Here is a 120,597-nt window from a genome sequence, read left to right as displayed (position 1 = left end):
GAACAAGGTAACTTGCAAACTCTTTATTTGTTGAGGACTGAAGGAGCTGAAGGAATTTGCAACCCCATAGGAAGAACAATAATACCAACCAACAAGACACCACCCAGAGTTCCCAGGAACTAATCCACCAACCAAAACGTACACATGGAGGGATCAATGGCTCCAGCTGCATATGTAGCAGAGGATGGTCTGTTGGGCATTGATAGGAGGAGAGGCCCTTGGTCCTGTGAAGGCTCGATGCCCCAGCATAGAGGAATGCCAGGGCAGTGAAGCAGGAATGGATGGTTGGGTGGGGGAGCATCCTCATAGAAGCAGGATGGAGAAAGGGTGGGATAAGGGTTTGTGGAGGGAAAACTGGGAAGGGGGGGGTAACACTTGAAATATAAATAAAATAACGAATGCTTTTTTGGGTTTTTTTGGGGTTTTTTGGTTTTTTTTTTGTTTTGTTTTTTTTTTTTTTGTTTGTTTTGTTTTTTGTTTTTTGTTTTTCGAGACAGTGTTTCTCTGTATAGCCTTGACTGTCCTGGACCTCACTCAGTAGACTAGGCTGGCCTCAAACTCAGAAATTCACCTGCCTCTGCCTCCCAAGTGCTGGGATTAAAAGTGTTCGCCACCACTGCTCAGCCCAATGCTTTTTAAAAAGAAAGAAAATTGACACTTTTATTTGTTATTAAATATCTATGGCTTTAGACTTCTTAGATTTGTCAGTACATAAAAATCTGGTGTATCCATCAGTTTTCTGTACCCAATTATCTTCTATGTGACATGAGGGAATTTAGAAGAATAAGATTTATTCTACCCATAAAGTGTGTTTCTCTCATTTAAAGTATTTTGGGTACCCAAGTAAAGACTACTCATATGCCCTCTGGCTCCAGTGGTTTTCTGAAGAGATCCATGTTCACAGCAATGGAGGGTTTTTTTTTTTGTTTGTTTGTTTTGTTTTCTTTTGTTTTTTTTTTTTTTTTTGTTTTTTTTTTTTGTTTTTTTTTTTTTTCGAGACAGGGTTTCTCTGTGTAGCCCTGGGTGTCCTTGAACTCACTCTGTAGACCAGGTTGGCCTCGAACTCAGAAATCCACCTGCCTCTGCCTCCCATGTGCTAGGATTAAAGGCGTGCGCCACCACCGCCCGGCAGCAATGGAGTTTTAACACTCCATTTATGAGACCCTTTCTAGTTTGAAAAGTACCATTTACTAACGAATATAATGTACAGGGAGTGCTAAACTGCACCTTAAGGTGTTACGATCCACAAAGAGGGTATTTAGGGATCACTGAAGAAGTGCTTCACAGTTCTATCCCTCCTCCCCCTGTGGGAGCTCTATTTCTTATACTATTTCAAAATGCCCTCAACAAAAGAAAACTTTGAAAATCCATGCTTTCTCACATATTATAAAAAAATTGAAAATATACAATGACACTAAAATTTTTGCTATGTTTTTTTTAATAGCATATCTTTATGTCAGTAATCTGATTTTTGGTTGAAAACATTTTCAGGTAACTTTTATCTTTCTTTTCGTTTGTAAATATAGTATGTCATTAATTTGATCCTTAAAGGGAAAAGAAATCAATGGAGCAAATGTAGAGATTAGTGAGTTAATACTTTTAGTATTCATGTGGTACTAGCCAAGATGGACATATGCTCCTGATATATAAAGTTCCTGGAGAGTGAGGACTGATAAGAGGCCAGAGACACAAAGTTAAATGCAAATGTCTCGGTCCTCTTCATTTGTTTGTAAGAGCTTTTGCTTCATAAAGATAAGAATAGAAAATATAATGCTCTATTTAACATGATATTTTCTCAGTTTAATAATAGAGATTTCAAACTCTACACATTACCTCCTAAATAGCTTTTAGTGAAAAGTAAGTTTACTGTGAGTTTTAAAATGACACAGACAATGGCCATTGACAACAGTGTTAGTCTTCAGGCTGTTGAAATGGTTCCGTTGATAAAGAAACTTGCATTTTTGTAATGTGTACTTTATGTAAATACATAAAATGTGAAATAAATATTTCACATTTGTGTAAAACAATATATCAGATGGTAGGGATATTAGCAGATGATCTCATGCAACAGGGGGGTTTGTGTATTTTGATACCATTGAATACAGGGGTGAGGCTGCTTTTTATGATCAAAATTCTCAAGGAATTCAGTCACACACATCAGCACAGCATCATGAGTTTTAATGACATTAATTTTAAAACTGAATTAATATTATGATTAAAAACTTTATTATTTGAAGTAAAGTTTGGCATTCAAAACTCACATTTAACATTATGTCCTCCATGAAATCTTGCCTGATTCATTTTAAAATCTGGATTAGTTGTTTCTCCATGTGTAGCCAAATATATCGCTTTAACCTCATATATTACATTATATTTGCTCAATATTTTTATCTCCCTATAGAATCATAGAACATACACATGGGTGTCACTGTTTACCATCAGGGAAAATACCTACCTTTTGCATTACAAAAAGCACAACAACAGATGTCTGGGATGAAAGAAAGAAAAAATAGATATAAGAATGCAAGAAAGAAACTGGAGAATAAAAACTTAGGTGAGGGGTCATAGAAATATATGAGATACATTTGTTTCACCTGTGTTTAGTCCATGTTCAGACTGGTTTTGTCTTGAGAATACAAAGTGACATTTCGTGAAAGATCACTATATTGGAATTAATTAACGAAAATAGTCATGTATAGTACAAGCAGTTTTAACAGGCAACTCTCTAGTTTCATTCTGACAGAATATTTTAAGGTTCTTTACTGAGTGTTAGACTTCGGAACAAAAATTTGCACAACCAATTTGCGGATCTCCTTTGTCTTCACACCATAAACAATGGGGTTAAGTGCAGGGGGCAGAAGCAGATAGATGGTAGACAGTAAGATGTGGACATACGGTGATACGTGACCAAAGCGGTGACTGAAAAAGGAAAAAAAGGCAAGGATATAAAACTCCAGGAAGACGACAATATGAGCCGTACAAGTGTTGAATGCTTTGCTTCGTGCCTCTTTCTGAGGAAGACGAAAAACAGCTCGGAAAATCAAAGTGTAGGAGATGAAAACGAATATCATGTCAAAACCTAGAATTGCAAAAGCCACAAAGAGCCCATATGACTTATTTATGTGGACATCTTCTGCCGCCAGCTTGACCACAGCCATGTGCTCACAGTAAGAATGAACAATCACAACAGAGTGGAACCGTTGCAGTCGCTTGAGGAGAACAGGTAAAATCCCAACAAGTACAGTTGCCCGAACTGCAACCATCAGAACGACTCGAAGTAAAAATAAAGGTGTAAGGATGGATGTGTGCCTCAGAGGATCGCAGATGGCAATGTATCGGTCAAAGGCCATGGCAAGCAGAATGCCAGATTCCGTTCCTTGCAAGGCATGGATGAAGAAGAGCTGGGTGAGGCAGGCATCAAAAGCCATGGAACACAAACCAAACCAGAAGATGGCCAGCATCTTAGGAGCAATGGCTAAGCAGAGACCAAGGTCAGTAGCTGCCAGTACTGCCAAGAAAATGTACATGGGTTGGTGTAGACTGCGTTCCGTGGGGATAATGATTAGTAGGAAGAGGTTTCCCAGCAGAGCCACAAGGCATACAACAAAAAAGGGAAATCCAATCCAAAACTGCACATGCTCCAGTCCGGGAATGCCAATCAGAATCACTGTCTTTGGGTTCAGATATGACAAGTTGGTATAGCCCATGAAGCTATGAATTCTCTATTCGCCACTGATACTGACACCTAACCAGAGAAAACTGATGACTGTGAAGTGTGAAGGAGGGGAACACTCATACTTTGTCTTGGAATCTTATACATATGGATGAAGTACAACCATGTGGCTTTAAATCTTTGAGCATCAACTAAGTTTTATAAGAATGTGGGTCTTTGATCTTCTTTTGAAAATCCTTTTAGATAATTAAGATTATATTTGTCTTTTAGAGATTATGTAAGTGAAAATGTATGGCCTAATTGCATTGATTCTGTGAGTTTCTGGAGCCACCCCAGCTGGTCTGAAAGAAAGCAAATGTGACTCTTTCCATATCCATCTCTAAACTCTGAGTACCTTCCAGATTATGTTAAACTTCACTGTGACAAAGATCAACCGTCTTGTAGCCAAATGATGATGATGATGATGATGATGATGAAGATGATGAAGATGAAGAAGAAGAAAGTACTTACAAATCTCAGCAATCAGTGAAGGTAAAACACAGAGATGTCAATGAAGCAAAAAGGACCCAAAAGCTAAGAAAGGACAGTCTCAAACCTGGAATATTATATAGCCTCTAGTTAAATGTGTTCTAACATGCTTATTGTACTAATGTTCTTATGCAGCAAAGCAGCCGGCTCCTTGTGCTTATAGTGCAGTTCAAGGAAACTTATTTTAGCTTGCTTATTTTATTCTTCCCAGTTGGCAGGTAAAATAATTTCTGACACTATTGAGCTTTTCCAATGCAAAGGTGGCTTAAATTTCTCTCTTAAAAAATTGCTAATTCTCTCTCTCCTTGGCAAAGAATTAAAACATAAATGCTGCAAATCTGCTCTTTTGTCTTTTAATATTGTCACTAGTAACTCTATGAACATAAAGCTATATGTGATTTTCACTCCACTTTCTCTAATATTAATTGTATATATATATATAATCACTGAACAGGGAAGATAATATTGAGTGGAATTTTTTAAAACACCATTTTAAAGAAGCGAGAGGCTACCGTATTAAAACTGTATGAAAAGAATATATAGTTCATAGTGATTAGCACATTAATACTTCTGAAGCTCTGAACTGAATTTCTTCAACGTCACATAAAATATTGCAGCAGTTGATGAAAAGTAGAAATCTCTTCACATGAGTGTGTCTACCCAAAGAAACCACGGGAATATGACCAAGAAAATAGAGGTGTTGATTAAAATATCTGGAAATTTTGCATCACAAAGTTATTTGGATGCCTATTTGTAATGAACTCAGCAGTAGATGTGGAAATTTATAAAAAAGTAATTATACACAAAAATGTAAGTCTTTTATGAATAAGGCACATGTTGTGGCAAAATGTAAAGAAGCTGCACAAAGAAATTATGTGTGAGATAATTATTTAAACACTGATTGATGATCTAAGGACACAAGACAAAATTAGTTTTGGTCTCACCATGATAGATTGTAGGTAATTCATTCAGTTATTCACATTTAATTGATAATGATGAAAAGACCACATCTCATAGTTAAAAATGCAGAAATCATATTTTATTTCTTCTATTTAGTATGAGCATACAAATGTATAATATTATTTTCAATACAATTTTATAATTTTCTTTTGTGTATCAGTAAAAAAACACTTGTTTTGAGCAACACAAATTCCACTGATAATCTGAACTTCAGGGATGAGATGTGAGCTGTAATTCCTCAGAAAGCAGGATAATGAGCTGAGAAAAATGGGGTGCTCCTGTCTTCCGTTCTCTCTTCCTATACTTCCAGGTGTTCTTCTCAAAGTGAATACACACACACTACACACACACACCACATACACACCACACACACACACACACACACACACCACATACACATACATACCACACACACACAAACAGGGAAGAGGTAGAGAGAGAGACAGGAGAAAGAGAAGGAAGGAGGGAGAGAAAGAGAAACCACACACAAGGATTTCCAAAGCACAGACTATCACTTTGCATTTTAAATTTTAGTATGCTAATATTAGGCAAAATTTGATTGGAATGATACTTTGATAATCTTATTCTCACCTTGTTCTTGCTACTAGTTAATGTCTTCCTCCCAGTATGTCTTCTTCACATGCCACTAAAACAATAATACAAAAACCACCTTCTAGTTCTTCTATCCCTAAAGGTGTTTCTATCTTTAGATGTCTGATCCATGTTATGTACTATTAAGAAAAAAAAGCTTGTGTCTACGAAAGAAAAGTGGCTCATGCTAGAGAAATATTCATTCTTAAGACACTTCAGATGAGATCATCTGATACTTTCTTTGTTTATTTATTTGTTGTTTTTTAAATTGCTGCAAGCTGAAATACTTAGCTATATGGAGCTCTTAATATGTGGAGAAGAAACTCACCCAGACAGAGAACCAGCCAGCTTAAGTAGATCTCTGATGCAGTTTGGATTTGGGAAAGAATTAATAGCTTACCACCTTGCATCATTTGCTTCTAGCCTCTTCATTTCTTGGGTTTTCTTAGAACTGAGCTGATCCCAGGTCGATGTTTTGACCTGTTCCCTGGAGGAAAGCAAGTACATTTCTGATATTCATCTCTAGTTAGTACAGGAAGGATTCTCATTACTTGATGCCGTACATCCGGAATACAATAATCTACCTCATGGAAAACTGTTTCTAAATTACAAGAGTTTTTTAAGAGGAAGATGTAGGTCAGAGCTATAACCTGATAGACCTGAAACAGTTTTAAAACCTGGAATAAAATGAACAGGAGACATAGGGAACATGTAGAATAGGAAAATAAAAGATTCATTATTGTTTTTGCCCAACCTGTGACCTATGATCAATTTTATAGCAAAATGAAAGAAAATACCACTTATTGTGAAAAATATGGTGTCACTAGAGCAGTCATGTACTCCTGACAACTACTATATTACTAAATTTATTTGAAAATATTATAGTACTTTGAAGTTTCAGAACAACAGGGATTTAGAAATCATCTTATTTCTTTTTTCCTTTTTACATCCTTGCCTGTTGATTTTATTTTACCAATTTTAAAACACATGTAGTGAAGATGATGGGAGTCAAACGTCTTTCAATTGTTCCCAGCATTAGGGAGAATTTCTATTATTATCCACCAACAGTGAAGTCAGCCAAATAGTTTGCCATGGAATCTGCCTTGAATTGTTTAAATGTTTGCAAATTCATTAAATAATTTTTCAGTGTACTGACTTTGCATTTTCTGAAACTATTTTGAGATTGATATCTTTTTTGATTAAATAGTTTGGTAAAATCGTCATAGAAAGATGATAAGTGAGCTATTTGAAAGGGTTTTTTTTGTCTTTTTAAAAAATTATTCTCTCATAAAATGTATCCTAACCACAGATTTCCCTTCCCCTGCTCCTCTCAGTCCCACTCTGCCTCCTGACTTCCCCAAATCCACTGCTCCTCCATTTCCCTTTAGAAAAGAGCTCCTACAATCCTTCCTCCCCTTCTTACAGGGTTTTCTCTGAGCTCTGCCAATTGTTTGGATATGAGTTCTGCATCTGTTCCCATCAGCTGCAGGAGGAAGCCTCTCTGATGAAGATTGGGATAGGCAACAATCTATGAGTATAGCAAAGTATCATGAGGAGAGCAACAATGCCAACCAACCAGAGCTCCCCAGTGTCTAAACCACCAGCCTAGGAGCACATAGGGAGGGACCCATGACTCCATCTGTATATGTAGGGGAGGATGGCCTTGTCGGGCATAGGTGGGGGAGGAGATTCTTGGTCCCATGAAGGCTGGACACCGAGTGTGGGGGAATTCAAGAGTGGGGAGGTGGGAGTCGGGGATAGATGGGGGCACATCCTCAGAAAAGCAGGAGGAGGGTGGATGGGATAGGAGGTTCCTGGGAGAGGAGGTATGGGGTAAGGAGATAACATCTGAAATGCAAATAAAATATCTAATAAAAAGAAAAAAAACAATTAAATCTGTTTTCTAGAGAAAATAACTAAATAAAAATTCTAGAATTTTTTTTTTTTAAAAGGAATCATTTCGTGATTTGCATGTGTTTGTTCATTTGTTTGTCCATCATGTTTAGTTCTACCCCAGGTCTCTGGGATGATCATATTTCAGTTCATAACTAGCCAAGCAGTCAGTCATGGGCTCATTCTACCGTATTCAATCTCAAGTTATACCATACATTAGTTGACCACTCCAACAAGCTCTGAACCAACATTGCCCAAGCACATCTTGCAGACAGGACAGGTTGTGTCTGGGTTCCTGTCAGTCCCACCACTGGGAGACTTGACTGGTTAGCAAAGATGGCCGGTTTAGGTTCTTTATCCTCCATTACTAGTAGTCCTCACTAACGTCATACTCATAGGTTCCAGACAGTTTCCAATATGGACTAGTTATCCATATAGCCCCCTAAATATATCCCATGCCCATATCTCAGTAGTCCCTCCCAGGACTCTTTTCATCCCTTCCTCTCCTACACCCCATATGAGCCCCCCTGTTCTCATCTCTACCCTCCCCTAGTCCACCCACAAATCTATTCTAGTTCCCCTTTCCAGTGAGCTCTATATGTCCCCCTTAGAGTACTTCTTCTTACTTTGCTTTTCTCTGAGTGTCTAGGCTATAGCATGATTATCATTAACAGCTAATATAATACTTATAACACTTATAAGTAGATGGATGTCATGTTTGGTTTTTTGAGTTGCCTAGCTCAGGATGATATTTTTCTCGTTGCATTCATTTTTTAAAAAATTCCATAATATCATTTTTTTCTAACAGCCAAGTTATTTTCCATTGTGTAAATATAACATATTTTCTTTATTTATTCTTTGGTTGAGGAACATCTAAGTTTTTTTTTTTCCAGTTTGGCTATTGTGAATAAAGCTGCTATGGGCATAGTTAAGCAAATATCTTACTGGTAGAATAGACGGTCTCTTGGGTCTATGTCCAAGAGTGGTATAACTTTGTCTTGAAGTAGACAGATTTTCAGTTTTCTGAGGAATCACCATGAAAATCGTTAGATTTTCGTAGTTGTTGAACAAGTATGCACTCCTACCAGCAATGAAAAAGTGTTTCACTTTGTTTCATATCCTCAGCAGCATGTACTATTACTTGTGTTTATTTGTTTGTTTGTTTTTACATTGGCCATTCTGACAGGTGTATATTGAATAGCAAAGTAATTTGATTTGCTTTTCCCTGATGACTAAGGATGTTGAACAGTTGTTTAACTGTTCTAAGCCATTTGAGATTTCTGTTTAGATCTCTATCCTATTTTTAATTGTACTATTGCTTTTCAATGTCTGGTTTTTTGATTTGTTTATATAGCCCATTGCCAGATTTGGTGAAAGCCTTTTCCCATTCTGTAGGCTGCTATTTTATCCTATTGATAATATCATTTAAAGTAAATCCTTTCAGTTTCATGAAGCCTTGTTTATTAATTGTGGAACTTGGTGCTGGTCCTATTGGTGTTCTCTTTAGAAAGTTTTCTTTTGTTCCAATGCATTCAAGGATATTCAGCATTTTCTCTTCAGTCACATTCAGTGTGTCTTGTTTTATGATGAGGTGTTTTTTAAATATGGACTAAACAAGTTTGTGCAGGGTGAAAGATACAGATCTATTTTCATTCTTTTACATACAGACATACAAGTAGACCACTAACATTTGTTAAAGATGTTATCTTCTTTCTGTCATGTATTTCTAGCTTTTTTATAAAAAAGCAAGTGTTAATAAGTGTGTGGATTTATTTCTGGGTCTTCAGTTTTATTCCATTGATCAACCTGTTTGCTTTTATGTCAATACGATGTTATATGGATTTGTTACTACAGCTTTGTAGTACAGCTTGAAATCAGGAATGGCGATACCTCCAGAAGTTCTTCATTATTCAGGATTGTTTTAACTATCCTGATTTTTGTGTTGTTTTGCTTTTTTTCCCATGGGAAATTGAGTATTGTGCTTTCCAAGTCTGTAAAAAAAATTGTACTGGAATTTTGATGGGCATTGCATTGACTCTGTAGATTGCTTTTTGTAAAATGGCCATTCGTACTATGCTAATTCTACTGATCCACGAGCATGAGAGGACTTTCCACCTTCTGATATCTTCTTCAATTTCTTTCTTCAATGACTTCAAGTTTTTGTCATACAAGTCTTTCAATTGCCTGGTTAGGGTTACCCCAAAAATATTTATATTATTTGTGAAGGATGTTGGTTCCCTGATTTCTTTCACCATCTATTTGTCATTTGTATATAGAAGATCTACATATTTGGGTTTTGATGGATACTTTTTATTTTGTTTGTTCACTTTTTAGTTAATCATGTATCCAGACACATTGCTGAAAATGTATATCATTTATAGGAGATCTTGGGTAGAATTTTTGTGGTCATTTATGTGTACTATGATATCATCTGCTAATAATGACACTTTGACTTCTTCCTTTCTTTCCAATTTGTATGCCCTTGATCTTACTCAGTTGTCTTATTGTTCTAGCTAGAATTTCACATACTATATTGAAAAGACATGAAAAGAGTGAACAAAGTTTTAATATAACCCAATAAAAGGGCTAAGGGAAGGACTGAAGGAGATAAAGGGGATTGCAAACCCATAGGAAGAACAATATCAACTGACCAGATCACCCAGAGATCCTAGAGACTAAACCACCAACCAGAGTACACATGGATGTGTTCACAGCTCCATATACATATGTAACAGAGGATGGCCTCATCTGACATCAATGGGAGACCCTTGGTCCTGTGGAGGCTTGGTACCCCAATGTGAGGGGATGCTAGAGCAGTGAGGCAGGAGTGGATAAGGGGATAGAGGAGGATCCTCATAGAGGCAAAGGGGAGGGGGAAAGGGGGATGTAGGATTGTGGAGGGGTAACAAGGAAGGGGGATATCATATGAAATGTAAAAAAATAAAATGAGTAATAAAAAATTTAGATGTTTTTATGAGATTGATTTGGATCTATTATTTATTACATTCATTCCTTGAAAACTTCATACATGTATATAATGCATTCTGATTACTCTCGTTCATCTTTTGTCACCTCCTGCCAACAGCTATCTTTCCTACAAACACCTTTCCTACATTTATGAGGTTTTTTTTTTATTTGTGATGTACTGAGGTTTGCAAAGGCAATGGGTTTATAACTAACCACTATAACTTGGTGGACTCAGCTGGAATACATAGGTGATAACAATGACTCTCCCTCTCCCAGAACCTTTAAATAGACATCAGTTTGTCAGGAAGAGATAGTAGCCTATGTTTTACTCTCCTACTGATGACAGACTTGTGTCAGCCCAGTGTAGGTCAGCACAGCTGCTTTGAGTTAATAACTGAAATAGATATGCCATTCCCAAAGATGACATTTTGCAGCCCCACTTTCTACTTCTTTCTCTTATGTTTTTGTACTCACTCTTTCTTGATACCTTTATCCCCTGTGTTTTACAGAGGGAACATAAGTTTTTCTTCAGGAATGAGTCCTCAAGCTTCACTTATTCTGGGCTATGAGCACCCATGTGTCTCTGCATTCACTATCTATCATTACAACAAAAAAGCTTCTATGAATGAGAATCAAATTAGAAAGTGTGTGTGTGTGTGTGTGTACTTGTGTGTGTGCATCTGTGTCTCTGTGTGTGTTTAAACATTTAGATGTCATTTTGACACATAGCCGATTTAGAAAGACAGCTGTAATGAGTCTACACATGAGATGCCAAAAATTAGGATTTTTATTGGGTTAACAGTTCTAGGCATATATACTGATCTGTGGAATAAAACAAGAATCCACCTACAGTACTGTATTAAAACTTATATCATCCAGGATGTATTTTAAGTATATTTACACTATTAATCTTTGTTGTCACATATTTATTCAAAATGTTATATAGTCATGTAATAATATATGTAGAATACAGTTTATAACTTCATTTCATGTCAGTAGTTTATTTTGAACTGGAGAGATGTCTTTCACGGTATTTTTCTCTATTAATTGCTCATTTGAATTTCAGTCCATCTATAATTGTGGAATTGAATTCCTTCATGTTCCATGAGGAGGATAGGAAACTCATACAGTGAGCACAGAGCACAAACCTTACCCACTTCTACAATGAAACAATCTTTTCTGTAAGTCAGTAAGTGTTTGGCAAATCACTATAGACATCCATGATCTAGAAGAAAGATCTGTGCCACCCGCTTTCGAATGACCATGTTTTTCACTCCATAGACAATAGGGTTGAGAGCAGGAGGCAAGAGGAGGTAGATGGTTGACAGAAGAATGTGAGTGGAGGGAACAACATGGCCAAGACGGTGGCTAAAAAAGGAGAAAAAGGCAAGAATATAAAACTCTAGAAAAACAAAGATATGAGCTGTGCAGGTGTTAAAGGCTTTGAGCCGTGCCTCCTTCTGTTGAAGGCGAAAAACAGCCTGGAAAATCAGGGCATATGATATGAGTATAAAAATCATGTCAAATCCCAGAATGCTAAACCCCACAAGGAGACCACATATCTTATTAACCTGCACATCATCTGCTGCAAGCTTCACCACAGCCATGTGTTCACAGTAAGAGTGGGCAATTTGAATGGACCGAAAATGGTGCAGTCTTTTTATTAGGATGGGTAACAGGCCTACTAGCACTACTGCTCGAATTACTACCACCACTATCATCCGGCCTAGAATTGAAGGTGTCAGGATAGATGTGTGCCTCAGGGGATCACAGATGGCAATGTAGCGATCAAAAGCCATTGCCAACAGAATGCCAGACTCCATGCCCTGCAGGGTATGAATGAAGAACAACTGAGCTAGGCAGGCATCAAAGGCCATGGAATAAGCCCTGAACCAAAATATGGCCAACATTTTGGGGGCAATGGCTGCACAAAGTCCTATGTCTGTAGCTGCCAGCACAGCCAGGAAGATGTACATGGGCTGGTGTAAGCTACGCTCGGCTGGGATGATGATTAATAAAACAATATTTCCCAAAACAGCCACCAGACACACAGTAAAGAATGGAAATCCAATCCAAAACTGCACATGCTCTAGTCCAGGAATTCCAATCAATATGACAGTTCCAGGATTCAGATATGTCATGTTGTTCAGATTCATGGAGCTCAGCATTCTGTCTTCTCACCCCTGAGCATGACACCTGAAATAAAGAATGTAGGAGAGAGGAGAAAATATCTAAATCTTTAATTGAGCCCTTGCTCTGTCAGAGTAGTACTCAACCTCAGTGTACTTATAACAAAGATCATGGTCTCCAGTAGCTCTTTGTTCAGTTGGTCATGAAAGGTCTATGATGCTTGTCATGGTAGCAGAGGCAAGGGCTCACTGTTAGCTGTTCTCAAGGGAAATTTTGGAATGATTTTTAATCATATTAGAATTAGTCTATATTTCAAGAACAGTTATGTTTCTGAACAGTTATGTTGCTTTTGTTTGTGGAGGTTGTGATGATAAAATGCAATGGTAAAATAAAATGTTCCTTTAAAGAATTAGAATTTTATTGTTCTTAAGTAGAACATTGGACAGTGAATCAAACATGTTCTATTGAACCATTCAAGAAAAGTGGTAAAAAAAAAAAAAAAAAAAGTCAGGTCTTATGGAGAATAAAGACAATGTTTCTTTCTTGAACCAATTCAACCTCATAATGTATACATGTAGACTTTGAGTAACCGTTGGCAATTTCAGTTGCATTTTGTGAGCTGGATGTAGATGATTTTGCCTTTCCCTAATATTAGGTTAGACTACCTGTTGTAGACAAGAGTCAGTCTCCAAAAGAAACTTGTAAGACAAAGTATGTAAGATGGAAGCACTGTGCCTCTGCAAATCTTGCCTGTTCTAAAAGTGAAGGTATCTGCTCAACCTCAGGAAGATAACCCAGGTAGTTTCTCCAACTAAGGCTGATATGTAATTCTCTACTATGAAATGCCTAATTTTTAAGAACCTAAATATGGATCACCTATGATCAGAGTCTTGAGATAGAACACATATATTGCCACATATATGCTACAGATTTGACTGTCAAAAATATATAGATATTATTGAAACTTTCCATACTGCCCAATGAAAATCATACACCAACACAGACATTAGGTGGTTCAGTGCAGCAAAGTGCTTGAGAGTTAGTGTGGATTTTGGTTCTGAATAATCTAGTCTCAGGTCCCAGTTCTGCAGCCCACTGCTCTCTAAAGGAAAGCATGAATCACAAGATTCAGGTCAGTGTGTATAACAATCACAAGGTCATAGGTATTTTCATTCTGATTTATGACATCTCTCTAGGGGGAGATAGGTGTTTCTCACCTGAAATTTCTTCAGAAGAACCTGGAAGCAGGACTGCTGTGGACTTCTGAAGCTCTGCTGTCTTGGGTACTTGAGGAACAATTGTTCCTTCCTGCCAAACTACATTCAGCTTCTGTGTTAGCTCCAAGAGATGTCATTTGTGTGAGCCCAAAACATGGCTGTTTATAAAGGGCTTCAGAAGGCTTCTAGCTGGCATACATTTTTTCGTTGGGGCTACAAACACATGCTTGGCTGTTATGAAAATATAAGTTTTACTTAAAAGCTTTTATATATGATATGCTGGGCAAACTGATTATTTAATACATTGTTTTTAGAAACCAGTGAAGATTTATTAGAACACAGTAGCTAAATAATGAAACTGTATGCTAATGTATATATAAATATGAAGAAAATATTCTGCTGGCTGTAAAGTTTTATGGAAAATTTTGTGAAAATTTGAGAATTAACATTTACTTGAATCAAGTGGATAAAACAATAAAATATGGGCTCAAAACAGGTAATTTAAAATAAAAAGTTTCTTGAAAAGCTTTGAATAGATTCAATTATTTTGCAAATCCTTTTCCTCCCTTTTATCATGGCTTTATTAATCAGTGTATTTTTTAAAAAAAATATTTAGAATTTTTCTTCAATCCTCTCAAAGATAAGCACTGACCCCAATATTCTCTATAGAGGATTTATATTCATATAAGGGTGCTCATAAGAGAAGAAATTATAAAATATTACTGGGTAACTGTCTTGTTTCTTCCCTGTATGACACTTAAGTGGACTCTATCATTTAAACATAGACTTCAGTTTTACAAATCTGAATGAAAAAAATCAGGAGCTTCTGATTCTTTCTACTCAGTATCACTAGTGAATGGACTGTGGTCCAAATAGTCGAAAGTATCAATTATATAAACTAACATATGTGAAAAGCATTTTCCCCTGTTGTTTTTATTTGATAACTGGGGAAATTATGGTGGGAGAAATGCTGAAAGAACTCCATGCTGATTTTGACACATATGATTTGATGCACCAGAAATTACAGAAGTCTCTTTGATCACTTGATAATTTCCTAACAGTTTATAGGCAAAAATGAAATCTACTTCTCTCACTGTATGAAAGCACCTTTGTTAGATTATGTTTTCAATACATATTTAAACAAAGGCTTGATATTAATCAGTACTGTGATCTGGCTACCAGCACCTGATGTCCATTTTCTACTTTTAAAATTTGATTAATTCTGTTTTTCAGTTTTATCATTGATAAATTAAAGATATCTACCTTAATTATACAATTAATTAAATAATCTTCTGATGAATCAGTACTTGGAACAACTCTCACTAAATATATGAAAGTCTATTAAAATCTAGCATGTTATTCTAAACTATAATAGTCACTAGAATACTAAAGAATAAACTAAACAGAACAAAAGGGAAATGAGAGATTCTTTGTAATAGAGAGGAAGACAAATCAAGACAAAGAAGAAGGAGAAGGAGGAGAAAAAAGAAAAGAGGAAAAGAGGGGGCTAGAGACAAAGATGTTTGTCACAGACACTTACAAGAGCAGCTGTCACATTTTATGGTATAAATGACAAGGAATATCTAACTAGTTTGCTACTCGAAGTTGGCTATTTGTTTCTTTGTTTGTTTGAATTCTATTCACTATATTTAAAAGTTCAAATTTCTTAAATCATAAAATTCTTGCTATTCCTTTGAGGGTTTTAGAATCATGTAGAAACTTGATGGAGGGTTAGCATATACCTTAGTTTCCTAAAATTCCATTCCTCCAAGAGAGAGTAGATTCTCAACTTGATGAACCTTAGGATTCTGAAATAACACAGTTACAAACATGTAATCAATGTCTCCTGAAAGAAAACAGAGTGATAACTAATGCTATTCCAAAGAGATAGGAAGGGCAAAGGAAGCTGGGATGGTCTTTGCCCTGAGAGAAACATTTCCTGAACAGATGTATCAGACCCTGAACCTTAAAGGTACATTCTTGTTCTGTCTTTATCCTATTTCCTTCATTATTCAAACACATGTCAAGCTTTCTCAGAGATAATTAGCAGGTTATCCTGAAAAAAAATCCTTTTTCATTTAAAAAAATTATAGACTTATAGAGTTCATTGCAATTGAGTATAGACAAGAAAGCTGGTTTATGTCCTAAAATATTTGGAGACTGTAAGTACAATAGTGTATTATGTAATTATCCTTAAAAACATACTAGAAAGTGCACTATTCCTAACTGTATAAATACAATATCCTTAGTCTGTATACTGCTAGTTTTATCAATTTAAAAGGGAAAATATGGAAGAGTATATGACAGGGTTTATAGGAAGGAAAGAGAAGAATTATATAATTACATCATAATCTCAAAAAATAAAAGAATTAAAGGTTAATGGAATCAAATTATTCTTATTTTTTGAAAAAATGTAAAAGGAAATAAACCAAGAAAAAGTAACTGAATAGGGTACTCATAAACCTTTTATTACATTTTTACAAAAATAAACTCTCATCATTCTTACTTGAAAACCTGTAGAGAAAAAAAAAATCATACCTGGTAAAGCAGATGCCTGGACTGCCTTAGGCTGGTTGTATTCACACAAAGTTTCAACACATTTAGACGTTGCTAAAAGAGCCACTGCACTTTCCACTACAGCATGAGCCAAGATAATCCTTTATATCTAACTCCCCAAGAGGGTTGTCATCTTCATGAATCATACCTTTGTTTACCTTAAGCATCAGGACACATACTTTCAACATCACTTATATTTTAAACTTAAAGTATTTTCATTAGTATAAGAATAGGAACTATATACTCTTACATCATAGTGTGGGGATTCCGACAAGTGCAATAGCAAGGTCAAGTAAACATGAGCTTCAGAGATTTCTTAATATGTACTTATCAAGGCTAAGTATCCTTTGCAACTGTGTCATATGCCAAGACCTTGAGCTAAAGTAGATTGAGGAACAACTATTCTTGTGAATGAACAAGTGCCTATCAACTGCAGTCAACTATTTAATGAATGTCGATTTTGTGGTTTCCACTGCTATATATGTGTCTGTGTGAATTTGTGTGTTATACAAAGGTAAATAAATCCTTGAAAATACCAAGAAAGAATTAAATTACTAGAAGGAAACATTAGTCTATCATTTTACTTTTAAATACACTGAAAATCTACTTCAGGAATATGTCTTTCCAAGTTCCCACTATCAAAACATCAGAAAATTTATCATCCCATTTTTTTAGGACACCAGATTTGTTTGTTTGTTTGTTTGTTTGTTTGTTTTAAATGTGCCACTGCTTTTACAATGGCTATTTTTTAATCTCCTTTTAACCACACACAAGATAATTCATGATAGCCCCAAATACAAGTTCACCATGTTATCCTAAAAAGAGTCTAAAATGTCTTTTTGTCAGCATTCACTTCTAAATGCACACTTAGAGGCAAATGAGCCAATGCTCTAAACTGTTAGGCGAATTCTAATGAAGCCTATTACCAATACATCTTCTTTCCTGTTGGGTCATCTGGTGAGTTGGTTAGTTTCTTGAAACACAGTCTCAAGTTATCCAAGGTGGCTTCTAATTTGCCATGTAACTGAAAAGACCTTGACTTCATGGTCCTTGTCCTTGCTCCTTTCAAGTGCTAGAGTATTCAAGGTCAGCCACCATGCCTGAGTCTAATACACCTTTCTCCATTAGACTCACAGTCCTTGTAATAACTTTATTTGAATACTTAGCACATAGTTCCCTCCTTAATATGGTTTGTCACTAAGTGACACACACACACACACACACACACACACACACACACACACACAGGTTCATCAGGGAATCTTACTAATTCCCAAGGTAGAGAGTTCCAGATGTTGTTAACCATCATGCATTCAGCATGAATAATTGGCAGATATTGAAAATGCTGAGTTTAGGAAGTCACTCATTTGTCCTATGATACCAGTAACACACTGGCTACAAAAAAAATTAAAATCTGCCTTTATATGTCAAGTTCCCAGGAAACACCATCATGCTGATGCTATACCACTTGAACAAACATTTCACAATGTATTTTCTCAGAAACTTTACTCCCCTCAGAATGTGACTTAATTTCCTGATGCTCTCAGCCCTGAAGGATCATCACTGATGGATTTGTGTTCAATATTTCTATCCAGCATCACAATCATTAGGAAAGGCTAAAGATAGACACAGAATAAACTCTGTTTCTGGAGAAGTAAACAAAATTTTTTAAGTACTGAAAATTTTCATGTTTTTAAAAAATTCATTCTTCTCTCATATAATGCCTTCTGTCTACAGTTTATCCTCCCACCACTCACTCATTCCAGCTCCCCATCCCACTTCTCATCTACTCCAGATCCAGTCCTCTTCTGTTTTTCTTCAGAAAAGAGCAGGCTTCTCCGTGATATATATATATATCTCACAACAAGATATAATAAGGATAGGCACAAACCTCCATTCATGGGGCAGCAAGGTAACCCATAGGAGAAAAATAATCCCAAGAGCAGACAAAAGAGTCAGTGACACCCCCACTTCCACTGTTAGGAGTCACACATAGACACAAAGCTACAAAAGCATGAAGTACAGGGAACTAGTGTAGCCCCATGCAGGCTCTGTGATTGTCACTTCAGGTTCAGTGAGCCCATGGGAACACTGATTAGTTGATTCTGTGAGCTATGTTCTCCTGGTATCCTTGCAAGTATATTAAGTATATGTATATTATTTATTTTTGCCACATATTTATTCCAAATGTTTATTGTCATATAATATATGTAGAATACAGTTTATAACTTCATTTCTTTATATCAGTTATTTATTTTGAGCTGGAGAGATGTTTTGCTGTTTCTCTAAATTTTTATCTATTAATTGCTTTTTTGAAATTTAATTCATAGAACAGATGCTCCAACATTTTGAAGTAGAGAGAGTGTCCAGGTGTTCAGAGGTCTCTATAAATTGGCCAAGTTTTAGAAGCTATGCTTTGTGCTTCCCACAATTATAGTTAATTCAGTCATTCTGGATTTCTGACGGGGTTGAAAACTTATAGCTATTTACCTTGAGAGAAAAGATTTGAGTAGATGGTCGTCAACTGACATTCATCCTAAAGCCAGGTTCAGAACTAAATGTTTTAGTTAGGATAGATGACAGAGGTGCTGGTTAGTCAACAAAAGGATGGACTGCGTATTAGGACTATCCTGTACCTCACTGGTACAAATTGGCATAATTATGCTCTAATTGTATTTTGAGAGAAAAGTTTCATTTTAACAGGAAGGGTGATATGTAGGAGGAGCTAAGGTGGGAGGAGTACTGAGAGGAAGAGAAGGAGTAAGAAGAGGAGAAGAAGAAGGAGAGGAGAAGCTAGGTGATGAAAGAGAGAAAGAGGGGGGAGACAGGGAGGCAGATGTTCATGTATCTCCACCAGTCAAAGATAGTTGTTATATCTAGGTTGGGTAGTGGGTTACACCTCTGATTGAACAATACCAAACTTATAAAGCCTATGATTTACATTTTTAAACAAATGTATAAATGCAAAAAGGAAATTGGGGCATGGGATAGGGGTTTTCTAAGGGGGGGGGTAATGGGGAAAGGGGATGGCATCTGAAGTATAAATAAAATATCTAATAAAAAATAAATAAATAAAAAGAAATTTAATTCACTTACTTTTAATTATCTATTTGTTTTTAATTCATTTTATTTTATAGATATGAGTGTCTTTTCTTCATATATGAATTTTCAACAAGTATATGCATTCTACCCACAGAAATGAGAAAAAGGTGTCAGCTTCCCTGAACCTGAAGTTACCTGAAGTTGTGAACCATGGTCTGTATGATAGAAACCAAACTCAGGACTCTTGCAAGAGTAACAAGTGCTCATAATCACTGATACATCTCTCTATTCTCCTAAGTTACAAACAGATGATTTATACACACATACTCATATACAAACATAGGTACACAACTGAAAAATTCAAAGGTTATACTGGAACAAAGTGCAAATAGTACTGCCTGATGGCAATGAATGAATTAGAAGTATATAAGAAATTATTTAGAATAAAAATATTTTAATAAGTTATTATTAGCATAGTAATCACATTGAAGTCTAATTTCATTACATCTTACTTATTATTATCTTAAAATATAAGGAAAACTAAACAATAAGAATGACATAAGATAAGCAATAATTAAAATGAACCCATATATGAATTACCATATGAAATATAAGTTAGGTAGCTCCTGAAAATCTATTTTCTTGTTCTCAGAAATACTTTGAATTATAAAACATTATTGTGGTTTTTGATAGTATGCTGGGTAAAATAATCTTTATTGGTCTCATTTTAAACATCAAAGTTTGTAGTGAGTTAAAATGTCCTTTAACATAATTATAGGTCATATTTATTTTCATATTGTAAAATGTTAGTTAATCTGTTGAACATTTTAAAAACTGAATTCCTTTTTGAGAATTTCATATATGAACACTGTATTTACATAATTTTCCCCTTTCTCTTCTTCCTCCCACTTTTCCCAACCCCCCATACTTTTTGAATACATCTTATTGCTTAATTATTGTTTATATATGTATACATGCATACCTATATATGTTTATACAAATATTAATAAATAAAGCGTTTTGGAAAAAATATAAGTTAGGGCAATCAGTAAATAACTAATGCTTTTATTTTTAAAAAATAAACTGCATGTATTGCAGAATAAAGATATTTAAACACAGGAAGATATGAGGTATATAATAGAAATCAAACATAACAGAGATGAAGACATGATATCAATCTTATTCTGTATAACTGTATAGTTTTTATTTCAGTCTATCTATAATTGTGGAATTGAATCTCTTCATGTTCCATGAGGAGGAGTTGAAACCCTACAGTGAGCACAGAGCCCAAACCTTAGCCATTTCTACAAGGTAACAGCCTTTTGTGTAAGGCAGTAAGTGTCTGGAAGATCACTACTGACATCCATGATCTAGAAGAAAGATCTGTGCCACCCGCTTTCGAATGACCATGTTTTTCACTCCATAGACAATAGGGTTGAGAGCAGGAGGCAAGAGGAGGTAGATGGTTGACAGAAGAATGTGAGTGGAGGGAACAACATGGCCAAAACGATGGCTAAAAAAGGAGAAAAAAGCAAGAATATAAAACTCTAGAAAAACAAAAATATGAGCTGTGCAGGTGTTAAAGGCTTTGAGCCGTGCCTCCTTCTGTTGAAGGCGAAAAACAGCCTGGAAAATCAGGGCATATGATATGAGGATAAAAATCATGTCAAATCCCAGAATGCTAAACCCCACAAAGAGACCACATATCTTATTAACCTGCACATCATCTGCTGCAAGCTTCACCACAGCCATGTGTTCACAGTAGGAGTGGGCAATTTGAATGGACCGAAAATGGTGCAGTCTTTTTATTAGGATGGGTAACAGGCCTACTAGCACTACTGCTCGAATTACTACCACCACTATCATCCGGCCTAGAATTGAAGGTGTCAGGATAGATGTATGTCTCAGGGGATCACAGATGGCAATGTAGCGATCAAAAGCCATTGCCAACAGAATGCCAGACTCCATGCACTGCAAAGTATGGATGAAGAACAGCTGAGCTAGGCAGGCATCAAAGGCCATGGAATAAGCCCTGAACCAAAATATGGCCAACATTTTGGGGGCAATGGCTGCACAAAGTCCTATGTCTGTAGCTGCCAGCACAGCCAGGAAGATGTACATGGGCTGGTGTAAGCTACGCTCAGCTGGGATGATGATTAATAAAACAATATTTCCCAAAACAGCCACCAGACACACGGTAAAGAATGGAAATCCAATCCAAAACTGTGCATGCTCTAGTCCAGGAATTCCAATCAATATGACAGTTCCGGGATTCAGATATGTCATGTTGTTCAGATTCATGGAGCTCAGCATTCTGTCTTCTCACCCCTGAGCATGACACCTGAAATAAAGAATGTAGGAGAGAGGAGAAAATATCTAAATCTTTAATTGAGCTCTTGCTCTGTCAGAGTAGTACTCAACCTCAATGTACTTTTAACAAAGATCATGGTCTCCAGTAGCTCTTTGTTCAGTTGGTCATGAAAGGTCTATGATGCTTGTCATGGTAGCAGAGGCAAGGGCTCACTGTTAGCTGTTCTCAAGGGAAATTTTGGAATGATTTTTAATCATATTAGAATTAGTCTATATTTCAAGAACAGTTATGTTTCTGAACAGTTATGTTGCTTTTGTTTGTGGAGGTTGTGATGATAAAATGCAATGGTAAAATAAAATGTTCCTTTAAAGAATTAGAATTTTATTGTTCTTAAGTAGAACATTGGACAGTGAATAAAACATGTTCTATTGAACCATTCAAGAAAAGTGGTAAAAAAAAAAAAAAAAAAAAGTCAGGTCTTATGGAGAATAAAGACAATGTTTCTTTCTTGAACCAATTCAACCTCATAATGTATACATGTAGACTTTGAGTAACCGTTGGCAATTTCAGTTGCATTTTGTGAGCTGGATGTAGATGATTTTGCCTTTCCCCAATATTAGGTTAGACTACCTGTTGTAGACAAGAGTCAGTCTCCAAAAGAAACTTGTAAGGCAAAGTATGTAAGATGGAAGCACTGTGCCTCTGCAAATCTTGCCTGTTCTAAAAGTGAAGGTATCTGCTCAACCTCAGGAAGATAACCCAGGTAGTTTCTCCAACTAAGGCTGATATGTAATTCTCTACTATGAAATGCCTAATTTTTAAGAACCTAAATATGGATCACCTATGATCAGAGTCTTGAGATAGAACACATATATTGCCACATATATGCTACAGATTTGACTGTCAAAAATATATAGATATTATTGAAACTTTCCATACTGCCCAATGAAAATCATACACCAACACAGACATTAGGTGGTTCAGTGCAGCAAAGTGCTTGAGAGTTAGTGTGGATTTTGGTTCTGAATAATCTAGTCTCAGGTCCCAGTTCTGCAGCCCACTACTCTCTAAAGGAAAGCATGAATCACAAGATTCAGGTCAGTGTGTATAACAATCACAAGGTCATAGGTATTTTCATTCTGATTTATGACATCTCTCTAGGGGGAGATAGGTGTTTCTCACCTGAAATTTCTTCAGAAGAACCTGGAAGCAGGACTGCTGTGGACTTCTGAAGCTCTGCTGTCTTGGGTACTTGAGGAACAATTGTTCCTTCCTGCCAAACTACATTCAGCTTCTGTGTTAGCTCCAAGAGATGTCATTTGTGTGAGCCCAAAACATGGCTGTTTATAAAGGGCTTCAGAAGGCTTCTAGCTGGCATACATTTTTTCGTTGGGGCTACAAACACATGCTTGGCTGTTATGAAAATATAAGTTTTACTTAAAAGCTTTTATATATGATATGCTGGGCAAACTGATTATTTAATACATTGTTTTTAGAAACCAGTGAAGATTTATTAGAACACAGTAGCTAAATAATGAAACTGTATGCTAATGTATATATAAATATGAAGAAAATATTCTGCTGGCTGTAAAGTTTTATGGAAAATTTTGTGAAAATTTGAGAATTAACATTTACTTGAATCAAGTGGATAAAACAATAAAATATGGGCTCAAAACAGGTAATTTAAAATAAAAAGTTTCTTGAAAAGCTTTGAATAGATTCAATTATTTTGCAAATCCTTTTCCTCCCTTTTATCATGGCTTTATTAATCAGTGTATTTTTTAAAAAAATATTTAGAATTTTTCTTCAATCCTCTCAAAGATAAGCACTGACCCCAATATTCTCTATAGAGGATTTATATTCATATAAGGGTGCTCATAAGAGAAGAAATTATAAAATATTACTGGGTAACTGTCTTGTTTCTTCCCTGTATGACACTTAAGTGGACTCTATCATTTAAACATAGACTTCAGTTTTACAATCTGAATGAAAAAAATCAGGAGCTTCTGATTCTTTCTACTCAGTATCACTAGTGAATGGACTGTGGTCCAAATAGTCGAAAGTATCAATTATATAAACTAACATATGTGAAAAGCATTTTCCCCTGTTGTTTTTATTTGATAACTGGGGAAATTATGGTGGGAGAAATGCTGAAAGAACTCCATGCTGATTTTGACACATATGATTTGATGCACCAGAAATTACAGAAGTCTCTTTGATCACTTGATAATTTCCTAACAGTTTATAGGCAAAAATGAAATCTACTTCTCTCACTGTATGAAAGCACCTTTGTTAGATTATGTTTTCAATACATATTTAAACAAAGGCTTGATATTAATCAGTACTGTGATCTGGCTACCAGCACCTGATGTCCATTTTCTACTTTTAAAATTTGATTAATTCTGTTTTTCAGTTTTATCATTGATAAATTAAAGATATCTACCTTAATTATACAATTAATTAAATAATCTTCTGATGAATCAGTACTTGGAACAACTCTCACTAAATATATGAAAGTCTATTAAAATCTAGCATGTTATTCTAAACTATAATAGTCACTAGAATACTAAAGAATAAAATAAACAGAACAAAAGGGAAATGAGAGATTCTTTGTAATAGAGAGGAAGACAAATCAAGACAAAGAAGAAGGAGGAGAAGGAGGAGAAAAAAGAAAAGAGGAAAAGAGGGGGCTAGAGACAAAGATGTTTGTCACAGACACTTACAAGAGCAGCTGTCACATTTTATGGTATAAATGACAAGGAATATCTAACTAGTTTGCTACTCGAGTTGGCTATTTGTTTCTTTGTTTGTTTGAATTCTATTCACTATATTTAAAAGTTCAAATTTCTTAAATCATGAAATTCTTGCTATTCCTTTGAGGGTTTTAGAATCATGTAGAAACTTGATGGAGGGTTAGCATATACCTTAGTTTCCTAAAATTCCATTCCTCCAAGAGAGAGTAGATTCTCAACTTGATGAACCTTAGGATTCTGAAATAACACAGTTACAAACATGTAATCAATGTCTCCTGAAAGAAAACAGAGTGATAACTAATGCTATTAGGAAGGGCAAAGGAAGCTGGGATGGTCTTTGCCCTGAGAGAAACATTTCCTGAACAGATGTATCAGACCCTGAACCTTAAAGGTACATTCTTGTTCTGTCTTTATCCTATTTCCTTCATTATTCAAACACATGTCAAGCTTTCTCAGAGATAATTAGCAGGTTATCCTGAAAAAAAATCCTTTTTCATTTAAAAAAATTATAGACTTATAGAGTTCATTGCAATTGAGTATAGACAAGAAAGCTGGTTTATGTCCTAAAATATTTGGAGACTGTAAGTACAATAGTGTATTATGTAATTATCCTTAAAAACATACTAGAAAGTGCACTATTCCTAACTGTATAAATACAATATCCTTAGTCTGTATACTGCTAGTTTTATCAATTTAAAAGGGAAAATATGGAAGAGTATATGACAGGGTTTATAGGAAGGAAAGAGAAGAATTATATAATTACATCATAATCTCAAAAAATAAAAGAATTAAAGGTTAATGGAATCAAATTATTCTTATTTTTTGAAAAAATGTAAAAGGAAATAAACCAAGAAAAAGTAACTGAATAGGGTACTCATAAACCTTTTATTACATTTTTACAAAAATAAACTCTCATCATTCTTACTTGAAAACCTGTAGAGAAAAAAAAAATCATACCTGGTAAAGCAGATGCCTGGACTGCCTTAGGCTGGTTGTATTCACACAAAGTTTCAACACATTTAGACGTTGCTAAAAGAGCCACTGCACTTTCCACTACAGCATGAGCCAAGATAATCCTTTATATCTAACTCCCCAAGAGGGTTGTCATCTTCATGAATCATACCTTTGTTTACCTTAAGCATCAGGACACATACTTTCAACATCACTTATATTTTAAACTTAAAGTATTTTCATTAGTATAAGAATAGGAACTATATACTCTTACATCATAGTGTGGGGATTCCGACAAGTGCAATAGCAAGGTCAAGTAAACATGAGCTTCAGAGATTTCTTAATATGTACTTATCAAGGCTAAGTATCCTTTGCAACTGTGTCATATGCCAAGACCTTGAGCTAAAGTAGTTGAGGAACAACTATTCTTGTGAATGAACAAGTGCCTATCAACTGCAGTCAACTATTTAATGAATGTCGATTTTGTGGTTTCCACTGCTATATATGTGTCTGTGTGAATTTGTGTGTTATACAAAGGTAAATAAATCCTTGAAAATACCAAGAAAGAATTAAATTACTAGAGGAAACATTAGTCTATCATTTTACTTTTAAATACACTGAAAATCTACTTCAGGAATATGTCTTTCCAAGTTCCCACTATCAAAACATCAGAAAATTTATCATCCCATTTTTTTAGGACACCAGATTTGTTTGTTTGTTTGTTTGTTTGTTTGTTTTAAATGTGCCACTGCTTTTACAATGGCTATTTTTTAATCTCCTTTTAACCACACACAAGATAATTCATGATAGCCCCAAATACAAGTTCACCATGTTATCCTAAAAAGAGTCTAAAATGTCTTTTTGTCAGCATTCACTTCTAAATGCACACTTAGAGGCAAATGAGCCAATGCTCTAAACTGTTAGGCGAATTCTAATGAAGCCTATTACCAATACATCTTCTTTCCTGTTGGGTCATCTGGTGAGTTGGTTAGTTTCTTGAAACACAGTCTCAAGTTATCCAAGGTGGCTTCTAATTTGCCATGTAACTGAAAAGACCTTGACTTCATGGTCCTTGTCCTTGCTCCTTTCAAGTGCTAGAGTATTCAAGGTCAGCCACCATGCCTGAGTCTAATACACCTTTCTCCATTAGACTCACAGTCCTTGTAATAACTTTATTTGAATACTTAGCACATAGTTCCCTCCTTAATATGGTTTGTCACTAAGTGACACACACACACACACACACACACACACACACACACACACACAGGTTCATCAGGGAATCTTACTAATTCCCAAGGTAGAGAGTTCCAGATGTTGTTAACCATCATGCATTCAGCATGAATAATTGGCAGATATTGAAAATGCTGAGTTTAGGAAGTCACTCATTTGTCCTATGATACCAGTAACACACTGGCTACAAAAAAAATTAAAATCTGCCTTTATATGTCAAGTTCCCAGGAAACACCATCATGCTGATGCTATACCACTTGAACAAACATTTCACAATGTATTTTCTCAGAAACTTTACTCCCCTCAGAATGTGACTTAATTTCCTGATGCTCTCAGCCCTGAAGGATCATCACTGATGGATTTGTGTTCAATATTTCTATCCAGCATCACAATCATTAGGAAAGGCTAAAGATAGACACAGAATAAACTCTGTTTCTGGAGAAGTAAACAAAATTTTTTAAGTACTGAAAATTTTCATGTTTTTAAAAAATTCATTCTTCTCTCATATAATGCCTTCTGTCTACAGTTTTTCCTCCCACCACTCACTCATTCCAGCTCCCCATCCCACTTCTCATCTACTCCAGATCCAGTCCTCTTCTGTTTTTCTTCAGAAAAGAGCAGGCTTCTCCGTGATATATATATATATATATATATATATATATATATATATATATATATATATATATCTCACAACAAGATATAATAAGGATAGGCACAAACCTCCATTCATGGGGCAGCAAGGTAACCCATAGGAGAAAAATAATCCCAAGAGCAGACAAAAGAGTCAGTGACACCCCCACTTCCACTGTTAGGAGTCACACATAGACACAAAGCTACAAAAGCATGAAGTACAGGGAACTAGTGTAGCCCCATGCAGGCTCTGTGATTGTCACTTCAGGTTCAGTGAGCCCATGGGAACACTGATTAGTTGATTCTGTGAGCTATGTTCTCCTGGTATCCTTGCAAGTATATTAAGTATATGTATATTATTTATTTTTGCCACATATTTATTCCAAATGTTTATTGTCATATAATATATGTAGAATACAGTTTATAACTTCATTTCTTTATATCAGTTATTTATTTTGAGCTGGAGAGATGTTTTGCTGTTTCTCTAAATTTTTATCTATTAATTGCTTTTTTGAAATTTAATTCATAGAACAGATGCTCCAACATTTTGAAGTAGAGAGAGTGTCCAGGTGTTCAGAGGTCTCTATAAATTGGCCAAGTTTTAGAAGCTATGCTTTGTGCTTCCCACAATTATAGTTAATTCAGTCATTCTGGATTTCTGACGGGGTTGAAAACTTATAGCTATTTACCTTGAGAGAAAAGATTTGAGTAGATGGTCGTCAACTGACATTCATCCTAAAGCCAGGTTCAGAACTAAATGTTTTAGTTAGGATAGATGACAGAGGTGCTGGTTAGTCAACAAAAGGATGGACTGCGTATTAGGACTATCCTGTACCTCACTGGTACAAATTGGCATAATTATGCTCTAATTGTATTTTGAGAGAAAAGTTTCATTTTAACAGGAAGGGTGATATGTAGGAGGAGCTAAGGTGGGAGGAGTACTGAGAGGAAGAGAAGGAGTAAGAAGAGGAGAAGAAGAAGGAGAGGAGAAGCTAGGTGATGAAAGAGAGAAAGAGGGGGGAGACAGGGAGGCAGATGTTCATGTATCTCCACCAGTCAAAGATAGTTGTTATATCTAGGTTGGGTAGTGGGTTACACCTCTGATTGAACAATACCAAACTTATAAAGCCTATGATTTACATTTTTAAACAAATGTATAAATGCAAAAAGGAAAATGGGGCATGGGATAGGGGTTTTCTAACGGGGGGGGAATGGGGAAAGGGGATGGCATCTGAAGTATAAATAAAATATCTAATAAAAAATAAATAAATAAAAAGAAATTTAATTCACTTACTTTTAATTATCTATTTGTTTTTAATTCATTTTATTTTATAGATATGAGTGTCTTTTCTTCATATATGAATTTTCAACAAGTATATGCATTCTACCCACAGAAATGAGAAAAAGGTGTCAGCTTCCCTGAACCTGAAGTTACCTGAAGTTGTGAACCATGGTCTGTATGATAGAAACCAAACTCAGGACTCTTGCAAGAGTAACAAGTGCTCATAATCACTGATACATCTCTCTATTCTCCTAAGTTACAAACAGATGATTTATACACACATACTCATATACAAACATAGGTACACAACTGAAAAATTCAAAGGTTATACTGGAACAAAGTGCAAATAGTACTGCCTGATGGCAATGAATGAATTAGAAGTATATAAGAAATTATTTAGAATAAAAATATTTTAATAAGTTATTATTAGCATAGTAATCACATTGAAGTCTAATTTCATTACATCTTACTTATTATTATCTTAAAATATAAGGAAAACTAAACAATAAGAATGACATAAGATAAGCAATAATTAAAATGAACCCATATATGAATTACCATATGAAATATAAGTTAGGTAGCTCCTGAAAATCTATTTTCTTGTTCTCAGAAATACTTTGAATTATAAAACATTATTGTGGTTTTTGATAGTATGCTGGGTAAAATAATCTTTATTGGTCTCATTTTAAACATCAAAGTTTGTAGTGAGTTAAAATGTCCTTTAACATAATTATAGGTCATATTTATTTTCATATTGTAAAATGTTAGTTAATCTGTTGAACATTTTAAAAACTGAATTCCTTTTTGAGAATTTCATATATGAACACTGTATTTACATAATTTTCCCCTTTCTCTTCTTCCTCCCACTTTTCCCAACCCCCCATACTTTTTGAATACATCTTATTGCTTAATTATTGTTTATATATGTATACATGCATACCTATATATGTTTATACAAATATTAATAAATAAAGCATTTTGGGAAAAAATATAAGTTAGGGCAATCAGTAAATAACTAATGCTTTTATTTTTAAAAAATAAACTGCATGTATTGCAGAATAAAGATATTTAAACACAGGAAGATATGAGGTATATAATAGAAATCAAACATAACAGAGATGACGACATGATATCAATCTTATTCTGTATAACTGTATAGTTTTTATTTCAGTCTATCTATAATTGTGGAATTGAATCTCTTCATGTTCCATGAGGAGGAGTTGAAACCCTACAGTGAGCACAGAGCCCAAACCTTAGCCATTTCTATAAGGTAACAGCCTTTTGTGTAAGGCAGTAAGTGTCTGGAAGATCACTACTGACATCCATGATCTAGAAGAAAGATCTGTGCCACCCGCTTTCGAATGACCATGTTTTTTACTCCATAGACAATAGGGTTGAGAGCAGGAGGCAAGAGGAGGTAGATGGTTGACAGAAGAATGTGAGTGGAGGGAACAACATGGCCAAAACGATGGCTAAAAAAGGAGAAAAAAGCAAGAATATAAAACTCTAGAAAAACAAAGATATGAGCTGTGCAGGTGTTAAAGGCTTTGAGCCGTGCCTCCTTCTGTTGAAGGCGAAAAACAGCCTGGAAAATCAGGGCATATGATATGAGGATAAAAATCATGTCAAATCCCAGAATGCTAAACCCCACAAAGAGACCACATATCTTATTAACCTGCACATCATCTGCTGCAAGCTTCACCACAGCCATGTGTTCACAGTAGGAGTGGGCAATTTGAATGGATCGAAAATGGTGCAGTCTTTTTATTAGGATGGGTAACAGGCCTACTAGCACTACTGCTCGAATTACTACCACCACTATCATCCGGCCTAGAATTGAAGGTGTCAGGATAGATGTGTGTCTCAGGGGATCACAGATGGCAATGTAGCGATCAAAAGCCATTGCCAACAGAATGCCAGACTCCATGCACTGCAAAGTATGGATGAAGAACAGCTGAGCTAGGCAGGCATCAAAGGCCATGGAATAAGCCCTGAACCAAAATATGGCCAACATTTTGGGGGCAATGGCTGCACAAAGTCCTATGTCTGTAGCTGCCAGCACAGCCAGGAAGATGTACATGGGCTGGTGTAAGCTACGCTCAGCTGGGATGATGATTAATAAAACAATATTTCCCAAAACAGCCACCAGACACACGGTAAAGAATGGAAATCCAATCCAAAACTGTGCATGCTCTAGTCCAGGAATTCCAATCAATATGACAGTTCCGGGATTCAGATATGTCATGTTGTTCAGATTCATGGAGCTCAGCATTCTGTCTTCTCACCCCTGAGCATGATATTTGAAAAGAAGAATGGTGGAGGAAGATGAAAATATCTGTCTTTAATTGAGCTCATTCTCTGTCAGAGTAGTACTCAACCTCAGTGTACTTATAACAAAGATCGTGGTCTCCAGTAGCTCTTTGTTCCGTTGATCATGAAAGGTCTATGATGCTTGTCAATTGTACAAGAGGAAGATGCTCACTTGAAGACTTCTATAATGACATGAAAGAGGCAAAATTTCAAGTGTCTGGATTTCAGAACTTTTTTTTACATGCAAATACACCAGTGAGAGCACTGTTTTACCTAGTACTGACCATCACTTGTTTGCTTGAAAGTTCCCATTTTCTGTTCTTTGTTCTAGAAGCCAACCCGTGTTCAGCAAACTGAGAAATTATTTTGAGTTTGAATTCTTAGAAGAGACCTCTGCCGCATGATCCCATGAGAGCATCATTTATGAGCTAATCTGCCCCTAGCACAATATTATTCTGATCACTGTCATCTGTTCCCATGGGGAATTTTGGACAGACTTTTAATCATCTTAAAATTAGTCTTTATATCAACATATTGAATAGTTTGTGGCTTCTCTAAACAGTGGTTGTGATTATAAGAGAATGGTACAATACAGTGTTCCTTTAATGGATCAGATTTTTTATTGTTCTTCAGTAGAACATTAGAAAGTGAATCAAACATGTACTGAGTCAGTTTGAATGAAAGTGAAAAAACATCAGTCCTCATGGAGAAAAAAGACCAATGTTTCTGTCGTGAACCAATTCAAACTCACAGTATCTACATGTAGACTTTTGAGTGACCATTGGCTATTTCAGTTGTATTTGGTGACTTGGCTGTGGATGATTTAACTTTTCCTCAGTATTAGGTTAGACTACCTGTTATAGACAAGAGGAAGTCTACAAGAGAATCTTTAAGACAAAGTGTGCAGGATGGAAGCACTGTGTCTGGGCAAGTCTTACCTGTTTTAAAAGTGGAAGTATCTGCTAAACCTCAGGACAATATCACACCCAGGTAGCTCCTCCAACTAGGGCTAATATCTAATTCTCTACTGCAAAATGTCTAATTTTTAAGAACCTAAATATGGATCACCCATGATCAGGGTCTTGATGTAGAAAACATAAAGTGTCACATGTATGTTATAGTTTTGACAGTCAAGAATATCTGGATATTTTTGAAATTTTCCCCAAATCCAGATGAAAGGTATACAGCAACACAGACTTCAGGTTGTTCACTGCCACAAAGTGCTTGTAGGTTAGTGTGAACTTTGGTTTTGAATAATCTAGTCTCCTGTCCCAGTGGAGGTATTGTAGCCCACAGCTCTCTAAAAGACAGCAGAAAGCACAAACCTCAGGTCAGTGTGTACAACACTTGCAAGATCATAGATATTTTTATTGTTTTATGATGTCTCTCTAGGGGAATATAGGCATTGTTTCTCACCTGAAAATTTTTCTATAGAAACTGGAAGCAAAAACTTAGAGCTGCTGTGGACCTCTGAGGCTTTGGTGTTTTGTATGCTTGGGGAACTAGTTTCTCTTACTGCCCAGCTACTTTCAGCCCTTGGGTTAGCTCTGAGGTATGTCAGGAGTGTGGACATTGCTGTTCACTTCAGAGCTTCAAAAGGCTTCTAGCTGGCAGAAGTTTTTTTTTTTTTTGACAGAAGTCATCAAACATGTGCCTATCTGCTGTGGAAGTGTGAGGAGCTTTGACTTCAATTATTTTTATCAGATTGTAAGCTGTTCAAGCTGATTATTTATACCATTGTTTTAAAGACTAGTTAGTGCATGTTTATTAGAACACAGCAGATTATAATGAAACTGTTCTAAATGTACATGAACATTATGAAAATATTTTGCTGATTCTAAAGTTTTATGGGAAGTTTTTGTGATAATTTGAGAATTGTATTTGTTTGAATCAAGTGGAAAAAAGAATGAAATATGGCCTCAAAACAGGTAATTTAAGTAAAAAGAAATTTTCTTGAAAAATATTTTAATATAATGCATATTCACTTTTTGTGGAGGAGATCTAATTACTTAGCAAATCCTTTCCCCCTTTTAATCATGTTTTTAAATCTGTCTTTTTAAAAATATTTAGAATTTTTCTGCAGACTTCTCATATATAAGCACTGACCCCAATATCTTCCATAGATGATTTATTTTTATCTACTCATATCAAGATCCTCATAAGAGAAAAATTATGAAATGTCAGTTGATTATTCTCCCTTTTCTTCCCTGCATGACATTTATGTGGACTCTATCAGTTAGGCATAGACTTCACTTTTACATTGTAAGCATTTATGGGAGAATGAAAATAATACGAAGTACAAATCCTTTCATAAACAGGAGATGGAAGAACTCTGAGCTCCTGATTGTACCTACTCAGTCACAACACTAGTCAATGGACTATGCTCAAGCTTCTTCAGAGACAATTATCAGCTTATCCTGAAATACTCCTTTTACATCTTAAAATTTTTATAGAGTTGTGGAGATCATCACAATTGAGTATAGACCAGAAAGCTAGTTTAGGTCTAGCTATTTTGGAGTCTATAAGTACAATAATGTATTTTGTAATTATTCATAAAAACATAACCAAGAACTGCATTAGTCCTAAATACGCAAACTCAATCTCCTTAGTCTGTTTACTGTTAATTTTATCAATTTAAAAGGGAAAATGTGGGGGAGTATACGAGTGGGCTTAGAGGAATGAATTGGAAGGGAGAAATTAAATAATCATATGATATACTCAAAAATTTTTACAAACCAAAGACACATGAATCCAATAAATTTAAAATATTCTTGTAATATGAAAAAATAATAAACACAGAGAAAACAGGAAAAGCAATTGAATCAAGTACTCTTAAAATATTTTTATCATATTTTTACTAAAATAAACACCTGTCATTCCCACTTGAAAATCTGTAGAGAGAAAAACATACCTGGTAAGGCTGGAGCCTGGACTGGCTTAGGCTGGGTGTATTCACACAAAGTTTCAACACATTTAGATGTTGCTAAAAGAGCCACTGCACTTTCCACTACAGCATGAGCCAAGATAATCCTTTATATCTAACTCTCCAAGAGGGTTGTCATCTTCATGAATCATATCTTCGTTTTCCTTAAACAAATTACCATCAAGACATACACTTTCAGCTTCACTTATATTTTAAAATCAAAGTGTTTTCATTAGTATAAGAATAGGAACTTTATAGTCTTGCATCATAGCATTGGGATTCTGAACACTGCAATAGCAAGGTCAAGTAAACATGAGCAATAGAGATATTTTAATATATGGCTATCAAAACTAAATATGTTTTCTACACTGTGCCATCTGCCAAGACCTGGAGCTAAAGTAGATGAGTAGCAACTGTTTTTATAAGTGCACAAGTGCTGCCTACCATCAACTGCAATCAAATATTTAATGATGCCAATTCTGTTTGGCAACATTTTCCAGTGATTTTCGTGTGTGTGTGTGTGTGTGTGTGTGTGTGTGTGTGTGTGTGTGTGCGCCTGTGTGAATTCATGTGTTACACGTGGGTAATCAAATTCTTGTAAATGCCAAGAAAGAATTAAACTACAAGAGTAAACCACATCCCATAACTTTACTTTTAAATACAATTAAAATCTAATTCTTCATGTTTTTTTTTTAAAGTTCCCACTATTGGAACATCAGAAAATTTGTCATTCCATTTTGTAAGGTCACCAGATTTTTATTACACCATTGTTTTGCTCTGCTCTTACTGTGGTTATTTTTAAATCCTTGCAACCACTCAGAGCATAATACCATAATACATGATACTGAAAATACAATGTTATCCAAAAGAAGAGTCTAAACTCTTCTTTTTTGTCAACTCACACTCAGAAATAAATAAGCTACCTCTACAAACTGTTAGATTAAAATCAAATGAGGCATATTATAATCGTTGTACCTTTTTTTTTTTCCTGTTGGGTCATCTGGTGAGTTTGTTGGTTTCCTGAGACACAGTCTCAAGTTATCCAGATGTCTCTAGCTAAAGACCTCAAACTCATGGTCCTTCTCTTTCCTCCTTTCACATGCTGGAGTAGTCAGTGTTAGCCACTGTGCCTGAATCTATGCATCTTTCTCCAGGACACTCACAGTCCTTGAAAGAGCTTTATTTAAATTATTTGTACCATTTCCTTAATATTGTTTGTTGCTAAGTGACACATATATATGTTTTCATTAGGGATTTTACTAATTCCCTAGGTAGAAAGTGCCATATATCATTAAAGATTATGCCTTTATGCAATTATGCCAATAATTAGCAGACATTTAAAATGCTGAGTTTAGGAAGTCACTCATTTTTCCTATGAAACAGATAACACTGTTAACCAAAAAAAAAAAAAAAAAAAAAAAAAAAAAAAAAAAATCTGCCTTTATCTGTCAAGTTCCCAGGCAACACCATCATGATGATGCTATAACATTTGAACAAGTAGTTCACAACCTGTTTTCTTAGAAACTTTATTTCCCTCAGAAAAAAAAAAAGACTCAATTTCCTGATACTCTTGACCCTGAGGGATCATCACGGATGGATTTGTGTTCAATATTTCAACATTCTGACATTTATCCAGTTTCACAATAATTTGTTAAGGCTCAGGATACAAACAAAATTAACTCTCTAGGGAATTAAACATATTATATTCAAATTCTAACAATTTTCATCTTTTTAAAAATTTATTCTTCTGTCATGCAATACACCCTGACCAGTTTCCCCACCCACTACTTCTACCAGCTTCCCCCTCTGACTTTCCTTCTTCTCCAGATACAGTCCTCTTCTCTTTTCCTTCAGAAAAAAGCAGGCTTCTCAGGGATATCAAACAAACAGGGCAGAAGATACAGTATCTTGTATTGTTCCTTGCCTAGGTAGGCACCCTCATATCAGGAATGGGCAAGGCAACTCAGTGGGAAATAAGAAATCCCAAGAGCAGACAAAGAGTCAGAGACAACCCTATTTCTACTGTTAGGAGTTCCACATAGACACCGGACCTAGCACAGACCCACGTAGACTCTACGAGACATTTTAATTTAATTCAGTGTATCCTAAGCCTTCACAGATTATTGTGAAACTGGATAAATATCAGAATGTTGAAATATTAAACACAAATCCATAGTCTCACAGAGCTTTTAGTCTCACATAGACTCCAGTCTCAGGACCTATGTTAGCCCTGCATAGTTGACTCGGTGAGCAGTGGCTTACTGGTGTCCTTGACCCATTTGGCTCATACAATTCTTCCTTCCTCTTCTGAAGGACTTCTTTACTATCTTTGTTCTACTTTTTTTCTTCCTTTCTTTGAAGTTTACCTATGATTTTATTATTCCTCCAGGTTTCACTTCTGTTTTAGTTTTTCTACTTCATTTAATTGTTTGAAGTTGTCTCATCAATCTCTGACTTCTACCAAAATTTTCTTTTGTCTATTACCTCTCATTTCTCATATGTGAAAATAAACAATATTAATATAATTTTATTACTTCCCTAAATATATTTAATTTACAACCGTAAAATAGAACATCATGGTTTATTTTTCAAATAACACATTATTGTTTTTATTTTTCTATCTACTGATAGGTTCCAAACAAATTAATGATATCTTTATTATTTCCCAATAATTCTATTTTTTTTTGTATTTAGTCATGGCAAACAGAATGCAATTCTGTAGTAAGATAAATGTGTTAACTTTACAACAGCTCTTATACAATAGTACTACAGTAATACTAACCAAAAAGGTCGCGTGAGTGTAACAAGCTTGTAATATAAGGTTTGTACCCTCAAAATATTATTCCTCGTACATAATAAATAAACATTAAAAGATTTAACAGATTAATAAAGAGTCTGCTCAGTCATCATTTGTTATTAATTGTGGGAAACACTGTAAGAAAGTGATGTGTAAGTTTTAAGACATAGGAGCTGGAGAGATGGCTATGTGGTTAAGTTGCGCACCTGGATTCAATTTCCAACAACCATATTGTTGAGAACCGCACTAGCCCCATGTTGGGGCGCCAAAAAATGTTGGGGCCTAGGCTGGCCCACTTTGGGCGGCCTAAAATATTGTGGCTCTCTCCACTCCACACTTGGCGGCCACTGTATCCCGGCCCAAGCTGCCACTTTGGTCCTCGGGTCAGGGTTCAGCAAGAGAGAGAGTGAGGATGGACTCGAAGAATGGAGACCAGACAAAGTGTGATTCAATCCCGTTTATTCTTCAGTCTCTCTTCCTAGTCTAAGTCCCAAGTCTTGAGTTCCTAGTTCCTAGTTCCTAGTTGTACTCTTCCTAGTTCCTAGTTGTACTCAATTTGTTCTCTTCCAAGTGTCTAATGTCTAATCCCACTCCTAGTGTCTGAATCTCTGTTACTCCAAATTGTTCTCCTAGTTGTACTCTCTAAAGTGTCTGATTCTCTGAAGTCTCTTCTGTCTGCCTCTCACCTTTATATGTCTCACTTCTAAGCCATGCCTTTTGGTCACGCCTTTAATCATGCCCTTAGGTCTTGTCTCTAAATCTGATCTCTAAGTCACACTCTTAAGTCACACACCTTTAATCTCACACACCTTTAATCTCACACACCTTTAATCTCTCACACCCAAGGAAAGTCCTGGGTATCTAAAGCAAGATGTTATCAGAGTGTGCTCAGTTGTTGTAGGCTATTGTAATCCAAGTCTCATGACAGAGTATATGGCTCAAGATAGCTGCAAAGCTGATAGCCGCTTTCTGCTAAAAGTGGGCTCCCAACACCATATGGTGTCTCAACCATCTATAACCTCAGTTCTAGGTTGTTAGGATCTGACTTTAAGCAGAAAAAAGTGGCTAGAAAGCAGCTATCAACTTTGCAGCCATTGGGAACCATATACCCTGATAGAGACTTGTTTTTCAATAGCCTACAACAGCTGAAGCACACTCTGATAAATATCTAGTTTATCCCACATAGCTTGTTTTGTTGTTTAGTGACCCCAGCTGCATGGTAAAATGTTTCCACCTGTGTTCTCTTGCTTGTGCTTATAAATACCCAGGATTTCCTTGTAGTGGTGTGGTTGTGGTGGTGGTCAGTAGGAGGTGTGAATATAGTCTGTGGGAGACAGTAAAGGAGACTTGACTACAGATCCTCTGGCTTGTCTCTATTCTCCACGTCTCTTCCCCCTCCATCCCCGACTCTCTCTCTTGACCAGAGCACTTATCTCCAAAGCGTGGGGCAGTGTAGACAGCAAATTAGTAGCCCCAAAGTGTGGGGCAGTACGGGCCTCAACACTAGGTTATCCAACAAGCATGCATAAGGTTTACATACATGCATGCAAGCAGAACAACCATATAAAGTGAAAAAAACTTAAAGGATGTTGCATATTTACTCAACCATGCAACTACACCCATTCATATATATCACATATATATCACAATCAATCAAATATACATTTACATATACATATATATGTATATTTGTGAGTCATGGTCTAAGGAGTCCAAGCTGGCTTGAACTCTCTCTGGAATGCAAGAAGGACTTGAATCTCTGTTTTTCTCTACCTCATTTTCCTGAGTATGTAGGAACACAAGTCTGTGCATCTACTACTCAGATATCTGAACCCACATGACAGACATCATGATTTACCACGATTAAGAAATACTAGAAAAACATGAAATCATCATTGAAAAACTTCAATTGGATTTAGAGGAAAAAGATAAACAATGTACTTTATTTGCAATGAATTCTTAGTCAACATTGTATTGAAGTTATAAGTGACACAGGAAGGAAAGAATATCAAGAAATATTTCATAATATTATAAAAAAAAAAGTCTGAAATTAAAATAGGATGATACTTCCACAAGTCTGTTCCCAAAGGAAATGTGAGAATGCATCCTGATTTTGATGTGCTCCTCATCCAGTTGAAGTAGTTTGCCCATTTCCTTCATTTTCTCTGAAGTTTTTATGAGAAACTGGTAATCAGACTGGACCTGATGATTTTGAAACATTTACTAAAATGGCCTTTCAATATTTTTTTTGTTTATAAACCAAAATAAATTGATTAGATTTAAAATTCAAAAACACTTACTTGCATTTGTGAGATAAATACTACTTAGAATATAAGGTCATGTCAACTTCAAATTCATAAACTTAATCATTTTTAAAAGTAAGTTTATGAAAGGCTTTATTGTCTTGTTTTATTTTCATATGAAACTTGTTTCTAATTTTGGTATTATAGTAGCATCTACAGCAGAAATTGGAAGGGACTCAGAGATAGATATAAGGATTAAATATCATTTTTAAGATTTATTTATTTTATTTATATGAATATTCTGTAGCTGTCTTCAGACACACTGGAAGAAGGCATCAGATCCCATTAGAGATGGTTGTGAGCCACCATGTGGTTGCTGGGATTTGAACTCAGGACCTCTGGAAGAGCAGTCAGTGCTCTTAACCACTGAGCCATCTCTCCAGCCCCAAGGATTAAATATCTTAAAGGCATCAATAACTTTGTGCAATTAAAGAGAACCAGATAAATAATAGTGATACTGGAAGAGAAATGGGTACTTAAAGTATATGGCTCAAAATATTGACTCAAGAGTCATTTTTAAAGATATGTGTGGCACCAAAATTATTTTTCTTTTTATAATCTTATACAGTTTCTGCTACTGACGTAGTAAACATAATTTTCCACATATTAGAAAATATTTTCCTACCTTGTCCTGATTTCATTCCTCTATGTTCTCTAGCTCTCACTAAAAACCAAAGGTTAAGGCCTATGCCATGAGAGGGAGTCTTGCATGACCCTGCATAGATGACCAGGAACCAGAGGCTGGGCAGTCCAAAAACCCAAGAGCTAAAGAGGTCAAGGACATGAGAAAATAGCCACAGAATCAACTAAGCAAGGCTCATAGGGGACCATAAGTCTGAAGTGACAATCACAGACCCTACATGGGTCTGATCTAGGTCCTCTGCATATATGTTATGGTTGTTAGCTTGGTATTCTCGTGGAACTCCTAACAGTGGGCATGGGAGATGTCTTTGACTCTTTGGCTTGCTCTTGAGACCATTTTCCACCTCCTGAGTTCCCTGCTCGAGGCTTGATATGAAGGTTTTTGCCTAGTCTAATTATAAATTATTATGCCATGTTTGGTTGATATCCCTGAGAGGCCTGCTGCTTCTCTCTCTCTCTCTCTCTCTCTCTCTCTCTCTCTCTCTCTCTCTCTCTCAAGGGAAATGGAAAAGGAGGAGGAAATATGATGGAAAGGCAACTGGAAAGAGTCAGGAGAGAAGCAAGAAACTTTTAAAGTCAAAGTAGACATTTTGTAAAAGAATCATTGAGTGATGACTCTGTGGTAATATCTGAAGCACAGGAATGCCCCTTGATTGAGTTGTCTGTTATAAAACACTGAGAAATACAAATGCTGAAAAACAGTCTGACAGCATTTATTAACCTCTGATAATTGATCTACTCTTTCTTTACAAATATTTTTATGACTCCCTCTCTAATTTGTTTTGTCCTCACTCCATAAATGACTGGATTTAAACATGGAGGGACAACCACATAGAGATTGGCCAAGAGGATATGAATGTAACGAGGAACATTTCTACCAAACCTATGAGTCATAAAAGAGAAAAATGCTGGTGTATAAAAGGCTAAGATGACACAGACATGGGAACCACATGTGCTAAGGGCTTTGTGTCTGGCATCCCTGGAAGGAAGGCAAAAAACAGCCTGTAGGATCCAAGCATAGGAGAGAGCAATGAGAATTAAATCAAATATCAGAGCAGCAATGGTGAATAAGCCATAGATGATGTTTATCCTTATGCTGGCGCAGGCTAGACGAGCTATCCCCATATGTTCACAGTAGGTATGAGGAATAATGTAGTGTCCACAAAAGGGCAGGCGTTTTAGGAGGGGACAAAAAGGGATGACAAGAAGGACAGGTCTCCCTATTACAACAGATGCCATGACAGCTACCACCTTGTTGGTGAGAATAGAGGTATACCGAAGTGGGTAACAGATGGCAACAAAACGGTCAATTGCCATGGCCAGGAGTACAACAGATTCCATGCCTGTGTAAGTGTGGATGAAGAACATTTGGATGAGGCAGCCTTCAAAGCTTATCTCCCTAAGGTTGAACCAGAAGATACCCAGCATCTTGGGAATAGTGGAAGTAGAGAGGCCAAGATCAATGAAAGAGAGGAGGGCAAGGAAGTAGAACATGGGCTGGTGAAGACTCTGCTCATTCTTGATCACACAGAGGATTGTGAAATTCCCCACGAGTGCTATCAAATAAACAACAAAGAAAGGGAATGCTATCCAGACATGGAAAGTTTCCAGCCCAGGAATGCCCAGTAGATAAAAGAAAGAAGGGTGTGAACCAGTTTCATTAATAGAGGACATCCTTCTCGGACTTTCAGGAGACTATCTACAATATTTCTTCAGTATTTCTGGGAAGAGATAAGAAAATACATGAAAGGTGTTGATTAGTTTATATAGTGACCTATCAAGTAAATGCTTAAAAGCATAATTAGAGAAAAATCAAACAGCAATTAACTATAAGAGCTATTCAAATAATCAGCAATTCCATTTAACATTATATGAAGAATGTGGGAATTAGAAAAGGAGGAGGAGGGATGAGATAGGAGATTAGTGGGGGGAATGAGAAAAGGGTATAACATCTGAAATATAAATAAATACAATATTGAATATAAAAAGAAACTCTTTCTTGACAACAGCAAGGTTATGATTAACAATTCCCCTTAGTTCATTCTTTTTCAAACTTCTCAACTACACAAAATGCTATTCATGGAGGATACTTTTAAATAGTTATTTCTTTTATAACACTTTCAAACCACCTGGGTTCAGTCATATTACAGAAGAACATCTAAATACTATACAAAAGAAAAGGAGACATTACAATAGGAAGAGACTGGAACTTTATCTGTCATCCCAAGGCCCTTGTCTTTAGGTTTTGCCCAGATGGTCAATAGTTTAAAACACTTCCAACCAACATATCAGAATTAATTTTTATTTTGTAATAACAATAGATATATTCTAAATCTACCCTTAAAAGCATCATGGACAACGATATGCATTAAAAATTTTCAGGATTGAAGAATAAGGAATAAAAAAATGACAATTGAAAAATGAAGGGCAAACAAGGAACCTAGAAAACATCAGAAAAAAACACATAATTACATGCAACTTGATTTATTTTTAAAGTTGTTTTACTTATTTACCTCAAGTCTAGCTTACAAAATTTATTATTTTTTTACATTTCTAGAACATATTTAATATTTTTAATTTAAAATAGTCTTTTAAAAATAACAAAAATAAACAAATCTTTTAAAATACTAATATTTTTAGATTCAACATAGGAAAATGCATTTTATCATCTAATGAAAACTATCATTTTTTAAGACAGAAGAGGCAATAACTATGAAATTAATCTATTTTATCTTCCCAAATTTTTGTTGTTTTGTTTTTTGAGACAGGGTTTCTCTGTGTAGTTCTGGCTGTCCTAGAACTCACTCTGTAGACCAGGCTGGCCTCGAACTCAGAAATCTGCCTGCCTCTGCCTCCCAAGTGCTGGGATTAAAGGAGTGCACCACCACCGCCCAGCAAAAAGAATTTTTTTTAGAGCATATAAATATATCTTCAAAATATTTTTAAAGGCAATGGGGAGAAATAAAAGGGTTAAATTGACATTTTACAAGAAAAAAATATATAAATTATTGAAATTATCCAAATTGTCAGGTATCTGTAATTAGTAATAATAATAAACACATAATGACATGGTGTCCAAAATTGAAAAGCAGAGCAGCTAGATTTGAGATGATGGAACAGTGGGCTTTCTGATAAACTCAGGAAAATGGAAAAAGCAAAGTTGAAGCTAAGATTTATGGCACCTTGCAATTTTAATAATATTTTATATCCATTAATTTACAAAGAAATTAAATTCCAAAATTATTTCCCAAGACAGAAGAGATATATACATCTAAAGAATAACACAATATTCATACCAGCTTTGTTCATGACCGTTCCAATGTGGAAATAACTCAAAACACCTGCCAATAAGGAAATAATTTATATAAAGAGAACCTATTTGACAGTATGAATTAGTTATTAACTCAAATGCATAAATAAATATTGAGTCATTATACTTAGTTAATATACCTTTAATTACAAAATTTACTTAACATGCCACATATTACCCAATATGTATGAATTTTTACAAAGGAAAATTAAACTGTGTTGTATCAGATGAGTTGTCAAGAGTTAAGAGGAGTCAGGGGTAGACTTGAAATGGACTAGATTTCTTAAATCTAGGTGCTAGATTTAAGTTAATGAAAAAAATTACTTATTTTATGCTACTGTAAAGTACCTGTCAAAAATGTATGAATATGTGTACATTTATACATTGGTAAGTTTCATTTAGAATAAGTCAAATTCAAGACAGGACAAAAGTGTGGGAGGTTTGTGATTTTTTTCATACACTTCTCTGTTCCTATGAGTTCATCTGTTACACTCCAACTAGAAAGTAGATTATGTTGAGGTTATCTTTCTGTGCCTTAACATAATGGCCTAAAAAACCATCCATATTGTTGAGAACAATATTCCCTTCTTTTGTAAGGGTATCTATTCATCTGTCTGTCTGTCTGTCTATCTATCTATCTATGTATCTAAATATCTATCTCTGTATCTGTCATTGTTAAAACCCAAGATAATATTATTGTGTGTTTAAAATTCTCCATAGAAAGTTGGTTTAAAGTGTAGGTCTCATCATGATAAGTATAAATATTAACCTTTCATAACACATACTATACAATTTGCTTTAACTAAGTCTCATACTTTACAGTGAGTTTTAGAGATTGTATATTTTACCTGAATAGACATTATTTTCACTCAAGTAATAAAACAAAAAGATCCTAAATCTAGATTGCCTTTTTTTCTTAGTCACATTATGAAAATATAAAATAAATATCCTAAAAGACTAAATGTTATACAATTGTTATGTTTTGATTTTGAATGTACCTTTTATTTATGGTATAGTTCTTATTTGTACTGGGTATTTATCTCCTTCATATTTTTTATTTTGCTGTCATTAAGGGACAATTTCCCTATCAACCTATTCATTATACTGACTCTGATTCTAGGATTGCACACATTTGGTGTCTATAGCAATATTATTCTATATATGAGATTGAATAACAGTCTACATCTAAATTTTAAAACACATATCAATAGTATATTAATTATTTTTAAATTTTAACATCCAAGGATTAAGAGTTAAAATGCCTCCACAGTTCTTGGAGTTCATTGCCCTTCGACTGATATCATCTTTACAAATTAAAGCAACATCACCCCACACTCCTCCTCCTTACACACCTATCTCAACAGTGCTATAGGTGTGTACTTACTTGAAAATATCATGCTTCAACATATCCTCTCACTAGATCTTTCTGATCCATTCTGTCTTATTCACTTATGGACTCTACATCCACATAAATTCCTTTACTCTAACATGGATGCTTGACACAGTTTGGGTCTAGACAAATATACATTTACAACTTCACTCTGTCACTTATTAATGACCTTGAACAAATAATTTCTCAGGTCTTCCTTTTTTTTTTTTTATCTGTAAAGGCTGTAACCATATCATGAACATGGCTGTATACAGGAGGCTGAGTAAAATGCCTTAACGCCAAGGCTTTGTTCACAATAGGAGGGAATACATTTTCATTATTGTCATTCAAGGGCATAGTTACAGTTCTAACATCCTATTTGCAAGAAAAATGCATCATGCCAACTATGCAGACAAAAACTCACTGTGTGAACTGAGTCCACATCATTCTGTGTAGGTTGAAAACAAAGATGGCCAGTTAGATTAGGAGCCAGTACTTTAAATTATCATTCAAAGCACAGATTGTTTATTTAGTCAAGTGACAAATGGAACAACTATTTAAGAATCCTTTATGGACACTTATTTAGAAAAAAAAAAATCTTTCCAGGAAAAATGGATAAATCTCCTAAATTACATTGTGAAACCAATAACATATATGCAAGTCTTGACTCTATTTGAACAAAATAAGACTGACTCAAATTGGCACTTTATCACACAAACTGCACTCAAAATGAAATTCACCTACAGCCTTTCAGAATCTGTCCCATTCACATATATTAACACAGAGATTAGAGCCCATACTGCAAGGTCATATTTAGGACGTTCTCCATTAAAGCCATCCCAAGTATATCCAAGAGATCACTAAAACTCAACATTGATTGGGGCTCTGGACACCAGGCACTCACCAAGGCCCTTGTCAGAGAAGACTCTGCTTGCCTTGTCTACAGCCTTCTTCTCCATAATGAAAGCTAGAACAAAGTGAGATGAGACTTTTAGCTGTGTTGCTAACTAGGACTACCTGATACGACCTCCAGTAAGTTCTCTTCATCCACTGTGTGGGGCCAAATCACCTTCTGTAAGACATTTTAGTGGGAGGCACAACATAGGCTCAAGACCTGGGCTCTCTGATCAAGGAGGACAAAGTGTTGCCTATTCCCACAGTGGAAGGAAGCCCAGGAATCCAGTTTCCAGGCTTCTCCGGGTGTATACATTATGAAGAGAAGAGAACTCCCTAGGGAAACCAGTTTAGCTCAGTCTATTCAGGAACTGAATGTATCTGAGAGCTGTATCATGCCATTGGAATTCTACAGTTTCAAAACTCCTCTGAGGATTCTGGAATCTCTTTTGAATTTTGCTTCAAAGGAACATCATTTTTTATGTAGTTAACTTTTATTTATGGCTTTATGCCCCTTAATTTCTGTAATTATTTTAATCATAGTCTTTTATATTTGGAATAATATTTTCAAATATATCTTTGCCATTTTATGCATTTTTCTGACATCAAGTCAATGTACAGCACTTTTTATAATTCCATTTTGAATTATAAATATCATGCTAATTACAAAACTTTCTTAACATCTGATTGCTTATTTTATACTTTATTGCTACATTAAGTCATATCAGAGAGATGATAGAAATTTACCTGAAACCAAGTCATTTCAAAATCTAAAGTTTTTGTTTTATTTCTAAGGTATTTTTAAATATTTTCTTATTTTTTATTGAAAATAAATTATTCTCTCATACAATACATCCTGACCACAGTTTCTCTTCACTCCAGTCCTTCCAAATACCCCTTTCCTTCCCATTCCTCTAGACTCACTTTCTGTCCTTTTCTTCTTGAGATAAGAGCAGACATCCAAGACATGACTTCCTGACAGGACAAAACAAGATATAAAACAAGGTAAAAGCCCTCATACTGAAACTGGACAAGGCAACCTAATTGAAAGAGAAGAGCTTCAAGAACAAGCAAAAGAATCAGAAACACACCTGGTCTCACTGGTTGGAGTCACACAAGACTCCTAGGCTAATAGCCATAACATATACAGAGAACCTGGTATTGTAGGCCATGCTTGCTGCTTCAGTCTCTATGAGCCCATGTGAGCCCTGCTTAACTGCTATGGTGGGCCATGTTTTCCTGGTGTTCTCCATCCCCTCTGACCTGCGATATGGTCCTCCAATCTCGGACAGGAGATACCTGATGGGGAGTTTCAATTTAGACTCTCTGTTCAAATTGTCTGGATGTGGGTCTCTGTACCCACTCCCATCTGCTGCTGGATGAAGCCTCTCTGACTTCATGACTACATGAAACAGTAAATCTATAGAGTATCATTAAGAATTATTTCATTGTTTGCTTGGATTTTGTTGTTGTTGTTGTTGTTGTTAGTGGTGGTGGTGGTGGTAGTGGTGGTGGTGGTGGTTTTTTGATTGTTTGTTCATTTTGGTTTTGTTTTGTTTTTTTGCCATTTATGTTTAGTTGTACCTTAGGTCTCTGATATATCTAGTTTCTGGTTCCTAGCCATCCAGGAAGTATAGGGTATAGATGCCTTCTCCTGGCATGGGCTCAAGTTAAACTAAACTTTTGTTGGCTGCTCCCACAAGTTCTATGCTACTGTTACCCTAGCAAATTTTGTAGGTAGGATAAATTGTAGGCAGAGGATTTCATGGCTGGATTAGTGTCCAGGTTTCTCTGTCCATAGCCTATAGGATACCTGTAACTGTGGGCTTTTCTACCTCCACCCAAGTTCCCAAAATAATGACCCTGAGACATATTATGAATAAGCGCTTAGGCCATAGGCCTTTCCTGATTCCCTGGCTAGCTTGTACGTTATCCCATTTATTCTATTCTAAGTCCTGAAGTGTGTTTAGTCTCTCTTTTCAGTTTCATGCACCTATCTCCATTAATGTTCAGCGAAATCCCCTGTTCCTCCAACTCTATTCCAAAATCTTCTATAGTGAAATTTCCACCTCCCTATTTCCTGCCTTAGCTCATAGGCAAATAACCTTTTACTGACATGTAAAGCTCCCACCCCTTGTACAAAAGATTCTCTCTACAGGCATCTTCTCAAGCCAAAAAGACAAGAAAGTAAGGGTGAAGTGTCCATGGAAGGCACGAGCTTGACTCCTCTATGCTCAATGAGCTACACCCACCCATCTCAAAATTTTTAACCCATAATTGTTCCTATTTGAAAGAAAGACAGGGGCAAAAAAAAGGAGCAGATACTGAAGGAAAGGTCATTCAGAGATCACTCCACCTAGGGATCCATCCCATCTACAGACACCAAACCCCAACTTTATTGGTGATGGAAAGAAGCTCTTCCTAACAGGAGCCTGATATGGCTGTCCCCTGAGAGGTTCTGCCAGCACCTGACTAATTCAGATGCAGATACAGCCAACCATTGGACTGAGCATGGGGACCCCAATGGAGAGCTAGGGGAAGGACTGAAGGAGCTGAAAAGGATTGAACCCCATAGGAAGAACAATATCAACTAACCAACCAGACCACTCAGAGACTCAGTTCCCAGACCACTCAGTTCCCAGAGACTAAACCATCAGCCAAAAAGTATACATGGAGGAATCCATGGCTCCAGATATATACATAGTAGAGGATGGCCTCATCTGGCATCAATGGGAGAGGAAACCCTTGGTCCTGTGGAGGCTTGATGCCCCAGTGTAGGGGAATGCTAGAGCAGTGAGGCAGGAGTGGGTGAGTGGGTGGAACAGCACTCTCATAAAGGCAAAGAGGAGGGGAGATGTGATGGGGTGTTTGTGAAAGGGAAGCTAAGAAGGAGGAAATCATTTGAAATATAAAAAAATAAAATGATTAATAAAAACAAAATGTTGTTCTCAGCAATAGGGCTCCACTGTTTGTGGAGAGTAACCTTCTGTCCTACATCAACCTAGGTTGTTCAGGATTCTCCATAGAATTCCTTTGGCTAACAATTCAACTGAGTGTAACCCAATCTCACCACTGGAAGCCTTGTGTGGCTACAAAAGATGGACAGTTGAAACTCCATATTTTCTATTACTAGGCATCATTACCAGGGGTACACTCATAGATTCCAGGAAGTTTCCACTGCATTAGGTTTCCACACCACTCCCCCAATGCTCCCCAATTCCAGATGTCTCTCTCTGATCTCTCTCCATTCCTCCCTCAAACTGATCCTTCTAGATTCTGTCACCTCCCACTTCCAGTCCACCAGCAAAATTCAGGTATCGTCCTCACACACCCCTCTCAAATTGATAGCCCTTTTCTTTAAATTTTATTGCTCTGTGTATGTGTGCATGTGTGGGGGGGACAGACAAAGAGAGAGACAAACACAGAGACAGACAGAGAAAGAGAATGAGAGAGCGCTAAACAGCTATGTGAGATGTTTAAAATCTGAATCTTGACTCAAAAAAGTGAACAACCCAAAGTACCAAGTATAGTTCTGAAAAACTTAAGTGGTCAGAAAACATTACCTACTATCTCATTAGCAATATTGGTTAGGTTTTTAAAATTGTTTTCATGTTTCTTTTTTTTTAAATCATTTTATTCATTTACATGCCAAATGACATCCCTCTTCTCGGCCTTCCCCTCCACAAACCCCCAATCTGGTTCCCTCTCCCCTTTGCCTCTATGCTCCTCCACGCACTCACACACTCCTGCCTCACTTCTGTAGCATCCCCCTACTCTGGGGCATCAAGCCTCCACAGGATCAAGGGCCTCCCCTCCCATTGATCTCAGATAAGGCCATCCTCTGTTGCATATGTAGCTGGATCCATGGATCCTTCCATGTGTACTCTTTGGTTGATGGTTTACTCTCTGGGTGCTCTGAGAGATCTAATTAGTTGATATTGTTCTTCCTATGGGGTTGCAATCCCTTTCAGTTCCTTCAGTCCTTCCCTTAGCTTTTCAACTGTGGTCCCCGGGCTCATCCTGATGGTTGACTATGAGTATCTACATCTGTTTCTTAATTCCCTGGCATAGTGAGTTGCTGTTTCTTATCTTTAACTCTCAATTTTGTTTCTTGTAGTACATTGTGCCTGTTATTATACATAAAGTATACACATATATTTTTGTTCTAAAAGTTTAATGTCTAAAATGTACATTCTAAATTACTCATGGAATAATAGTCTTTTATTCAGTTATAAGATTCTAATTAACTTCATATACTATAGACATTAATGTCATATTTTTATATGTTAGTTATTAAAATGCATATAGAGAAACCAATTTCATCAATTTCTGGTCATACTATATAGTATGCTTATTTACCAGTTACACATTTGTTAACTATTTTTCTAAAAGTAGAGCTGAAGAACAATCTGCATGTTGCTGTTTTGTGTTTGGGGGTTGTCTTATTTTATTTAACACTGTCATTCTTACTTGGTGCTCTTTTATTCCTATAGACATTGACTTTGTGGAGTTGTTACTCTTCTCCTACACTCTCCATTCTAGCCCTCAGTTCCTCACTCTATTAACCCACAGATGCCATATGCTGTCATGAATGAAATGCAGCATTTCCATTATTGTACTTCAGTCTTAACCTCCACTTTTGTTACTTTGTACTAATATTATTTCTTTATTCTATTAGAAAAGAACCATACTTTACGGATCTGAGAGATGGATTGGTGTTTAAGAGGGCTTTCAAAGGCCTAGAATTCAGTTTCCAGCACACATCATTGGTTTATAATCCTGTAACTTAGAACTAGAAGATCCAATTCCCTTTTCTGTCTATTGTAGGCATTTACAGCTACATGGAATACACTCACACAGAGACAGATAGGTGTGTATACACACATACCACACATACACACACACACACACACACACACACACACTGAAACACACAAATGCATATACAAACAAATATTTAATACTTCTTAAAAGACTTTGTGTGTTTATCCACCTGGCCATGTGCAATTTTTTTATCCCTTCAGATTTCAATATTTTCCTGTGTGTCTTTACCTTTCTGTTTGCCACACCTTAAATCCTCTATACATGATTCCATACCAGTTAACTGCCTAAGCTTCTTTGGTGACAAAAAGCATTACTAAGTGGTCTTTGTTCCATACTGCAGAAATAAGAATTAACAAGTTTGAGGTCTACAGAGATGACTGACAGTGCAACACAAGGACCTTTTCTCAGAACTCCAGCATCCACATAGAAGCCTGTTGTGGTAACACGTATCTACAACCTCAGCACTGATAGGGGTCAGACAAAGGCATAGAAATTCCAAGAGCTCATTGGGAGCTCCCTAGCAGAATTAATGAGTACCATTTTCAGAAAGAGACCATATCTCAAGAAAAATAAGGATTATCAAGAAAGACACTAGGCATCAACTTTTGTCCTTCATGCATATATGTGCAAACACACATAAACATGTACCTGTGTACATATGTACACACACATAGAAACATACACATATACATATATATATATATATATATATATATATATATATATATACAAAATAAAGAATTAACATTAACACAAGGTTTGAAAACTGATTGTTGCTCATGTATTCTTTAATACTATTATGCCAGTTGTTTCTACTATGCCTATGTGATTTTTTTTCATGTAAATGCTACTTCATCGTACCACCATTGACATTTCTGATATGTGGTTGAAGCTATTGTCTATATTAAAATCTTGAAGCTTATTTTTTTCATTACTACAAATAAAATGCTTCATAAATCTGCATATCAGATAACCGTTTCTCCCAGGTACGTAATTTTATTTTAGAGCTTTGAAAGATAGGTCCAGTTTTTTTTTATGTAAATCCCTTAACTTCAAACATGCAAATGTTTATAATTTATTTCTGATGGTCATAACTACCCTCTCTCTTATTTGCTTAGTTCTAACACCATAAATAACAGGGTTAAGAGCAGGAGGAATGACAACATAAAAGTTGGCAAGAAGAATATGGATATATCGGGGAACATTTCGGCCAAACCGGTGAGTCATAAAGGAGAAAAACGCTGGTGTGTAGAAGGAAAGCATGACACAGACATGAGAGCCACAGGTGCTGAGAGCCTTTAGTCGAGCATCCCTGGAAGGTAGGCGGAAGACAGCATGAAGGATCTGGACATAGGAGAGGATAATTGCTACAATATCTAAAACCAAGTTAGAGATGGCACACAAGCCATAGACGATGTTCACCTTGATGCTGGCACAAGACAAGCGGGCAATGCCCATGTGCTCACAGTATGTGTGTGGAATAACTTGATGACCGCAGAAGGGTAATCTCAGGATGAGCACAATAAAGGGAATTGCAATGACTAAGGGTCTCAGGAGGACAAGCCAACCATTGATGAATACTACCTTGTTTGTCAACACCATTGTATAGTGAAGAGGATTGCAAATGGCCACGTAGCGATCATACGCCATGGCCAAAAGCACAGCTGACTCCATACCTGTAAACAGATGGATGAAGAACATCTGAATAACACAGCCATCAAATGATATCTTTTTTAAATTGAGCCAGAAGATTCCAAGCATCTTGGGGATGGTGGATGTAGACAAGCCCAGGTCAATAGATGACAGAATGGACAGGAAGTAGAACATGGGCTGATGGAGACTGTGTTCTGTCTGAATCACAGAAATAATCGTAATATTTCCCAGAAGAACAGTCAAATACACAACAAAAAATGGAAATCCAATCCATATATGTACAGCCTCCAGCCCTGGAATTCCCAGAAGAAGAAAAAAGTGGGGGTGGAATTGTGTGTGATTGGGAGAGACCATGCTTCTATTGTCCTTATGATTCCTTATGCTGTGCATCAGCAATCCAGATCATTTAATTCTGTAGAATTAGATAACAATGCTTTATCTTTCCCAGTAATGAAGCCCATCAAGAAATAACTGTTTGTCTCATCAGTACTTAAGTCCAAGCTGTTTTTATATTACTTAAAAAAAGTAATTTGTTGCACCTTTTTGTACATAAATATAAAAGAAATAAAATGACATTTTTGAGGACTAATGGGCTACAAAGACAAAAGCCAGATATTCATGCACAAAGCTGACTCTTGCGTTTGTACTGGGGTTGGGGTGTAAGTTCTATGACATAAATAAACTTTGTAAGTAACAATTGTTGTAATATACAGCCTTTCTGAGAATTAATACGTTTTATTTTCCTCTATCATAGGAAAAAAATTTCACACTGACTAGTAGAGATTGCACTAAATGATTTAAAGGCATGACACCTAATGGAGGAAGCCAATAAGTAAATATATAACATTATATAATCAGCATTAAGGTAGTTTATATTTCAATAGAAAATTTATACTTGTTTTGAATATATTTGATATGGTTGAGGGGATGTTAGCAATTGATTTTGTGATATTATGCTAAAAATTGCACAAGAGAGAAAGGTGAAATTAGGAGCTTGCTTCATCACAGGTAAAAGTAATAGCCACAGATTGACTTCAGATGAGTATGTGAAACTTTAATTGAATCATTTTATGTGCTGTTTCCATTATGAAGGTATGGCAGAAGATTTTAATGCACAGAAAGATTAAAAGTAATTATGTAGAGAATGCCTTACTGAATCAAAGGAAATCTATTATTTATGAATACATGTATACGTACACACATGTATATATATATATATATATATATATATATATATATGGATATATATATATATATCCATGTATATGTATATAGGTATAGATATAGGTATAGGCATAGATATATATTCAATACCATTTCTATTTGGCATTCTCCAACAAGAGTATTTGACATTAATTTTCTGTCTTGGCTCCCTCCCCCTGTGCTCAGCCACTTACCTTGACAGTTTTCCTCTCCTTTTATTAACTGACGCACTTATTACACATTTGAACTCTTAGATCTAGATGCCTCTCCTATGTCTCATCCCAACCTTTCCTGGCCCATTTAAGGCAATCTTCTTTTACTTCTTTAAACAGGTTCCTGCCCTTTTCAGTGTGCAGGACTTTCCACATCAGAAAATCTGCATATTTCCTAACAACTCTACTTCTTTTGTTTTTCCAAATAGCTGCATTCCATATCAAATCACTGCCATTTTTCATTGTCTAATCACTTCACCCACCTATCAGCTTTGTCTATTTAAAACTCAGTCCAGAACTCCACAAAATCTTTTCTCCTAAATTTTCTAATTTCTAAAAAAAAAAAAGTTACGAACTGAAATCACTTGAAGCCTCTATGGGACCACCTGAACTTTGAAAGTCTTTTTTGTGTCATGTAGTTTTCTTCTAGATTCTTTTGTAGGTAGTTAAATTTGCACTTTTCTCATGTCATAACTGAGTTATACACTTCCTTCCTAACTTTTAGCATCTTTCATCATATTTACCACAATATAAAACAAGCAATATTAATGTCCTTTTCACATCTATATTTTGTTTTCTATTTGAGTCTAAAACTGTAGTATATACTCATAATTACTTGAACATGTAGATATCACTCTTTATTCTCATTGTCTCTCCTCTGTCTCTCTCTGTCTCTTTGTCTCTCTGTGTCTCTGTCTCTCTCAGTCTCTGTCTCTCTCAGCCTCTTTCTGTCTCTGTCTGACAATATGTCTCTGTCTCTCTGTCTCTGTCTTTCTCTCCCCATCTCGTTCTCTCTCTCTCTCTCTCTCTCTCTCTCTCTCTCTCTCTCTCTCTCACACACACACACACACACACACACACACACACACACACACATCTTCTCTGGCTAAGCTTACTCTGATTTGAAAAGAAATCAACATTCTTAAATTTTTGACCACAATATTTCAGTACATTGCTTCCCCAACACTTACACAATAGGTTATAAAGACATAAACTGGCTTCTGCTTGAAACCAGTCTCTGGTCAACTATATTAATTCCATCACACTCTCCAAGACCTTGACTATAAATCCCCTTTACTTTTTTGGTACTCTTAAAACAATATACAAATATTGGATATTTTTCATCCTCACTGTTCCAGAAATACTATAGTCACTTTCTTTGGGTACTAACACTTATTAGAGGTCTGCTGTAATGACACTTAGGTATAAAGCGTGATGTTATTATTTATAGACACAATGTTTAACATTAGAGTCTTTGAACTTGTTACACTTTTACAAATGAAGTTGCATGAGCATTAATTAGCAATTTTCCCTTTCTCTGCCTCTTAGGCCATTCTATTGCTTGTTTCTATGTGTTTGGTGACTTTAGATACCCAATACCTATGGGTCATGCACAATTCACCTCTCCCAGATTGGCTTATGTCATTTAACATAATGCAACATGGTTCATCCATACTGCTTCATTTTTGGCAGTTGTAGGATTTCTGCTTGTTTAGACCTAAATATTTTTTGAGTTTACAACATTCTATTTGATTAAATTTATTTTCATGTGTTCCTGTTGATCAACAGTCACTGTGCTTAAGCATCTTAACAATCGTTTATAGTACTGTGATATTAATAGGCTTGCTAATTCTTGTTTTATAAAAGATGATATTTTAGGTTTTCTGTATCAGGCAATTTTTTTCAATTCTTTTTTAGTATATACTCAGGAATGCTAGATCATATGTTACTTCTGTTTTGTTTTTGAGGAGCCTCCATAATACATATCATAATTGTCTGTACCATTTTCTTATTCCTACAAATGTAGCAGGGTTCTGACTTATCTAAATACACATTAACATTTATTCTTATTTTTGATTTAAATGTGGTCATCCTTACAATAGTAAGATAGTAGCTTGAGTTTGAAAGCCTTTTTCCCAATATAAATGATACTAAGTATTATACCACACATCTTTCAGCAACAATTTTATTTTCTTTAGAAAAAAATACTTACTCAAGTATTTTAAAATTAAGTGGTAGGGGCCTTAATTGTAAAGAGAGCTTCCTTTATATTTTGGAGCCATCCTGTCAAATGTGTGCAAAATTATATTGTAATATATTAAATTATTACCTTTTATTTAACTTAAGTCATTAATTGATTTAGCTTTATACAGACTATCTAAACTACACTTAACATACATAGTAAAACTATGAAAACAAGCATACCCTAGGTCTTTTGTTCTTGGTAGTATCTGATATAATCAGGAGTTTAAACAACTTTCTAAATTTTCACCAGTATGAGTTAAATGTTTGTACAAAAAAAAAATGTACTGTGTTTGTTCCATTTCATCGCTACAATCTTGGTAAAGATAACACTTATGGAATATATTGAAAAGGAGGGCGAGGTTCAGGTGAGCCACACAACCACTCTCTAATTAAGAACTATCAAAATATGGCACAGAGGTTAAAAATATCATGGTTGCAATAATACACAACGTTGTTTCCTATATATTTAACAAATTCATCCAAAGAGCTACTTAAGAAATAACAATGGAAGTATTATCAGAGTAAGATGTGCTGAAAGTTAAGTTGTAGAGTGAAAAATCAAAGTAACAGAAACTTGAAATTTTAGAAATACTAGAGGCACAAAGCACAAAAAGAGAGACAAACTATATTTTCCATATAACACCAAGAAATTAACTATTTTGTTCATTTTCCCTCATTTTTATGTCCACATTCCATTCCATTTCTTTATTTAAAGATTACAAATCTAATAGAGAATGACAAAACTGAAATTAAAATTAACTAGTCATTTTTGACAGCTGGAAAGGAAGGTGGGCCAGGATGCTAATTCAAGAATGCTAAAGGGACTGAGGATGAATACAAAAACTATTTTAATGTTCTATGCCACTGTGAGGTGATTTGGTTGACAATAATTAATTAATTCAAAATGGCTACAGAAAAGGTTTTAATTATATTTAACAACAAGAACTGATCAACATGTGAAGTGATGGTATGCCAATTATTCTAATCTGATCATTACACATTGTCTAGACTTATTGACATACTATAGCTTGTAAATATGTATAATTGTGTGTGTTAACATATTCAAAAAAACATTTAATAAAGTTATTACAATGTGCAAAGTGATAAAGTGAATGAATGAAAAATGCAGAGACACCACTGACAGTTGTAAAGTTATGTGCATACAGTCCTACATTCTTTATATGAGTGTTTAGTAACAAGATTTATAAAGCCTTCATCAGTGTAGACTGAGACTGGGTAAGTGCTCACCTCGTTGCATTCTTGTCTCACAGATACTTTGCATGGTCAGTTAGCTTTTCTTTTTCATTCCTTTTCTGTCATGCATTTTTATCCCCAAACTAAAACTCAGTAAATGGCCACAATGAAACAACTTGTTAGGAAAAAGCCAGAGGTTAGCAAAGCTTTCTAGATGAGCTGGTTCACCTGACCCAGGATAGTTCCATCCCTACCAACTCTGAATGAGATGGGAGTTTTATGTGGTAAGCATTGTCCTTAAAATGAAACACACAAACATCTGAACACCTTGGGGATCAAAACCTCTCAGAGGCACTGAGAGATATGTTTCATAAGTATAAAAAATAATATCACTGGGAATAAAGGAGCCTGTCCTAATTTTTGGTGTAAATGACTAATGATTTACATTTTTTTTTTTTTTGGTATGGGGATATACCTCCCCCTTTTTTTATTTTATGAAGATATTGTTTTAAATTTCTATGAACCCCTTCCACAGTCCCTTGTTTTTGACAATTATAAGGAATCCCAGTAATATGGGTAATATTAAATTTCTGCCCAAAAGTCTCAAATGCTCAACTGATTTACTTTCTTATCTCTAAGCAAGACAGGCTATGAGAAAGACATGCCCACGTGATCTCACTGCAAGATGCCTCTAGTTCTAGATTCCCTCTCATGGCTCCTGAGTACAGGTAATTTCTGACCAAATTATATAAATGCTTATTTCCATCTATTTCATTTTCCTTTCTTTATGAGATCTATCTTTTATCTTGAGCCTCTTGCTTTATATCTATCCTCTCTGATTTTATGAATTATAGTTTGGTTTTCATTGTCCTAACAGCTAATATCTATGCACATATACATGAACACAAACCATCTGGAATACCTCATTCAGGATGATTTTTTTTTCTATTTCCATCCACTTTATTACAAATTTCCTGATGTCATGTTTTCTATCAGCTGAGTAATACTCTATTGTGTAAATGGGCCACATTTTAAAAAGCCATTCTTCCTGATCATGGTAGCTCTCTTGCCAGGTAAGTATGATTAAAAAAAATAAAAAAGATAAAAAGCCATTCTTCCGTTGAGAAACATCTAGATTATTTCAACTTTCTGACTATTATGATACACCAGCAATAATTATAGTTGAGTAAGAGTCTTTGTGGTAGAATGAAGCACTGTTTGGATAGCTGTCCTAGAATGGTATACATAGATCTTATGGGAGATTGATTCCCATGAGCCAGAGGACCCACTACACTGATTTTCAGAGTGGCTCCACAACTTTGTACTCCCAACAATGTCTGAGTGTTCCTCTTACTCCATATCCTCACCAGCATGAGCTGGAACTTGTTTTGTTGATCTTAGACATTCTGACAGGTGTAAAATGAAATATTTTTTATTTGAATTTTCATAACGTCTAAGGATGTTGGACATTTTTTGTTTCTCAGCCTTTTGAGTTTTCTCTACTGAGAATTCTGTTTAGAGCACTATCCCATCTTTAATTGGTATTTTTTTCTTGATATCTATTTTCCTGAGTTCATTATATATTTTGGATATTGGCCATCTGTTGGATGAATACTTTGTATACAAAAAGAAAAGAAAAAACCTTTTTCCATTCTGTAGGCTGCTACTTTGAATGACAATTTTTCTGTTTCAAGCCATGCTTATTCTTTGACTATTTGTGTTTATTGTTTTTCTTGTTCCTTGACTATTTACATCTATTATATTGCTAGATAGACCCTCAATCTAAAACTGTCCGTAATAAATGAATGTAATTAAAATGGTATAAAAGCAAAAAGGAGGAGGGGAATGGGATGGGGGTTCTAGGGAGGGGAAAGGGGGAAAGAGGATGACATCTGAAATGTAAATAAATAATTTTTTTAAAAAATGAGCAGATGGAAACACTAAAGAGAGAGAAAGAGAGAGAGAGAGAGAGAGAGACAGAGAGAGAGATCACATTTATTACTTGTTGGTGTTAATGCCTGTACTACTGGTGTTCTGTTTATAATGTCTTATCCTATGCCAAGGAGTTCAAGGTTATTCTTTACTTTCTCTTCTATCAGGTTCAGTGTACAGTGGTTTATGTTGTGGCCTTTGATCTATCTGTAATTGTTTTGTGCAGTGTGATAAGTATGTATTTATGTTCTTCTACTTGTAGTCATTCAGTTTGACCAGAATTATTTGTGAATGTGGTGTCTATTTTATCCATGTGTATTTCTGTCCTCTTTTACAAAATCAAATGTCCATAGATGTTTGAAGTTATATCTGAGTCTTCAATTAATTCCATTGGTGAACATGTCTGTTTTGTTCCAATACCATTTTTCTTTATTACTGTAGCTCTGTAATACAACTTGAAATTGGTGATGGCAATGCCTCCAGAAGTTCTTTATTTTGTTCAGGCTTGTTTTTAGCTATCTTGGTTTATTTTTTTTAACATATGAAGTTGAGTATTGTGAATAACTGTGTTTAAATTTTGATGGGTATTGCACTGAATCTATAGATTGTTATCAGTAGGTAGGATGTTCACTTTTACTATATTATACTTAGCAATCTATGAAACCTACTTTCATCTCATATCTACTTAAATTTCTTTCTTCAATGACTTAAAATTGTACTGTATAAGTCATACATAGTTGCTTGGTTATAGATACCCCAAGATATTTTATAATCGTGAAAAATGTTATTTTCCTGACTTCTTCCTTGACATTTTTTATTAGAAGGGCTACTGGTTTTTTTGTGAGTTAATTTGGTATTCATTACTTTGTTAAAAGTATTTACCAGCTGAAGGAGTTTCCTGATGAATTTTTTTGGGGTCAGTCATGTACACTGTATCATCTTCAGATAAAAATACTTGGCTTCTTCCTTTCCAATTTGTACCCTATTGATCTCTTTCAGTTGTCTTATTGCTCTAGCTAAGACTTCAATTACTATATTGAATAGGTATGGAATAAGTATGAAAAAAGTGGAAAACTCTGTCTTGGGTAGGAACTGGAAGGTACTCTGCATGCTTTCAAAAGAGGAACATAAACACCAAGGCAGCTACAAACCCATTATCTACAATGATATGTTACATACAAGCTTGTAGGAATAACCAATCAATAACAGGTTGACTTAATGCCCATTCCATGAGATAAAACTAATTCCTGACACTAATTATATGACAAAACCTGAGCAAATATAGTCCAGGGAACTAGGGTAAAACTAAATAATATTGGCCTAAAAATGTGATAAAAAGACACTTAAGAATATTCTAAATATTCTACTATATCAGGGCATTGTTCAGCCATTATCAGAGATGCTTCCTCGTGCAGCAAATGGGAACTAATACAGAGACCCACCGCCAGGCATTATGCAGAGAATGAGAAACCTTGTAAGAGTTGGCCATAAATGAGATATCTTTGTCAAATCTTTCATTTCAGACCTCAAGGAAAACAGAAGCAGGTTAATACATCTGAGTGCCTCTTCTTAACATTCAGTGACGTCCAAGCCACTAGAGGGAGCCCATGCCCAACACTGTCTGCATGGCCAGAAACTGGAATCAGGAAGGCCCAGAGACTTAATATAGACACAAACACAAGTAGAAAAGGGGGGGTGGAGGGGGCAAACAAACAAAAAAACAACTCAATGAAATAGTTTCTAATGATACTTTGTTATACTTATATATGAGTGCCTAGCAAAATTGTCAGCAGGAGGCTTCCTTTAAGTGAAAACTTTTCTTTGAAAAGTCAATTATGTCAAATGATGTTTTGATGGGGCACACAGGTGAAAGAATGTTTGCTAAAGAAGAAGCAGACACAGATGAAAGGATGTTTCTCTATAGCAAACACATGAAAGAACATGAGATGTTCAGAAAAAAAAATATTAACATAACCCCACAGACAGTGGGAGCTTGAACATTGGTTTGCTTTGCTCTACCTGGCTATTCTTTGCTGATGACATGAATGTATTCGTTTGCATTATATTGCATTGCTGAGCTCTGCTTGTGGTGACACCATAGAGAGAAACTCTCCAAAAAACATCTCTTGAATTTCCTTAGGCTTTTTTTCACTTTGGCAGCCTTGCAGTTTCTTCTGGGTTGAACTGTCCTTGCTGGTTTGTGTGTGGTGTCTGCCCAGAGGACTGGGCTGCAGCTACTAATTTGTATTTGGTTTTTGCTACTGAACTGATGATATCCTGACACCAAAGATTGGACTTGCCCTCAAAGAACTTTCTACTTCCCCCATAGCCTAAGAAGTTTTCTCTTCCACTACCCCTGGTGGGTGGTGGGCTAGAGGGGAGTTGAACATTTATTAAAGTAGGTTGGAAAAAACTTATGCCTACACTTTCTCATGTAGCTAATGGGAGCAGATGTAGAGAAGCACACTCAAACATTAAGTGGAGCTCATCAGAAGAGGGGGAGAAAGAATTGGGAGAGTCAGAGGGATTAAGGATACCAGAACATGGCTCACTGAATCAACTAAGCAGGACCCAGGGGAGCTCACAGAGACTGAAGCAGCCATCATAAAGCCTGCATGAGCCTATACTAGATCATCTGCATACATTAGCTTGCTTTTCTTATAGGACTCCTAACAGTAGAATTAGAGGTGTCTCTAAGACTTTTGCCTGCTCTTTAGATCCTTTTTCTCCTACTAGGTTGCCTTATCTAGACTTGATATGAGGGTTTATGCAAAAGTATCTTTTCTTCCCCAAATGTAATTGTTGTCTAGGAAACTTACAATTGACTAAACTCACATTTTTGAGCTTTTTTCTGAACTCTAACTGGCTGGTTCAACTCAGCTGTTCTAACCCAAACTCCAATCCAAGATGACTGATTTAAACTGGTTTCTCTTAGCTTCTGACTGAATTGCTCTCCTTGGCCTCAAACTAATTCTGGCTATCGGTTCTAATATTCTGGCTCCTTATTCTTTGGCTCATTCTGTCTTCATCTGTAACCTGTCTCTAAAAATATCCCAGTAAAAACTTTCTCTCTCTCTCTCTCTCTCTCTCTCTCTCTCTCTCTCTCTCTCTCTCTCTCTCTCTGTGTGTGTGTGTGTGTCTGTGTGTGTATCTGTCTCTCTCTGTCTCTCTCTCCCTCTCTCTCTCTCTCCTGTTCTTCTGTGTTGTTCTCTTAAGCCACCTCTCTTTCCTATGCTGTTCTTGTGAGAGTTAAGTATATCCTATCTCTAACTCATTCTGTCAAATATTTCTTTAATTTGTTACTTTGTCTACCTGTGGGGAGCCGACAGAAGGTGGCTATCATCCTTGCAGCCATCTTGAGCCATATACCCTGACAACAGACTTGATTACAACAGCTGAGCACACTCTAATAACATCTTGCTTTAGATTCCCAGGATCTTCCCTTGGGTGTGTGAGACTTAAAGCTGTGATTTAGAGCTGAGACTTAAGGGCATGACTTAGAGATCAGATTTAGAGACAAGGCCTAAGGGCATGACTTAAAGGCGTGACTTAGAGGTGTGGCTCAGAAGTGAGACATATAAAAGGCAAGAGGCAGACAGAAGAAAGCAACAGATGATTAGGCACTCAGAAGTACAACTTGGAATACAACTTGGAACTAGAAATTAGGTTAGAGAGTACAACTTAGAGTACAACTTGGAGTAGGAATTAGGCATTGAGGAAGAAGATACTTAGACTAGAGAACTTGGAAGAAGAATTATTACGCATTAGGTACTTAGCAATTGGAAGAAAGAACTTGGAACTTGGAGGAACTAGGGACTAGAAACTAGGGACTAGGAACTCAAGACTTGGGATTTGGACTAGGAAGAGAGACTGAAGAATAAACGGGATTGAATCATACTCTGTCTGGGTTCCATTCTTCGAGTCGGTCCTCACTCTCTCTCTTGCTGAACCCCAACCTGCGGACCTGAGCAGCTTGGGGCAGTGTGGGCTCTAACACTTAGCCCCTGAGGCTTTTGGCAGTGTGGGTTCAAACATTGACAGAGTGGTCCATGACATTCTTGGCGTCCAACGTGGGGCAGCTTGGGCTGCAACATCTACCACTCAATAAGACTGCTCTCAAACACTGCTGATTTCTTCTACAAACTAACTTTACCTCCATTTTAGATATTAAAGGTGTGCACTAAGGGTGTGTCTGTATTCCAGTCAGATCATGCTATAATCCAGGGCATGTCTACATTCCAGCAGCCAGATCATATTTTTGGATGTGATCCCTTGCTAGAGTATTGATGTTGCTGGATTGAAATTTGTCTACATGTTTGTGCCTCATCTTATTGTGCCTTGTTATATGGGGTTTGGTTTACATCCCTAGAGAGCTGCTCTTTTCTGAAGGAAAACAGAGGGGAAATGGACCTCGAGGAAAGGGAAAGTGGAGGGAGGATTAGGAGGAGTGAAAAGAGCAAAGATTGTGGTGGGGATGTATTATATAAGAGAAAAATAAACAACAATTAAAAAATGTTTTTCAGATAGCTATGCCAGTTTGTAGTACCAAAACAATACAAAATTGTATTATTTTTGCCATAATTGTTACTCTGTCTTTCAGTGTATGTGTTTTTCATTACATTACATTATATTACATTGCATTATATCACATTAAATTACATTCAAAACATGGTTCTTTCACTACATTTGCTTACACTCGCAATAATTTTCATTTAACTTTCCACACGTATATCATATATTTGATAGAATAATATAACTATAATATTTAACTTGTAAAGTACTATTCTAAATAGTATTAAGTTTTAAATAATATTATTATTTATTTTTTAACATTTTATTAGATGTATGTAATATATATTAGTCATATTCACACATACTCCCTCCCTCCAGAGACTCCAGGACCTTCAATACACTTCCCTATCAGTTTCAGGTCATCTACTTTTAAATTAATAACCCACTGAGTTCAATTAGTGTCATCCTTATTCACATGAACATGGGCCATCCATTGTGGCATGAGGCTACCTACCAGCAGCTAGTTTCCAAAGAAAAGTGGTCCTACTTTCCTTCAGCAGTCATCAGCTGCCAGTAGTTCCTCAGCCAAGCATAGGGTTTTGTGACCCTCTCCTCCATGCATTCTGAAATTTTAGTAATCTATAGGGTTTTTGTTCATCAAGTGAACACAGAATTTTAATTTATATAATGCAAAATGCTTAAATTATAACAACATTTTCAAATCATCAAAATTATGCAGCATGGTCTTTGTACTAAAAACTAATGGAGTTCCCAGTATCTCCTCTCTCTCTCTCTCTCTCTCTCTCTCTCTCTCTCTCTCTCTCTTTCTCTCTCTCTCTCTCTCTCTCTCTCACTCACTCTCTCTCTCTCTCTCTCTCTCTCTCTATCGGAATGGAATTCTCTAAAGAGAATACCATAACAGTAAACACACTAAAGGAGAGGAATGCATAAGGATTCCAGGTCCCTAAATATTCTCTAATGCCAGTTCTTTCAGTCACTATAAGATATTCTTTGGTAAGAATCTTTTCAAATGACAATTCAGAGAAGTGTCAAAAAATTGACTTCCTAGGTTATATTTACACTCTACTTTGAAATAAAAGTGTGGACAACATCCTCATAGATCTACTTGGTTCTCACACCATAAATTAGACTGTTGAGGGCTGATGGGATGACCACATAGAGGTTGGCAACAAGAATATGAACATAATGAGGGATATTTTTTGCCAAATAGGTAAGTGAGGAAGAAGAGGAAGGACATGTAGAAAATACACATGACGCCAATATGTGAGCCATATGTACTCAATGCTTTCTGTCGGCATCTATAGAAGGGATGCAGAAAACTGCTCAGAGGGTATAAACATAGGAGACTCCAACCAATGCCACATCCAAAATAAGAAAAGAAGCTACAAAAAGCCCATAAATGTCACTGACTCAAATACTAGCACAGGTCAACTTGCAATGTCCATGTGTTCACAATAGAAATGGGTGATAACCCGAGCTTCACAGAAGGGCAGGCAATGGGTTAGGTACAGAATGGGCAACATGAGGAGAATTGGGTGCATAACAATACCATCAGTACCCACTTGCACCCGGGGTGTTAGAATGGTTGTATAGTGGAGTGGCACACAAATAGGAGCATAGCAGTCATCAAATGCCATGGCCAGCAAGACTGTGGATTCCATTCCTGTAAGGCTGTGTATCTGAAATGTCTGAGCTGCACAGTTTCCAAAACCAATTCCATTTTCTGGTATCAAACCAGAAAATCACTAACATCCAAAGGACTGAGGATGTGGAGAGTGCTAGACCTATGGCTGATAAGAAGGTTAGAAAATAGAACTTAGGCTTTCTCAGAGTCCAGTTTGTCCAGATGAACAAGAGACTTGTAGTATTCTCATTAAGGAAATGCAGCAAAATAGCATGGAAATTCATCCATGGGCATTCTCAAGTTCTGGAATGCCTACAAGATAAAAGGTGTCTGAGTGGAAAGTGGAAAAGTTGGTGTGGATCATCTTGCCATTGATGAGAGAAGTAGCTTATCACCTTTAGGAAAAAAAAACCTAGGATTTAGATATGTTAAGCTTACAATATCTCTAATTTTTATCTAACAATTTTTTCTAATTCCATATAACTTTTATTACATTATTGAAGATCACTCTGCCCCACGCTTGGGGGCCCAAGTGTTGCGGCCTGAGCTACCCCACATTTGGGGGCCAAAGTGTCAGGGACCGCTCTGTCAGCGTTGGAACCCACACTGCCAAAACCTTGGGAACTAAACTGTTAGAGCCCAAACTGCCCCAAGTTGCTCTAGTTTGCGGGTCGGGGTTCAGCAAGAGAGAGAGTGAGGACAGGCTTGAGGAATAGAGACCAGACAGAGTATGATTCAATCCTGTTTATTCTCCAGTCACTCTTCCTAGTGCAAATCCCAAGTCTTGAGTTCCTAGTCCCTAGTTCCTAGTCTCTAGTGCCTCCAAATTCCAAGTTCAAGTGTCTAATCCAAGTGCCTAATGTCTAATTTCAAGTTTTTCCTCCAAGTGCCAAGTGCCTAATACCTAATAATAATTTCTTCTGAGTTCTCTAGTCCAAGTGTCTTCTTCCTCAATGCCTAATTCCTACTGATTTCTTCTGTCTGCCTCTCACCTTTTATATGTCTCACTTCTAAGCCACGCCTCTAAGTCTCACCCTTAAGTCACACCCTTAGGTCTTATCTCTAAATCACACTTTAAATCACACCCTTAAGTCTCACACACCCAAGGGAAGATCCTGGGTATCTAAAACAAGATGTTATCAGAGTGTGCTCAGCTGTTATAGGCTGTTGTAATCAAGTCTGTTGTCCCTATATCCCTCTCCCTCAATCTAAAAGAAGAGATAGATATATAAGATTAAAATAAACTGTAGGATGAGACAGAGGGTATTGTGGATTTGGTTTATTGCTTGTATTATGCTAATTGGGTTCCCAAAATTACCCAGGAATTCACACAACTACACATAAGACACCAAGAGTTTCTGCCCCCAGTTGGCTTTGATTGGTAAATAAAGTTGCCAGCAACCAATGACTCTGGGCAGGGAGACAGAGGTGGGACTTTAAGATTTGTGGACAAGGGGACCGAGAAAGAAGCAGAATTGCCATGTCAAGAGAGAAATAAGATTCAGGCTTGAGAACTGCAGAGGAGAAAGCATATAATAGTGCATGAGCTGGGGAAGGGTGGCCCCAGGTTCCCAAACACCCAACTGGGTCTAGGGTAGCAAATGTAGACCATAAGTTTTAGTAAGTAATAATTCAGGAGTATTAGAGGGGAGGCATTATCAACATGGAAGTTTGGGAGTGGCCCAGCCACTGAGTTTTTTAAGGCATATTAAATATAAGTGTGTGTGTGTGTGTGTGTGTGTGTGTGTGTGTGTGTGTGTCTTTTATTTGAGAATCGAGAGCATTGTGGAGGGGTATCAAGGAACTTGCCTCCACCCAGGGAGATTAGAGCAAATTAATCTTCTATAGCAACAGGATATAGGAATAAAAGGGGAAGTAAAAGTGCAGAAAAAGAAAAGAGGGGCTGGATAAGAGAGTGAGAGAAAAAAAATACCTCAGCTAAGAGAGTAAAATTCAGCCTTGAGAAGATTTTGGTATTCTTTAAATATCTCCTTTCTGGTAAATTCTGTACGCAGCATATTTCTGGAATCTATATACTCCCTACACTTTGTTTTTTGTAATCAGATTCATAAATCTGCACTTGGCACTGTTTCTCTGAATGCCTTATTAGTGTTGCTATTCTTGAGGGGGAATCTATAACCTAATAAACAATCATCACTGGGAGTGGATACTGCTATTTATCACTGGGTGTGGAAACCATCGTTTATACCATTAATTAAATTCCCTTTGCAGGTTCTTGTTTTGAAAATACAAGTGCCGTAGCCTTTCCCAGTAAAGATATGAGACAGGATCTCTCTATGCTATGAAATAGAAACTGTCAATTTACTAAATTCGGTTGCCTAAAGTTTCTAAACCATGAAACAAAAGTCTAATTAATATCCTTGTCTATGGCATATTTCATGGCAAGCTCACCTCCAGCCAGAGTAGGTCAAGAGAACTTTCATTTAGCTACTAAATGGGAAGAGATCTTTATAATATCACTATGTAGAGACCTTGGGGACTGTCTAAAATTAAAGTCAGTTCAGACCTGTTTTAGCCCCCAGGATAATACTTTCTTCATCAGGAACAAATAGATCAATGCTGAGTGGGAAGTCTCTCTGTCCACTTCTCTCCACACACAGGTGGTAAAGCTGAAAAGTGAGAGTTGCTAAGAGCTACCACACTGAGCAGCCCTGTGAGGATGGTAGTCTTCCTGAGGAATTTTCTCATTTGCTAAGAAATCATAATTATGTCAAGACATTAACAACTCATATGCTTTTCTGACTTTCCACATCCATGTCTTAGCGTTCACCAATATCCACTAAGACAGCAGTTTTCAACTTGTGGGTCATGATCATCAGAAAATACATGTTTCCAATGGTCTTAAGAACTGAGACACTGCTCAGTAGCAAAACTACAGATGCAAAATAGCAATACACATATTTTTATGGTTGGGGGTTTCTATGAAAACCTGTTGTAAAGCTTCTCATAATAAACGAATTTTAAATATGATTGTTAAGCCATGATAACTTAAAATGGGATATATTAGAATAATTTACATTATGTAATAATATTTCCATTATATAATTTCCCACATTGTTTGTATAACACTCCTATATGTAACATATAGACACACATTAGTCTTTTATTACAGATATAAACAAATACTTTAAAACTAGAAGATTTGTGAGTTCATGTTTAAGAACCTGTTTTTATGTACATGTTTACTCAACAAAGAATGATATGGTAAATAAAATTAATGTGGAAAAGATAAAGATATATAATAGCTGATAATAAAAGAGTTGAGATAGAAATAATTTAATGTGAACCAGAAAAAAGCAGGGGTGGGGGAGAAGCAAGGACATGTGTTCCATGTCTCTATCTCTAATAAGGGAGTTTGAATATTTACTTAGACTACACTTTTTAAAAAGATTATGGAAGACCAACAAAATATAATGTTTAGATTGAAGATACAGTATAGTATAGTGTAGTATAGTAAAGAACAGAGTGTGTTTTGGTGTAACAGAAGGTTCAATACAATTATGTAGTAAATAAGTAAATTAATATTTTTACCCATTCATATCAAGAACAATACTAGGAATGAAGCATAAATGATATCTTTCAAGACTGATACAAAGTTAAGTGAAAAAAAACTGTTTTAAAGAGATGTTGACTAGCTTTTACACTCACCATTAAAAACGCCATTTAGTGTGTTATTTTTGTACAGATACTCAACCTCATTTTTGTACTTCTGTTTAAATTTTATTCACATCATTTTATATAACAATATTATTTAAGTGAACTTACAGAAATAAAAATAAAATAGGAGCAAAAATAACATATATGTGCTTATATCTATAAACTCATCAATCACTAAATCTGAAAGTTTCCTCTGTTCTTGTGAAAACATATGCCCTTAAAAACTTACCATTTTATTCTTTTCAGTCAATAGAATACAAAGAAACCTCATATGAATCTGGTTTTAATAATGTATCGCAATATGCTGTTTAGTTTATAATATAAAACCACTGTATTGTCATATGCTACTATATATTTTCAGCAATTTATAATTAATTGCATTAAAATATATAATGAAGCTAATTATACAATTGTACTTATATGCAAATATTTATTCATTTGTACTATAAGGTTTCATTAGACTTCTAACTTTATTCATATGACTGCTTTGTTACATGTTGGTATGTGCATGTGCACCACGTGTGTACCTGGCACATGTGTTATTAAGAAAGGGCTTTGGGTCCCCTAGAACTGGGCATAAGGACACTTGAAAATAACAATGTGGACTTCAGGAACCAAAACCAGGTCTTCTGCCAAAGTAAGAAATGCTCTTAACTTCTGAGCCATCTTTCCAGCCCAAGGGCAACCTTTTTATAATATTAATCAATATTACCTTATTACATTTGTATCTACAGCAACAAAAGTAAAACTTTCACTGAATGTGTGTTTATAACTATAAATTTAGTGACTACATTACATTTAAATAAGAAATCTCTAAGAAATTAATCAACTTGGCCCGGCAGTGGTGGTGCACGCCTTTAATCCCAGCACTTGGGAGGCAGAGACAGGCGGATTTCTGAGTTCGAGGTCTACAGAGTGAGTTCCAGGACAGCCAAGGCTAACAGAGAAACCCTGTCTCGAAAAAAAAAAAAAAAAAAAAAAAAAAAAAAGAAAGAAATCAACTTAATATGTTAGCTACTATATCTAGCACTATTCCAGATAAGTTGACATGTATAGACGAGTAATGATAAACGACCTGATCAGTGATGAACTTCAAACTCAGCATATTGATTTATGCCCCGAATGAAAGGGTTTATTCTTCTTTGGTTGTTTTTTTTTTGGTTTTTGATTGGTTTTGTTTATTGTTGCCTTAATTAAGTTCACTCTGTGGCCGTTTTATGCACACATGCACAGTGCTTGTTTTCACCCATTCTCTTCCATCTCCTTCCTTCCCTGCGTTCTCTTCTCTTCTCCTTCTTGTATTTAAGTCTGTTATTTTGTTTGTGGCTCACTTGGAGGGATGCAGATGGGACGTAACAGTTGCCTAGGAAGTGGAGCAAGCTCAAGTCCTATGCTCGTTCCTTAGCTTCCATCAGAATGAAGAGGAAGACTGCAGGGAAACCAATGCCTTAATTAATCATAAACTGCTAAAATAACCAAGTTTGAAGCCTGTCTTACAGGTTTTGATTTATTGTTGCATGAAATTATATTTTGTTATAGTTTACATACACATAATTCATATGACTTTCATTTGCTACCTGAGAAATTTTTTGCCAGGATAATGAGGGTAAATATCTTAAAGATAACTATTATTTAATATTAAAATTACTTGTCAAAACCATTATACAATTTTACATTTATTTTGCATCAATAAAGAAATTAGGTTGAAAAAACACACCCCAACACAATTTGTTTACGTGCTAAATGCCTTTAGAATTTACTCATTTGTGAGTGGGAATGTGGGGTGGGTACTTGGGAGATACTCTGGCATTGATGAATATCTCGGTTCAGTCTCCACCCCCATATAAATCAAGCCTGGTAATAATAAAATGTCAGCACTCAGAAAGCTGACAGGAGATGGGATGCTCACTGTCATGCTCAGCTACATAGTTTATAAATAAGCCATTTGCTCACAAGTTCATTGCTAGAAAACAACTCATTATTCTATAGCTTGGATGCATATTTTTCTAATTATAACTCAATATTTTATGATATACTGATATGTGGGAATTTATTCTGACATAAATTTATCTTTTTAGAAAAAAAGTTTAAAGAACAAATTAAAAAATGTCAGTGCCAGAAAACAAATAACATGGATGTGAAACTGAAATTCAAAAAAACAAACAAACAAAAAAAAACCTCCCAACTTACATAGGTATATTGGTATTATAAAAGAGTTTTTTATTAAGGAGTTGGCTTGTATCTACAAAATAAGAAGAATATTTAAAGTATTGAACAAATAGCAGTTGAAGATATGGAGAATGAAGAAAAAAGACAAAACAGCACATGATAACTTCTAGGACCTTTTTTGGTTGCATTACAACTTCAGAAGCTATTAATAGAAGAAAATTTCACTGGTATAGAAAAGAAACAAAGAAAACTCATTGTACAAGTAATGATGCCAGCCACTGCCGAGACTGATCTGTATTAAAGCAGGATATAATGTCAGTGGAACATTTTGTATTAAATTCGTCATGCTTCAGTTGGAGAGATGGCTTGTGGGTTAAGAGTATTTGTTTCTCTTGCAGGGGATCAGGTAAGAGTCCTAAAGTTTCCAGCATCCACTTGGAGGATAACCATCTGTAATTCCAGTTCCAGGAAATCTGATGCCCTCTCCTGACATTCATAGATACTGCCTACATGTGATGCACACACAGACATGCAGGCAAAATTCCCTTACTCATAAAATATACAATAAATACATTAATTGTTTAAATCACTCATAATTAATCTATGAGAAAGTAACCAAGACTATATTTGTAAAATAAATTACTGAGAAAAATTTAAAAATGTATTTAAAAAAAGAACATGATGATATGCAGTCTTTGTTTAAATGTTAAAGTCATGTGAGCAATATTGGGACACAGGGTAAAATAACTACAGAATTTCTTTTCCAATAAGATAAGAACAAATAGATGAGTGGAAAAATGCAAGCAGTTTCTGCAGGTCATGAAGAGCACCCTTTATGTATATGTAAATAATGTGCTTGGTTCATAAAAAACAATATATATTTTTGCATGATTTGACATATATAAATACATTTACCATATGAATTGGACAATAATGCTTGGTGTATACAAACTCAAAACACATTCTAAACTCAAAAATCAAACAAGAGAAGAAAACTTTCTATCAAAAATATTTATATTTACATAATACAGCAAGTTGTCCCTCTATCATGCCATCTGATAAGTACTTTATTTATATATTCATATATTTTTTCTTATTTTTGTAACAATATTTTCATCACACGGTCATAGATTTGTTTGGTTCTCACCCCATATATGACAGGATTGAGCATTGGTGGCACTACAACATAAAGGTTGGCCAGAAGTATGTGTATATAGCGAGGCACATTCCTACCAAAGCGGTGTGTCATGAAGGAAAAGAGGGCTGGTGTATAGAAGGCAAGGATGACACAGACATGAGAACCACAAGTACTAAGGGACTTAATTCGGGCTTCCCTAGAAGGGAGACGGAAAACTGCACGGAGTATCTGTGCATATGAAAGAGCAATGGCTATAATGTCAAAAACCAGAATTGAAATAGCACCCAGACCATAAATTATATTGACCTTGATACTGGCACAAGACAGACGAGCAAGACCCATGTGCTCACAGTAGGTGTGGGGAATGACATTATTCCCACAGAAGGGCAATCGTAATATGAGAAATACAAATGGGATAACAGAAAGAAATGATCTCACTAGCACACCCAGACCAATCATGGAAACAGCCTTGTTGGTGAGGATGGTGCTATATCGAAGTGGGTTGCAGATGGCCACATAGCGGTCATAAGCCATGGCCAAGAGGACTGCTGACTCCATGCCTGTGAAGTTGTGGATAAAAAACATCTGTGTGAGGCAGGCACCAAAGAGTATTACCCTGAAGCTAAACCAGAAGATCCCAAGCATCTTAGGGATGGTTACTGTTGAAAGGCCCAAGTCAATGGTAGCTAGCATGGCCAGAAAATAAAACATAGGCTGGTGGAGACTGCTCTCAGTCTTAATCACCAGCAAGATAGTGAAGTTTCCAAGGAGAGCAATCAGATATACAGCACAGAAGGGAAATCCAATCCAGGTGTGGTGAGACTCTAGTCCTGGGATCCCCAGCAAGAGGAAAGAGGAAGGGTGAAACTGGGTATCATTGGAAAGGCGCATCCTGCTTGGTCATACCTAAGCCCATGGTCCTTAGGAATAAACATTCAACATTCTTCAGGGTTGCAGGTCAAAATCTGTGGAGTTAGAAACCTAATGTAAAAACATTATACTAATTGGACATGTTCGGTGCTTCAATATAAACATACAATTCAAAGAATCTATGTAAAGAACAATATATAAAGGCAAATTTTTGGTGGCTTCAACAGAAGTTATGCCATGAATCAAGATAAAATTTGCCATAATATATTCCTTTTAGTGCCTTTCTCTATTAATTTGCATTGTTTTCGTTATTGATGTTGTGGTAAAGACTTGGTTTAGCAGATTCCTATTATATATTCTGTCATCATAGTCAACAGAATTTTTTTCCACTTTGACAGGGAAGGTTCTCTAGTAAGCATCAATTTCTAGTGGTTAAGACAGAAAAAATTATGTTCCCAATACAGTTTATTGAAATGTAATCTCAACCATTAAAAAATCATTTAAAGGCTTAGAATTGACTGATTTGTTAGTATGTTTATTATAATTTCAAAGTTATGGTGCAATATAGTCAAAGTAATTGTATTAACTAGCCCTATTGAAGTAGTGTGTACCATGTGAAATGTTATCTCAAAACCTGTACAAATAACATAATCCTTCTGAACATTTATATATATAGTTATATATAAATCATATATAGTTAGTCTTACCTTTTATAAAGGGAACAGGCATCACATTGTCTCTGATTTTTCAAATGTTCAGTGTCTATAGTTTTTAGTTAGGGGAAAATGAAAGGAAATAGTGAACTAAAATAGAAAATAAAAGGAAGCAATAATTATCACATTGTATTAATTGTATCACATTACAAAGACACCCACAAATGTGTATATGAATACATCTATGTTTATACATATACATACATTCTAAACTTGTGTTTATTCAAATAATAGGTGTCAGTAAATTTCCCCTAAATCCAAGACAGTCAAGATTTTAAGAATTGTCCAAAACATGTCAAATTTCAAAGACTAAACACAAAGAAAAAAACAATGTGTTCTGTATAATTAGTAGCTATGTACATCCCCAACTGCCTGAGCTATCTTCTTATTTTCTACTTTTATGCACTTTACCTATAATACTATTAGGAAATGTTTTTAAAGCCTTCAATCATTTGGTATGTTGATGGTTTCTTTCACAGTAAAACAAAACCCTTGTTCATGTGCATACTTGCAAAATTCTAGAGGAACAAAACAATTCTACCCAGGACTCACTGTGAGGATAAGAACTAAGGTAATATCTAGAAGACACAAATAAGAGCAATGAGCACACTGGGTGGGTTGGTAGATGACTCCATAAATAGGTAACTACAGAGCAATATGACATGGATGGGGAAATGGGGAAGTCCTTTCTAGAAAATCAAACACTTCAACAGAAGGAAAGACAGGGACAAGGGATATTTGTTGTATTGAATTCACTAAAATTTCTGTCAGAGTTTTTTTTTTTTTTCATAAGGTTGGCCTTAGAATGGGATAGAGAACATTTTTTAAGGGCATAACACTTGTTACACAGGAGCTAAAGCAGGATTCTACCAGTAAAGTGACATCTACTTATTTATTATTTATTTACAATGATGTGTTTTTGTAAAATAAAACTTTCTGTATTTCTAAATCACACTGGTGACAATAAAAGGACAGCTAGTTGGCTCTAAAAGCTACCTTTTCCCTTTTGCTGGTGTGCCCACTTATAAAAAACTGTCAATAAGTAAGAAAATGGTTTCTTTTAATATGTTTAATGCACATAATTTATTTTTATTTAATCTTACTTGTAAAGGATACATAAAATGTTAAATCATAGAAATCATTGGAATACTGATAATTTAAAAAAATATGTAAAAAATACATATGAAAATGAAATTTATATTCAATGGTGTGTCTAAGAAGTTGATTAAATAGACAGTACACCAAAGAGGTATAACTTGAAGAAATACATAAAACACTGAAATTCAACAGTTGTCTTAAATGGCTATTATTCATTGCACTAAACAGGTCAGAAATCTAAGCAACAGTTTCTTTGTCCTCATACATCTTAAAGAATACAGGTGATATCCCAATGTGTTTAAGAACAATGCATTTATCTCTACACAAATGGGACTAGTTCAAACCATTACTATATTGTGTTGAAATCCTATTTTCTGACAAGTCTAAAGAAATATAAACTGTCAACCATGAAATTTGTCAACCACTACATTCATATTTTTGTCTCTCTTTCCTGTATAAAATTGAAAGAACAAGGAAGAATGGTTCAAAATGGCTTACAGCGATTATTTTACTACATCTGAAAAGACATTCTGTCTATCATTCTTTATATATTAAGAGGTTAATTTTTGTAAAATATGCATAGAAAAGATTTATGCTGGAACACAAATGACTTTGAAAATATATCTTTTGTCTTCTGATCTCCTCTCTCTCTCTCTCTCTCTCTCTCTCTCTCTGTGTGTGTGCGTGTGTGTGTGTGTGTGTGTGTGTGTGTGTGTGTGTTTGTGTCTGTTCATGCCTATGTCTACAGAACTCATCTGAGAAGTAGAAGAGAAAGCACACTCACCAGGCTTGGCAACAGAATGAAGCCCTGTCTCTTTTCTTTCCTCATTGGCCTCCGTCTTTATTAAGAATCTGCTCTTTCCAGGAGAGACACTTACACTGGAATATTCACCAGAGATTATTTCGTGAAGAACAGAATGTCTCTGGGGAGTCCAGCCTAGCCCCTATACAGGAGGATGTTTAAATTGTTTAGGTCGAAGTGCAAAACATGTACAGTTGGGCAATTTTGACTTATAGCAAAATCAAGACAGAGAAATAAAAAGGACATGGCAGAACAGAAAGTTTCTGGATGCCTTTTCTAACAGAAACATCCAATTAAAAACTATTATGAATAAAACTCTTCTAAGAGAAGGCTAATTTGCACAGAATTTGCAATAACCTTGTGAGGCACAAAGTAAGACCACACAATGAAAAGTTTCATTGCCATCTGACCATCATAAGAAAGATGTCTTAGCCTCAGAATTGCATCAGAGGAAATAGAAATAGCAAAGAAAATGTAATTAAGCTTTTCAAAGGAGGCTTGTCATTTGTGACAACTGGCTAAGCTTTTAGGATATTATGCTCACGTAAATAGTCCAGGCATAAGAGGCTATTTCTTTCTAGCCATATATATGAAGTAAAAATATGAACTTATTAAAACCTACAGGCAGAAAGAAAACTGATGCTTACAAGAGGCTAGATCCTGAAAGACAAGAGAAATGAAGCTTTTTTAATTATGGAAAAATGAATAATTTTATTTTGCATTAACAATATCTTGAGTGTTAGCTGTAGAGAAATGCATATTCATTAAGGAGATTACATTTTGTCTAAGAGGTTATATTTTTTCATTTTATTATTGCTCTGCAGTTTTATGCATTTACAGAATGAATTGTTCTCATTTCACTCTCCATCTCCTTCCCTCATTCCCATTTCCCACTGAACCTCTTCTTAGTCAGCTCCCCTCCGATTTCTTGTCTTGCTTTTGCATATGGCTCACTGATCTTAACTATAGTTCCTTCCCTAAACTTAGGTGGGGAATTATCTATCAGAATAAGGGCAAGTTATCTGAGAGTACACAACTGAAGAAAGTGGCCCCTCAAAAAGTATTGGGTGCAAATATTTCTTCTATAAAAAATGTGGGTCTCATGTTTGCTTTCTTTATTCATAATAAAATGTTGGATGGGTCTAATCTTTCTTTCTCAACCTGACCAGGGGGCTTTTCCCCTCCCTCCTCTCCCCCAAACCCCTCCACTCCACCTCCTCTCCCACCCCATGCCAGACCCCTATCTACTCCTCCACTGATTCTATTCAGAAAAGGTAGGCCTCCCATGGATATCAACTAGTCATGGCTTATAAAGTTGCAGTAAGACCAGGCACCTCCTGTAATATTAAGGCTGGATGAGGTAACAAAGAAGGAGAAAAGCATCCCAAATGCAGAGTCAGAGAGTCAGAGTCATGAAACAGAGTCAGAGTCAGCCTCTGTTCCCACTGTTAGTAGTTTCACAAGAATCAACCTACCCAACTGTAGCATATGCCTAGGGCCTAGGCCAGTCATGTGCAGGCAGTGCAGTCACTGTGGATGCCCATGAGCCCAGGTTAGTTGATTCTGTAGATTTCTTGTGGTGTGCTTGATCCATCTGGTTCCTATAATCTTCACTTCCCTTCTTCTGCAGAATTTCCCAAGTTCTGCCTTATGGCTGTGGGGCTCTGTATCTTCTGCATCTATTTCCATCAGTTGCTGAGTGAAGGCTCTCTGATGACAATTAATTAAGCAGGCATCAATTTGTGAGTATAGGGGAATATCATTAGGAATCATATGTTGATATTTATTTATTTATTTAGGCTCTCCAACCTGTGGGTCCTTGCCAACCAGGCAGTGTCAGGGTTGAACTCCCACTCATGGCAAGGATCTCAAGTTGGATTAGTCATTTGTTGGCCATTCCCACAATTTCTACACCACTTTTACCCTAGCATATCATATAGGAAAGTCAAACTGTAGGTCAAGGTCTTTATGGCTGGGGTAGTGTCCCAATCCCTCTGCTGCCAGTCTTGCTCTGGTAAAAATGGCCAGTTCAGACTTCTTATCCCCCATTGCTAAGAGGCTTAGAGCTAGGGTCACCCTCATAGGTCCTGGGAATTTCCATTGCACTAGGTTTCTAGCTCATCTCAGGGATGCCACACACACACACAACCACAATTCCAGTTGTCCCTGGGTCCAATCTTCTACAAGTCTTGTGAAGATAACCAGGGTAGCAATAAGTTCATTATTGCAATAAGAATATCAAATTGAGACGATATCATGATTTATTGCACATATTCCCATCTTGGCTTTTATTTTTGCTCTGCCTTTTCTTCCACAATATCTCCTGTCTATGGGCGGAGTCTTACAGCTGTCACAAGCACACCACCATCACAAGTTCTCAGTACTTTGGCCAGTTATGTGTTTAGTCATTGACTACTGCAGTAAATAACATCTTGGTGAATGCTAACCTTTGGACATAAAGTAAGAATTTAGAAGTTTCACAGGTTCTTGTCTATTTAGCAACACAATAGTAGTAGGCTTCCCCCTTAGAGCCAATATTCTCAACCAGCAGCCAATAACTTTTAAACAAATTTACAAGACCATGCAGGAGATCCCTCTTGTGGAGGAGACAGATTGCAAATCCAATAAGAAAGCAGCTGGTTAACCCCATAATAGCTGTGCCAATATAAGACTAGTGGTCACCTCTTGCCAATTAGGTCATGGTCATTCATAATTATACCTCCCACAGTTCAGTCCCAATCAGAACTGAATAATAGCATTAATGCCGTTCTCCCCAAGCGACTGGAATAGTACATTCTGGGACTGTGAAGGATAGCTGATGTGGAGGAATTTTCCAGCTCAGTACATGCATGTTTTCTCCATGACCTGTGACCAGATGGTGTGGTGTGATCCACAATAGGAGCTTATCAACAAGCTCTCATGAACAATTAGCATTAATGGAAGGAACCCATACTGTTTGGGAGGTTTTGGAAAACTCCCTGACCATGGGAGGTTCCCACACTAGCATTGATATTTATTCTATAGTTTATGGCAGAAGAAGACACAAACCCATTCCTAACCCAGAAGCTATCTCCTATTGATAACCACTTGCAAATGAAAAATTAGTTTTCTCCAACGAAGTCTTACTGGGAATACAAATTACTTTCTTTTAGAGTGTTAGATATATATTTAAATTTTTATTTTTTTAATTTATTCTGTTATACAAAACATCCCAACTGCACCTGGCATTATTAATTGTACTCTTTTATGCTTACAGACAGGAGCCTAGCATAAATGTCCTTTGAGAGGCTCTACCCAGCATATGACTGAAGCAGTGACAGGTACCCATAACCAAACATGGACAAAGGACAGGGACCCTTATGGAAAACTTGAGAGAGAGATGAAAGGCACTGAAGGGGATGGGAATCTCATAGTGAGACTAAAGAAGTCAACTAACATGGACCCCTGGGATTGCTCAGAGACAACCAAGGAACCAAGGAACATACACAGGCTGGAACAAGGCCCCTGGAACATATGTAGCAGATGTGCATCTCAGTCTCCATGTGGATCCCTCAACTACTTGAGTGGGGGCTCTCCCTAAAGCTGTAGCTTGATTGGTATCTGTTCCCCAACAGGGCTGCCTTGTCTGCCCTCAGTGTGAGAGGATGTTTTTAATCTGGCAGAGACTTGATGCTCCAGGTAAGACAATACCCAGAGTGGGGTCCACCCTCTCAGAGGAGAAGGAAAGGATGGATGAAAGAGGGAGTCTGTGAAGGGGTAACTAAGAGGAGGGCAACATTTGAAATATAAATAAATAAATATAAATAAATAGAATGGATGATGAATAAATTCTTCTCAAAAAATATTAACAGAATAATACTGAGTAAATGAGAAATAATAACACCAGGGTATGAATAGCTATGGAGTGTTGCAAAATAGCCAACAAAAAGTACACTCAGTGTAAGATTTCTTCATAATTTTCTGCTTTTCAATAAACCAAATTTCTACATAAATATAGATACATTTCTTGTAGTGAGGATGTAGGCATTATGATAAATGAACCATTTAAATACTGTGTATTGCAATCATAGTAATTAAATTGAAATAATTTTTATAGGAGAATAGTGAGAGTATCATTGTAGAGTAAGTCTTTCTTATTTGGGAAAGAGGTATGAAATCCACAGAAATAAGTAGAATTTTATCTATTTTTAGCACACAATTGTGTTCTTTAAGACACATTCAACAGAAAACCCATTTGAATCTTGTAAAAATATTTAAAAATAAAGAAAATAAACTCATGACCTTTATTATGTAAAAAATTTCACTCAGCATCAAAATAAATTCAGTTTGTGTGCTTTGAAAACCTGAAAACTTTGAGGAATCTGTTTCGTATTTTCTTGGTCCTCACACCATAAATAATGGGGTTCACCATGGGTGGCACAAGAAGATAGATGTTGGCTACAAATATATGCACTTGAGGAGCCACTTTGTGCCCAAACCTGTGGGTGAGGAAGGAGAAGAAGGCTGGGGTATAGGACACTAAGATGACACAGACATGTGAGCCACAGGTACCTAGAGTCTTGAGTCTGGCATCCTTGGAAGGAAGGTGGAAGACTGTGTTAAGTATGAGGACATAAGAGCAAATGATCAATATGAAGTCCACCCCACCAGTGAGGAAGGCAACAATGAGGCTGTAAGCTCTGCGGATGCTTGTCTCAGCACAGGCAATCTTGATGAGGGCCATGAATTCACAGTAGGTGTGGGAAATTATATTTGTCTTGCAATAGGGAAGCCAACGTAACAAGAAAGGGTGAGGACTGAGAAGGGCTATTCCCCGAAGGACAACAGCTAGACCTATCCCCCCAGTTAGAGTGCCTGTCAAAATAGCTGAGTGTCTTAATGGGTTACAAATCGCTACATAACGGTCAAAGGCCATGGCCAAGAAAAAGCCAGACTCCATGGTTGAGCAAGAGTGAATTAGGAAGATCTGAGTGAGGCAAGCTTCAAAGCGAATCTCTCCATCATGAAACCAGAAGAGACTGAGAAGTTTGGGAACAGCTGTAGTGCACACCACAAGGTCGGCCACTGCCAACATGCAGAGGAAGAGGTACATTGGCTCATGGAGGCTGGCATCTGTCTTGATGATGAACAGAAGTGAGCTGTTTCCCACCAATGCTAAAACGTAGACCATGCAAAAGGGAATAGAGATCCATATGTGTGCTGCTTCCAACCCAGGGATGCCAATGAGGATGAAGGTTGAAGGATGGACATCAGATTTATTGTAGACAGACATAACAACTGTCAAATGTCTTAGATTACTCCCCATGCATGGTTCCTACAAAAGAATTAAAAATAATTTCTACATTTAAATTTTCTTAATGTCAGATAAATAATTAAACCTTTAAATATATAGCATATAGATTTTTTTGCCACATAAAAAAATCAGCTTTAATTACAGAATTATACTACCTTTGAAAAGTCACCACTCAGATTAAAAAATAGTTGATATCTGTAATGAGTTCTGGAGACTTTTCATTCTAATGGGATGCCCTGAACTCTTTGTTTTCCTCATCCACGCGGACAACTTTCATAGTTTATATTTATGTATTACCGTTGCTTTTCTTCATTGCTTTATGGATTTCTGTTTTATAATATGCTTGAAGTATAGATGCAAATGAGGAAGACATGTAAGTACAAAAACACAGCTTTACACAACTGAAATATCTATTGCCTTCCATTGAAAGGAATGTGAAACTTACTGAAAATTCAAGAATGAATAAGGCTTATGATGTAAGAGAGTAAACATTTTTAATATAGAAAGCATTCTATGAGGGACTAGAAAGAGGATTTCTTTTTCTTCTTTTCTTTACTTTTCTTTCTTTTAAAAAATAAATATTATCATTAATAGTGTCAGGTATTGGTGCTTACCCATTAGATGGGTCTCAAGTTGAGCCTGTCATTGCTTGGCAATTCCCTCATTCTCTTCTCTATCCCCCATTCTTGTATTTCTTGTAGAAGAAATAAATTTTGGGTTGAAAGTTTAGTGAGTGAGTTGGTGTCTCACTGGAATTCCTTCCTGGCTATAGGATGTTCTTCTAGCTAGGCTGCCTTGTCTGGCCTTGGGAGAGGATATACCTAGCCTCACAGAGATCTGATATACCAGGGATAGTCCCACACTAGCTCAGAGAAGGGGGAGGGGCTTGGAGGAAGGATTATGGGGTTGGGAGAGGGCAGTAAGAAAGATGTAGAATATGTTAAATAAATATGTTAATTAATTCATTAATTAATTTTGACCACAATACTTACAAAAAATTCCAAGTTACCATGTATACATACCTATGACATAGGAATGCCAGTATGTGGGATCATCTGTCAATAGTAGTGGCTTAATGATCCTGTAGATAATTATTCACTTCTACTTGAGATCCATTGGACTTAAAAGTACTAGTGGTTAGAAAAATATATATTAGGAGATAAACAAGACAAGGTGTCATCCATGGTACTTCACTGACTTAAGTATTTTATTTTTGATCTTGCTAGGCAAGTTTTGCAATAAGTTCATTAGAACATTATTTTAGTTACTGAAACGTCTTTTCATTTATCTGTGATTTAAGTTGATACCATAGGCATTCTTCTCTATCAAACTTTCAGTTCACAAATCTATTTTTGCATTTAATGTTTTAAATTAAATGCAAAAATAGATTTGTTTCTGCATTGCTTAGTTTTCATGCCCATACTCCTGTTATAATTTGATGGTTCTACTTGTCTAATTTTAAACATTATTAGAACATAACTTTGAAAGTTGTATCAGTCTCATAATAAATTAATTATTTTTGATCTCTTAAAACATAACTCATGCTATTCCTAAAATATTTACTATTATTGATAGCCTTGCATTTATGGGCTGTTTATGTCAATAAAAATTAGCAGTGTCCAAAATAATCAGGTTTATATATGATTATAGACTTGGTGTCAATATCAAATTAGAAAGATATAAAACATTTTATATTCCTTTTTTATTTTAAATTTTACATACAAATTATGTGCTCACTTCCATTACATGACTTTCAGAGAACTTTGAAATGGTATTCATTTTGATTATAGAAATAGCTGGATAACTAAGTCAACACAACTTTGTAATTTTTAAGCAATAATATTTCTAGACAATTACATATAGAGATTAGAACCAGAATATTAAAAAAATAAAACCAGATACTTGCATAGTTACTTAATTGTATGTTATCCTGTTTTTAAACCTATCAGTGATTGATAATAAGGCAGTTGTTTTACTGAGAATATTGCATATATGAACTCATAAATTTGTTGTACTTTCTTCTTGAGTAGAGTCATGGTAACTTTATAAGTTTAAAAAGGTAGTAATGAAATGCCCTACAGTGGGGAGAGGAAACTTGTTGAGTCCACCTCCAGTAGAAAGACAAGGCACCAAGTGGAGGGATGGGGTTGCCACCCCACAGGCAAAAACTCTGACCCAGAATTGTTCTTGCCTAAAAGAACTTTAGGGACAAAAATGGAGAAGAGCCTGAGGAAAAGGAGGTCCAGTGACAGGCCAAATTGGGATCCAGCTCAAGGGGAGGTCTCAAGGCCAGACATTATTTCTGATGTTATGATGTACTTACAAACAGGGGCCGATAATGACTGCCCTACAGAAGGCTCAACAAGAAGGTAAAAGAGTCAGATACAGATATTTACACCCAACCAATGGACAGAAGCTGTGGACCTCTGTAGTTGAATTAGGGAAAAACTGGAAGAAGCTGAAGAGGAGAGCAACCCTACAGAAAGACCAGCAGTCTTAACTAACCTGGACCCCTGGCATCCCTCAGACACTGAGCCACCAACCAGGTAGCATACACCAGCTGATATGAGCCCCCAACACATATACAGCAGAGGACTGCTGGGTCTGGACTCAATCAGAGAAGATGTATCTAATCCTTGAAAGAGTTGGGGCCCTGGGGAGTAGGTAGGTCTGGCAGGATGGGGTGGGGGGATGGGACATCCTCTGGGAGACAGGGGTAAGATGTATGGGATGTAGAAGGTGGTCCAGGAAGGAAATAAAGTCTGGGCTGTAAAATAATATTAGAGAATAATAATGTTCTTTAAATATTTGTGTTTATTGTCTTGCTTGTTCCTTGACTATTTTCATCTATTGTATTGCTAGTTCCTCAACCTATAACTGACCTTAATATTTGCATGTAATTAAAATGGTATAAAAGCACAAAGGAGGAGGGGGATGGGATAGAGAGTTTCTGAGGGGGGAATCGAGAAAGATGATAACATCTGAAATGTAAATAAATAAAATATCCAATAAAAAGAAAATAATAATAATTAGGTAGTAAGTGATAAACCTGGATTATATATCACATACGAACTTCAGGACCTTTGTGCTAAATTACACTGTTTAATTACTTTTGTAGTTTATTTAATAATTAATATTATTTAATTATATTGGTATAAATAGAAATGATGGGTATTTTGTATATGTAATATTAAAACATGCTTCGCTGTTAATTTGGTAAGTAATGTTTAGAGTTCAATTGTTTAAAATTACATGAAGAAGCTCCTTTAAATAAATTTTTTTTCTTTTTGAAACTAGACCATCACAAATGATATTCTGAACACTTAACCTGAGAAGAAAAAATGAACTAACCATGCTCTCTCAGTCTTCTTCATCTCTACAATTATGATTATGTATATACCTGTTGCTTATAAGATAGATACACAGTTAGCACAAAACCAAGTGGGATCAGTTGTCCCAAGAAATCTTACAGAAGCTCATGTACTTGACAGGATGCTCTGAGTAGAACCCAGAAATCTTCTATTTGAACCATATACACTTACCTGATCACATAATGAGAGTTATTGTGTATTCATCACCTCAGGACCTGCAAGCATCAGAGTAAACATCTGCTAGGCTTGAGTAAGTTGTGGTTTCTCCCTTAGCTTACTATGTTATGATTGAATGCCATTTTGGACCACTTGCAGGTGCCTCAGGCTTCCATCAAGGAATAGGTGTGGCTTCCTTGTGGAATCAAGAAAACTCAGAACAAAAGGTTGAAATTTGAAGATTTGAGGTCAGAGACAACTTTTAGATTTTTAGACTCACATCTCACTTACAAGAGAATGAAGAAAGAGTAGGCAGGGAGATTTCCTCCTCTGTCTCTGCAGCCTCCCTCTCAGCAGCATTTTAAAACTGTTTGAATCTCCATATGAATTTTAAATAAACATGAAATGAAAAGATAGAGATTCAGTCATTTTTAATAAAAGCAGGGTTCTTGTTTCACTTCTGTTGCAGTGATAAGATATCCTGACCCCTGCAAATAAAAACCAAAAAAGTAAAAAGAAAAAAATAATAAAAAAAAACAAACAAAATACAATTTAGCGGAGATGGCATTAATATCAGTTTACAACCCATTAGTGTGGTTTACAATCCATTAGTGTGAGGAAGTCAAGAAATAAGTTTAAACAATTAATCCCATCACATCCATACTTAAAAGCAGAGGGAGAACAGATGCATGCATACCTCCTTGCTTGATTGTTTGTTCTTAGCCAGATTTCTCTACTTTATATAGTTCATGGCCCTTTTTTAGGGAATGTTGCAATGCACAGTGGGCTGGGCCTTCCCACATCAATTACCTTAATTAAGATAATGGACAACACACATACCCACAGCCAGCCTGAGTCGGATAACATCTTTTCAGGTTATTCTAGCTTCTTTCAAGTTGACAAATAATCCTTACCATAACAAAGGTCAACCTTGCCAGTTCTGATAGATGTAAAATTTGGAATCATATAAATTTATTATTTTACTATATTATATTCTTCATATATAATAAATATCTATATATCTATATAGACATAGATATAATGATTCAAAGTTTCCATTTTATAATAATTTAAAATCCAAATGAATATAGGCAGCTCATTCAAAGTAGTAAGAATATATAAAAATCTGCCAAAATTTTGTCTGTCCCCATATACATAGTGGCAGAAGAAGGTGGGCAAAGTAATATTCTTAAATTCTGGTTTCACTGCCTTTAAAGCTCATAATATACACAAAATCCATTATACACTGTGATTCAGCCTTCTTCTCCCTCATCCTACCTTTCCCTGTAAAATAGTCCATTAATATGGTGCTGAGATGATGTAAAGTGTTCCCAAGAGCCAGAATTTTGTCACATGCTTGGTAAAAAGTAACTTCATTAGACAAGCTTCATACCTAATGATTTATAGTTCTTTGTGATATGAGTTATGAGTTAAAGCATCAATACATGTCCCCAAATAAAGAGAAGTTTCCTTATGTGTACATGATGTGTGTCTTTAAATCTTTATATCTATCTAAAGTCTGATGAATGCATGAATAGAAAGTTCTCCATAACATTTACAAGATGATCCTCCAAGACAGGATGGGGTGACTTGTAATATGTGCCCTGTGATCAAACTGCAACTTCGAAGAGAAAATCCTCTAATGGGCCAGGCTTAAATTACCAAACAAAACTTAAAGTGTTTCTTTTTTAATCATTTCTTGTAATCATAAAATAAAATAAGCTAGTGCCATTGCTTTTGATCTTTGGTCATAGAATGTAGAGAAATGAAGCAGGTACTGACTTAACAACTTCCTCTCTCCTGGCTAGCTTATACTGTGCCAGAAGGTGGTGTACAGCCCTATTTTGGATGGGGGGATCATGAGTATTTTTTACCCAACTATGATCCCTGCTAACTACACTATTGACCAGCCTGGCAATGTACACCCATTGGTTCAGTGGTGAAACAAATGTGATGGATAACCAATAGTTTTGTGGTTTATAAACTCCCACTCCACAGGTAGAAATTCATATTTGCAAACCCAACCAAGAAACCATGGCAGTGGTGGGCATATATTCTAGAGGAGAGCCTATTACTGCTATTTTACTGAATAAAGTAGTGTCAAACTTCTTTTTATATATTATCTATAATTAGTGCAGTTCTCATTGATCATTTTAGAAGCTTTCTATTGCAGCAGAAGAGTCAAGATGGATTGTGGGCCTAGTAAAAATCTAAATACCACTTTTCTGCTAAAGGAGTACAACAGTAAAATGACACATAATAATATCCTGCTACACCCACACATCAGTTCCTCACTCGGTCATAATCAGAGAGACTTCTTTCAGTCGATGGGAACTAACACACAAAGCCACAACTGGACAATGTGTGCAGGGTGAGCGATTTTGGAACATTCAGTGCTAAATGGGATGTTTTCATCAAACCTTTCCCTTCAGGGCTTAGGAAGCTATGAGAAAGAGAAGGCAGAAAGATTTGTAAAAGTCAGAAATGATGGCTGCCATCAAGGAAATGGTGCCTTCCAGGCACAGCAGGACTGATGCACATATAAACTCACTAGACTGAAGGAGCAGAAAGGGTTTGTGACCCCATGGGGAGAGCAACAATAGCAACCAGCCAGAGCTCCCCAGGGTCTAAACCACCAGTCTGGGAGCACATAGGGAAGGACCCATGACTCCAGGTATATATGTAGTGGAGGGTGGCTTGTTGGGCATAGGTGGGAGAGGAGATTCTAGGTCCCATGAAGGAGGAACACCAAGTGTGTTGGGGGGAATGTTAGGGTGGGGAAGTGGGAGTGGGGGGGTAGGTGGGGGAACAGCCTCATAGAAGCATGAGGAAGGGGGATGGGATAGGAGGTTTCTGGGTGGTGGGGGGAAGTGGGGTAAGGGGATAAAATCTGAAATGTAAATATAATACCCAATTTTAAAAAATTAAGATTCTGGCAAAAAAAATAAAAAAAAATCAAAAAGAAAAAAGTATTCAATTAGCAATAATCGCAGCTCGGATAAACCTCATTGGCTACAATACGGCCACTGTGCAAAGCTATATAAACTCACTGAAACGTGGCCTGCACAAGTTCAAGCCAGACAGCCTCCCAGCACTGAGAAGAGGAAGTGGACATGCGCTCCCATCCCTAACTAAGTAGCTACCAGTTGGCATCTGCTCACAAAGGAAAACGTAATTTTTTCCAGTAAATTCTCATTGAATATTAACCACACTTAAGGGTGTGTTCTAGGCCTGCCGAAGATAGACATCAAAATCAGTAGTGTATTTTCCCTAGATTTTTACTCATATTGGTTTGTTTGGGCAGAAAATATTGCCAGCTATGCAGCCAATAGGTTTTTGTGGCCAGAGGATGCAAAGTGTTTCATAATAGAAGCACAAAGAAAACAAACTGGTTGCAGATGACAACCATTATTCGTGGCAGCCATTATTTTGGAAAAAATATGATTGCAAGGCAAACATTTTATCAAAATATTCTTTATTAAAAAGATAAACAAAAAAGCACACCATCTAATGTAGTGAGAACAGAAGCCAGGTGTGGGGAGAGCAAGAGTGGTAGTGAGATAAAGTCTCACAGATTTGTGATTCACTATTTGGAATACATTAAAAATTTCTTTGGTTTATCACAGTCTTCTTGAGCAAATTGCTTTATCTCTCAAGAATTTACTTCAACTCACTGAGAATATTTAAATGCTAACTATTCTGTTATCTCTTCTCTTAAAGTATTACTATTCGTTAACACTTTAAATAATGTTATACATTATTTAGCTATATGAAACAATTCTGTTTTACCAGGTATCACATTTCTTAGCTTTTGAAGCCATTACCATATACTTCAGAATTATTATTATTGCTTTGAAGCCATTTGTTGCTACCCAATTTGTTATTAATCTCTGGGTAAGTTGCTTTGATGTCTAACAGCTAATGAAACTTGAGTTTGTCCTTGGTATTCAGATGATTCTCATGGGTTAACCCCAGCAGCAATATGTTAAATGATGGAAGCCAGACATAGAAACTCACCTATACAATGTGTTGTTCAAATGGTCTTTTAGAGAAGATATACTTACTTTGGTGCCGGGGGCCACCCCCTGGCTTGGGGTCGGGGGTTGGGGGGGGAGGCCGCTTCTTCTTTCTTCTCCTCCTCCATCTGATTCTTCTTGAGGCAGCCCCTATGCTACTGCAGCTGACCTGCAATCAGAGATCCTGTGGCCAGAAAACGCTGTTTCTGGCACTTGCATCTTAGCCTTAAAACTAGCAAGGAGTTAAGTAAATAGCCTTGTGCTATCCTAAAAACTGCTTCTGAGACTGCAGGCTAGGGTGATTAACACCTGCAGCCTAACAGCAGAGGATTAGGCAACCTGGCCTTTTTTCTATCTCAGCAGGAACTGCTGGGCTCTAACTTAGCTAGCTATCTCAGCTCTAACTGCTGAGCTCTGCTAGTCTGAGGTCACAAGAAGAAAAGACACTTTAAAAAGTTGCTGTAGATGTATTTAAAAAGTATCCTATGCAGCTATCTGAGGGGAAAGGTGAAAACTCCTGAGTGGGGAAGAAGAAAAGATTCTAGCAAAGTAAAAATTCTAAGGGAGAAAAATTCTAGGCAGGGAGAAAAGGAAAGGAAAAGACGAAGGGCTCCTAACTAACTAACTCCATTGTAACTCACTAACTAACCGACTTCTTTGTCTTTGTCTTCAGTATTTATACACCATTCAGAGTACATGATCACATGTTACAAAGTTCATCACACCAAAAATCGGATCATAAATTGAAATAGAAGTTTACATCACAGAATGTTTACATGCATATCCATTAGGAGTAATTATCTAGCTAGACATTCATCACCTATCTAGCTCCACAGGTTCACAGAAAGTTTAAAACTATAACTTGAGAAATTAGTGAAGTTTTGTATAGATGAACCCAGGCAATATTTTCTCTTCTGTCCTGGTACCTAAAATAAATCGTGGATTCCCTTTAGTGATCTAGGTTAATTATTTACAACTTCTTGGAATGTTCTCTGAGCAGGAGAAGGTCTGGTTACTATCTATCTCAGGGCAATTAGGGAGACTGGCAGAGTTCTCTGCAATTTCCACTATGCCTGAGGGACTTAATAGCAGTCCCAATATAAAAGAGCTTAGTAACCATTGATATTACTTTAGGAATTCTTATAGGATCATTATTAAGACTTAAGAAGTCATCTATTTGCCTATATAGTATCACTACAAGACAGTACATCTTCGTGGATCTGCAGAGATCTGCTACAAAGGGGTGTGCTATTGCTTAGTGATAGTTGCATATGTCTAATAATAATAATAATGGGAAAAGCATATTAATAGCAGGAATTTTTCCTAAAATCACATCCACCACAGCCTTGCTAATGGTGCACACTAGTTGCAGATTATATAATAATCCGAGGCAAGCATTTCAGGATGATCATCTGCTCATTATTAGCTTGTCCCATTATGGCTCCTGACACTTTGGAGTGATGTTCTGATGCCCATCTTTTTATTCTGCAACCTTCTGAACCATACAGGTAACAAATAAAATTGTACTGCACTATATTATAAATGGGGGTTAACTGTAGTACAAGAGCAAAGGGAAAGAGTTAAGATGATAAGGGAGTAAACACATCAAGAAAGATTATCTAACCAACTTGCTCACATGTGATACACAAGGGAACCCAGAGGACTATAAAGCCTGTGGTTCACTCAGAGCCAACAAGATGATATTGATACCATGAGTAACTAACTATTCACTTATTAAAGAAACTGAATGGGACTAAAGTAGCTTGAGAATAAACTTGCAACCCCAAAGCTACCCTGGTGAGTCTACCAAATGTTCAACCAATTCAGCACACTTTTGTCAAAATACAAAATTAGAGTGAACATTTTAACCCATTTAAAATGCAACTAGGATACTTAGACATAAGCTATTTCAGGAGTAGAAAAAATATTAAAGGATGATTTCAGTGCCATAGTGAATCCACAAGAGTCACTTTGTGACAGCTTCTGCATAATTCTCTATTGAATTTAATGTTCAAGGAGCCACATTAAATAATACATTCTTTCTCTCTTTTTATAAAAAAAAATAGACAGTTTATTCTACTTCACTTCTACTCTTTGGAATTAGAGTACCCAGGATTGTCTAAAAGAGTATAATAAAGTCAATCTCATTCCAACCTTCAACTGTGAAATGCAACAAAATATTTGTATACTCCATCACATATGTTTAATTAAATTGGGTATTTGATTTAATAAGCATTAATCAACTTTTACAGCATATACTTGAAAAATTCTATGCTAAGACTGACTGCAAGGAAAGAACTAGGGAAAGTTTCTTCTTTATGAACCTTAAGACTGGGATTCAATTTTGTACCAGTAGCTACAACAGGTAACAAAGTCAGTGATCTTGATTAATGAGATATGAATGAGATTTTTTTTAAAAAAAACTTCTAATCTGTTAAATATAAAATGAGTCTCCTAGAAAACTTTAAGCTTAACTTACTGAAGAATACTTTAAGTGTAGTAATTAACTTTATGGATGGATCATACTTAACACTAAATCAAGGTCATTATAATTCTTCTAATTATAGAAGATAATTATGGGTGATGCTTCTAAGTTATCCAAATGCAATGTAGCTTTCATGTAAACCATAAGACAACAAAATGTATGCTCCTCAGTAAATGTTGGATGTGAGTGAGTAGACAGCCTCCTGGATAAGCTCCTAAAGCATTTACAACCCACAGATATTTCTTTTATTCTTTATTCCTTCTTTTGTTTTGTTTTTCTTTTAATTTTAGCCTCCTTGTTTTCTAAAAAAAAAAAAGAAGAAGAAGAAGAAGAAAAAAGAAAGAAAAACAGCTATTCTTTTGAAGCCCAAGGTGATCAAAATATCACTATGAAATCAAAGTAAGCCCCAGTATTATAATCAATTATATCAGCCTCCACAGTCTGGCTACATAGTTAACTTCTGCTCTCTATTTCTGTTCTACTTCTTCTTTGTAGTTATGCCAGAGAGACAACTACTTGAGATTTTATTCATAAATCCAGATATATTTTTGCATCTATGTTTTTAATGTGGAGGGCTTAAATTCTTTTTCATTCCTGACTTAATAAGAGGCATTACCATTTTTTATTGAAAATATTTTTTCATGCAACGTTTTCTGATTACAATTTTCCCTTATCCAAATCCTCCAGGAACCTCCCCATAACCCTCCCACCTGAATCCACATGTTTTTTGTTTTTTGGGTTTTTTTGTCTCTCCTTAGAGACAAATCAAACAAGCATCTAAATAATCATAATAAAATAATATAAAATAAAAACAAATGAATTGGAATATAACAAAACAAATAAACAGGATAAAAGAGTCAATGGATAAGCACAGAAAATACATACAGATGTAGAGGTAAGAGGCACATGTTCTCACACATGTGAAACCCATTTTAAAAACCCACAAAATTGGAAGCCATAAAATATGCACAAAAGACCTCTAAAACTAAAATAATAATAGTAACTACAATGATAATAAAACATAAAGAAAGAAATAGTAAAATAGAAAATGAATAAATAAATAAATATTCTGACTAAACATTATGAGACAAAAAAACAAAACAAAACAAAAAAAAACAACAAAAAAAAAACAACCACCAAAACCCTGCAAAGATGTCATTGACTTCGTCTTGTGTTGCCCATCTACTGCTGGGAATAGGGCCTGCTCTTAATAGTAAGTTGTTTTGGGATCCTTTTTCTTCTACCAGACTGCCCCATTCAGTCTTGATATGAGTGAGGGTTTGTGCCTAATCTTATCATAACTTGTTATGCCATGTTCAGTTGATATCCCTGGATGGCCTGCTCTTTTCTGAAGGAAAACAGAAAAGTGGATGTAAGGGGGAAGAGAGATGAGGGGGAACTGGGAGGAGAAGAAGGAGGAGAAACTGTTGTTGGGATGTATTACTGTATGACAGAAGAATAAATAAAAAAGGAAAGAAAAATAGAAATATATATCTGACACTTTAAAAGAAAGTACTTTGTATTCTCCCTAAGACTCTGTTGGAGAAAACTAATTTTTCAATTGCAAGTGGTTATTAGAGATAGTTTCTGGATTTGGTATGGGGTTCTTTGCCTACTTCTTCCATCAGTAATAGGACTCCATCTGTTTCAGACCCATGCCTTGTGCATGCTACCACAGTGTCTGTGAGTTTATATTATGTTGGCCCTGCTGTTTGGAAGGGTTATTTCTTGTTTCCCTCCCTTCCAGCTCTTACAGTATTTCTACTTCCTCTGGCTCAAAGTTTCATGAGCCCAGAAGGGTAGGGGATGGGGTGTGTGTATGTGTGTGTGTGTGTGATGCAATAGAAGCATCTGATTTAGGACTTAGTGTTCCAAGGTCTCTCAACTCTTCTAGCATTATCTGGCTGTTAGTCTCTATACTTGTATCCATCTACTGAAAAAGGAAGTGTTTCTAATGATGTCTGAGCAAGGGACTAATCTATAAAGGTGTCATTTTATTAATTCATTCCTTTAGCAGAACACTAGTATTTTGTTTTCCCCTGTGTCCCTGGTCAATTCAGTATCAAATTCTTAGCCATACAAGTAGCATAAAAGGATGGATTCAATCTCAAGGAGTGGGCTTCAAATCCAATCAGATGATGGTTGGTTACTCCCACAGATTTTATGACACTATTACACTAGCACATCTTGCAAACAGGTCATCAGTGTAGATCAACCGGTTTGTAGATGAGTTGGGACTTACCCTTCTCCTATTGTAGTATGCAGAGTGCCTTCTAGTGCCATGAACACTAGTCCATAGGGTAAAGACTCTAGGCAGTCACCAGATCAACATCTCTGTATTCAACAATTTGTGTAAATATTGTCTTCAGCAACAAAAGCTTGCCATCAACTTGTGGGGAACAAACAATTTAAATGATTTAAAGTAACTTCCAATATTGTTCTACTGTTATGTGAAATATAGTGTTCATTTGGGACCATTTATCCAATATTAAAAATTTTAATACATTGATATATACAGATACCATAAATATCAGATAACATGAAGAGAAGGAATATTGAAAAATGAGTAATTAGAGAGCTTCCACATCAATGAAAACTAGCAATACTCAAGATGAGTGTCAAAGGTGTCAAACAATAGAGGACTTACCCAAGGATCGCTGTGTAAGACTATAAAATAAAATGACTACCTGTTTCTCAACTGTATACACATTATGCCAATATATCCTTATAGCCAAGTCTCTATCCCACAATCAGAAGTTATCCTTTCTTTCCCTACTAAGGTATTCATTTCTCTTTTCTTTGTATTCATATACTCAAAAAAAAGATCCAAATTCTAAAAGACAGCAAAGTTAAAAAATCTGTTTCAATGTTTCTAAATTCCATTTGCTTAGTGCAGCAGTGCTTGGTATTTCAACTCCAACCCACAAAACAGGTCTTTAGAAGTGCCTGGTGATAATGAAAATAAAAAACAAAAAGGCCAGAAAAGTATTAATCTTTCCTCATTAAATATTTCTCATTAAATTATTAACAGACAGTAATGTCTGTGATCTGTGATCTGAAGTTGGCCCAGACACACAAGGTTAAAACTGTCTTGTTTCCATCAGAGGAACTGTTTAACCTTGTACATTTTTAACCTTTTTTTTTTCTTGTAATAGGGAAATTTATTCTGAGTTCTTTGGCCTGAAATCCTCAAAGGTGATGTGTTGTCTACATACCCATAATGTTCATGTCAGCAACAGTGTCAAATTGAGTTTATCACACCACAATATGCCACTGATTTCCTGAATTCCAACATTACAAAATTATGTGGTTCACCATGATATCCAGATTATGACTCAGGTTTTAATATTGCCCCAACAAAAATAAACTCACAGAATTTTTTATTGCATTGAGCTATGCAATTGAACTTGTTCATTGATTTTTCAATCAGTAATTGAAATAAAATAAGAACCTAAGAGATGCATATTATTATTGTTGTTGTTGTTGTTGTTTACCAACTATTAATGTTAAACCATGTATATATTTCACTAGTCTCAATTTTAAAACTTCCTTGCAGAGTTTCATTGAGCTTACAGAGGAAAGTACTTAAAATTAGTGGATGCTATAGACATGAGTATTCATGTTTCCATCTTGGAGGGCTTGCCCATGAAACATAAGAATGTGACACACTCATCCTTCTGGATAAATGGTTCTTATGATCCATAAACCAAGAGCAACATGAAGGGACATTGCAGCTCAGTGCTCTGAGTGTAAAGGCTTTATCTCAGGACATCACAAATTTTCCTTTCTTCTTCCTTCACCCAACTTGCTATCGTGTTGATTTTGAGAGAACAGGTAGGTGTGTCTGGTTTCTATTGGTAGAGTACAATTAACCAAAATTTTAATGACTTAAATGAATACAAATTTAGTGTTTCTTGTTCCGTTGATTAAAAAGGCGATATGTTTCAAGGTGCCCTCAGGTGTTCAGGAAGAACACATTTTGTTGTTTTTCATTCTTCTATAGGCTGCCCATAGTCTTAGCTCAAGATAAGATTCAGGAGTATGACTCATCCTACTATGACATGACTGTAGCCATCTTTTGTCATTATATCTCCTCTCAATCTTATCTCTCTTTTTTCAGCTTTTAGTTATCCATGTGATTGCATTAGGTCCCCTAGATAATCAGAAGAACTTTTTCTTACCTTGAAGCTAAGTGATTGACAACTGTCATATTGTCTCTGACCTTAGTCCTCTTTGCAACAAAATTTAATGTGTTTAATTATTTGGTAGGTCCCAAGTGAGCTTCCTACTTTCTTACTTCCACCTCAGAACATTCATTTTTAAAATTCTACTTTTAAAGTGCTTAGTCAGGATGATTTGAGAGTTCAGCAGGGAATTAAAAGGGCAAAGAAAAACCACACTTTCAAAGATCATTCACAACTTTGAAAATGTAAATAATACAACAAGAAAGTACATGAAATATTAGATACATTCAGTATTTTAAAGATGTGCAGTTAGAATTTTTAAAAAATGTGTGTGTGTGTAAGACATAAAATTATAATAATGAGTAATCACAAAAATATTTAGTGTCTGAAAACATTTATACTGAGAAGAGAGAAAAGATAAAATAATAAAGACAAAACATGCAATTCTTAAAGATGAAAGTGAAAATTCATGAACAAAAGAATTCAACTTTTAGTTTTCAATATTGACAGGAATGTACTGAAGGATAGGATGTAATAAACATATAAGCAAACCATAAAAAGTTCTTATAATGGTAAATAAACAGAATTTCATACAATAAAAATTTACTGAATACTGAACATGAATATATACATACACATACACAAATGCACACACAAGGTGTGTGTGTGTGTGTGTGTGTGTGTGTGTGTATGTGTCTAAGACAGACCCTCAAGTCAGTCACTGATAGATACATAAGGGTCAACAGAGGAAACACCCAACATAAATTTGTCTTCTGACCTCTACATGTCTGCCCTGATCCCCACCCCACATAACCAGTAATTATAATTAAAGTATACAATTAATCAAAATATACATGTATATATAATCAATATATTGGAAAGTGTTACAACATCAAAAATAAGCATGTCACCTAAAGAACAGGGAAAATGGTTTTAAAGAACTGAATTTGTATTTGTATAAATGAATTTCCTTAACAACATTATTTAATAGGAAAATTAAAACAAGAAAACATAGACTAGAATAATCAAAATTTAGTAAACTTTTATTTTATGATTCACAGACAAAGACAATGAGGCTAATATGAACATAAAGACAAATTTTAAAAACTAGCAAGCCTGAGGAAAACTGCTCAGCTACAGTGAAAGGATTTGGAATATGTGGTATAGCCCATTGAAACTTGTGAATCCCAGAGAAAGGAGGTAATTATGACCTTTTTTTTTTTTGTTGTAAAAATAAGTTGTTAAAAATATGTCTCAAGAAATGAAAGTCTTCAGTTATAGTTTTTCTTCAATCTGAAATTATAATTTCAGATTATAACATGAGGTAAACAGATGCTCAAGAAAAAATTTTAAAGATTAAAAAAAACACATAGGATTGTTTTGTTTCACAGAGAATAGTTACAAATTGGTTTTTAACACAAAATACAAAATGAAGTCTGAAACTTTTAATGATAGCCAATAAAACAAGAGCTATAAGTTTTATAATTTCCAAGACTTAATCAAGAAGGCAGTTTAAATAAAGACAGAAAGTGAATAATTCAAAATTTCTGATAAAATAAAATTATTGGAAAATATAAAGTTTTTTTAAAAAATACTGATTCAAAAACAAAGATTAACAAAATGTAGGACATTCTCTCTGATGATATCCCTGTCATCTAATAATTCTACTTAAGAACAAAATGCAGAATTAATTATACTTACATAAAAACATGCTGCAAAGATATGTAACATATTTTATGATTAAAATAAGACAAATAAGCAGATGAATACTAAAATGGAATTAATATTGTAAACACACTGAAAAGTTTAACCTATTATTGAAGTCTATCTCTTCCTTGCTTAAATTTATTCTAAGATTTAATTTTTAGGCTCATTAAATAGGATAATTTTTCTCTTGGTATGGTTATTGGTAGTGTATAGATGGCTGCTGACCTGTGTGTTAATTTAATATCTTATTGCTGATTGTGTCTATCAGTGTAGCAGATATCTGGTGGAATCTTTAAGAGCTTTATGGATGGAACCATATCAGCTGCAAATCAGGGTATCTTGCCTTCACCCTATTCTACCTGTATCCTTTTATCTCTTTACTTATCTTATTGCTCTAGCTAAGACTTTGATGGGCTTTAAAAACAAAATACAAGAGATGCTAGTGGGTGGATGGGCACTGGCAGCATGACCATGCTTCTGTCTGAGTAAGCCCTCTCGGAAGTAAGTGAACTGTAAGGCTGATCACTTCTGCTCATAGCTGCAGCCATTCCTTATGTTTTTCACTTCTCTTCCATTTTTTAATTTCAAAAATATAAATGTGTGAAAATGTAAACTGATTTGTTTGACCACACAAATGTCATTGCTAGGCTTTGATTTTGTTTTTAGTAACTTACTCTTCTATGCTCATGTGAAAAGTGGTTATTCTCCTCTCACATGGCCCTTTTTCTTTTTAAAGGAAGTGAGAGTTATGCCACAGATTAGTAAAAAGACATCTGGGATGTTTTTAAAAAAGAGTATTTTAAAATCAAAATATATATTAAAAAGGCAAAGTTAGCTACAGTTCCAGGCCACTGCAAACACGTCAATAGGTGCGATTACTCCTTGGAGCTGGGTTGTTAGGCTATGGAGTAAATGCAGGAAAGTCAATGACACATTGCAGATGGCTCTGTGGAAAGTGTTCTGGAAAACGGGAGCTTTGACTATTACTCCACTGAGTCTCACATATTTGACAGAACATTCAAGGTTAAGTTACTAATTTGGCAAAGGTTGTTCTAAACTCAGGAATATAGCTTTATGTTGGGAGCCGACTTTAAGCAGAAAGCGGCTGGAAGGCAGCTGGCTTTGCAGCCATCTGGAACCATATACCCTGATGAGAGACTTGTTTTTCAAAAGCCTACAACAGCTGAAGCACACTCTGATAAATATCTTGTTTATCCCACATAGCTTGTTTTGCTGTTTAGTGACCCCAGCTGCACGGTGCATGTGGTAAAATGTCTTCACCTGTGTTCTCCTGCTTGTGCTTATAAATACCCAGGATTTTCTTGTAATAGAGTGAATAGGAGAAATAAAGGAGTAACCAGACTTGACTATATACTCTGGTTTGTCTCCATTCTTTGAATCTCTTGCCCCTCCATCCCCACTCTCTCTTTTGACCAGAGCACTTAGACCCAAAGCATGGGGCAGTGTGGACAGCAACATTAGTGGCTCCCAAAGCATGGGGCCGCCAAGCGTGGAGAGTGCAGGCCCCAACATTTTGGTTCGCAACAACTTTAGAGGAGTATACAGGAACACAATGTTTACAGAGCCAAATAGTTTGAGTGTATTTGGCTCTTGGTTTGTCTTTCAGAATTAGAATGTTTCAAGATATTTAACAGGCTCAATACTAATGCAAATCACACAAATCAATGCACACATGTGCATTGTGCATTGGTGGTAGAAAACAGGAAAGAAAAGCAGAGACCTTTGTGAGGACATGTAAGAAATTTCCACATGAAAAGGGCTTCTCCCAGAGTAGCCTTTCCAGATTAGTCTAACAGTCCTTCAAGTTTGAAATATGATGAAGTATCTAAATAACTGTTTTATTAATCCACAGTCTGAGACAAACTAACTAGACTTGCAAACTGGTATCCCACAGGTTAGGATAAGAACTATCTACTAAGACAAGAACACGAGTCTTCCTAGGTGAATCAAAGAATATGACAACCTCTTACCTTTTAGTGAATATGTGGAGAACACGTTCTCTTATCTGCTTTGTCCTTACACCATAAATAATGGGATTGAGGGAGGGAGGAATGACCAAATAGAGGTTTGCAACAAGAATGTGAATGTAGTGTGGAATGTTGTGTCCAAATCGATGAGTGAGGAAAGAGAAGATTGAGGGGATGTAGAAAACACAGAGAACAGCAACGTGGGAACCACAGGTACTAAGGGCTTTTAACCGTGCATCCTGAGATGGGAGGCGGAACACAGCACAAAGAATGTACCCATATGAGATGCCAATAAATACCAAGTTCAAAAGAAAGAAAGAGACCACAAAAAGGCCATACACAGCATTGATATGAATGTTTCCACAGGACAATTTTGCAATGCCCATGTGTTCACAATAGGAATGTGCTATTACATGAGCTTGACAAAAGGGTAAGCGGTAAATGAGATAGATCATTGGGCATATAAACAAGGCTGGACGAATTACAACACATATACTGATGCCCATCAGGACACGAGACGTCAAGACGGTTGTGTAGTGGAGTGGAGCACAGATGGCTACATAACGGTCAAAAGCCATAGCCATGAGGACTTCAGCCTCCATGCCAGTGAAAGAATGGATCAAAAACATCTGAGCCACACAGGCATCAAAGTTTATTTCATGGGCATCAAACCAGAATATACCAAGCATACGGGGCACAGAGGTTGTAGAAAGTGCCAAATCGACTGAAGAAAGAATGGCCAGAAAGTAGAACATGGGCTCTCGGAGAGAACGCTCTGTCTTGATAACTACCAGAATCGTGGTATTTCCCATTAGGGCCACAAGATAAATACAGCAGAAAGGCAGAGAGATCCAGGCATGGATTTCCTCCAGACCTGGAATCCCAATGAGGAAAAATGTGGCTGGGTGAAAAACGCTTCTGTTATTGTGGATTGTCATCCTGCACTGGTCAGAAGAGATGAAGTTCCTCCTCCTGTTGGGAAAAATGAGACAAACACACACACACACACACACACACACACACACACACACACACACACAAGAGAAGGGGAAGAAAGACAGAAGATAGAGACAGATGAGAGACACAAAGGAAGAGAGAGAATGAGAGAGGGGAGAGGAAGAGGAGGAGGGAGGAAAGAGGAAAGAAGAGAGTGGATTGGAGGGGAGAGAGAGAAAGAGAGAGAGAGAGAGAGAGAGAGAGAGAGAGAGAGAGAGAGAACACAAGATGATGAGGCAGTAGGGGATGAAGGGGCTAGTGTATGAGTGATTAACAACATGAACAGAGTTGAACTCACTTTACCATGAAACACAGCCTGTTGCAGCAGATTGCATGCTCACTCATTTGCTTAGCATTTGAATAATTCTGACCACCTTCGTATTTCAAATTTTTCTTTACTTCTGAGCATAGGTACTGCAGTAAACTCAAGGCAGATGTATAATAACTAGACCTCTCTTCTTCCTTAGGAAAAAAAATACAGGATGTGATTTGATTCTGGGAATCTACTGTGTTGTAGGAGTCGGCATAGGAAAAGAGGAATACACTATAGAGGAGGTGCAAATACTGTAAGCAATTTAGTGAAAATGAATTATGAATTCAAGCTTATAGAAAGGTTCAAATTCAGAATATAAATTCTGACTTGACAAAGGTATTAAGCATTATAGAGACACAAGTATGAAAATGGCTCTTAGCCTGTACTTCCCATATATGTCTCCAAGTACTACTATCTTAGTAACTCACCAGAAATCAGCAGAAATCACTGGCTTTTCTGCAGAACCTTGAATAGTACAGTACTTAAACTCCTGTTGGAAGAGTACACAAAAGACATATTTATATTGTGTTTCAAGTACTGTAAGGACTTTTCTAATCATATTTTACCCTCAGATTTATATACTCAGCTCTGGGACTAAATCCCCAGAGACTGCTTATATAGTCCTAGATCCTGCTAGGGAAGCAAAAGCACAAAAACCAACATTCAAAAAAAAAACAATAACAACAACAAAAAGCAACCCACAACCCAAGAATTATTGAGGTTTATTTTCTTATCTGTATCATAGGTAGGATTCCCTACCATTAAATGGTAAGGATAAAAAATAACACCAGCTATGAAGTTAAAATGATAACTAATAGGTATGAAACTCATATTGTTAGTGAATTGTGTGTGTGTGTGTGTGTGTGTACACCAGTGCATATATTTATAGAGGCATGGCTATGAAGTTGAGAATTTACCAGATAATGTTATTAAATATTACTATTTTACTCCAAAAGAATATAAAAGTTCCAGGGACTTTGATATCTCAGTGACTCCAGATGACTACAGTAAAAATTCCATGGCATTCAGCTCCATAAAAATACTGTCTCTGCACTGGCTTTTGTTATTTGACATCTCATACACACAAAACATTCCTAGCCCTCTATATACATGCACACGCCACAACTTTCAAGATCTAGACTAGTTCTCATATCCAGTGCTGTGGACTAGTGGAGAGAGGGGAAACTGAGGTCAGGATATATTGTATTAGAAAAGAATGAATAGAAATAAAACAATTAATGCTAAAATGTTCTATCTATCAAAAAGTCAGTGCAAGTGCAAGGAAGTCGAAGAAATAAACAGCCAATCATCACACTTTTAACTGTGCCTCTATAATGCTCAATACCTTTGACAAGTCAGAATTTATATTCTGAATTTGAACCTTTCTATAAGCTGGAATTCAAATTTTATTCAGACCGAAGCTTAAAATATTATTTCAAAAGAAACACAATCAACTCCTTCCGGTCTGGGCCAGAGCACTGAGCAGATCTTGGGTGGCAGCTCTGTCCCCAACCTCCAAGAACCCAGAGGAAGCAGGGATCCCAGGCGCTCGAACTCAGGCAGTATCTTAGATAAGCAGACAGCAGGGCCCGCCCTAAACAGGGAGTAACTGGGAACCAAAAGGACCCAGGAAGTCACTCCCAGCCCGGAACACTGGTTCCTTCTGGTCTGGGCCAGAGCACTGAGCAGATCTTGTGTGGCAGCTCTGTCCCCAACCTCCAAGAATCCAGTGGAAGCAGGGATCCCAGGCGCTCTAACTTGGACAGTGTCTTAGAAACTAGTTCTCAGATCTGAGACCTGGATCAGACCTCTGCCAGGTCTGCTGTTGTGTGGATCCCGGATTCCACCTGAGACATACTGGAAGGTCCACTCAATCCAGAGCCACAGAGGAACAAATGAACTCAGAGCTTCAGACAACATATCCTGAGATATTCTAGAGGAGACACTGCACCCAGAACAGCAGACACCTAGCTGGACTACTACCTTGGAGGCACCATATCCTGAGGCATCCTAGAGGTACCACTGTAATCAGTGCAGCTGGAAAAGATCACAGAGACATCTGGACCCCGAGGAGATCAGACACAAGCTAGATAACTAGAAAGACAGGCTTCAGTCAGAGACAGCAAGTACAGGCAGCACTAGAGTTAACCAGATGGCAAAAGGCAAGAGCAAGAATGTAAGCAACAGAAACCAAAGTTACATGGCATCATCAGAACCCAGCTCCCCCATCAGAGCAAGCCCTGACTATCCCATCACACCAGAAAAGCAGGAATCAGAATTAAAATCACTTCTCATGATGATGATAGAGGGCTTTAAGAAAGACATAAATAACACTCTCAAAGAACTTAAGGAGAGCACTGGTAGACAGATAGAAACCCTTAAAGAGGAAACACAAAAAATCCCTTAAGGAATTGCAAGAAAATGCAACCAAACGGGAAAAGGAATTAAACAGAACCATGCAGGATCTAAAAATGGAAGTAGAAACAATAAAGAAATCACAAAGGGACAATACCCTGGAGATAGAAAACCTAAAAAAAAGATCAGGAGTCATAGACACAAGTATCACCAACAGAATACAAGAGATGGAAGAGAGAATCTCATATGCAGAAGATACCATAGAAAACATTGACACAACTGTCAAAGAAAATGCAAAATACAAAAAGCTACTAACCCAAAATATACAAGAAATCCAAGACACAATGAGAAGGCCAAACCTAAGGATAATAGGTATAGATGAGGGGGAAGACTCCCAACTAAAAGGACCAGTAAATATCCTCAACAAAATTATAGAGGAAAACTTCCCTAACCTAAAGAAAGAGATGTCCATAAATATACAAGAAGCTTACAGAACTCCAAATAGTTTAGACCAGAAAAGAAATACTTCCCGCCATATAATAGTCAAAACATCAAATGTACAAAACAAAGAAAAAATACTAAAAGCAGTAAGGGAAAAAGGCAAAGTAACATATAAAGGCAGACCTATAAGAATTACACCAGACTTCTCACCAGAGACCATAAAAGCCAGAAGATCCTGGACCGATATCATACAGACCCTAAGAGAACACAAATGCCAGCCCAGCCTACTATACCCAGCAAAACTGTCAATCATTATTGATGGAGAAACCAAAATATTCCATGACAAATCCAAATTTACACAGTATCTCAACACAAATCCAGCACTTCAAAGAATAATTGGTGGAAAACTCCAACACAAGGAGGGAAACTACAACCTAGAAAAAGCAAGAAAGTAATCTTCCAAAAACCCCAAAAGAAGATAGTTACACAAACATACAAACATATCTCCACGGATGTTAGCCCAAAAGCTTGGATTAGCGAAGACTCAACCCAAAGACCACATGAAGCTCAAGAAGAAGGAAGACCAAGAGGGGATGCCTCAGTTCTACTTAGAACGAGAAATAAAAATGCTCAAGGGAACAAATAGGGAAACAAAACATGGAACAGAAACTGAAGGAGGGGCCATCAGGAGACCATTCCACCTGGGTATTCACCCCATGTACAGCCACCTAATCTAAACACTGTTGTGGATGGCTGGAAGTGCATAATGTGAGGAACATGATATAGCTGTCTCCTTAGAGGTCAGCCAAAGACTAACACACTCAGAGGACAATGTTCACAATTAACCACTGATATGATCAGGGGTTTCCCAATGGAGAACTTAGTGAGAGGACTGAAGGAGCAGAAAGGGTTAGTGACCCCAGGTGGAAAGCAACAATACCAAACAACCAGAGCCCCCCAGGGTCTAAATCACCAGCCTGGGAACACATAGGGAGGGACCCAAGACTCCAGAGGTATATGTAGGGGAGGATGGCCTTGTCGGACATAGGTGGGAGAGGAGTTTCTTGGTCCCATAAAAAAAAAAAAATGAACACACAGTGTGGGGGGGGGATGTGAGGGCAGGGAGGGGATAGTGAGGGGGGTAGGTGCGGTCACTGCCTCATAGAAGCATGAGGAGGGGGATGGGATAGGAGGTTTCTGGGTGGTGGGAGGAAGTAGGCTAAGGGGATAAAATCTGAAATGTAAATACTACAACCAATTTTAACAAGCGGAAAAAAAAAGTCTTCAGAACCAACATCTTTAAAAAATATGTCAGCCCCCTGTGGGTGGGAATTTTTTTTTCTTGATACTAAAACTTGTTCTGAGAATTGTATATTGCAGAATACACAGCCTTGGTGTATCTACTCATCAAGCATACTGAGCAGACCTGCCCAAAACTCTGATGTCCTGGAATTCCATCTGGATTCAGTGAAGACACAGCATCAGAGGCTTATCAACTTACTCTCCCACCCCCACCCCTCTTCTAAAATCTCAATGCCCTTAATCAGCTTGAAGAAGTTAAAGAAGAGTCAGCGCCCCTATTCCCTGAGCTTGGGGACTAATGTGGTTAATAATGGTCTGTCTTTCTAGGGACAAGTAGTGGTTTTGTTGGAACAGGGGGGATTAGCTAGGACTTACTGCATAGCCATAGCCTACTGGTAGAAATCTGTATAATTATTATCAAGATGAAGTTATAAATTCTTAAATGGTACAAAATTTACTTTGATCTCAAATTTAAGGTTTTCATTGGTACGAGCCTCTTATTAATATAAAAATGAGATGAATATTGATACACTCATGGGCATTGTGCCTGTATAACACATTTAGGAATACAATGCCTAGACCCAACCCTTTTTTAACCTTTTTAACTGATTTGGGACGCTTAACCTATGAGTTAAGGGACTATAGCAAATTCATATTTTTGAGTTTATTGTTAGGGTGTTTTCCATATTTTATTTAGAAATAGCTGAGAAGAGTGAACAGACAACAGTCCAGGTTACCTTACATGGATAGTTGGTTTTCAAAACATCAGAAGTCCATAGAACTGACGCTACAAATATTTATATATTAATGTTTATATTGATTAGAGACCTGTCTGCTCCTGACAACTTCCTGTCGTGAATTCTAAGAAGAAATTGAGCATCCTTGGAGTTACTCCAGTTGTGTGGTAACAGCCACTAGGCAAGAATTGCCTCTCTCCATCTACAGACAAATTACTGTCCAGAAAAGGACACACATGCAGAATAGTCGACTGATTATATCTGCCTAGACAGAGTAATCAGTCCTTAATAATCCTGCATCACCAAGGTCTGTCAGATGATTCTGGGCCAGAAGGCTGAAGATTTGATGCTCCAACGTTTGGTAGTATAGGGGCTTTTCAGGTGTTCAGAGGTCTCTATAAATTGGCTAAGTTTTAGAAGCTATGCTTTGTGCTTCCCACAATTATAGTTAACTCAGTCATTCTGGATTTCTGACAGGGTTGAAAACTTATAGCTATTTACCTTGAGAGAAAAGATTTGAGTGGATGGTCGTCAGCTGACATTCATCATAAAGCCAGGTTCAGAACTAAATGTTTTAGTCAGGATAGATGACAGAGGTGCTGGTTAGTCAACAAAAGGATGGACGGGGTATTAGGACTATCTTGTACCTCACTGGTACAGATTGGCATAATTATGCTCTAATTGTATTTTGAGAGAAAAGTTTCATTTTAACAGGAAGGGTGATGTGTAGGAGAAGCTAAGGTAGGAGGAGTACTGAGAGGAAGAAAAGGAGTTATAAGAGAAGAAGGATAGGAGAAGCTAGGTGATGAAAGAGAGAAAGAGGGGGGAGACAGGGAGGCAGATATTCATGTATCTCCACCAGTCAAAGATAGTTGTTATATCTAGGTTGGTCAGTGGGTTACACCTCTGATTGAACAATTCCAAACTTATAACGCTTATGATTAACATTATTTTAAAAAAATATATAAATGCAAAAAGGAAAAGGGGGCATGGGATAGGTGTTTTCTAAGGGGGGGAATGGGGAAAGGGGATGGCATCTGAAGTGTAAATAAAATATCTAATTAAAAAAAATGTATTTTATTTAGTCAAACATACTTCAAGTACCATGTCAATAAGTTAAATAACAGTCAAGTGTTCTTTGGTAATAAATCTTTGGGATTCTGAAAAAAAAAAGAAAAGAAACACAATCAAACACAAACAAAAAAAATGAAAGTCAAACAAAAGTAATAACACAAAATTTTTAAAAAGCAAAACAAATGACCACAAAAATACCACTGATTTTATTGTGTATAAATATAATTTCTTTTGTAAGAAAATATTTGACATGGTAGGAAGAGGTTTTCTGAAATCGCCTGAGACAGCTGGTAGAAACACCAAACAAAAGGAATGACTATTCCAGACTTTAAAACTACCTAACCACAATGGCTTTTTCAAGGACTATCAACAGGAGAAAAGTTTTCTAGCCACTCCAGGACCCCTTTCAAATAATTTTTAATTATGTTTTGATTTTTTTCAAGTTTCTTTTTCCCTTTTATTGAACAGTATTTTTCCTCATACAATATGTCCTTATTATAATTTCCTCCTCCTCCCTGCCCAGAACCAGCCTTGGCTTGGCAAGGGCTTCTGAGAAAGGAGTGTTTGGGAGAGGTAAAAAGAAGTACTCAGACTCAAATCATGGATACAAGCTGACAGCCTTGTGTTCTGCTTAATACAGCTCTCCAGAGATCTCTAGTCAGCTCATCAAGATAGCTCAGCTCTCTCAGACCAAAGCTCAGTCTTTTATTTACATATCAATTCAATTGTCCACCCAAGATTCCTTTTTGATTATCAGTATTTTATGACCTTATGACTTTAGCCACTTGAATCTTTAAAAAGGAATATATATATATATATATATATATATATATATATTTTTTTTTTTTTAAAGTCCCAGACCAGATAGTTTTAGTGCAGAATTCTATTATTTCTATTAGACCTTCAAGGAAGACCTAATACCAATTCTCTTCAAACTATTCCACAGAATAGAAACAGAAGGAACAATGCCCAATTCATTCTATGAAGATACAATTACGCTCATACCTAAACCTCACAAAGACCCAACAAAGAAAGAGAACTTCATGTTGCAGCCCGAGCTGGCCCACGTTTGGGGGCCAAAATGTCTCAGACCGTTCTGTCAGTGTTGGAACCTGTACTGCCAAAGCCTTGGGGGGCTAAGTTGTTAGAGCCTGCACTGCCCCAAGCTGCTCTGGTCTGCTGGTCGGGGTTCAGCAAGAGAGAGAGTGAGGACGAACTGAAGGAATGGAGACCAGACAGAGTATGATTCAATCCCATTTATTCTTCAGTCTCTCTTCCTAGTACAAGTCCCAAGTCTTGAGTTCCTAGTCCCTAGTCCCTAGTGCCTCCCAGTTCTAAGTTACTTCTTCCAAGTGCTAAGTGCCTAATGTCTAATTCCAAGTTCTTCCTCCAAGTGCCTAATTCCTACTCCAAGTTGTACTCCCAAATTGTACTCTCTAACCTAATTCCTAGTTCCAAGTTGTACTGCAAGTAGTACTTTCTAACCTAATTCCTAGTTCCAAGTTGTACTCTCTGAAGTGTCTGATTCACTCATCCTCTCTTCTGTCTGCCTCTCACCTTTTATATGTCTCACTTCTAAGCCACGCCTCTAAGTAACACCTTTAATCATGCCCTTAGGTCTTGTTTCTACATCTGATCTCTAAGTCACACCCTTAAGTCACACACCTTTAAATCTCACACACCCAAGGGAAGATCCTGGGTATCTAAAACAAGATGTTATCAGAGTGTGCTCAGCTGTTGTAGGCTATTGTAATCAAATCTCTTATCAGGGTATATGGCTCAAGATGGCTGCAAGGATGATAGCCACCTTCTGTCGGCTCCCCACAACTTCAGACCAATCTCTTTTATGAATATCGTTGCAAAAATACTCAATAAAATTCTCGCAAACCAAATCCAAGAACACATCAAAATAATCATCCATTATGATCAAGTAGGCTTTATCCCAGGAATGCAGGGATGGTTCAATATTCGGAAATCCATCAATGTAATCCACTATATAAACAAGCTCAAAGAAAAAAATGACATGATCATCTCACTAGATGCTGAGAAAGCATTTGACAAAATTCAACATCCCTCCATGGTAAAAGTCTTGGAAAGATCAGGAATTCAAGGCCCATACCTAAACATAGTAAAAGCAATATACAGCAAGCCAGTAGCCAGCATCAAACTAAATGGAGAGAAACTTGAAGCAATTTTACTAAGATCAGGAACTAGACAAGACTGCCCACTCTCACCCTACCTATTCAATATAGTACTGGAAGTCCTACCCAGAGCAATTAGACAACAAAAGAAAGTCAAAGGGATACAAATAGGAAAGGAAGCAGTCAAAATTTCACTATTTGCAGATGATATGATAGTATACTTAAATGACCCTAAAACTTCCACCAGAGAACTCCTAAACCTGATAAACAACTTCAGCAAACTGGCTGGATATAAAATCAACTCAAACAAATCAGTAGCCTTGCTCTACTCAAGGGATAAACAGGCTGAAAAAGAAATTAGGGAAATGATACCCTTCACAATAGTCACAAATAATATAAAATATCTTGGAGTAAATCTAACCAAGCAAGTGAAAGATCTGTATGACAAGAATTTCAAGTCTCTGAAGAAAGAAATTGAAGAAGATCTTAGAAAATGGAATTTCCAAATGACCCCTCTGGCCAACAACTCAATTGGTTGTAACATAGTTCAAGTACTAGAATCATTGTTTGGTGACAAGAGATGGGCAATTGAGACCCTTGTTTTTCATTATATAGATACTTTATTAGAATTGCTTTCATATATTTTAGGAAGTTCCCATTGCAGTAGCTTTCCATAGGACACCTCAAATGTCCCTCAATTCTAGCAAATGAATTCAAAACTAATCCCCACTTTTTCACTTTTTCTTCTATCAGGTTCAGTGGATTTCTCTTCAATGTGAATTTATGTTAAGGTCTTTGATTTGTAAAGATGTTGAGATTTGTGATGGGTGGTAAATATGGTCCTATTTGTGTTCTTCTATATGAAATCATCCAGTTTGATCAGTACAAATTTGTTGAAGGTATCATTTATCCAGTGTGTATTTGTTCTTCTTCTTCTCCTTAATCAAAGACCAGGTGTTCATATGTATAGATTTATGTATGAGTCTTTAGTTTGAATGCATTGGTAAACATGTTGGGTTTTGTGCAAATAACATGCTCTTTTTATTACTATAGTTCTGTAGTATAACTTGAAATCAGAAATGGGAAAACCTCCAGCAGTCCTTTTATTGTTCAGGATTGTTTTAGCTACCATAGGGTTTTGGTTTTTCATATGTAGCTGAAAACTGACCTTTCAAGATCTATGAAGAATTGTGTTGAAATTTTTTGATGACATTGAGTCTGTAGATTGCTTTTGGTAGAATGGCCATTTTTACCATATTAGTCCTACCAATAAATGAGAATGGGAGATCTTTCAATCTTCTGATATCTTCTTAAATTTTTTCTTCAAAAACAATGGTTTCATTTTTTGTTCTGTTTGTTTATTATCATACAAGGTTTTCCTTTGATTTGTTAGAGTTACACCAAGATATTTATATTATTTGAAGCTATTTTGAAAGGTGTTGTTTCCCTGAATTCTTGCTCAGTCCATTTGTCTTTTGTATAGAGGAGGGCTACTAATTTTTGTAATTTAAATCCAGCTCCTTTGCTGAATGTGTTTATCTAGTGTAGGAGTTCCTCAGTGGAATTTTTCAGGTTACCTATGCATACTGTCATATCATGTGCAAATAAGGATACTTTAACATCTTCCTTACCAATTTGTATTCCCTTGATTGCCTTCAGTTGTCTTACTGCTCTAGCTAAGACTTCATACTGTATTGAATAGGAATGGGGAATAGGAATGGAGAGAGTGAACAGCCTTGTCTTGCTCCTGATTTTAGTAAAATCATTTTGGGTTTTTCTATATTTAAGTTGGTGTGAGAAATGAGTTTATTATAAACTGCATTTATTAGGTTTAGGTATGACCCTTGTATTCCTATTTACTCCAGAACTGTTATGATGAAGGGGTATTGGATTTTGTCAAAGGCCTTTCTTCACCTAATGAGATGATAATGTGGTTTTTGTCTTTTAGTTTGTTTATATAGTGGGTTTTATTTTTTGATTTTGATATATTGAATCACCCCTGTGTTTCTGAAATAAAGCCTACTTGACTATAGCAGATAATAATTTTTATGTGTACTTTAATTTAGTTTGAAAGTATTCTATTATTTTTATATAAATATTCATAATAAAAATTAGTCTGTAATACTCTTCTTTTTTGGGTATTTATGTGTTTTGGATATCAAGGTAACTATGACCTCATAAAATAAATTGATCAAAGTTCCTTCTGTTTCTACTTTTTGGACAAACTTGAGAAGTATTGAAGTTGGGTCTTCTTTAAAAATCTGGTAGATCTGTACTAGTAAAACAATCTTACCCTGGACTTTTTTGGTTGGGAGACATTTAATGACTGGTTCTATCTCTCTAGGGGAGTTATGGGCCTATTTAAATTCCTTATCTGATCTTAATTTAACTAGGTATGTTGTACTATAAAGAAAATTATTCATTTCTTTTAGATTTTCCAATTTGGTGGAGTATAGTTTTTTAAAGTATAATCTTACAATTCTCTGGGTTTTCTTGGTGTCTATTATTATATCCCCCATTTCATTTCACATTTTGTTAATTTGGATATTCTTTCTCTGCATTTTAGTTAATTTTGATAATGGATAACTGATTTCATTGATTTCTGTCAAAGAACCAAGTCTTTGTTTCATTGATTCCTTGTATTATTCTCTCTCTTTTTTTCCCTATCAACTCCTTTTTTATGTAATTTCTTCTTTTTGTTCTAGAGGTTTTGGGGATACTGTTAATTTGCTAGTAGAAAATCTCTCTAGCTTTATTTTTTTTAATATAGGTACTTACTGCTATAAACTTTCTTCTTAGCAATGCTTTCATTGTGTCCCATAAATTTGAGTGTTCTGTGTATTCATTTGTATTCAATTCTAGCAAGTATTTGATTTATATTTCTCTGGACCCATTTATCATTCAGTAGAGTTATTCAGTTTCCAAGTTCTATTGTTTCTGACATTAGTACAGCAGTCTGATAGGATATAAGGAGCTATTTCAATCTTCTTGTATCTATTGATACTTGCTTTATGTCTGAGCATGTGTTGAATTTTGGAGAAAGTTTCAAGGAGAGAATGAGGTATATTTGTTTTGTGTGTGTGTTTGGGTGAAAAGTTCTGTAAACATCTTTTAGATTCATTTGTTTAAAATTTCTGTTAGCTCTGGCATTTATGGATGACTTTGTGAAAGCAGGGTTTTTATTACCTCAATCTCAGTGTGTGAGGGTCAATATGTGATTTAAACTATAGTAGTGTTTCTTTTATAAACTTGGGTGACATTGTGTTTGGGCATAGATGCTAAGATTTCTTTGATGAGAATGTAGTGTCCTTTCCTATCTCTTCTGATTAATTTCAGTTTGGGGTCTATTTTGTTAGATATTAAAATGGATCCTCCAGCTTGCCTCTTATGTCTGTTTGCTTGGAATATTTTTGACCAATGCTTTACCCTAAGGTGATATCTGTGCTTTGATGTTGAGGTGTGTTTCTTGGATGCAGCAGAAGGATGGATACTGGTTGCTGCATCAATTTCGTTAGTTTGCTTCTTTTTACTGGAGAATTGGAACCATTAATATTGAGAGAGGCTAATGACTAGTGATTGTTGACCTTAGCTATTTTGTCAGTGTTCATAGTGTTTGTGTATGTCCATATGTGTGTGTGTGTGTGTGTGTGCCTATATATCTGTGTTTTCCTTCTGATTTTGATGATCTAAAATTATTTATTCCCTGTGCTTCCTATAGGTCAAACTTTATATCTTGGAGTTTTCCTTCTAACACCTTCTATACAGCTGGATTTGTGGATAAATATTGTTTATATTTGGCTTTATCATGAATACCTTATTTTCTTTATCTATGGGTGATTGAAAGTGTTTATAGTAGACTGTGCTGGCATCTGTGGTCTTAGAGTCTGTAGCACATCTGTCCAGGCCCTCTGGCTTTTAGAGTCTCCATCTAGAAGTCAAATGTAATTCTAAAAGGTCTACCTTCATATGTTATTTTTTCTTTTTCCCTTGCAGCTTTGAATATTCTTTCCCTGTTCTTTATGTTTAATGCTGATTATTATGCTCTAAGGAAACATTCTTTTCTAGTCCACTCTTCTTGGTGTTCTGTGTGCTTCTTGTACTTTGATAGACATTTCCATCTTTACTTTAGGGAAATTTTCTTCTGTGGTTTTGTTGAGAATATCTTTATGGTTTTTATCTTCACCTCTCTCTGTTCCTATTGTTTGTAGTTTTGTTCTTTTCATCATGTCCCAGGTTTCTTGAATGTTTTGTATAAGAAGTTTTTTAGATTTAACATTTTCTTTGGCCAATAATAAAGGTAACAATTTCTTTGAATGATTTATCTGTCTCTTCTATTGTGTCTTCAATGCTTGATATTTTGTCTTCTATCTCTTGTATCCTGTTTGTGAATCTTATCTCTGTAGTTCCTGTCAAGTTAATTTTTTTTCTTTTATTTCCCATATTCCATCAATTTGAGTTTTTCTTTATTCATTCTATTTCCATTTTTAGGTCTTGAAAAGTTCTATTCATTTTCTTCTACTGTCTGTTTTTCTTAATTTCCTTAAGGGATTTATTCATTCCCTCCAACTGTTTGTAATTTTCTGCATTTTATAAGGGAATTTTCATTTTCTCTTTAAGGACCTCTCTCATCTTTCTATAAACTGTTTTAAGGTCCTTTCCTTGTGCTTCAGCTATGTTAAAATATTCAGACCCTGCTGTAGTAGGGTTCCCGAACTCTACTAGAGATGTATCATCCTGGTTGTTATTAATTGTATTTTGGGGCAGGTGTCTAGGCAACTAGGATTTGTGATGATTACAGGCTTAGGTTCTAATTTCTGATTTTGTCTTTGTGGGATTGGTGTTTTGTTCCTGGTTTCTCTTTCCTCTCTGGCTTTTAGGAGAGTGTGGTTGTTGTGTGCTGTCTGGTAGGAAATTTTCTATGTACCTGATATATGTTGCCAGTGGAGGATCCAGGTAAAATGTGTAGATAGGTATTGGGAGCTGACACTTACGAAAGGGGATAGGCTAGGAGTCTGGATAGTTTCACAGGCAGCAGGAAAACAAACTATTCAAAGAGGATCTGCCTTTACCTTCTTATAATGGGGGAAGGGTGGAAAGAGGTCACTCCAGGTCTGCTGAAGTGCATCGGGATGAGACTGGGAGATTGGATTTGGATGAACAAAAGAAGAGGAAAAGATCTGCAGACATCCTAGCTGTTTCTCTAGCAGAAGTGGCCTTTGGGTTAGCAGGAGTGCCTGTTGGAGTGGCTGCTAGGAATAAAGCAGAAAGTCTGGGGAAGGGAGGTTAGGAGGAGAGGATCCGCTGAATCTCTAGGAGACCACTGGGGAAAAGGGGACTAGGAGGGTTGCAACAGCTGCTCTGTTGCAGAGCTGGGGTTGATACTAAATGATTAGGTTTAGAATGCAGAGTAAGAGGTGAAAATGGGCATTCAATCTGCCGGATTCATCGGCTTTGAGTTAGCAGGGAGTGCTTGCTGGAGTTGGGCTTTGGGATAAAGCAATGAGTGGAGGGAGGGAGGTTAGGAAAAGAAAGTCTATGGGATTCACTGGAGATGTGGGTTGAGTGGAGTATAGAAGGAAGGCTACAGGTATTCTGTTGAAGAGCTAGGGATGAGACTAGGGTATTGGACTGTAGAAGAAAAGAAATGGTTTAGATTTTCAGTTAGTTCACCTGTTTATCTGGCCTGCTTACCCTGAGTTTTCAAAGGTAATGCCTGCTGGTATTCGATTATTTCTTTTGTTTGTTTATTTGGTTTAGTTTTTGTTTTGTTGTTATTTGGTTGGTTGGTTGGTTGGTTTGGTTGTTGTTGTTTTTTTTAATTGAAAATGGAATTTTCTCACATATTCTGATTACAGCTTTTTGTCCTGCAACTCCTCTCAAATCTTCCCCAGCCTCCATCCAACCAATTCCACACACTATGTTAGCTTTAAAGGCACCACCATAGAGTAAAAGTGTGAACAAAAGTGACCCAATTGAATAGGACCAAGGAGCAAGGAAGTTTCAATATATTAATATCTGACAAAATAGAATTCAAACTACAACAGAAAAGATAAAAATAGAATTCAAACTACAAGCAGAAAAGATAAAGATGAGTATGCATTCTAATCAAGGAAACAGTTTATTAAGAAGACATTAGTCTCCATGTCTTTGTCTCATACTAGAGACCTACTTTAGCACATCCCAGACAGGCCCTCTATGCACACAAATAAACTTCCTTTTGTATTCCCAGGGGAAACTTTATTCTATTATTAATTATCCATCCTTCTTTCCACACTTTTATTACCTCAAGCTGCCATGTGCTGGAATTATAGTCACAAGTCAATTTGTAACCAGAAGCACCTTAACTCACTCTGTATGTGGTTTGTCTAATAAACTTCTTCCTAGGTACATGAAAATCTTCTGAGTCTTTAAGAACACATCTGGAAATGTACCACAACATTTTTTGACAGTGGGATGTGTGCAATGGGAAACAGAAGAGAGACACCAACCAAATAAAGTGTCAAAAAAGCATTATATTTAAGTTATAAAATCTAAAACCACAGTCAGAGTCTTACTTTGTTAAGCTTCTGGGAATAAGTATGTCAGGCTATTGGGCTCTGTGTGTGATTCTAATTTTTTTGAATAGGCCATCAAGAGAGAGAGAGGTGGCTCAGTAGGAAAAGACATTTGTCTAGCTTGACTGCCAGAGTTCCCCAAGGATCTAAATGTGGAAAGAATGAACAGTTTCCCAAGTTGCCTACTGAACAGCATACACAACCTTAATGCTCAAGTTCACATACATTAACTTAACATAAACACACACATGTAAAGTATAATAAATATAAAAATATGCCATCAATATATATTTGGAGTTTTAAATACATTTTAGGAAATAGCAACAATTTTAGTACAAATAACAAGGACAATACCATAGATGTGTTTTATTAATATAGAATATCCTGTCTAATATATAAGAAGAGTGCAAGTATCATAAGCAAATTATGAAATTTCAAAATTTCAGTTCACCAAATTGCTGAGATTTGCACAAAGATTTTTCAAGAACATATATTTAACAAACCCCAAGGAATCTGAGGATGGGGTAAAAGCATCAGCTGCCAGAAAAAATGAGGCTTCTTCACTAAACAAAACACAGTTTCACATTAATGTTTAGATGTAATACAATTGTCACATGATTCAACAAATTTCTATGCAATTGGTTATGATGAATTATGAAAGCAATACATTAAATATTATAATTTGAATCTAGAGATCAGAGAAATGAAAATGAAACTACCTCGTGATTCCATCTAATGTCAACCATAATTGCAGACATTAAGACAAAAATAAAAATTGGTGGCCAGGATGTGGATGAAGGGAAGCCTTATATACTTCTGGTGAGAATATAAATTAGTCAATCCACTATGAAAGTCAATAGTGTTTTTATCACAAACCTATAAATATTAACTTAGGTATATATAACTTTCATAGGAATCAGACACAACCTTCCTGAAAATATATCCATTGCAAGAAAATAAGATCATCTGGAGATATCCATATAACTTAATCAAGCCAATCCCCAAAAGACAAATATTAAATGTTATCTCTCATTGGTAGTTCATAGGCTTTATATAAATAAAGTAATGTATGTGCCTATATATACATATGTATACATTACATGTACATGAGTCAAATAGATGACATAGATATCAATATATGATATAGAGATAGAGGTAGAGTTAGAGATAGATGATATGGAGATAGAGGTAGAGATAGAGAGAGATATAGAGATAGATGTTATAGATATATGGATGATACCAAAGTAGAAGCAGAACAGTCTAGGAGGCAAATAATAGAAAGAGAAGGGAAATATGAGGACAGGGAAATATAAGGGGGCTATGTTCAATACATACTTGTGTGAATACGTTAAAGAACTCTTCTGAGACTCAAGTAATCCTGATGGGAATCAGGCTGCAAAGAGTTGAAGTCTCTCTGGCCTCTAAGATTTTGGATTCTGCTGTTATTGAGATACTGTTGCTTTAAGTATCTATATGTAGCCTTTTGATCCCAAATTTCAAACTCCCTATGGTTTCTCTTTCTGATCCCATGGAGAAGCCATTCTCCTTGCCTGGCAATAAGAGTCAGAAGCTCCTGGAAGCTGTCCATAATAAGTCTAAATGGAAAGCTATAAGTCATGAGAGAACAGAGCTTGCTAAAGGACTCACCTTGGTCAACACAAAACACCTAGTGAGGTAAGGACTTCACAGTAACTCTCATTATGCCATGACTTAGGTAGACTTCTGGTTGGAGGAAGACTCTAATTAGAGGAGCCAGTTGCTTAAACAGGCTTCTGTAAAATTTCTTTGGATTGATTAACTCTTTTTTGTTTATAGTTCCTATCTAGACTACATTGGTCACACATGCAGTAGTAATTATTTTTCGATATCTTTAATAGACGCTGAGAAGAGGCTAAACTTTTTCTAAGAATGAATGGTGTCTGGCCTCTCTGTACACTCCAGTGTGCTAAAGACTGATGAAGAATGGGGATGAGTTGTATCAGCATATATGCTGAGCAAACCTCACACATCTATGATGTTTGAACAATGTTTCTTCTTTCAAAGCAGTCTGGCATCTGTTATATCATTTTTATTTGCTAAGCCTGCTCTATATTGTTTAAGGTTTATTGTAGAGCTGAAATTTATAATCATTTGTTTTCAAATCCCAAGTTTGCAACTTTATGGTTATAACAGCTTTGAAAATGATAACTATGATTACTTATTATATGTCATTTCAATGATATAATTTTTCCAGGTTTTTAAATTGACATCTGTATTTTCATTATAATTTACAAATGTCATTTCCTAGAGTTATCTATGTCATAAGTAGAATTACCAATCAGCAAATATTAAAACTGAGAATGAAATAGAATAATAGCACTATATTGTCTTACATCATTTTTGTTAAAAGATGGGCCAAGGATGAAAGATTTACCAACATTATACATCATTGACTTTGTTATTCTCCAAAAGCATATCTTCTATGTTTCCAAGTTTTTCATCAGGAAGTAAAAAAATAAGTAGTTATAGAATATTACTTTGTTGGAGAAAAATTCTTCACTATATCTTAAACTTTAGTACTGTAACCACGAAACTGTTAGGGAAATATTATTTGAGGATTTCTTCAGAAGGTTTACTGTTTGTGATCATATGTAACTCTTACTTTAAAATTATATTGAAATAATGTACTCTCTCATCTGGCATTTTCTCTTCTCCCTATTGATTCACTAGAAGTCAATGGAAAAGTATCATTTTTAACCAATAATTACCTTTAATATATAAATAAGAAAGTATTGACCAAACATAAAATGCAATACAATGAAAGGGAGGAGGCAGGTAAGTGTCATATCACAAGGGCACCAGGGACAAGTGTCGATGATAGTTCAAGAAAGCTGTAAAAATAATGCAAAAGTGATATGTGAATAGAGTTTTTAATTATGCTTATAAGTTACTAAACTACTTCATGTGTAGTAATCCCACCAAGAACAACTGCATGTAGTCACTGATTTTATAGATAGAAAACTAGCCAATTGTGTATACAAAGAGGTAGAAAGAAGTATATTTCAAACGATCATTGTTTCTTAATATTTTGAAATATTTTATGTGTATTAGCTTGGTTTTTGGTTTCTTGCTGATGAATACAAACATGAGTTTTCATTGTTTATTTACTTATTGTAACACCACCTGTAAACAAGTAAGCAATGAATATGTTCTTGCTGTTTAAAAATCAAGCATAGTAATAAAAGTAAATTATATCTAGTCTACATTCCTTTTGATCCATCAACACTACAGAGTCCCATTTAAATTGTGTTTCTTTGATTATAAAGTACTCAGTATAAATGTGCTTGTATTATAACATATATATTTTTTCTTTATTATTTATATATATATAGTTTTGTGTTTATACCCCAATGCAACTGGAAAATTAATGTTCATTTTATTGATTTTTAGATTAGTTTATAAAAGCATGCACTATTAAATTATGCTAACTAGGTAATATAAAAATTTAACTATATCTAATTATAGCCAAATATTTTGAATAATTCAATAACATTTATTATAAATAGTATTATAGTAAGGACTCCTTGCACATACCTTTCTGAATTCATATATAACTCATAGAATTCCAATTCATTTGGTTAATCTAACAAAATATTTTTAACAGTATATTTTTTTAAAGGTTGTATCAATTTTTCTTATGCCTTGATTTTTAATCCTAGCCTCATATTTATCATAAAATGCCTTATTTTTTGTTAATTTTATTTAGCATTTATCTTGGCATTCTGTGATTTATATTATTTTCATTTTTAATTTCATGATTGAAGCTAGGATTGAACTCACTTTAAGTGTAGTTATTGCATACTTGAAATCACTACAGTGTGGATTTTTTCTTTCATATCTTACCCTTACATTTTACTGAGAAAAATGTTTTTACATTGTATAAAGGTAAAAATAAATAGCAAAAGAGAAAAGATAAAAATATCTTGTGTGTGTGTCTATGTGTGTGTTTTTACATTTTCTGTTTTCTTTTTCTTTATGATTTTTTTTGGGGGTTGTTTGTTTATCTGTTTTATTTTGAGAGAGAAAGAAAGAGAGAGAGAGAGAGAGAGAGAGAGAGAGAGAGAGAGAGGAGACAGGTAGTAAGGTAGTAACTAGGAGGCGAAAAGGATCTGAGAGAAGTTGAGGGAGAGAAAAGTTTGATAAGTAAAAGAACAGAAATTTTCAACAAAAATATTAAAATCATTAAAATGTAGAATAAAATATACAGGACAGGACATAATTTTAATTAGAACAAGAAAAATAAATAAAAAGACATTGTTCTAGATGTGTACACATGAAGTCAATCACAGAGCAGAGTAGCAGTAAGACTAAGAGTATCATTACATTGTGCATGTTATTAGTAAATGCTCGTGACTGGTTGAGTGTGTACATTGGAAAAGACTTTATTAGAAAGAAGCTCTAAGTGTTAGAGTTGCTTCTTTGTGACACTCAAAACTAAAGATGTCAGTAATTATTCATCAAAAGCAGCGGCAGGGGCTCATGTTTATGCTGTGCATAGAGTGATGCCCATCATTTCTGTCAATAGCATCATCAGTACAGTGTCACATATTTAAGGTAATTTACCTGTTGGATTTGGCAAAAGATTCTGAAATCCATACCTGGGCTACAAACAGAACTTATTTTCTATAAATTGTTTAAATATGTATAACTGACTTAATCTATACTCAGTTAACTACATAAATAAAATTTATACTTTATAATATATGAATTTTTCACAGAAGAAAATCTGACTCATTACTATCTACCAAAAAATTGGAAAATGTTAACTGATACATTACATAATTTCTAAACAACTTGGTTTTCTTAGATTCTTCTTTTGCTCAGTGTTTTCTGTGATTCGTAAATGCCAAGCCTCAGACTTTCTGAGGCTTCTTAGATGCATGTGTCCAGCTGTTCCAAACTCAAGAATATACATCCCTGCTGTCTCTGTCATGAAGTTAAGTAAAATATTTGGTTGCAAAACTTCAAAAACAGGGTAAAATTCTAAAATACTATCATTTCAATTCATTATAACTGTTCAGTCTTCTATGAACATTCCAGTTCAAACACTGTTGAGTAATGGCTTAAGAGATGATTTTCATAATCTATAATGCATAGCTATCCAGTACAATAAATCCTAAAAAGGTTATGACACTTGCTATTACCTTTCTTAAAAGAAAAGAAGTAACTATATACAGCAACTTAAATAGTATCCTCATGATCTAAAAATAAAAATAGTATAATAAGCAAATGTCAGTATAAACCAGACCATTGTGTTGAAGGATACAAGAGAAATTTTCAGAGTAATGGGAAAACCAGAATAGCTTGGATGGAATGGACTACTGTAGAGTCAACTTAAAGGAGAGCAAATCGCCTGACTAATCTGATACATAGAAGGAAATTATGGGAGCAAAGACCACTGATAACAATCAACTTTATGCAATGATTGCCATATAAGCTAAAGAGTGGGTATCAATTCTGCAGCCAGTGAAGGGCCAAGAATAATGTTCTACCTTAATCATTTTATACCTTTGCTCTCATCCTAGTTTTGATACCATGTTAATGATAATCAGGCAGTTGTAAATAAATTTCCTTCCAATCATTTCATAGCATTGAAACATTTTTCTAAGTATTGGTTTTCCTGTGTCAAAAGTCCAAGTAACATATAAACCAGCAATTAATAAAATAATTACTAAGATCTAAAAATCATAAATTCTGCATGCAACACCTTTGTATATATAGTCTTACATATAACTCTTCTTTGACCAATGCTTATTTTTTTTATATCCATAATTCTCACATACTCATCAAATTCCAGTTCACTTTTTGAAAGCAAAATAGTGATGTAAAATAATGTAGCAATAAAAATATAGATGTCAACATATAGATAAAAGGCATTAAGGTTCTTCATTGCATGGAAGATACAAGAATTAAATGTATCTCAATAAAGAAGTAACATGATTTTCTCAGATTTTCACTGTTAGCAAAATCTAAATCTGAATTTAAGTGATACTGTTTTAAAAACAGAATGACTACAACTTTAGTTGATTCCATATGAGATGAAATAATCTGTAGGTATATATTTACAAGAATTCCGGTAGATCTGTGAACTATAGTCACTTGTGTATTATCTTCCTCATTTTAAATATTTTATAAACTAATATTTTTCTTTCAAGGTGATAGCCACAAACTTTTGACACTCATCATGTTACCATATAATAAAACTAATGTCCATCCCTCAACCTTCATCCTCATTGGCATCCCTGGGTTGGAAGCAGCACACATGTGGATCTCCATCCCTTTTTGCATGGGCTACATTTTGGCATTAGTGGGAAACAGCTCACTTCTGTTCATCATCAAGACAGATGCCAGCCTCCACCAGCCCATGTACCTCTTCCTCTGCATGTTGGCAGTGGCCGACCTCGTGGTGTGCACTACAGCTGTTCCCAAACTTCTCAGTCTCTTCTGGTTTCATGATGGAGAGATTCACTTTGAAGCTTGCCTCACTCAAGTATTCCTGATTCACTCTTGCT

General features: G+C 36.0%; 10 protein-coding genes and 2 pseudogenes across 19 annotated transcripts in view; 1 reads left to right on the top strand and 11 right to left on the bottom strand.

The window, feature by feature from the left end:
- Positions 1-1,578: 1,578 nt before the first annotated feature.
- LOC117724723 (olfactory receptor 52A1-like) lies at positions 1,579-4,528 on the bottom strand. Its single transcript, XM_034524629.2, has one exon. The coding sequence runs from the start codon at positions 3,705-3,707 to the stop codon at positions 2,760-2,762; it is 948 nt and encodes a 315-aa protein (XP_034380520.1). The 5' UTR covers positions 3,708-4,528; the 3' UTR covers positions 1,579-2,759.
- Positions 4,529-11,401: 6,873 nt separating this feature from the next.
- Positions 11,402-17,651, bottom strand: LOC117713464 (olfactory receptor 52A1-like). 3 transcript variants are annotated; one of them, XM_076911829.1, is made up of 4 exons: positions 17,442-17,651; positions 16,498-16,673; positions 13,960-14,190; positions 11,402-12,808 (listed from the first exon to the last, which is right to left on the bottom strand). In XM_076911829.1, the coding sequence occupies exon 4, from the start codon at positions 12,778-12,780 to the stop codon at positions 11,821-11,823; it is 960 nt and encodes a 319-aa protein (XP_076767944.1). In that variant the 5' UTR covers positions 12,781-12,808; positions 13,960-14,190; positions 16,498-16,673; positions 17,442-17,651; the 3' UTR covers positions 11,402-11,820. The 3 variants fall into 3 exon arrangements, with proteins under 3 accessions (XP_076767944.1, XP_076767989.1, XP_034365581.1); XM_076911874.1 differs by lacking the exon at positions 16,498-16,673 and adding an exon at positions 15,702-15,767; XM_034509690.3 differs by lacking the exon at positions 16,498-16,673.
- A 2,059-nt stretch (positions 17,652-19,710) lies between these two features.
- On the bottom strand, positions 19,711-26,730 carry LOC117693331 (olfactory receptor 52A1-like). 4 transcript variants are annotated; one of them, XM_076939579.1, is made up of 4 exons: positions 26,521-26,730; positions 25,579-25,754; positions 23,051-23,281; positions 19,711-21,898 (listed from the first exon to the last, which is right to left on the bottom strand). In XM_076939579.1, the coding sequence occupies exon 4, from the start codon at positions 21,868-21,870 to the stop codon at positions 20,911-20,913; it is 960 nt and encodes a 319-aa protein (XP_076795694.1). In that variant the 5' UTR covers positions 21,871-21,898; positions 23,051-23,281; positions 25,579-25,754; positions 26,521-26,730; the 3' UTR covers positions 19,711-20,910. The 4 variants fall into 4 exon arrangements, with proteins under 4 accessions (XP_076795694.1, XP_076795702.1, XP_076795688.1 ...); XM_076939587.1 differs by lacking the exon at positions 25,579-25,754 and adding an exon at positions 24,793-24,858; XM_076939573.1 differs by having other exon boundaries at positions 25,579-26,730.
- Positions 26,731-28,828: 2,098 nt separating this feature from the next.
- On the bottom strand, positions 28,829-35,107 carry LOC117693907 (olfactory receptor 52A1-like). Its single transcript, XM_076911736.1, has 3 exons — positions 34,926-35,107; positions 33,939-34,114; positions 28,829-31,209 (listed from the first exon to the last, which is right to left on the bottom strand). Exon 3 carries the CDS (start codon positions 30,987-30,989, stop codon positions 30,030-30,032), a length of 960 nt encoding a protein of 319 aa, XP_076767851.1. The 5' UTR covers positions 30,990-31,209; positions 33,939-34,114; positions 34,926-35,107; the 3' UTR covers positions 28,829-30,029.
- A 3,630-nt stretch (positions 35,108-38,737) lies between these two features.
- LOC117718106 (olfactory receptor 52E4-like) lies at positions 38,738-45,545 on the bottom strand. 2 transcript variants are annotated; one of them, XM_076939562.1, is made up of 4 exons: positions 45,441-45,545; positions 45,276-45,338; positions 42,989-43,033; positions 38,738-41,413 (listed from the first exon to the last, which is right to left on the bottom strand). In XM_076939562.1, exon 4 carries the CDS (start codon positions 41,364-41,366, stop codon positions 40,428-40,430), a length of 939 nt encoding a protein of 312 aa, XP_076795677.1. In that variant the 5' UTR covers positions 41,367-41,413; positions 42,989-43,033; positions 45,276-45,338; positions 45,441-45,545; the 3' UTR covers positions 38,738-40,427. The 2 variants fall into 2 exon arrangements, with proteins under 2 accessions (XP_076795677.1, XP_076795679.1); XM_076939564.1 differs by lacking the exons at positions 45,276-45,338; positions 45,441-45,545 and having other exon boundaries at positions 42,989-43,680.
- A 5,326-nt stretch (positions 45,546-50,871) lies between these two features.
- Positions 50,872-52,139, bottom strand: LOC117720418 (olfactory receptor 52E1-like). Its single transcript, XM_034518901.2, has one exon. The coding sequence runs from the start codon at positions 52,130-52,132 to the stop codon at positions 51,158-51,160; it is 975 nt and encodes a 324-aa protein (XP_034374792.2). The 5' UTR covers positions 52,133-52,139; the 3' UTR covers positions 50,872-51,157.
- An 11,803-nt stretch (positions 52,140-63,942) lies between these two features.
- LOC117713363 (olfactory receptor 52J3-like) lies at positions 63,943-64,829 on the bottom strand (annotated as a pseudogene).
- Positions 64,830-68,353: 3,524 nt separating this feature from the next.
- LOC117717061 (olfactory receptor 52E2-like) lies at positions 68,354-74,973 on the bottom strand. 4 transcript variants are annotated; one of them, XM_076939548.1, is made up of 3 exons: positions 74,916-74,973; positions 73,028-73,082; positions 68,354-72,431 (listed from the first exon to the last, which is right to left on the bottom strand). In XM_076939548.1, exon 3 carries the CDS (start codon positions 72,339-72,341, stop codon positions 71,406-71,408), a length of 936 nt encoding a protein of 311 aa, XP_076795663.1. In that variant the 5' UTR covers positions 72,342-72,431; positions 73,028-73,082; positions 74,916-74,973; the 3' UTR covers positions 68,354-71,405. The 4 variants fall into 4 exon arrangements, with proteins under 4 accessions (XP_076795663.1, XP_076795652.1, XP_076795649.1 ...); XM_076939537.1 differs by having other exon boundaries at positions 68,354-72,415; positions 74,916-74,972; XM_076939534.1 differs by having other exon boundaries at positions 68,354-72,415; positions 73,028-73,123; positions 74,916-74,942.
- A 3,160-nt stretch (positions 74,974-78,133) lies between these two features.
- Positions 78,134-81,358, bottom strand: LOC117697519 (olfactory receptor 52D1-like). Its single transcript, XM_034488681.2, has 2 exons — positions 81,249-81,358; positions 78,134-80,247 (listed from the first exon to the last, which is right to left on the bottom strand). The coding sequence occupies exon 2, from the start codon at positions 80,236-80,238 to the stop codon at positions 79,255-79,257; it is 984 nt and encodes a 327-aa protein (XP_034344572.1). The 5' UTR covers positions 80,239-80,247; positions 81,249-81,358; the 3' UTR covers positions 78,134-79,254.
- Positions 81,359-86,710: 5,352 nt separating this feature from the next.
- On the bottom strand, positions 86,711-86,791 carry LOC143441093 (U4 spliceosomal RNA; annotated as a pseudogene).
- Positions 86,792-95,938: 9,147 nt separating this feature from the next.
- Positions 95,939-99,977, bottom strand: LOC117721775 (olfactory receptor 52J3). The gene is made up of 2 exons (XM_076939524.1): positions 99,871-99,977; positions 95,939-99,591 (listed from the first exon to the last, which is right to left on the bottom strand). The coding sequence occupies exon 2, from the start codon at positions 99,069-99,071 to the stop codon at positions 98,133-98,135; it is 939 nt and encodes a 312-aa protein (XP_076795639.1). The 5' UTR covers positions 99,072-99,591; positions 99,871-99,977; the 3' UTR covers positions 95,939-98,132.
- A 20,275-nt stretch (positions 99,978-120,252) lies between these two features.
- Positions 120,253-120,597, top strand: part of LOC117697100 (olfactory receptor 52D1-like) — a 1,008-nt gene continuing 663 nt past the window's right edge. Inside the window, exon 1 of the mRNA XM_034487988.2 lies at positions 120,253-120,597. This exon is cut by the window's right edge and continues 663 nt beyond it. Coding sequence (XP_034343879.1) covers positions 120,270-120,597 — 328 coding nt within the window. The 5' untranslated portion in view covers positions 120,253-120,269.

The sequence above is a fragment of the Arvicanthis niloticus genome, chromosome 1 (genome assembly GCF_011762505.2).
Source record: "Arvicanthis niloticus isolate mArvNil1 chromosome 1, mArvNil1.pat.X, whole genome shotgun sequence".
NCBI lineage: Eukaryota > Metazoa > Chordata > Mammalia > Rodentia > Muridae > Arvicanthis > Arvicanthis niloticus.
Note: the sequence above shows the minus strand (reverse complement) of the source record. Positions and strands in the feature narration are given on the sequence as shown.

Bases quoted from the DNA above. Each gene is read 5' to 3' on its own strand.
- LOC117724723 (XM_034524629.2), bottom strand. From the start codon at position 3,707: ATGGGCTATACCAACTTGTCATATCTGAACCCAAAGACAGTGATTCTG.
- LOC117713464 (XM_076911829.1), bottom strand. From the start codon at position 12,780: ATGCTGAGCTCCATGAATCTGAACAACATGACATATCTGAATCCTGGA.
- LOC117693331 (XM_076939573.1), bottom strand. From the start codon at position 21,870: ATGCTGAGCTCCATGAATCTGAACAACATGACATATCTGAATCCCGGA.
- LOC117693907 (XM_076911736.1), bottom strand. From the start codon at position 30,989: ATGCTGAGCTCCATGAATCTGAACAACATGACATATCTGAATCCCGGA.
- LOC117718106 (XM_076939562.1), bottom strand. From the start codon at position 41,366: ATGTCCTCTATTAATGAAACTGGTTCACACCCTTCTTTCTTTTATCTA.
- LOC117720418 (XM_034518901.2), bottom strand. From the start codon at position 52,132: ATGCACAGCATAAGGAATCATAAGGACAATAGAAGCATGGTCTCTCCC.
- LOC117717061 (XM_076939548.1), bottom strand. From the start codon at position 72,341: ATGCGCCTTTCCAATGATACCCAGTTTCACCCTTCCTCTTTCCTCTTG.
- LOC117697519 (XM_034488681.2), bottom strand. From the start codon at position 80,238: ATGGGGAGTAATCTAAGACATTTGACAGTTGTTATGTCTGTCTACAAT.
- LOC117721775 (XM_076939524.1), bottom strand. From the start codon at position 99,071: ATGACAATCCACAATAACAGAAGCGTTTTTCACCCAGCCACATTTTTC.